At 38.5% G+C, this 144,179-nt stretch overlaps 1 protein-coding gene and 1 long non-coding RNA gene across 17 annotated transcripts; one reads left to right on the top strand and one right to left on the bottom strand.

Annotated features, from left to right (window-relative positions):
• Window positions 1-17,939: 17,939 nt before the first annotated feature.
• LOC121728770 lies at window positions 17,940-24,372 on the top strand. Its single transcript, XR_006035865.1, has 3 exons — window positions 17,940-17,952; window positions 21,597-21,606; window positions 24,084-24,372. It is a non-coding gene; the product is annotated as an uncharacterized LOC121728770 (long non-coding RNA).
• A 2,575-nt stretch (window positions 24,373-26,947) lies between these two features.
• LOC121728767 (probable phospholipid-transporting ATPase IA) lies at window positions 26,948-143,137 on the bottom strand. 16 transcript variants are annotated; one of them, XM_042117019.1, is made up of 26 exons: window positions 143,031-143,137; window positions 131,219-131,323; window positions 71,168-71,294; window positions 53,986-54,169; window positions 52,665-52,825; window positions 51,596-51,793; window positions 50,781-50,905; window positions 48,384-48,536; window positions 47,742-47,851; window positions 47,168-47,341; window positions 46,610-46,790; window positions 46,214-46,387; window positions 45,736-45,908; window positions 45,308-45,439; window positions 42,699-42,857; window positions 41,865-42,062; window positions 41,201-41,359; window positions 40,564-40,700; window positions 38,855-38,975; window positions 38,231-38,422; window positions 37,206-37,324; window positions 36,668-36,802; window positions 35,556-35,651; window positions 32,417-32,482; window positions 28,850-29,140; window positions 27,959-28,114 (listed from the first exon to the last, which is right to left on the bottom strand). In XM_042117019.1, the coding sequence occupies exons 1-26, from the start codon at window positions 143,080-143,082 to the stop codon at window positions 28,018-28,020; spliced, it is 3,819 nt and encodes a 1,272-aa protein (XP_041972953.1). In that variant the 5' UTR covers window positions 143,083-143,137; the 3' UTR covers window positions 27,959-28,017. The 16 variants fall into 16 exon arrangements, with proteins under 16 accessions (XP_041972956.1, XP_041972953.1, XP_041972960.1 ...); XM_042117026.1 differs by having other exon boundaries at window positions 29,100-29,140; XM_042117024.1 differs by having other exon boundaries at window positions 28,850-28,941.
• Window positions 143,138-144,179: the final 1,042 nt, after the last annotated feature.

Raw genomic sequence — 144,179 nt, 5'->3', positions numbered from 1 at the left:
CGAGCGGTGTGCGGCTTGGGCGGCTAGGGCGGCTATGGCGGACGTCGCGTGGCCAGCCGCTATAACGCAACTAAACGGGCCCGTCCTTTCGCGCACCTGGGCGAACACATAACTCATATTCCAATAACCTAATAAACTGTTCCTATGCCATACAAGGTCTAGGCCATTTTTTATGTAAACTGCTTATAAAATATGTTGGTAATATTGTTCCGAAAATGTGTTGGTAATATTGACAAATAAATGAAATGAAAATATTATACTTAACCCTAGAATTAATCTTTCATTTCCATTCCATTGAAATGTAATAAAATATTCTGAGAAATATATTATTATGAACAAAATGACGTTCGCCGAAATTAATATCATGGTTGCGGTGTACTTACTTTGCAACTATACTATTATAGTTACTATAGTCACGTATTTTCGGTTACGGGGGAATGAACTACTCGTCGACTAGTTATAGTGCGTAATGATTAATGAATATGTGACGCATTACGCATGGTAATGATTGTCAAAACTTAAAATATTATGTGCAGTTTCATACTCATCATAGCATGTCGCACTTTGACAATGCAGAAAATATATCCACGGTGCGTATTCATTGTTTGCCATAATTGTTTGTAACACTTTTACTAACGTATCGGACAAGGACAGAACACTGGATAAGTTAAACGTCTATAGACACAGCGTAGATCTTTTATTAGTGAGAAATCTAGATCTACTAGATAGTAGCTTGCCAATTTGCTCAAATTCTACTCAGTCGTTTTTGCTTAAAGAAGTAACAAAATATTTATATAATTATAAGTAAGTAGATACAAATAACTTTTCTTACCTACATAATACAAAATGTTATTTTTCAAAATTACATTACAAATTACAATACAAGTTACTTACAACGATTTAAAAAAAAAAAGAAGTCACTGTTTGGAAGGTCAAAATACTTACGTTGAATTATGATTTGTACTTACAAGAGATTACATTGAGTAAAAGTACTACATATTTAAAGTGACCTTGATTATTACCTAAATTTACCAATCTGTGGCAACAGTTCTTCTTAGATCGCCATGGACATTCATTAATCGTAAGAGACCTTAAGTACACTTTGTTTTGTTATTAGGCATTTAGGTAAATAAAATAAAAAAATAAAAAACTCTTTATTCAAACCATTAATGAAACAATTCAGATACAAAGAGGGGAAAAAAAACAGTTTGAAATGGCGGCCTTACTGCTGGAAGCAGTTTCTTCCCGGCACACACTGTATAAGATAATTATTATAGTTCACAGTACTTTCGAACGGACTTTTCCTCTATTTTGAGTGGATTTTAAGGCGCACTATTGGTCATTTTTTTAACATTTTCAGATCTTTGAAGATCAAGGGAACCCTTTGAAGATCAAGGGAGCAAAATATCATTCCACTTATTACGAGGTGACAGCTGTGGCGTAATTGAGAATATTATAAGTTTTTACTTTTTGTAACTACTAATTAGTACTTAGGTACCTTGTGCTTTAGGTACTTAAGGACTAAGGTACCTATTAGTACCTTGGCCTTGCGGAAATGTCACATAAGGACGTGGGAGAATTCTCACGTGTTTATTGCTTAATAATATTGTTGTTTTCTTTATTGTTGTTGTTTATAACAAAACGTAGTTATTATTATCCTTCTATAGATAAACAAAGTAATAATAATTAGACTAAAAATTTTATTTACAAACACTAAATAGTAATTATACATTAAGTATAATTATTTATATGGATTGTAATTTTTGCTGTCGGTTCTTGGTGGAAATTCATTTTAAACACAAATAAAACACAATATTTCGTGCGCTTTTTCCCAACGTTAGTAACATAGAATATCATTGCTTTTTCCACTTTATTAGTTATTACAATTTCAACTGAAAACATGACCGGTTTCCAAATAATAACATCATAATATATTTTACTATTTAATATTTGTAATTTCATGTATACATGTAAGTATACATAATAGCTTCATGAAGCATACTAATTACATATTGTATACTGTAAATAGGCTCCTAATGTGATTGGTTGGAGCGAATGTCAAGGAAACAGCAATATTATGACTTATGAGTTTATACTGTGTAACTCAGCTGCTGTCGTATACTGGGGGGAAATTTTTAGTATAATGAGTTTTCGAAGGGGTTACCGGTTACCCCTTCAAAATTTCAGGCTGCGACCGCGCCTGCACGAAATAAACCTCAACCTGTAAGTAAATGAGTGTGTGTACGCATAGGCATGCTGTACAGCACCTTCCGTGCAAACACCACCACACCACAATACATTATTGTTTGTATGGTGGTGGAGAAAATTCATGCGAGGCCTCTGACCACCATACAAGTTGAAAACCTCCTCATATCATTGCTGCTACTACAAGTCAGGATTGGCAGAAATGATACTACAGAGAACATAGCAATTAGCAAACGATAGACAATGGACATGCAACAGCCTTAAAAATATAGTCCTAGCTGGAGAAGTAGAAAGTGTCCCGGTTTCAGGATAGAGCGTAGGTAGAGACTATAGAGTCGTTAAATTTGGCATTCTATGGCGTTATGGTGTAGCCTTGAGAATGATTAGTTGACGAAGTTCCGTACACACCCGTGCCAGTCGAGCTGAACAGTGTGACGTTTCTGCGGAAAAATACTTTGGTTTGAGCGGACCAAAATATAATAGGTTGTTACGAGTATAATATCGATATAGTTATTAATTATCGTGCTACTTGGTAGTCCCCTTACTTATACAGTGTGTAACAAAAACAAGTGATAATACTTTAGGGCATGTACGTGTTACTTGTAGAGAGTTCACTGTAAAAGTAGCAGCGCTGAAAGACGAAAAAAATTTTTCACTTTTGTATGGAGAAACTCGTGACGCTCGGGCCCTTGCCCATACAAAAGTGAAAAAATTTTTTCGTCTTTCAGCGCTGCTACTTTAACAGTGAACTCTCTACAAGGAACACGTACACACCCTAAAGTATTATCACTTAATTTTGTTACATCCTGTATAACTCGGTCACATAAAGAATGGATTTAGGATCGAATTTGTTTGAACCGATTATACAGAATGTAACAAAACTAAGTGATATATATTATTTTAAAGGTGTGTAGGTACGTTTTCCTATTAGAGTGTTCACTGAGAAAGTGGCAGCGCTGAAAGATTAAAAAAATCACATTTGTATGGAGAAACTATTGACGCTAGGGCGCTTGCCCATACAAAAGTAAAAAAAAATTGGTCTTTCAGTGCTACTTATTTCACAGTGAAATTTCTACGAGGAACACGTACACGCCTTAGGGTGGGTTGCACCATCTTACTTTAACTATAACTTTAACCATAACAAAATGTCAAATGAATTGTCAAGTCCCTAGTAAAAGTCCATAATGGACGCCATATTTGACGGTAACGGTAACGGTAACGGTAACCTTAACTATAACTACGCCTCTGGTGCAACCCACCCATAAAGTATTATCACTTAGTTTTGTTACACTATGTATATTAGGTTGGGAAAAAGTTTCTTCGCATTTTATATAAAAATTCAAAAGGTTTTTTTAATAGTTAATAGAATCAGGCGTTACTTTTCGGAAATCTATAGCTTATGCGTACTCGTACACTTATGCGTATAGCTTATGCAAAAACCTGCAAACACCACCACCACACAAGCAATAATGTTGGCAAATCCGTGCAAGGCCCCTCACCACCATGCAGGTTGAAAACCTCGACGCGCGTTTCGCCCCAACACCGGAGCATCCTCAGGATGTGGACTCTACGAACAACGGAGGTTGTGATGTACGCATGCCTATGCGTACACTCACTCATTAACTTAAAGGTTGAGGTTTATTTCGCGGAATATTGCTAAAAATAATAACAAACTAAATTTTAAGGTTTTTTTTTAAGTTTATTTACAATTGACTAAAGTATATACTTAGGTGCCATTTTGTTCGATAACTTTTTGCCATCTTGTTGGTAGGGACATGATCCCATTGCTATAAAAATTTTGGGACTTCTGATGAAAAAACTGCGACAAGTGGTTTTGGCAGTCCTCTTGTGATGTCAACCTGACACTGCCTAAGGCATTCTGCAGCCACCGAAACAGGTGGAAATCTGAAGGTGCAAGGTCAGGACTATAAGGCGGATGCATTAACACCTCCCAGCCAAACTCCTGTAATTTTTGCTGAGTGGCTAAAGATGTGTGAGGTCTAGCGTTATCATGGTGAAAAACCACACCCCTTCTGTTGATTAATTCCGGCCGCTTTCTCTAAACTTCTTGCCCCCCAGTTCTTCAGCTACATCGTAACTACAAATATGCTGATTTTGCTCCACTTTTTCAAAAATGGCTTCAGTTTTATCCGTAACAGGGCGACCACTGCAGCGACGTGCATCTTTGATATCAAAATTTCCGGATTGAAAATACTTAAACCAAATTTGCGCTACTCTCACAAATACTGCATTAGGTCCATAAACATCACAAAATTTTTCGCGGCTTGTGTTGCATTTTTACCTTTTTTGTAATAAAATTTTAAAATGTATCGAATTTCTTCATTATATTCACTTACTAGCTGTTGCCCGCGATCGTTCGCGTCAGCAAAATGTGATAACAAAGATATTAAAAAAGATAAAAAAAAAAACCCTTGGTTCATTTATAAAAAAGTGAAATAATCCTCCTCCCTTTCGGAAGTCGGTTAAAAAGTAGCCTAAGTTATTCCTTACTACATCAGCTATGTGCCTAAAAAAGTCCCGTCAAAATCGCTCCAGCCATTTCAGAGATTAGCCGGAACAAACAGCCAGACAGACATACAGACAAAATTTGTAAAAAATGTTGTTTTGGTGTCTGTACCCTATATACATTCATATGCATTTAGTAAAAAACGGTTCTTTCAATATTACAAATAGACACTCCAATTTTATTTATATGTATGTATAGATTTTAACAATAAGGAAAACAAATGAAAATCTCACATTTACCTGATTTGAATTTGGAATTGTCTTCTGTAAAATTAAAACTTTTTAACGAAACCAAAATCAGCCAGATACAATTATTATTGGTATAACGTGGGTATAGCCCAAAAGATTTTATGACAAGTTCATACATACTATCTATAATGCGAAAAGACTTTTATTTTCCTATTAACGTATTTTCAAAAGTATTTTATATGTTAAGAAGAAACGCTAACACTGTTTTTCCATACAAAACCTCTTAAATCTTTTTATTAGAATCCAAATCTATTAAAACTTTCATTCTCCGTCCAAGTATAAGTCATAGTCACCATTAACCGGTAACGTAATATCATAAAATATGGTATTTACTAGCTGTTGCCCGCGACTTCGTCCGCGTGGAATTCAGTTTATAGCGCGCGGTGTCAACAAAATGTGTGTCAAATTTAAAAACTTTTTAAAACCCTGGTAAGTGGTACCCCTCTTAGGGCCGCGCTACACCGGAATGGCAGCGCTGAAAGTGCTCGCCTCGCCGCTGCCATTCCGGTGTAGCGCGGCCCTTAATTAATCAAAATACCCAAAAACAGCTGTGCAGTGTGCACATAACGAACGGACGAAGTCGCGGGCAACAGCTAGTGTTACAATAAAGTAAAAAATAAAACGCCATCTGTTGAATCGTATTAGAACTAAAATGTTCATTGCATCGATATATTTCTGGATTTTTTATAATATTATACATAAAATATGTTTAAGATTTTTGAAATTTTATTTTAATACACATCCAAGACCCAGGAACATTGAAAACTTTTTGTTCCGCCTGCGGGACTCGAACCCAGGACCCCCGGGATGAGCGCTGGCCACGCGCAATGCGAATTCATTTTCATCGATATTTTCATGGAAATAAGATATTTTCCCACATCAAAATGTAGCCTATGTCCTTTCTCAGACTCTAGAATAACTGTATACAAAATTTCATTGCAATCGGTTCAGTAGTTTTGGCGTGAAAGCAAGACAGACAGACAGACAGACAGAGATACTTTCGCATTTATAATATAAGTATGGATTTTATAATATTATACATAAAATATGTTTAAGATTTTTGAAATTTTATTTTAATACACATCCAAGACCCAGGAACATTGAAAACTTTTTGTTCCGCCTGCGGGACTCGAACCCAGGACCCCCGGGATGAGCGCTGGCCACGCGCAATGCGAATTCATTTTCATCGATATTTTCATGGAAATAAGATATTTTCCCACATCAAAATGTAGCCTATGTCCTTTCTCAGACTCTAGAATAACTGTATACAAAATTTCATTGCAATCGGTTCAGTAGTTTTGGCGTGAAAGCAAGACAGACAGACAGACAGACAGACAGAGATACTTTCGCATTTATAATATTAGTATGGATTTATTTATTGATTCACCAACAGAATCACATAGTTTTTTATGGATGGATGGTATAGCGAACATTGATGCTTGAATCGCAGGTAAAGCCCGTAGTCTCCGTGGCCATGGCACGGGGCCATGGGCAGGTGTCGTCAGCATCAGGTGGGCCCCTCGCTAGCGCCGGCACTGACGCGGCCCGCGGCCCTGCCCTACTTCGCAGTGATGTATGCGATCGCGTCAAATCGCGAATATTGTTGTATTTGCCGCGGTTATTTCTGGCTTATTGCGAATCGAATTGTATGTACACTGTACAAGCATGGAATGGAATCTGTAGCAGATTTAACCATACCGTGATGTTTGTAGCAAAATTTCATACAATTTTAACCGACTTCCAAAAAGGAGGAGGTTATTTATGTACGTCTGTATATTTTTAGCATTAATTGATACACGGTGCGGTGTGAGTTTTGACAGGTGTAAATCGGACAGTAAAATCATTGTATGCCCCATATATTTTAAACTAGGTTCTTAGATGACGCCTTCAACTTGTTGCACCAAAATTCGTTTATCATATTCCTATGGAAATATCTACTGACGTAGGGTTGATTTAGAAGCAGCTAGTATACCCATTCAATTTGCAATTTAATAAATGATTTAATTTATTAAATAATACACTCTAGTTTCTAGATAAGTATATCCATAAACTAGACGATGTGGGAGAGCCATGCTTCGGCACGAATGGGCCGGCTCGACCGGAGAAATACCACGGGCTCACAGAAAACCTAAAAAAAAAGAGTGAGTGAGTTTACCGGAGGGCGGAGGCCCAATCCCCTACCCTATTTCCTTCCCTACCCTCCCCTATTCCCTTCCCTTTCCATCCCTACCCTCCCCTTTTACCCTATTCCCTCTTAAAAGGCCGGCAACGCACCTGTACCTCTTCTGATGCTGCGAGTGTCCATGGGCGACAGAAGTTGCTTTCCATCAGGTGACCCGTTTGCTCGTTTGTCCCCTTATTTAATAAAAAAAAAAAATGAAATGCCTATAGGCACTCGCTGTCGAAAAACAAACATTTAATTTCCTAGTGTGCACTGTGCTGTGGCCTGTGCCTCGAGCGTGTACACTGTACAGTTTCATTTCGAGGAAACGCGCAATATAATCGGATTCCAACGAGCATGTGGGTCACCTAATTCCTGTCAGGCTTCCTACCTGGTGAGCCACTACAGAGGCAATAAGTTAATATTGTTTTACTACCTTACTTTAGAACTTTAGTATGATATGTGTGCTTTAATAATAAATAATAAAATTAAAATAAAATGAATATTTAAGGGGGCTCCCATACAAAAAACACAATTTTTGGCCTAGTTTTGGTCTACAACGGAACCCTTCGTTCGCGAGTCCGACTCGCACTTGGCCGATTTTATTTACCATACGGTCTGTGAAAGAAACGACATGAATTTCATGATAAGTTTTCTATTTCAGAAAAAACAAATATCCTTAGGTCGTATCAATGATGTGTGTATTTGAAAATCTACCACTTTTAGATAGGCAACGATTGGAGATATACCTACCTATTATACCACAAATTATACTAGGTAAGACAGTGTAAAGGACAAAGGTATAGAGAATTTTATTAGCTTTTTTAAAGTACTTAATACAGTAAAATTTCGTACGAAGCACCGCTTTCGAAAAATGGGACCTTCTTTTCCCCCCCTCCACTTCGGTTCACCTCGGAGGGGTCAGGACCCCTATCCGCTACTGTACGCACATTCACGCCTATGATCGCCTGAGATTGACTCATTAGGGCCAGTCATTGCTCACTTTACTCTAACAAAATATTTTGAAATTACTGTACTGAAATAAAAAGTTAAAATCTAAAGATTACGATTACTATGCAACTATAAAATTTAACAACATTCCATTAGAGGCGTATTTTTGAGAGTTCAACAAGAAACCCGCGAAACTACGACCTTGAAACGTGTAATGGTTAAACAAAATCGATACGTTTATTGATCAATACCACCGGTATATCTGACTGTTTATCGTGTTCACGTAATGTTGTTTATATAGAAGCCACAGGTGAGGAATCGAGCTTGTGCTAAGATGTTCTTGAAAACAAGCGAGAAGTGTGCTTGCCTCCATGAACCAAAAAAAAATCCATAAAGAATTAATTGTTTTTTTTGGTAAAATGTTCTAAGAATACGTGCTACAGGCTACTACTGTAAACAAAAGTTTCTAATTCATGCATAGAGTTTACTGTGAAAGTAGCAGCGCTGAAAGATGAACTATTTTTAACTTTTGTATCGGGAAACTCATGAGCTAATGAGTGCTATGACGCACGGGCGCTTGCCCATACAAATCACAAAATAATGCTCTTTCAGCACTGCTACTTTCACAATGAACTTAATATTAAGTATAAAGGACACATACAAACCCTAAATTAGTTTTGTAATAATTATGTTACACCCTTTAGGGAAAGTTTTTTATTGGAAATGGAATAAATTCATGACGTTTAAGCATTTTTCATATAAGAAAATAGAATGAGAACTCATGTTTTGGTCCACCCTAGCAGATTATTTTGTGTCACCTGCACCAGCCAAAAATGTTAAGAACCGCTGGTTTGTAGAATACAACAAACGTCGAAGGTTCAATATTAATGAAGAGGGTTCGACGCTCTCTAGTCATACATTATATTTTGCACTCATTTGATAAGATAAGGCTTTTATCACAATAAATACCTATGAACAGGGTCATTTCAGTCAAGTTTCAGTATGTTTCAGAGTTACCTAAGCCCTAAGATTACGTAAACTCGAGTTTTGCAGTAAGCTCTATAATTTCCAACGGCCTTTCCACACGACGTATTTTTTGCGCACTGACGACGCGCGTTTCTGATGCGCTCGTCTTCTGCGCGTTTTCATCACGTTTTGGCAGATATAAAGTTTAAGGGTGAAGCCAAATGAGCGTAATTTGTGAGTTATGAGTCGCAGAATTTCTGCTGCGTAAATATCTTTTCATACAAATCACGACTCACACAAAATTACGCTCGTGTGAATCAAACGGGACTTTTGTATGAAACTGAATGCAGCAGAATTCTGCCGAACCGAAATTCTCGACTCACAACTCACAAATTACGCTCGTTTGGCTTCGCCCTAAAACTTTAGGCTTCCTTGCGTTTGCTGAGCGTTCAACTTGCGTTTGTATGATGTATCGAATATCGATACAAACGAGCGTAAAAAACGTCGTGTGTAAGGGTCCTAAGACTTATAATTTAGGGTGAAGCCAAAGGAGCGTAATTACTAATTTGTGAGTTGTGAGTCGCAGAATTTCGGCTGGCAGACATTCTGCTGCGTTCAGTTTCATACAAAAGTCCTGTTTGATTCACATGAGCGTGATTTTGTGAGCCATGGTTTGCATGAAAAGATATTTACCTACGCAAACGAACTGAATGCGAAAAAAAAATCATCTTCGCTTGATGTGTAGCCTCAGTGACGGATTAACCCTTAATCAAATTAAGCAATTGCCTAGGGCATCACGTCTGAGGGGGTACCAGAGGAAGCACAAAAAAATCCGTCCTTAGGGCAACACTCTCTTAATATGTCACCAAAACCCACGCCAAAAAAGTTTCTAGGAAAAAAAAAGTTTTTAGACAGTAAAGGTATAAAGACCGATTTTAGTTGATATACAGAATATAGGGGGGCCCACAAACATTGATTGCTTAGGCATCAAGTAGTCTTAATCCGTCACTGTGTAGCCTGCAGGGGAGGTACCATAAAAATATTGATATTTTAGTTTATTATGCATTCATAACAACTTTGTAGGTCTTATAGTCGCTGAGCAAAACTGGGGACAGACGGACGAACAGACCGAAACTATAAGGGTTCCTTGTTGACTACGGAACCCTTATGAGTTTGCTGTTCGTCGGGCGTGGAAAAATGTAGTTTCCGCAGTTTGGAAAGCCGTGTGCGACGTGAGTCGTGACCACGGTCAGAGAAGCGGGCGACGGCTCCACAGCCGGTCCGACCAGCATAGAGAAAGCTGTACGTCACAACGAAGACTCACAAATTAATTATTATGTCATTATTTTGGTACACTCGTTAAGATGTCCGAGTAATGGTATAATAGCTGCTGGACAAAGGTTAAAGCTTGATAAATTTAAATTTAGTAATTAGGCACTTCAAGTGGACTGGCAGTTTACTACATTTTAACAATTGAAGTGTTATTAACTGTCATTATAATAGAAGCGATTATAATATTTTAATGTAAAGATTTTTATATAAAAAGTAGGTAGATAAGTATTAGAATTTAGAATAAAACAAAATATGGGAAAAGAAAATATACCTACAAGAAACAATAATATAAAGAGGTTATGAAGCTTGTTCACCTTGGCTTTCTATTTAATACAATCTATTGTACCTATCTCACAATATCCATTTTTAGAAGATGAAACACAAAAGAGTATGTTGATGATCCCGTTTAGAGAACGCGCATATTAGGGCGGGGCGCAGCGAGGCAGGCCGTATATTCTTGCACTTAATTACATACAATTGCTTGTTGTTTTCCTATGCGAAATGCACCGCTGCGTCCGGTCATAACGTGCGCGTACCTATAGGGGTACGGCGGTCACCAGGTCACACCAGTCACCACCAAGGCCGCGCGGCCGACACCGTGCCCCGTATTGGGGTGAATACGCCCCTGAGCCCTGACACACAACACACAGTACACACTCACACACACACATAAACACACACACACACACACACATTCTCGATGTAATTCAATAAAACCGTGCACGCCGGATTTACTACGCAGAGTGCACTTCAGTTTTTGTTTCACGTCAAGCTACACTATTATATTTAGTGCACTCTGCACATTATATTTTCATATTAACCCTTTCTTATATTTTACATTCGTACTTTAATAATTAAAATAAAATACTTAAATAATTAAGGGGGGCTCCCATACAAAAAAAAACATTTTTTTTCTATAACGGTACGGGACCCTTCATGCTCGAGTCCGACTCGCACTTGGCCGATTATTTCGCCTCGTATTTTCCCTGATAACGTTTACGTACACTTCAAATATTATAATATTATTATTCACACAGCACAGCAATAAAGTTTTTCAATATTTTATGTGCTTACTTTAATTTAAAATTCGTGTTCGGCGTCTACTCTTTTTCACAGTAATAATATACACTTTTCATGCACTTTTTCCACTTTTATTAATAACAATTATGTTTTACACGACCGGTTTCGATAAAATCATCATCAGGTGTAGTGCAGGTAATTTTTAAATAATTTTTAAATTAATATTACCTGCACTACACCTGATGATGATTTTATCGAAACCGGTCGTGTAAAACATAATTGTCTATCTACACTACTATTATAAAGAGGAAAGATTTGATTTTTTGTTTGTTTGTTTGTTTGAGTCGAATAGGCTCCGAAACTACTGGACCGATTTGAAAAATTCTTTTACCATTGGAATCCTGCATTATTTCTGCTGAACATAGGCTAATTTTTATTTTGGAAAAATATAAGGTTCCGTAAGATATTTGGGATTTTCGGACGCAAGGTTTAAAAAATCAACCAGAAAAGTTACTTATTTTGCGTACGCTGCCTAAACTATAAAAGATAGAGGCATAAAATGTTCTAAGTAATTATAGATCTTTTAAATATCTACAAAAAAGTCCGCGACACACTATACCTATCTATGTTGAGTGAGGCACAATAACCATTTTTTTATTAAAAAATCTAGAATTTTTTTTGGACTATATTTAAATGCGTTTATTTAAATCATGCTATTGACCCTTATCAAAATAAATTATTTCATCACTAAGTACAGTTAATGTAGATAATATTCGGTCTTTGAATGATTAAAATTGGACGTTTGGTTTTAATGTTATGGCGAAATTAAAATATTACGATTTCTGCTGCACGTTGCGAATTGGGCGTCAAGGCGCGATGCGCGGGTGTGCGTGCGGTAGGGGAGAGATTTAATTATCAGTGCCACAGACTCGCCCGGAGAGTCCACGTAAATATTACCTCGATCGTGGGAATCGCAGACACAATAGATTTTCAATAGTTATGCGACAGCCGGGTGCTGCTTTATTGATTTGATATAGACTATCGTGCTTCATTATTATAATCCTAATTTCAAAAAAGCTTTAAAAGTTATGACTACGAAAGTAATATTTTTAGAACTTTTTAAAATAAGTTTTGAATGACTATTATTTTTGATTGCTATTATAATTAATTAATTTCTTTAACTATAAATCTCCAATAGCGGCAGCCGGCTGCCAGCATAACAATTGAAGATCTATTGTGTCTGCGATACCCACGATGCCGACGCACGATGGAAGTATTAATGCATATTTTTTAATCCACACTATTTCTGCTGAATATAGGCTATATTTAATGGGAGAAAAAAGGGAACCGTATTAAGTGTTAATAATTGTGTGAAAAATCTACCAAAATATTCCTTCTTGCTTATCCATACTAATATAATATAATATTATAAATGCGAAAGTATCTCTGTCTGTCTGTCTGTCTGTTTGTCTGTCTGTCTTGCTTTCACGCCAAAACTACTGAACCGATTGCAATGAAATTTTGTATACAGTTATTCTAGAGTCTGAGAAAGGACATAGGCTACATTTTGATGTGGGAAAATATCTTATTTCCATGAAAATTTCGATGAAAATGAATTCGCATTGCGCGTGGCCAGCGCTCATCCCGGGGGTCCTGGGTTCGAGTCCCGCAGGCGGAACAAAAAGTTTTCAATGTTCCTGGGTCTTGGATGTGTATTAAAATAAAATTTCAAAAATCTTATATCCATACTAATATTATAAATGCGAAAGTATCTCTGTCTGTCTGTCTGTCTGTCTGTCTTGCTTTCACGCCAAAACTACTGAACCGATTGCAATGAAATTTTGTATACAGTTATTCTAGAGTCTGAGAAAGGACATAGGCTACATTTTGATGTGGGAAAATATCTTATTTCCATGAAAATATCGATGAAAATGAATTCGCATTGCGCGTGGCCAGCGCTCATCCCGGGGGTCCTGGGTTCGAGTCCCGCAGGCGGAACAAAAAGTTTTCAATGTTCCTGGGTCTTGGATGTGTATTAAAATAAAATTTCAAAAATCTGGGGTCCTGGGTTCGAGTCCCGCAGGCGGAACAAAAAGTTTTCAATGTTCCTGGGTCTTGGATGTGTATTAAAATAAAATTTCAAAAATCTTATATCCATACTAATATTATAAATGCGAAAGTATCTCTGTCTGTCTGTCTGTCTGTCTGACTTGCTTTCACGCCAAAACTACTGAACCGATTGCAATGAAATTTTGTATACAGTTATTCTAGAGTCTGAGAAAGGACATAGGCTACATTTTGATGTGGGAAAATATCTTATTTCCATGAAAATATCGATGAAAATGAATTCGCATTGCGCGTGGCCAGCGCTCATCCCGGGGGTCCTGGGTTCGAGTCCCGCAGGCGGAACAAAAAGTTTTCAATGTTCCTGGGTCTTGGATGTGTATTAAAATAAAATTTCAAAAATCTTAAACATATTTTATGTATAATACTAGCTGTTGCCCGCGACTTCGTCCGCGTGGACTTTAGTTTATAGCGCGCGGTGTCAACAAAATTTGTGTCAAATTTAAAAACTTTTTAATACCCTGGTAAGTGCTTCCGGTGTAGCGCGGCCCTTAATTAATCAAAATACCCAAAAACAGCTATGCAGTGTGCACATAATCTATACTAATATTATAAATGCGAAAGTATCTCTGTCTGTCTGTCTGTCTGTCAGTCTCGCTTTCACGCCAAACGCCAAAAGTATCTCTGTCTGTCTGTCTGTCTGTCTGTCAGTCTCGCTTTCACGCCAAACGCCAAAACTTCCGAACCGATTGTAATGAAATTTTGTATACAGATAGTCTAAAGCCTGAGAAAGGACATAGGCTACTTTTTTACTGGAAAAAGGGTTGTAAGGGGGTGAAAATGCGTAAATTTGTTCAAATTGAGTTAGTTCCAACAATTCATAATAGATGGCGCCGTGCGTCTTCTACATCGCGCTGACGCTTGCTCAAAAGTCTTTCTATAAGACGTGGTATCATCTTTTTAAGTTTCGATTTTTTTCGATTGTTATATCTATTCTACGGTATTAAATAACTCAGTACTTTATCTGCAGTGACGTAACCTTAAATCTATCAATGATAAATAGTTTATGGGTAAAGTTGTGTAATTGGAGGGCTAAATAAGCTTTAAAATTTGGCATAAAGTATAAAGTTTAATATAAAAAAATGAAATACTTATTGTGTGCACACTGCACAGCTGTATTGATTTAAGGGGTACCAGGGTTTTTTTATAAAAGCTTTTGACACCAATTTTGTTGACATCGCGCGCTATAAACCGAAGTCCACGCGGACGAAGTCGCGGGCAACAGCTAGTTATTAATAAAAGTGGAAAAAGTGCATGAAAAGTGTATATTATTACTGTGAAACATGAATTTCCACCAAGAAGTTACGGTACATTCAATATCATATCTACTCTTTTTGACAAGCTATAGGTACCTTGAAGCTGACCCGATTTTGATGGGTCCCAGGAAAGGACAGACCAATCTAAAATTTCGGATTTTCAGCGCAGCAAAGTTGCAGCCAACATCCAGTTTTGATCTAAATTCTAAATACAAACAAAAATTAAACTCATCTGAATATTCCGTGTGTGTTTAACTCCGATGTATACACGGTAAATGAGTGACAACTGATATTTAAACTGGTAGCATTATAGGCTTAGTCGCTTAGTCTCTACATTTTGATGACCGTATAAAATATAATGGATGTTGTTCGGAATTCGTTCATACTTAATATTATGGTTGTATTACATTCACTATATTATGCGTGATAATCGATAGATGGTGGCTTGAATGTTTGTGGCGAAATGGCGACTGGGAATAAATTAAAAATTATTAGTCTGTTGACAGTTGACCTTTAGCCGAGTTGCAGAACAGGCTGGTCTTAGCAGAGAAGCCAGTAATTCATCATACTTACCAAATAAGACCAAAGACCAAAAAATAAGAGTAAAGCTATATAAATTCCCACTAAGCTGAAAATAGGTAACATATTATTATTTTTACATTTAAGTAAAATTCTCTCTTATTATCTAGCTGCCTGATGCTGATTAAATGATTTAATAATAATAATAATAGCTCCCCACACCGGTTTCGCTGACGGTGGCCGGTTTCATTGAAACCAGGCCAGCTACGCAGGAGTAATTTTATAGTGCCCAAGTGTGTGCGCAGTACACAAGAGCACTCTCTAATCATTTACTCTCATAACCCAGTGGGACGGAATACCGACACGACCGGCGAGAGATCGCGCAGGACCGACTTTTTTTTTACATGCCCATCCGACGCATGGATCATCTTACTTATCAGACAATCACGTGATCAGCCTGCATTGTCCTAACCAAACTTGGAAATAACATGTTTCCAACGCGGGAATCGAACCCACGACCTCCGAGTCAAGAGCCGCGCTCTATAATACCACTAGGCCACGGAGACGTGGTCGACGAAATGATTTAATGACGAGTTTGGGAGATAGTGTATTGGGCTTATGTCAAAAACTTTATTTAATTTAAGTTTTTAATAATTTTATTAATATTCAACTCTGACTGCGGCAGTTAATAATGTAGGTATTGTCCGTGATAGGTATGGCAGGCATTCTGGCTCAGCGTTGACAGCTCTGGATTTGTGTTTAGGCAGTATAGGCCATGGCCTATGGGCAGCAACGTCCTAAGGCGTCCTACGGGCAGCATCCTAGGATGACGGCAGAGTTCGTACATAGGGGCGGCAAAATTAAAGTGGCCCATACTCATGAAAAATATATAGCCTGAGCCGCTCTGGCCCCCTAGACAAGTGGCAAAACGCTAACTCTAACCCTACAAAATGTATGGATTTGACATAAGTATTCGCTAGCGAAGCGATGACTTAAGAGGATACACCAGGGGCGCGAGAAATTGAAAATAGGTATTTGAAAATGTATTGCTGTCTCACCAATCTCAAGTCTCCCACCGCAGAGCGTGATAGAGACAACACGACAAAAGTTCTTATAAAAGAACAGAAAATCTTCGATTCGTTGTCCGCTGATTCCTTCTCCAAAACTTAACCGATTTAAGTACTTTTTTCATTAAGAATTAAAGCAAGGCTTGAGCTGTGTTCCTATGTTTTATTTTTTTTGTATATTTTAGCCAGTTTTGTTTTCTGGGTGTTTGAACACAGAGGAAAATCTGGACATTTTTTTGGGTTTTTGGACGTTCTTATCTTTTTTAATAATAAAATTATGCAAAAAAAGAAAACATAGGGACATCGTAATAGTGGCCATAGATATTCAGGAAAAAAAATCATAACTCTACTTGCATTATCCAGGGAGGAAACAGGGGACAACGTTTGTATGGAAAAACGGCGGTGTGGATTCCTCTTAATATGTCAAATCGCATATATTTTGTAGCGTTAGCGTTAGCGTTTTGCCACTTGTCTAGGGGGCTTGCCAGTTTTTTTTGCCAAAATAAAATAGCGATTTTCTTCGAACGCTCCTATAATAATATTAATAATATACAAATGAATAATACATAATAATAAACTATTAGGTCTATCTTCATTATTTTGAAGTACGATCTGTGCAACGACTGACTATTCAGCAAGATTCAATCGATATTAAATTAATTATAATTTATAATAGACGGAGTATAGCGTACACTATAATAATTTATTATTATTATACAAGGTTTTGGGCCCTTCAAAGTTTTTTTTGTAACCGTTGTTTAATTTCACTACCAAAGTTTTGTGTAACACTAACACCTATGGTAGTATGTTTGAATGCTACTTAAAGTTAAATATATTACACGTTAAAATGCATTGTTAATTAATTTAATTAGTTAGAATTAAATTTAATTACTTATAGACAATAGTCGTTACGTATCTATTGGTTTCAGTTTCATTTAGTGATATTCATTTGAATTATTTTAAATTGAATTACTTAACAATTTACGGTTATCGCCGTTTCTATGCTCATAGAAATAATATTATGAAAATGAAAGCCAAAAATGTCGTGTTGCCCTAATAACTGTGTACATACTGTGCCCATGTCTACTAATATATATTCTGTGCCCTGAAAATATTGAAATGGATGTAGAGATTACGTCATAGTATTAATATCGCAGGCTTATTAGCCTACGATATTAATACGTTTCATTAAACATGCGTACAAAGTTGCAGACTCAGATTGTGCTACAGTCGTCAACCTACAAAATACTAGTTTTCCGCGGGCTGCAGACTCGAGCGACGACGCCTACTTACAAGTCCGTATGACTCGTATCTTGCAGAACTAGCCGGCGAAGAATTTACCTCGCTCTATCAATGAAAAACCGATTCTCCTTATAAGGATTAAAAGGGATTTACTCGGAACATCGAGAAACCAGTTTCCATTAACTTCATAGAGCTTTCGTTGACATCGAGAAGCCAGATTTAAAAGACGTTAAGAAATTGCATTTTAATGAAAATATGCTCTACCGGACTCTTTATTAGAAAAATATAACTCTACCTGGCTCTATAATAGAAAATTAAGTAGAAAGAGGCCCAAGTTTAGATTGAATTATCGATATTTTTTGAGTCTTTGGACTCCAAGTTCCAACACAAGTCTCAAAGAATTGAAAAGTTGTCCAAAAGCAGTACCTATATTACACAGGTGACAGGAACTAAAGGTCTGTTCAACACTTTGGTCACAGAATAGCAAATAATTGTTACTTGCATCATCATCTCTGGAGCCTGGGGATTACACCAAGACCTCTTGGGTCCTGACGCGTTGTAGATAATAATAAACAAATAGTATCTCGACTCTCGAGACAACAATAGAGGCGTATGTTTGTTGTTGTCGTCACGCGTCGTAAACATTAACGCCTCGACTTATTTCAGCGCTGAATTACTGTTTTATAGCTCACGAAGTTTATAAATTTTAACGTTACAGAAACGTGTAACATTTCAATCGTAGGATTTTTTCAGTTTAAATATCTTTAGTGACATTTTTAAATTTTCCGTTACGTTTGAAATATCAATTCCAAAATTCCTCGCAACACCTAGCATTCCTAGCAACAGTTTCATTATTTTATTTAATGTTTTACGAAATAAATATAATTACTTACTTGAATACGACATTGCATTATGCGTATCTGTAATAGGCTAATAGCTATCTTGAGGCCACGTTTTGATTAGTTGTTTGTTTACCTTTTGTGGCGAGTTGCGTCCGGAGGCGGGTGATCTCCCGCGAGCGGCTGCGGCGCGGGGCCGTCCTCCTGGGGGAGCGGGCCATGCTCCTCGCTGACCGCACGAGTCGACTCACGAGTCACGACATTCACATCACATGTCACTGCACTCGCGGGCACTGTCTGCAAGCGAGCAGGTCGGGCGGCGCGCGGCGGCACACTGGCCGGGCGTGCGGCCTCTTGCGTGCGGGCCCGAAGGCCGCACCTCCGTTACCTCACTGATAAGCGATAACGCCGCAGGCTCTACGCGAGCTTCGAACTGAGTGGTTGGGAAAGTGCCGCAAGCAACGATATCAAAAATCAGATGCTGATGTTCCACGAGAATAATTATATGTAAGTATAGAGGCCGCCAGTCAGGATCGTAAAACTGTCAAAAACGAAGCATGCTTGTTCGGTGGCTCCTACTTTACTAGTGTAACTAGTTACGAACTACTAGCCAATAGTCGTAACTAGTAAGTCTAGTAGCTAGCTATAAGCTAGTTAAAACACTAAAAACCTGTATGTAGGCTCATTTATTTGATCGCCGTCTCCAGAGACCTTGACCAGCAGGGCAGCGCGCGATCGTAAAGAAACGCAAGCTCTTGTTTATCGATCAATTAACTTTAACTTTCATATAACATTGGCCACTCAATAGTCACTGATAGTTCCAAATATGGCCAATAACGATAAGTTTTTATTACCCATCACTTCATACATTTAAAGTGACATTTAAGTCAAAAGTACCTGAGTATATTAATTATAATTATAGAGAAAGAAAACCCGAAGAGCATTTGAAATAAGCTCTAAACTAGACCTTACTTAGGCAGCTGCTCAAAATGATTAAGTACCTTGGTAAATAGATGGATCTGGGTAACGCAGAACGCTGCTTTTTATTGACCGACTTCCAAAAAGGAGGAGGTATTTAATACGTTCGGCTGAATGTATCTTTTTTTTTAACTTTTAAGTTTTTGGTAACACAAAGTGCAGCCTACCAAGTACCTACCATCAAGGTTCAAGGCAATTTGCTAGTTGTGATCATCAAGTAAATAAAATGTAACTGGTGATAAAATGAGTGTTACAACAGGAATCAAAATCTACTTACAGTAATTCTCTATTGGCCAAGATATACTTATTGTGATTTGTTAATAACAAAGTCCTTACGGCTTACTTCTAACAAAATTCAAACTAGAACAATCGTCAATCATAAGACTATTTTAAAATGGAAATGGAATCGAGGGGACTCGTGGCAATTTTCGTTCGATAACATAATTTCAACCAAGGCTCTTCCTACGACCTCCAAAGAATCGTTAAACTGTTGCTAAAGTAGAAGACAGCATATTAAGGTTTATTACCCCTCCTTCTCCTCCTCCTCCCGCCCTTAGATTTGGATGAGCTATTTCCGGTTGCTGATTTTATGAGTTTAGTGAAAACTGAAATTATATTACAGCTAAACAACTAGGCTCGACTTTCAAATACATACTCACAATCTTGTATGAGGAAAATCGAGTTTAGGCGTCGCAACTCACACTGGGGCAGAGTCGAAGCGTCGCGTCACGTTTTTTGTCAAAATGTTGTAGTTTTTCTTCTACGAAAATGTCATAAAATGTCGGAGCGCGCGTCGACGCTTCTATATTATTATTATTTTCATCTAGAGATGAATACTTATTAATTATTATAATATATAGAATTTGTTGAAGTTAGGGTCGGTAGAGTTAGGCCGTGTAGATTCAGAAGTTTGACTCTACAATCTACATGAGATCTAGCTGATAATTTGGGCATACGGTACCTATTGTTGTCTTGGCAACATTTTATATGAAATGTTTTTTTGTGGGATATATTATTAAAAGACAAGTTGTTCAATATCGCTGACGTCAGTAAAAGATGTTTCAAGTGCGTTGAAGTGCGGCCGGTCTGGAGGCTGACCTTTGTCGGCGTCTACTGAGTACGAGCGGAAAAACAAGAAGCTATACTTACACGTCGCTACGCTGAGTTTATAATACCTGCATCTTAATAGTGGGTAACCATGGCCGTACCCAGGATTTAGCTAGGGGGCGGGGGGCAGCATACCTATGTCGAGAAGATGGTCGGTCTGGTACACATTAAAAGAAAAAATCATGAAAAGTGACTTTTATTATTCTGACTGAAAAGATATTGTTTCAATACTTACTTCATTTTGCGCAGAGTAGGTAACACGTTTTAATTCCCACTTGACAGGAAAATTTACGTTTATTTTATCTTCTAGGGCCTCCCCCCCTGCCCCTACTTGGGTACGCCCATGTGGGTAACTACTACACAAATTGTAATATAGCATTAAGCAATAAGCATATACTACTAATTATTACCCTACAAGATAAATGCCATTGTCAAAATATGACCCCAAACTTTTTCAGGAACTCCCAGGATTCAGTTGACTACGCTTTTTGCAACGATATATTAAGTATATGTCTTTACGTGTATTTACAAATTTTTTGTAAGAAATAGGAAAGGTTTCACGAAATACGCTCTGAAACGACTAAAGAAAAAAAAATTGCACGATATTTTATTTCAGAAAAGTGTACGGTTTTCGCGGGATACTGTTTTGAGCCGTGCGTTATTATTGTAGAGTGTACACGTCTGTGACAACAATTTTTCAATTAGAAATGGTGTACAGGCAAGGCAAAGGCAATGTATTTACTTCAATGAGTCATCGCAGAAACCTAGACAAGGTATGCCTATTAGTGCTACCTACGTCCTACAGTGGTATCTATCTGGACAGACTGGAGGTTTATAAATAGCATGACGCCAGCGCCCAGTGCCTAATGATCGCTAACTCGTTTGGCGGCGCGCGCGCAGGCTGAGTGCGGCGCTCGACAAGGACGCTGCCGACCTCAGCCATGAATCACAGTGGAAATACTCCTTATTGAGTGTTAGTCAGATCTTAGATATTATGATAATTAGTTTAGGAAACCTACGGTAAAATAAAAACAACTTTGAACCATGTACAGAGCAAGTTGATTGTTAGGAATGCTTACCTACATCCTCGGAATCGATTAGTATCATAGACATAATATATACGACAGTATATATTATGTCTATGATTAGTATAGATTGCTCCTATCAATCTATATCCATACTTTTTTTTTCCTTCAAATTTTTAACGAGGCTTAAAAATGCACTTGGCATCTATGCCAGCCTCATAGTATTATTCAAAATTATTAAAAATTAAACTATGCGACCCTTCATTGACAATAAATAAAATATTATTAAAGTGCGGGCCTCTTGCGAAAGAGGCGACGCCAAAATAATATTAATTTCCCCCCAAACAAACCTCCTGAAAACAACCGGCCCCTGAGACCACGATTCCGTCCACAATCCACCAACAAGTGCATTAAGTCCTCTGCAACCCCACAGTGTATATCCATACTTACTAATATTATAATTGGGAAGAGTTTGTTTGTTTGTTTCAACGTGCTAATCTCAGGAACTACTGGTCTGATTTGAAAAATTCTTTCATTGTTAGATAGCCCATTTATCGACGAAGGCAATAGGCTATATTTTAGCACGCTATTTAAACGGCGCCCTCATGGGCGCCGTTCATATTGCCATGATTTTTTATTTCTTACTGCATAATATTACGACGAGGCGCAACTGGATGGACCGCATTTTCCATACATTTTAATTTTTATCGCGAAATAGGCGCTGCGGCCTGTTTCAATGTGCGCGTATTTAACGGTCAATCGAAAATGGCGCGAAATGATTACGTCCGTGACCTTGATGAGCTTTCGGCAAGTTGTGTCGCTCGATACCTGTGGAACAACATTAACAGGTTTGCGGCAGGAATCTGCAGCCTCTATGATCTTTAAAATTAGACATAATCAGCAGGATAAAGTAATAAGGCATCGATCGATCGAGCTTTAGAGCTAGTATTAATATTTAATACATAAAGGACGCGAGCTTTGGATTTTCAACACGGCATCGCTTCACTTACTTACGCAAAAACAACTTACAATACATGAGTAGCTAGTCTAAACGCATGCGTCTAGTCGCACGTACCTCCACAAACACCGAGCCGAATTACAATGATGTTAGACGAATGTTAGGTGCTTCTCGTTACGGAATTTCTTGATTCGGTCACCGCGCTTAAATCCATCCAAATTGCATAGCGATAAAAGCTATGCAATAGCTTAAAAATTCACGAAAATCACGTTAACCCGGACCCGGGCCCCAGATTAAACACGGGGCCCCGTATAAAATTGATACGGTAGAAACGGCGGTCGGCGCAAGCTACGCCCCTGTTGAAAACGTTTCAAAATAAGCTGTTATAGCTAGGAACTAAATAAGGAAAAGGTGGCTTATAAATAACGAAACAATTAAAGAACAAGAACAAATAATTTATTTTCAGTTACATTCACATTTTCACTTACGCTAAAGAACGCCCGGGACAGTCGACTCACAGTCACACCGGATACAGTGGGGATGATTGTGACGTTTTGAAGGATTTACAAATCGAAATTGTTAGGTAAGATAAAAAACCGTGTTGGATATGTTGGAACTGCATAAAATGGAAAGGGCGTAAGCGACAAAATGGTTTTGTCGCGTAATTTAAAAACCATAAGTTATTTACATTTCGTATAAGCTATGGGCAAATTAAGGTGTATACTTGAACCTATCTATGTTAAATCCGCTTAAATCACTCTCCTCTGTTGACAAAATAGGAATCCCTTTTTTTACAGAGGTCTTTTTGGAGTGTTATAAAAGTTGACCAATCGTGTTATGCTATGGGTAATTCAAAGACAAAGACATCTTTCCCGTATTTTCTTCCTATAATAATAATACCTATGTTTAAACAATAATATATTTTCTTGAATAAACTTATTACAAAGCAGTTTTGTCTTTACTAAAAATATAAACAGTACATAAACTAAATTAAAGTTTTAGAGTTAATCCGATACTAAAGTTAATCGATAGTTGAGTCGTCCCGGGCTTAACAGTAACATACTGTGGAGGTATACGTCTCAGAACTAGCACGTGGTACAAAACCAGTCATTTTGTAAAGATTCTGAAAGAAAAAATCGCCCTGCACCATCTGTAGTAACTAGATAAAACACAGAATAGGTGGCAACTTTCGTAATCTTGTCGATTTCCATGGCTTCGGTAGAATATAGCTGACCGGAAACCTTTTAGAGACCTTAATTAATAATTTATATGTTCTATTTCTATTGTTAGCTAATATAATATTAATATTTTGCAAAAGAATGAGTCTAGCTCCTGTCTTAAGCAGAACCTTCTTATTATTTCCATCGAGAACTCTGCGATATACCTGTGATCTATTGAACAGAATATCGACCGATTTTGCATTAAAATCGGTTTAATTCTCCTGTCATCCCTTAGTAATATTTAAAAAATATATAAAAACACTCAAAATATAAGTGGGTGTTTATTTTTATTCTACCCCATTGGAGGGTGGAGAATTTTAAATTGAAAAATTAATCAGGATTTTTATTTCTTTACGTTTTATCTAGTTGATACAGCGGGCTAGGGTTGACACTAGACATACATAATATATCACAATATGCAGTAATAATAATAATTATATTATATCTCTGTAGTTACACACACGTATATAGACATTAGATGCTCTCACGAGGTTGAACTAAAGGTACCCACGACCTGTCTGTGCACCATCGGCCGATAGCTCACTCTTCTCGGAACACATCAGCACGCGAATCGCGAAGCCAGTCAAGTTCAAGCTCTCAGAACTGTCAGAGCCCGTGCGAACACTATGCTTACAAAGACTCGAAAGTTCATGAAATTACAGCCTCTAAAATGATAGAAGTCCGTGAGCCCATGGTCTCTCAAAAGGGGTCACCGCAGTCGGCCGATAGTACGCTACACTGGGTGTAGATAGTCAATAGTGGTTAGTGAGGTTAGGCGATGAATGAGAGTTGTCTTTACAAGTTAACGAGGAAGAATAAAGAATGTAAACGAATATGGAACGTTACATAGAAAAATGATGAACAGTATCATGGAGAGATTTTAAGATTCTTATGAGGGTTTTCGTAGTTTCATTTGCCGCTAGGGGGCAGAGTGCACACACTACCATAAAGTTAATATACCTAGCGGAATAGAGAACAAAGGCTAGAGCAAGAGAGATGTCACTATCAGTAACACTGCGTGGTAAAAAGAGATGTGTGATACATGACAGCAGCACTCTTTTTTGACGTCCAGTCGGCACGTGCCGCACGTTGACAATTTAATCTCATAGAAATCATGTTCAATCATGCTTGTTAAGTGTATATGTACACATATTTTTACACACAGATGAAACCAATTTCGGTTACGTTTGACAGCTCGAGATTGTTGCTCTATTCCGCTAGGTATTTTAACTTTATAGACACGACTCACACAAAGCGCCACCCGGTGGTGCTCGTGTTGTTAAAAACTTTCTTTAAGAATCTTTCGACACTTTTGTTAGAAGCTTAAAAACCCTAATTGAGAAATGTACCAAAATTTTAAAAAACGTTACTGATTGTAATAAGATTTTGAGGTATATTTTATATAGAATAATTAATATTTCAGCATCATTTGACAGAGTTTTCGTTTACAAAATATGTATTATTCTCTCTCGTGGCTTCTACTTTTAAACTATATGGTTGTTACGACTTACGAGCATTGAGGTACACTAAATACTTGGTCTTATCCTCGATGCTACGAGTGATGGTTCGTTCTTTAGTGCGTGGTAGAACGTATATGTGGGGCACTACACTATATTCACATATAAAATGTATTAAGTACATGATTTGACTAATTTGGTACAAGTTTTGTTTCTTACAATATTCGTATAAACTTTATATGCATCTCTATTTACAGGTAGGGTCTGAGGTGCACTAAGTGGCGGCGATATCGGTACAAACATCTTCATAATAGGGAAAAATTATCCACCGAACAGAACCTTTTCCTTTTTTGACAGTCGGATTAAATTATCGTATTTGACTTGAATCTCGCTGAAAATGATACCAACTCTATATCATAATCCAACCGCGTTTTAACTGTTACTTAATCAGATTTAGATAAACCCTTGTTTAGTTAAATCGCCAGTCAGTGCATCCTTCAGACGTCAGTTAAAGCCCACTGCTGTGCACCGAATAAAATTGTGTCACTAACATCGATTCTAACGTGCAGAACAAATTCGCTAGGAATATTAAAATTGTATAAAACGTGTATAGTCAACAACCATTAATTATCTCTTATAATCATTTGAATATACATTTTGTAACCTTCGATTAGTTTTCACATAATATTATATGTAGTACCTAATTAAAATTTGAATTATGGTACGATTTAAATCTAGATGTAAGATCAATTTATACAGTTTGAAATGGGTAATATTATGTCAGTAGTGTATACTGTATACTTCGTGCAATATACAGGGCCGATTTTCAGTCGTGGGCAGTAATATGGAGCGTTATAATTACACTATGTGTCAATTATACAAGATAGTATAATTATTTAGCCTCCAGAGTGTAGCACTTATTAAAGGTCGTATTTTAAGAGATTTAAAGACAACTTAACTTTAATGAAGAATTTGACATGTACTCCGTACATTTTACATCAAACTCTGCGATTGATTAAAGTTAAGTAATCATTAAATTCCAGCCGTAATAGCTATTAATATGATTTGTTTTTGCCTCGGCAAGTTTTTGATTAAGAAAAATAGCTAATAACATTTTCATTTGCATATATGAGGAGCATATCACACAAATACACAAGCAACATTAAAGCAGAAGCATACATTCGCTACAATGGCCTTTAATGCCTTCGTCGCAACATTGTTAAGCGCATCGCAGACGACAGACTATCCGTGACGCACTTTTTAGTCCGTGCAGTTTTTATATTATGCAGTAACGCACACGTCTGCGCTGCGCGTCGTGTGCGTTACTGCATATAATTGCATACGTTCTATATCCACGGACTAAAAAGTGCGTCACGGATAGTCTGTCGTCTGCGATGCGCCTTATGCTGTCAAGCCCATGAAGACAATCGGTTCCTGCTCGACCAATATCTAAACATTCTTTGTATAAGAAAACCTCAAAATATTGGAGGACAACGACTACAGATGTTGAAACAGTATCGACTAGTTGAAGTCCACATCTACAATGTGTAACAAAAATAAGAGATAATACTTTAGGGTGTGTACGTGTTCGTTGTAGAGAGTTCACTGTGAAAGTAGCAGTTCTGAAAGACGTTTTTTTTACTTTTGTATGGGCAAGCGCCCAAGCGTCACGAGTTTCCCCTGGATACAAAAGTGAAAAAAAATGGTCTTTCAGCGCTGAACATTGAACTCTCTACAAGGAACACGTACACACCCTTAAGAATTATCACTTATTTTTGTTACACCCTGTATAGTTGCACTCGGGAAGAATCTATCGCCGCGCCGCTGCTAAAGTATATTGATCGAGCAGCAACTTTTTTGTACGAGAAAATGGCGACAATTTCGAAGACTTGTTGAACGATAGGCGCCGGTTGCGACATATTATATTACGATATAAATACGAAATAATTTAGTATTATCGATGCAGTGAGTATATAGATCAGTACATTTAATACTTAACTAAATAAACAACAGTAACTCACAAAACAATATAATTAGCAAAATAGTAGTACTTTGATACGATAAATAAGATTTTTACATTGTCACCACTCGATTAAATATACGAGATATATAATTTAATATACATTATTAATAGTTCGATAAGTATTTAGAATGTGGTCGGATGCACCACTATTTATGTGATCACAGTATTTCTCTTAACTTAAAAATTACTTCGTAACAAAATCACGTAACTTAACAATTGTAATTAATAATTGATTAATACATTATGAGTAAGCTGAGATACCAAAAAATAGTTTTTACATAATATTTTAAAAAGTATTATTAATTATGTATTTTACAAAGTAAATTCGTTAATAATATTACCCGGTCTACGTTGTACTATGGTCATTAAAATATTTTACAGAATATGGGGCATATTATTCATAAATGTTATTAATTTATTTGTAATATTTTAATAGAGTCACCATGAATTCCAATGGTCTAGGACATGCGACGAGCAGGTGCAGCAGCATTGCTAAATTATTCAGATTCAAAATATTGTAACATGATTGCACATCTGCGGCGTCGTAATTCCTAGAGCGATGCCCAACAATTACATATTTTTAGCTAAGAAGCGATAATTTATAAAGTGTACCTACAAAAAAGTTACATTTTACATAAGCGAGTAGATCAATATCGTACAGTGGGTCCGGTGGTCGAAGCGTGTGTCGTCCGCGTCCGTTTTGCGTGTGCGTCCCGCGCCCGCTAGGCGTGAGGCAGAGCTGCCAGCGGCGCGGACAGCGACGCGGGCAGCGGGGCGGGCGCGGGCGCGGCGCTATCTCAGGAGGGGCGAGGCTGACTCGTGTCGTACGCGCGGATGACGTCCGCCTGCGATACGCTTGCCCCCTCCTCTTGTGAGAACGCGAACCCATCTGTATATAAACATATCGTCAATACAACTATAGATTAGCCAAAATATAAGATAATAATGTAATAGGATAAGAAATAAGGCTGCGATTAACTATGTCGTGTTGGGGGATTTGTTACGCTAAGTTGATGATGTATTTATTTTCAAGTACATGTTTAATAATCATACCTTTTCGTTTTCGTTACGTATCCAGAACAAAATATGTTTTAGCGATAGGTTGGCACTAAATATTAACAAAATGATCTAATGTTCACTGACACTGTGAGCTCATCATTGATTTGACTTATCATTGAGCAAACTTCGATATTATGTCTAACCGCCGCACTCAGAGATAAGACGAATATTAATTACTTGACTGTAATTTAATTAAGATTTTGACAATAAGCCCCATACATTATCTGTCAAACACTTTCTTTAATTACAGGTAATTGATATTCATCACTGGGTGTGGCAGTAATTTTGAGACTTATTTGTAATTTTACACGAGAGTGTTGATGATAAAATACAAGCTAAAAATTAGTGAGGATAAACTTTGTAACAATACGAACCTTCCCGCCAATCCAATGCGAATGCCATGAGGATCTAAAGATAGCTAGTGCGGTGTGATCTGTACTAAGACTGTGGGTTATCCTAGCCACGGCAATCCGGGGGATCGCTTGCATCGGGTGCCGTGTGTGATGTGGTGGGGTGGAGTGGATCGAAGTGGGCGGGGCGAATTGGGGCGGGGCGGGGTACTCACGTGACAGCTCCAGCTCGGGAGGCGCGCGCGCGTGGGGCCGGCGCCCGAACACGCTGCGCACGTTCTGCAGCAGGCGCGCGGTCTCCGTCAGGCTGCCACAAAGCCGCGACACATAACCCAGGGCCCTCGGGAAATCCATTACGCCGGGCGATAATAGAGTTCCCGCCTAGCTCACACGCGCGATGGTAATGAGACAAGCTAACAAACAAGCGGCAAGCGGGGGTCATGCGGGGCATGCGGGCATACTCACACTGGGCCAGCCGCACGAGCGCGTGGCGCGCGTCCGCCGCGCTACAACAACACACGGTTAGCTGCACCCGGACAGCGCCGCGCAGGACTATGACGTCACAATCCGTGCGTCTCGAACACGGACGTTTCACGCGCACGCTTTGCTGACGTACGTTTATACCTAAGCGGTTAGCGCGTGCCACTTTCTGCACGTCTTTTTGTTTAACAGCACACGTTTTCAAAGCGCGTTTGTGAACCACTGCGTACCGTCAGGGACTTATTTTTGTTAAAATTAATAATTTCAATGAAACATTTTTAAGCCAGCAAAATTGTAAGTCCCGTCGGTTTAAAGTGACGTGATATCCCTGCACGACCGACTCACCACGAACCATAACATACAATAGATAAGTCGAGTCAAATTCAACACTTTATTCAACAAACAATTTACAAACAATGTATACGCTTAGAGTATCCGTTACAAACATTTGTCTCCCGTCTCCCACAAAATAAATAACTCAAAGTTAACCGTAACAGAAATGTAACAAAACTTAAAATAATAAAAAATAAACAAGTAAAAGTAGATTGTGACAAAAATAAAATAAGATGTTTAGGAATGACTAATGAGTGCTTTGCAAAAATTGTGATAGATTCAGAGCCAAACTTAAAAAAAAATGATATTTTTTATCATTACAAAGCCGCTGCCTCGAAATTGACGAGAGCGGCGCCTTGACAGACGTGGCAACAAAATCCTTCCACCACCAAATGATAATAATAATATGACTGAATTTCGAGGAAACGGCTTTGTTGTTGTGGAATTATACAAGTTTTGCAGTAATTTTAAACGTTATGAAAATAATATGTACATATTATTAGCTAGGACTGACAACCTGAAGTGCATGTATTAACATAAATATCGGGGTAAAATTATATTTCATTAATAGAAATGTATAATAATTATAATACTGTACATCAGTAACAGCAGAATTAGGAGCAAATTATAAGTATTATATTTATTTGTAATTTATATTTGTATCTCTACAGCAAAACTGTACCATTAATTGTCTACTTTCAAATATTTTTAATAATACCAATTCATTAAGTTATTTAATTCGATTTGTAAAATGTCTAATTTACATACAAATATTTTACAAAATTCATAGGAAAACATTACGGATTTGATATTTTTATTAAAACAAAACAGACGGGCGCACACAATACATTTTAAAATACGAAGAAAAAAATTGTAAGGTAGGAACTAGGAACCACAATTACACCGGATTAGTCCCAAAAAATAAAAAATAATGTTTGCTCTACATTTATCGTATTATATAATTATAGGTATTTACAAAATGTATTGTAGTAATTTGTACTGATATGACTTTTATTATGATATTTTATTACATTTTTAACCATTAGTACCGATTTATTTTTCTTTCTAATTAATAATTTATTCTGCAAATAAATTTTAAAATTCGTAGCTGTAAATAATTTCTATAACTTTCAATTGAGTACATTATTTATTTGAAAAAAAAAGGAGTGTATAGCTTTTATATATAGCTTTTCGTAAATTAGTTTTACTGTATTGAGTGCGCCCGTTCACAAACCACCTAACTCACTAGCGCAAAGACCATGTACATGAACACTAGTTAAAGCCTTCGAAGACGGATAGAACCTTTAGACACAAATTATATTTATATCAAAAACTTCTATGAATAAGGCTGGCCCCAAATTAGGAATGCGCGTCCCTCGGGCGTATGAGCGGCGCGAGCGCCCCGTGCGTGCCGCGAACGTACTGCTCGAGGAACGCGCACGCCTAATGTGAGGGACGCCTAAGGGTTAACTCAGACTGCATCACGACGCGTAGTTGCATTTCTATAGTATGGATTTGACAGTTTTTTTTAAATGAGATAAGGGTGCAAACGAGCAAACGGGTCACCTGATGGAAAGCAACTTCCGTCGCCCATGGACACTCGCAGCATCAGAAGAGCTGCAGGTGCGTTGCCGGCCTTTTAAGAGGGAATAGGGATGGGTAGGGATGGGAAGGGAAGGGAAGGGAATAGGGGAGGGTAGGGAATAGGGTAGGGGATTGGGCCTCCGGCAAACTCACTCACTCGGCGAAACACAGCACAAACGCTGTTTCGCGCCGGTTTTCTGTGAGAACGTGGTATTTCTCCGGTCGAGCCGGCCCATTCGTGCCGAAGCATGGCTCTGCCACGTATGAGGATGATTTGCGAGACGTCTCACGCTCACGAAATCTGTCAATTCAGTACTAATTTACAAATGCATCTACACGTCCGGTTGCGGTCTGAATTGACCCTGAGGCCTCTGCCTCTATCTAAGCTTAAGCGTTCGTCCAAACTGGATGATAACGCTTTAGCTGCATCCGAATTATCCAACTTAAGTAAGCCAATTTCAAACTTATAACGATTAGTCTATAACGTCATATGGCAGCACTTAAAGTGACTAATAGAAGACTGATAATATCAAACATTTTCTACTTTTTTTTTAAATTATTGACTTAATTTTTTTACTATTTAATTGTTTATAAATAAGTTATAAAAAATATGTGGCACACAACACATGTTTCAAACAACACTGACTACTATGTAAATGCATTTTTGATATCACACATTGGAAAGAACTACGATATAAAAATATTTCAGATCAAATCACTTACTTTACGTCTATAATGATTTATATTAGAAGAAATTCGTGATCGCTTATTAGTTCATATTTTAGGAAAATATGTAAAATAAAACTGGCAATTTCAAAGAAAAACTGACAATTGCAACATGATATTACCAGGAAAATCGATTACCTTAAACATAAAATTCAAATTTTTTCAATTAAAAATAACTTAACCCGCAAGGTTATTTGAAATAAAGGAATGTCAGAGATAACTTTATACACATTTAAAACGTGTGAAAGAATATCATAATTTGTTAGTAATTTTTTTTTTGTAAATATAACAAGTATTCACATTAATATGAAATGAGATAATGCCATACATTATATTATTATAATATCAAAATGATGTACAACTTTACTTTATTTTTGTCTCGCTCGCACTAACATTGGCTCGCTGGTCTGCGAGCGAAGCAGAACGAGCGAGTAAACGATATGGCGCCTACTACCTAGAGTTATATTCTAGCGTCAGTCTAGCGTCACTACGGGCCGGGTGCAAATAATATACACTATTTAACTCGGGCTCTGTTAAAAAGTAGCAACGATTTTTTTTAATTAAATCAAAATAATCTTGTACGAAATTACAATAGTGTATAATGTTTGAACCTCGCTTCGTGTTGCGTGCTGGGGTCTAGCCACACCGGGCATATTCACCGTCGCAGCACCTTCGTCCCCCACAGCGCGCCGCGGCTCACCGCCCGGACGCTATGCCGACCTAAACTACAGGTATAAGTATATCGTATCAAAATATTCGCGTTGCACGCTCTGGAAGTATGTCTAGGCGCCTACTCGCGATCGTCGATCCCACAGAACGTTTTGATAAATTAAAAAAAACACAACTCTCGCATACTTCTGTGGGAGCGAAAATCGGCGGATGGGACCGACCAATCGATACAAAATAGAAACACTATTTACAGTTTGTACAAATCGCTACAGTAAAATGGAGCACTCAGTGGAATGTTTCGTCCCTCGTGACGCCAAAGACGTCCATGTCGATGTCGTCGACGCTAGCGGGACGTCATACGATGTGCGAGACTCGCGCGCGCGGCGGGCGGCGCGGCGAGGATCCGCCATTTTGTAGTCGGCCACCATTTTGGAGCTCCAGGCCGTTCGCGGCGCGGCCGGCGTCGAGCGCGGCCGGACGATCGGCCGGCGCCACGGTGCGGCGGCGCCACGCGCGTCCGCGGACCTCACTGCGTCGCCCACAACCATAACGTCAGACCCTATCCGAGTGCCTAGTGCCGCCCCGCCCGCGCCGACACGACCGCACGGTGCTGCCGTCTATACGCGGACGCGATACGTAGACGTCGATCGAACGTTCACTCACGATATTTCACAACATTGACACAGTTGCGGCGGACGTCGAACAACCTCCATGCTGGTCGTCTCAACACGGGGGGTTGGGTGCGGGGAGGGGGTGCCAAGCAACTCAAATTCGAACAAACCAAAAATGCGGCGTGCACACTACACACTCATACGTGACACTAGAGCTTTAAATAATAAGCAACAGATGACACATTTGCATTGCATGTTATATAATATATCGATTTTACTGTTCACTCCGTACTTAATTCCATTTTGTAATATATACTGACCGTACCTAAAATATCACGGTTTCTTTGCAAATTGTTTTAATATTTAAAGCTCATACATAAATAAATATATGTAATGAATTAATTTTATATATTGCAAATAAAGTTAAAATAATATATATACAAATGATTTTTTAAATATTTATAGTGATGAACTATAAAATATGTAGTTATATGAAGTACTGTGCAACCGAATACAAAAATATATTCATGTCATGATGTTGTAAATTGTAATGACTGATTCCATTATATATGAAATGTATATTTTCATGGACACTAAAATAATATAAAAAAATATAAATACTGTTACTGAAAATAACTGTAGATTTCTTTTCATTTGATCTACTTCCATTATACAATGGACACATTTTCTACTCAAAATAATGTCTATAACTGACTAGGGTAGCAGAACTAATTCTCTAGAAGCGGTTTTGGACGCTACAGAACTTAAACGAAGGAATATTCATTACATTGAAGGCAACATACACACATTTTAAGAAGTATTTTACTCCTTTAGGACATTTTACACAAGTTCCGAGTTTACGGACTATACTAGACTGCGACATATTGACATAATGATACTATTCTAGTGTCATGATGGTAATGAGTATGTACAGTATATACAAAATAATTATAAAATAATAAATACTGAATAAAATAAATTAATTGAATATATTAAACACCCAGACCTATATTGTATTATAATAGAGTAGAATGTTGAAAAAAATTACAGAGCGAGTACTATAGCTTGAGCAATGAGCAGTAAAACAAAATAAGAAATATTATATAAACGTGACACTTTTAGTATTTTTCATGTACCCAAAAACCATATTGTCAAAAAAATAATATTCATTGTTTAATAAAACTGTGTGCTTTTGTTATAAAACCGTTAGGAAACGCTATACTACTCGCTCGCCGATCCGCTCTGAGTAAGCGTTAGCAGCATTTCTTTTGCTGCTAAAGCTTTAGAGTTTAGATTATTTTTTGCGGTATCATGTTTATTCTTCGATTTTTAAGTGAATATTTCTTTTTTTTTATCTTATTTTCATTACTACAAAAGAGTAAAGTTTGATACCACAACAAAATATATAAAGGTATTATGTGTAAGTACACCACAAACACACACTCGATCATAAGTTATATTAGAAATAGAAATCACACCAATATTATAATACTCATTTCATAAAAACTCATTCATATATAAACCTTAGCATACTGTATTCGATAAAATATATCATTTGTGAAAGATGAAAAATATTTTTAGCCTTTAAATATGATAATATTGTGGGTAATTTAAGTAATGTAGTGTTTCAAAATGATATATTTTAATACTACTTATATTAAATTGGGCGTTCTCTGCTTTAAACGACAATGCAATATCATTGTTCCAAAGCCTAATCACCAGACAGAAATAAATTTTATATTTTAAATAATTATGCGGATTGTATCTCTCCCATTTTACGGTATGTTGGTTTTACAAGTCAGTGTAAAGTCTGATACAGAAATTTTCTTTGGACGAGTAAAAGAGACCAGTAGCGTTAGGGCCTGTTCAATATTCCTGCGACAGATTTATTTACAGATTTTTATCTTATATATAAAATTCTCGTGTCACAATGTTCGTTCCCATACTCCTCCGAAACGGCTTGACCGATTCTCATGAAATTTTGTGAGCATATTGAGTAGGCCTGAGAATCGGCCAACATCTATTTTTCATACCCCTAAGCAATAAGGGTTGTTCACCCTTAATAATTTATATGGCAAAACAACGTTTGCCGGGTCAGCTAGTAATAGATAATATTATAGTTATTATGAAAATTAATTATTGTCGATTAAAGCAGATACTTTGCCAGTACAGCCGTCGGTACCGCAGTAGCTACTAATCGTTGTATAATAAGTAAATTGACTCCCACTCAAGACGGCCTGGGTTTAGTTAATCTATTATGCTACCTCTCACGTTACTTTATATATGAAAGAGAAATCATGATATTTGAACACGGGAGAAACAAAAATCTAGATAACGCGGTAAATATTACGATACGAAATATATAGTTAGCTATTGGGTACCTCGTCTTCTTCGTACACATATTTATGTATCTTGTATTGTGTACGCAAACGCAAAGCATGTACGTATACGCATCTTTGCGTATGCGTGTGTAATCTTTGCGTGTGTTATTGTATAAATAATTATAAAAAGTACTCACGAGTGTCGTGGTGCGAGGAGAGCGGCGGGATCACGTTTCTTTATCTCACTCTCGCGCACTGCCTCAGTCATAGTCTTGAATGCGGAGTTGTGAACTCTGCAATGCCCGTTATAAGAAATTAATCTATTGCGTGCCAAAAGATAAGATAGAGAAACATTGAATTTGATTATGGTTTTTTATTCAAAGTCTCGTTATCAAGTTCAGACCATTAATAATAAATTATAAAAACGGCCAATTTTGTTTATAAATACTTAAGTGGAAATTACAAACACATTTACATAAAGTTACAGCTAGAAAGTTCGTTTGAAGTCAGCGTCTATATCGACAGTAACGCAATCGACTTATAGGCGGCATCAGCCACTATAAGTCAATTGACTCGGCGTCACCATTGCCACGAAAATATTTACTTTAAATGTTGCATCAAAACCCCTTATTATCTATACTTAATATTATAATTGGGAAGAGTTTGTTTGTTTGTTTGAACGCGAAAAATTCTTTCAGTGTTAGATAGCCCAATTATCGAGGAAGGCAATCGGTTATATTTTATCACGCTAAGACTAATAGGAGCGAAGAAATAGAGGAAAATATGGAAAAAAACGGGGAAAATTATTTGAAAGGGCTAACTTGAACACGTTAATCTCAGGAACTTCAGGTCCGATTTGAAAAATTCTTTCCGTGTTAGATAGCCCATTTATTGAGGAAGGCTATAGACTATATTTTATCGCGCTAAGACTAATAGGAGAATGTGTAAAAAAGGGGGAAATTATTTGAAAGGGCTTATCTCGCGAACTACTCAAACTCAATTTTTTTTATTCAGAATTTGCAAATCTTCTCTGAAAGTCTACATGATACCTACCACCTACACTGGAGCAATTTTTATGTTATTTGGCACAGATAAGAAGTAGACCACGTGAAGGATAGGCTATCAATTTTAATGATTTTTTCAGTGGCTATATATTTTATACTCGAGCGACGCCGGGCGGGTCGCTAGTTTTTAATAATCCAAAGACAATTAGATCTTGTAAAGTTACTAGTTAATAATAATTGTAAATATGGTTATTAGCAAAGGGGCAATATAGGCAGGTGGAAGTTGCAGTAACGGTGTTACTTACACAGTGATGAGCAGATCGGGCAGCAGCGCGGCGGCCGGGATGAGCAGCAGCGCGAACCAGAACACCAGCGAGCCGAACACCATGCGGTCCATGCCGCGCATCACCGCGCCGATACCCACGGCCGGGTACAGGTTGCTGTTGATAATATAAAGTTAATCAGTGTAAGTTCGGGACGGTTACAGGGTAAGTCCGGATACTTCAACTTATCACTAAATTACTCAGTGTTTTTTATTGCCTGGCGGTAAGGGCTCATACGCCATACTGCACTGCAAACGCAAACTGTAGTACCATATCGTAAATGTTGTTTAATTTAGCGTTAACTTGAATTATCCGGAATTACCCTGTATCCGAACTTACCCTGAGTAACTATACCAGATTAGACAGCTCCGTTGCGCCAAAATTCGTGTATCACGTAGGAACCGTACAAGTTACAACAAGTGAAATCGTTTCAATGTATGAGAGAAAAAAAAAAACATTTTTCCATTAAAGCTATTATGTGCAATATTAAGAGACTTTCGAGAAAGCACCTGTTTCTCACCTGTAAATGAGTATGAAGATGAACCACATGCCGACGGAGCCCCATATGGACATGTGCGTCACCCACGTCCACGAGTGCGTCGCCAGACCCGCCTTCAGGCACACCGTCGCCACCACGTACTGAAACACAAAATTATTACTAACAACCTGGCCGCTTATAAAAATCACTGAGGACCTGTTTCACCACTTTCTGATAAGTGCCGGATAGGCTACCCACAACATATCTGACGGATAGAGTATGGAGTATCTGGCAGATAAGTTGTGGATAACCTATCTTCGTACGTCTTGTAATACTAGCCATGGAAGAGCCTAGTCACCTGATACAGGCGTGAGCTTACTAGGTGTGTTCTACTCAGTTATTGTAATTGTTAAGTTGGAAATAAACACCCGGAACTTATCAGGATGTGGTTAAGCAGCCCCTAAGTTAGCTATATTTACTGCCTGTACCATAAATTAAATCTCTTTTATTATCATTCCATCAATCAACTCTAACTCACGTTCTCTCTTGTATGTACGTATCCGTCGAGAGACCGTTTGATACAAAGCAAAGTAAGGTTTACATGTTTTTCGAAGAACTCTGTGCTGTTTTGAAGTGTGTGTTCAGCGAGAGCCTAACAAAGCTTCTAAACTTGACAGAAAGCGGATTCTACTATATTGTATACCACCTATTGTAAATGAAAGAAGAGCGTAGAATAAATAATGTAGAGTAGACTAAATAATGTATTTGTATTGTAATATTATATCGCCCATCTAATAACGGAATGAAATAATAGTCACTTACCCGCGGGCAAAGCAAAGTATTAGCAGAGTAGACAGAACTTAGGAGTACCTCGACTTCAAACAAACGGTTAACGGGCGAATATACGCGAGTTGGGTGCGACTGCCACTTTCAACATGTTTCACAATGCTGGGTAACGCATTAGAACTGCGCGCGCCGGCCGATATGACATACTACGTCAAACGTATTGAGATCTCTTCTAAGTCGGCCTACTCGTTAGTTCTGTTTACTCTGGTATTAGTTCTCACCGTGTACACAAAGTTGCCGAGCACTAGGTACCCGCCGTCCTTGCCGCTGGGCCACATCACGTGGTGCGCCGCCAGCAGCACCGGCAGCCAGAACAACAGCACCGAGTGCAGCAGCGCGTTCACCGCCCACACCCAGAACACGCGCACGTTGAACAGCAGCCTCTGCTGCGACGGCGCGTATAGTACCGGGTGCTAAGGATAAACACACCAGCAGGTCTAAAGTGGCGACATTGATTGACAACGTTTTATATAAACTGACAAAATTTATGTGGCCGTTTCACGACATCGAAAATGAAACAATATATTATAGAAACACTCAGTCATCAGTGGCTGTTCTAGACCAAATAAACAATTTGTAATTTTCTTTTTACTATAAAATGATTTTTGCACATTGGTGAAGCGGTGCGGCGAATCGCAACATCGTAGTGTCATCCCTTTCAAATCAATCTAAGAAAAAAAGGGATGATACTACGGTCTACGATGTTGCCACTTTTTAATTTCTTCACTTTTTTGACAGACTATATATTAAATTAAATTGAAGGCAAAACAGAGCTCTGGACTCCCTGGGAGGCGGGGACTCCAGAGCGTCATCTCAACAGTTTTCTGTAATGCAGTACAACTCACCCTGAGCATAATTTCGGGCGAGCAGATCTTGTCGAAGAGGCCGATGGCGAAGGGCGGCAGCGCCGTGAATATCACGTTGTAGAACCCGATCGTCCACCGCTCGAACAGAATCTGGCCCGACCTACAGCAACAGATAAAATTAGGTCGAGTGGCGAGTCTTTATGCTAACACTTCGATACTTGGACGGCCAGGGATTGCTAAGCGACAAACAATACGGGTTCCGTAAGGCTCGCTCGGCTGGTGATCTCTTGGCATACCTGACTCATCGTTGGGCTCAGGCAATTGAGTCGAAGGGAGAGGCATTGGCTGTTAGTTTGGACATTGCGAAGGCCTTTGATCGGGTTTGGCATAAAGCGCTGCTATCAAAGCTTCCATCATACGGGCTGCTCGAGAAATTATGTAAGTGGGTCACTAGTTTCTTAGCAGACAGAAGCATAAAGGTCGTAGCTAAAGGCGAATGCTCGGAAACTCAGTCTGTTAATGCTAGTGTCCCTCAGGGCTGTGTGCTATCGCCTACTCTATTCATACTGCATATCAATGACATGTTACAAACCAACGGCATTCATTGCTATGCGAATGATAGTACAGGTGATGCTGTATATACCGGCTCCCCTAATATAAGTCGGCAAAATGTCACTGAGAGTCGAAACGAACTTGTGTCTAAGGTGGAGAATTCATTGGAGAAGGTCTCTGAATGGGGTAGACGTAACTTAGTCCAATTCAACCCCGCCAAGACACAAGTCTGCGCGTTCACCACTAAAAAGTCACCAATGGTCGTTTATCCTCGTTTCGAGGGCACATCTATAACCATCTCCCCTAGCATTGAGATACTTGGCGTCAACATATCGAGCGAAGTCCAGTTCCGATATCATCTTGTGGGTAAGGCCAAATTAGCCTCGAAGAAGCTTGGCGTTCTTAACAGAGCGAGACAGTACTTCAGTCCGGACCAACGCCTACAACTCTACAAGGCGCAGGTTCGGCCTCATATGGAATATTGTTCTCATCTCTGGGCAGGGGCGCAAAAATACCAACTGCTCCCTCTGGATCATATCCAACGAAGGGGTGCTCGAATTGTTGACTGCCATAGTGTTTCAAACGGCTTGGACCCCCTGGAATTACGCCAAGATGTAGCTTCACTCTGCATCCTCTATCGGTTGTATCACGGGGAGTGCTCTGAGGAATTGTTCGGAATCATACCACCTGCAACTATTCGCTATCGTCCCACGCGAAAAACATACCACCCTCATCACCTTGATGAGTGGCAGTCTTCCACAGTGCGTTTTTCGCGTAACTTTCTGCCGCGCACTGTAAAACTCTGGAATGAACTGTCACCAGCAGTATTTCCGGACCGATACGACCTGCAAACCTTCAAGAAAAGAGCGTATTGCCCCTTAAAAGGCCGGCAACGCACCTGCAGCTCTTCTGATGTTGCAGCCGTCGAAACTTATCGATTGCCGTCGATAAGTGTCGAAGCCTAAAGATAAAGCCACACATTGAGAGTTCGCCGGCAGGCCGTCGCCTGGCAGTTAATCGGAAAAGACCACAGACTCACAGTTCCCCTGACGATTTTATAGATTTTGAATAGACGGTCAATAACTGTCAGGCAGCCTGACGACCATAGCCTGCAGGTGGACTGTTAACGTGTGGGACCTTTAAGTTCCTAACTATAACATAGTATTTTCCGTAGAAGCTTCAATATCGGGACTCACCAGGCGGAGTATATGGCGAACCAGAGCTCGATGACGTAGAGGCAGATGTTCTTGTAGAAGGAGTAGAGGATGAGCTTGGAGATGCGCGAGTAGTTCCACGCGCCGTGCACCAGCAGCAGCCGCAGCAGGAACCGGAACTGCGGATAGTCGCGGTCAGTTTACGTGTGTGCGTGCGTATGCATACATATGTGTGGGTAAATATTCTCATCCACGCAGATTTGAGTTAGAAATTTCTCATTCAGAAAAGAAATATTAATGCAATAATTGATGACGCTCAGGACATGTTCGTTTAGACTTTAGATTATACACAGAAAAACAAAATGGCATGACGCGAAAGACTGGACAAGCAATGTACTCTCTCTTAAAAGGCCGGCAACACGCCTGTAGTTCTTATATTGTTGCGAGTGTCCATAGGTGATGGTAGTTGCTTTCCATCAGGTGACCCGTTTGCTCGTTTGCCCTCTTATTTTATAAAAAAAATTGATAAGAAACCTTAAGGACATATAAAGACGTATGTAGACGTTGTACGGCTCAGTGTGATTTGTTCTTGCTTGAAAAGTTACAAAGACACATAATAAGGGACTAAATACTTAATATAATTTTATAGGGGCTTTATAATCAGCATGAATTTACTAACCTGAGCTATACTATAGTCGGAGGCGCAGACAGCTTGCAGGCCCTCAACGCCGGATATGCCGACGCCGACGGAGGCGCGCTGCAGCATCGCCACGTCGTTGGCGCCGTCGCCGATCGCCAGCGTCACCGCACCCGTCGCGCTAGATACCATCTCGACCACCTGCAAAACGATTACGTATAGAGAATCACGACGTGAACGGCTATTGGGAATTCTTTCCTTCTAAAATGTTTTTAAGCTATATTATTCTTGAATATTAAGAAGAGAAGAATTTACACAACTTTAAGGGTGAATCCAAACGAGCGTAATTCTGTGAGTCGTGAGTCGCACAATTTCGGTCGCGTAAATATTTTCTCATAATGATTATGACTCAGAAAATTACGCTCGTATGAATGAAGTAGGAATTTTCTATGAAACTGAATGCAGCAAAATTTTTTTCAGCCGAAATTTTGCGACTCACAAGTCACAACTCACAAATTACGCTCGTTTGGCTTCACCCTATGCTATGGATTTATTTGTCTGAACTTCACTGACACTCGCGAAATACGTGTGCGTTATTTCACGCTGGCTTTTAAGATATCGTATTTACCATTATTCCCATAGTACAGCTTTTTTACTTTTTATATTATAGTTCAATACTTTAACATTTAAAAATAGAATTACTAACCTCAGCTTTCTGCAGCGGCGAGACGCGGCAGCACACGACGACCTTGCAGGACAGGCAGAGGTCGATGAAGTCCTTCTTGAGGTCGCAGCCGGTGGCGTACTTGAGCGTCTTGCCGTCGATGATGAGCGCAACGTCGTTCTCCTTGCGCAGGTTCTCGCCGAACTCCGCCGTGTGGCGCGACAGGCTCTCGCGCGTCGCCTGAAACGGTACCCAAATTAGTCTCGCTACACGTTAGGGTCATTTCAGGCCGCAACCCGACGCGTAGGATCATTTCTAAATTTGTATGGATCTGACAGACTTCAATTGCGTGAGACGTCGTGCAAATCTGTCAATTCAATACTTGTTAATATTTTTTTGAACGTCTACGCGTCGCGTTACGATCTGATTGACCCTAACACACAAGCTCGTATGAACGTGCACCAATTCGAGTGGCTCAGAATATAGAATAAGTATCATTTATATTTTTATACAGTGAAACCGAAATGTGCTGTTTTATCGTCGCTGTCGTAGACAGTAGTAAAACTTGTATATTATTGGATAATTCTTCACACGCAAAATAGGTATATAAGATAATATGAAGCAGCACCTAATCTGTATGTAAGTGTTGTATTCTCGCGAGTAGTACACTCGGCGCGCACGTAAACATTGCGTGCGTGTACGCAAACTCGTAAAGGTCAATGCAGACCGCATCGCGACGCGTAGGTGCATTTCTAAAGTATGGGTTCGACAGATTTGCAAGACGTCTCGTGCTCACGACATCTGTCAATTCATTACAAATGCATATCTACGCATCCCATTGCGGTCTGAATTGACCCTTGGTCGTATGTAACATACATCTAAGCTGTCCTCGTTGAGCAGCAGCAGCGGCGTGTGCGCGGCGAGCAGGCGCGCGGCGTGCGCGATGTTGATGGCCGTCTCCTGCTTGTCCCCCGTCAGCACCCACACGTGGATGTTCGCGCTCAGCAGCGCCGCTATCGTTTCGGGCACGCCGTCCTGGAAACAACACCATACTTATAACTCCCAATTTTAATAACATTTAAAATATACAGCGTGCTGTATACAAGTTTTACGTAATGTAAAAAACCTACTAGGACGCTCGAGTAACTACACGAATAGCACTCTTGACTCCCTTACTAATATAAACAGACTCATTAAATTAAATCATTTAGGTTTTGAGACGTTTAGGAGCATCTGCAGGTGTAGATTAAAGTTATTTCGCAATAAATAATATTATGATGTTATCAATTCTTAAACGCGAAGAACGAAAGAGATAACACGATAAGGGTCATTTGCGTCAATCCAAGTTAGAATAAATCGTGAATTTCAAGCATTTTCTTTCATAAAATATGAGAACCCCAGGTTTACCTTTAACCTAGGCTGGTGCAAGTTGACCTTATTAATCGAGCGCGTATCTTAAAGTCAAATCTTGTTCATGTAGGTCTTAGATAAATAGTCAAGTTAGGGTCTTGATTTAAGTAGTATCATAAAGAAAAGCAAGGAATCATCATAAGCTATGACATTTAATAGTGTTGTAATAAGTTGATTTGATTCATAGGCAGATGGCGGACCTGCGTGATTTGGTCGCGATACGTCAAACCCAGCCGACAAATTACGAATTATAGTTTGTGCGTTTTAGGATGATAATATGGGTGACAGACTGACAGTTCTCATATTCCTTGCTACGGATTTTTTTACAAGAAAACAAAAAAAAAATCAAAATGTAATAAATTATATTCCATCTACAAAAACAAATCATCATCATCATCATCATATCAGCCTATAGTCGTCCACTGCTGGACATAGGCCTCTCTCAATGAACGCCAAGATGACCGATCTCCTGCTACTCGCATCCAACATGGGCCTGCAACTAAGCGGAGATCGTCGTCCCACCTAGTTGGAGGTCGACCTACACCCCGATTTCCCAGCCTTGGTCTCCATTCCAGAGTAAGTTTACTCCAGCGATCGTCTGTTCTTCGAGCTACGTGACCAGCCCAGTTCCACTTCAGCGTACTGATTCTCTGCACTATGTCGGTGACTTTAGTTCTTTGACGAATTGTTTCATTTCGAAGCTTATCCGCCAAAGAAACTCCGAGCATAGCGCGTTCCATAGCACGCTGAGCGACGGAAAACTTACGAGCTAGCCCTGCTGTAAAAGGCCAGGTTTCCGCCCCGTAGGTCATAACGGGAAGCACGCATTGATCGAAGACTTTCGTCTTCTAGCTCTGCGGAATATGCGACGTGAGAATGTGGCTTAGCTTCCTGAATGCTGCCCAACCCAACTGTATACTCCTATCGGTTTCTCTCGAAGTTATGTCTACCTACCTGCAGTATGTGCCCCAAATAGACATATTCCGTTACGACTTCGAGAAAGACACCGTTAACTGCAACCGGTCTCGGAAGAACATGTTCGTTGAACATGACTTTCGTCTTGTCTAAGTTCATCCCGAGACCGATCCGCCGGGAAGATTCATTTAGGTCGTTCAACATTTCCTGCAAGTCCTCCAACGATTCTGCCAATATGACGATATCGTCAGCGAAACGAAGGTGTGAGAGGTACTTGCCATTAACGTTTATGCCACGTCCTTTCCAGTTTAGGGTCTTGAAGGCGTCCTCTAACGCATTTGTGAACAGTTTCGGGGAAATGATATCCCCCTGTCTCACTCCTCGATGCAAATAGATTGGCCTTGTTGTGGCCCCCTGTACTCGGACGGATATAGACGCGGCATTATATAGATCTATCAAAACTTCGACGTAACGCCAATCGACTTGACATCGTTGCAGGGCTTCCAGAACAGCCCAGGTCTCAACAGAGTCAAAAGCCTTCTCATAGTCCTCAAAGGCAAATCACAATGGCTGCCTGTACTCATGTGACTTTTGTACAACTTGCCTTAAGGTGTGAATATGGTCTATGGTGCTAAAGCCTCTGCGAAACCCAGCCTGCTCCGGTGGCTGGCATTCGTCATGTTTATTGGATAGGCGATTCGTAATGATCCTAGAAAACAACTTATATATGTGACTCAAAAGCGAGATGGGTCTATAATTTTTAAGAAGGGTACAAAAACAAATGTTTCCTATAATTGTAAATGAATAAAAATTAAAAGTTGCTAAATGCTAACTTATTAATATAAAATTATATTGTTAACTGTGAAATAGGAGTATAAAATTATCGAAATCAAATTGATAAAAAAGGGCGGCCATCTTGAATCGCCGGCACCACTGAAATCTCAGTACGAAATCGATAATTTCGATTGCAATTCCTTTACGAAGTGATTCGATATTTTTAAATTATCGATTAATTTTTGTTAGGTAACTTCCCTACTATTGTCATTATAATGTGTCACGCATATCATCTTAAAACGCACAAACTATACATTAAATTGACATAATCCGACCAAATGACGTAGGGCCGTCAACTGCCTAGAAATCAATTTCTTCGATGTTACCTGCAGCTTGTCCTCGATGGCGGTGGCGCCGAGCAGCCGCAGGTTGGTCTCGATGAGCACGGCCGCCTCCTCCAGCTTTTGTTCGCGGTCCGCGATCGCGATGCTCGCCTTGTGGTACGTGTTCGCCCATTCCTGTACACGTGAGCGCAATATTAATCAATTTTAATTCTACCCGCGTCTTCGAACGCGAAAAGAATATCCTACAGATACCGCACATTTTCCCGTGATAAAGTGAAGCGTTTGTTCTTTCTCGTGGCATATTATATATACTCTAAGATGCATGCATGCATACTTGCATTCAGAAAGTAGGAAATAGCTTAAATAAGAATGCCGGAGTAAACATATACATGTCCGAATCTCAATCAAAAATCAACAATACCTTCCATAAAATAGCTTATTGGGTTTCAATAAAGAAAACGATAGTTTACCTGATAGACGGGGAGGGGTATATCGGCGACAGCGAACACGAGCGTGCGTAACCCCTCCGTGGCGAACCGCTGTAGGTGCGCGAGCGTGCCCGCCGCGTACTGCGCGCCCGCGCCGCCCGCCAGCCGCGGGTATAGCGCCGAGTCAGCTCCCTTGCAGTACAACTTTATGTTGCCTGCGATACAAATATTAATACTATTAGAATGGGTGTGCCACTTTAATTCAATATCATATTTTTCTTCTCGTTTTATGAAATAGGTTTATGTTTTTAATTTATGTAGCACTTAGTTTTTTAAGACCATACAGTAGTAACAATATTTGTTCCAAAATAATAAAATTATAAATGATACTATCAAAAATAAATGATAATATTATGAAACCTATGATATTAACATTTCATGAGTATACAATTTTAATTGTAAACGGACTGGATTGATTTGTTTGTTTCGTGGAACATTATTATATAAATTATATGTATACCTTTCTCGTCTTGCACGATAACGGACATTCGCTTGCGGGCGGATGTGAAGGCGATGACGTGCAACACGGTGTACGTTCGGGGCTCGCCGCGCGCGCGCACTGTCACCGTGCTCGGCGTGCGCGCCTCGAACACGTACCCGAACGACGCCGCGCCCAACACGAGCGCGCGCTCGTCTGGGGACACAATTAAAGGTTTTAACATATTCGTACATTCGGCAAGACAAAGGCATAAGTGCTAAACACAATGCTTGCTAAATGCAATGATCCGTGGGTTAGACGTTCAGTTTCGCGTCAATCTTTACCAGATTGATGGACTGAACTGATAAGGAACGAACCTAGCGTGTAACCTACGTCTACGACAGAAATAATATTTCTAGGAGAGAAAGTTATATGTACCGGGTGAAGCGGCATGGTAGTCGAGCTCGGTGGCGCGGGGCTCGGGTATGACTGTGTGGCAGACGGCGAGCATGGTGAGGAACTCGTCGATGTCCCCCGCCACCTGCCCCCCCTCCCGCAGCCGCTGCGCCAGCAGCGTGTCCTCCGCCCGCTCGCCCGCCGCCGGCCGCGAGTACATCGTCTGCGGGCGTAACATACGATGTTGTAGTTGGATTTAGTTAGTTGAGCATGGTTGTAGTCACTGCCGGCAATGGAGCGAGATCTAGAAATATTCTTGAGCACTGACACTGAGGCACCTCTGGGAGGTGGGAGTCGACATTTAAAAAGTTCAAACATCAAAATGAGGTGGCTTGGCGGTTTCAACAGAGTAAACAGAACTAACGAGTAGGCCAACCGACGTATGTCATATCGGCCGGCGCGCGCTGTACTAATGCGTTACTCAGCATTGTGAAACATGTTGAAAGTGACAGTCGCGCCCAACTCGCGTGGATACGCCATCGATGGTCGAGGTATTCCTTAGTTCTGTCTACTCTCATTTCAATATGAAGTGTCTCTCACCTCGGCGATGGAGCACTTGTGGAACTCCATGACGTTGCAGGTGAGGGTGCCGGTCTTGTCGCTGAACACGTACTTGACCATGCCCAGCTCCTCGTTGAGGTTGGAGGTGCGCGCCTGCGCAGGCGTGTCCGACTCCGCGTGGTACATCTCGCTATCCATCGCTATGAATTTCGCCTGATAATGTTTAAATATACATTACTTTTGAACCAACTTACTATAAGACGGAATACTGATGATTATAAAAAGTACGTATATTAAAAAATGATCAGTCCATCAATCCGTGGGTTAGACGATCAGTTTTCTGTCAATATTGACCAGATTGATGGATCAGATTTATGAAAAACTGATCGCGTAACCTACGTCTAACGATAACAAAACTCCAACCCATGATCAAATTTCTGGTTCAGTATCTAATTAAAAAACTATATCTGGATTGCATGTTTAACCCATCAATCCCCAAGCGGAACCCGGCTGTCGCATAACAATTGAAAATCTATTGTGTCTGCGATTCTCACAATCGAGGTATTAAAATAAAGCTGATGTTATGTCAGTTATAACGAAAATTGATACTCACTTGAAAAAATCGCACGATTTCGGCAGTAACTTGTAGAGAAATAGGTATAAGATTATTGTATAATATTAAAAAGGTTAAAAAGTTGAATCCGAAATTTGCGTTCTGTGCCTCTGTAACAAATAAAAAAAATATATAATTTTTGACTTATATTTTTACAAAAATGTAGTACTTACTGTAACAACAACAAACAACAACGCTTAACCGATTTTTGAAATTCGGTATGGAAATACTTTAAGTCCCGGGAATGGACATGGGATACTTTTCATCCTTGTAAAATGTACATTGTACGGTTCTGATGAACGAATTTTGGCGCAACTCAGTTGCGGGGGTCATCTAGCATATGTGTGGCGGTACCCACAATTAGCGCCACATTCCTGCATCGCGCTATCGAAGTTTACTGAGTGCGTCGGTATATATTATACGACAGCTGAAATTTATCACGTGGGCTCCGGCCTGACCGGGCATACCACCTCGCTCGGTCGGAAGATCTACCTCGTGGTCATCTCTCATATACCCACATATTATGTTCCCCGCGTTCCATTTGATGTTAAAAACGTCCAAAACGCTCAACATAGGAGGCATTTTGAGCGTTTTTATCGTTTTTAACATCAAATGGAACGTGGGGGTTGTGTATCGACGAACCATCGAGGCCGAGGTACCAGTCGGCGGGCCCGCGGCGGCGCAGCCACAGCTCTGAGCACGCGGCGCTCAGCAGCGACAGCGCCAGCAGGATACCGAACAGCAGCAGGATGTGCGTGTTCGTCTCCTTGTCTATGGACGACCGCTTCAGTGGCGCTGGAACAATCACGGAATTTTGGAACGAAGTTCCTTACCACGCGTTGCGAAAGAGGGCTAGGTGGAAAAACTTGTAACGACATGACACAAAACGAAGCCGTGCGGTAGCGCGTGTTTATCTTTTTGTCTCTTTCTCTCTCTCTCACTCTCGTGTATACAGGTTTTTCGTACATAAGAAATAACTTCGTCCCATCCGGGTATCCCTTGACACCTCTCAAGTTTTTTTTGTTTTTTTTTTATAATTTCGTTCCATCCAGGTGTCCCTTGACACCTCTCAAGTTTTTTTTAATTATAAAATATGTAACATAACACAACATGTACGAAGAAATTGATTCCTAGGCCGTTGACAGACCAACGTCATTTGGTCGAATCATGTAAATTCAATGTTAATTGTGATCTGTCGGCTGGGTTTGACGTAACGCGACCAAACTACAAAGGTCTCCCATCTGCCTAGGAATCAACTTCTTTGATAGAACAAAGTATGTACAAGAATAATAAATAGTGTAGCCCAAAGCACTGTACTCAGATAACTAATATAAAATAATATGAATGTAAAGATGAATATATGTGTGTTTGTCTCCCAGTCTATAGCATACATTTAAAATAATAATAAAGATTTGTTTAATTATCTAAATTCTAAGACATATTTTAATGCAACGTGACACGTCCTGTAAAACGTCATTTTTTTCAAACGGCGGGAATTGAACTCGCGAACCCCTGGATCGTATAGCCACATATTTACTTATGTATAAAAACTCACATGAGATTACCATCATAAGTATTGTATAAGTTGTGTTTGGCTTTTGTTACTGGAAAAAAGCAGATTTTTTATTATTGTGACGGTACCCACAATTCGCCTAACATTTCTGCATCGCGCTATCGAAGTTTTCTGAGCGCGTCAGTATATATACGACAGCTGAGATGTATCACGCGGGCTTCGGCCTGACCGAGCATAACACCTCGCTCGGTCGGAAGATCTTCCTTTGTGGTGGCCACGCATATTCCCACATTATTTATTATAGGTACTTAGTCATATTTTTTTTTAGATTACGTAGTATTATGTAAGCTTTTAATATTATTTGCCTCTGTCCACAGAGTAAATTAATTGCGAAGACTGGTAACTGGCTCTAATTTGTAACTCCAATTAACTGTTATTCTAACTTGAGTGTACAATATTTTTTTATTCGGACTTGTTTCCTCAAGTTGTAGGTTTTCCCTCCAATTAAAAAATAAATCAATATTCTGATTATAATGACGCAAACGCGAGTTAAAAAAGCCCTTGTCACTCCTACTCCTCCTACATTTCTTCTGATTAATTTCGTTGCGGGTCCCAAGACAGATTTAGCTTGTCCCTCGGGCATCCCTGAGATCATATCAAAGGGTTTTCGTGGTTGGTTACCACTGTTGATCCTGGCGACACAGGAGTTGCAGTGGTGGGAATGTGTGGTGGGCCTTTTGCCCGTTTAAAAAAAAAAAAAGCCCTTGTCACTTGTCATATCGTCGAGCAAGTTCTATCAAAGAAGTTCCGTGGTCTAGTGGTACAGAGCGCGGCTCTTGACTCGGAGGTCGTGGGATTCCGATTCCCGATTCCCGCGTTGGAAACATGTTATTTCCAAGTTTGGTTAGGACAATGCAGGCTGATCACCTGATTGTCTGACAAGTAAGATGATCCATGCGTCGGATGGGTCCTGCGCCTGATCTCTCGCCGGTCGTGTCGGTATTCCGTCCCACTGGGTTATGAGAGTATAGGAATAGAGAGTGCTCTTGTGTTCAGCGCACACACTTGGGCACTATAAAATTACTCCTGCGTAGCTGGCCTGGTTTCAATGAATCCGGCCACCGTCACCGAAACCGGTGTGGGAGCTATTATTATTTATTAATATCAAAGAAGTTGATTCATTGGCAGATGGCGGACCTACGTAATTACTACACTTTTTATGAATTTACCTTTTTATGAACGTGAGCGGGGGCACTGCACGTAAAGGAGAACTGTCAAAAACGACGTTTTTGTATGATGGCAGCGTTAGTTCCTTTTTTCGCCACGTTCATTTAAAGCCTTGTCGATCTGTAATTTGGTTGTGTTATGTCAAATCCAGCCAAAAGATCACGGCAAATATTGAATTGACATAACCCGACCAAACGGCGTAGATCCGCCATCTGCCTATGAATAAATTTCCTCGATGGTACAAAGTACTATTCTGATACAAAGTAAACGAGACTGCGTAGAGGTCACCGCTACAGTACCTTTTGTGGAGTTCTTCATGAGCTTGGTCTCGTGTCCGGTGTAGACGACGGCGCCGAACACCCAGCCCGTGTTGCGCAGCATCGCGCCGCGCGGCAGCAGCTGCTCGAGGCTCAGCGGCATCGTGCTGCAAACATAAAAACTTAATGAGAATTTGATAGAATATTTTTTTTATCAGGCTTTGACCCATCACACATTCCCACCGCTGTGTCTCCTGTGTCGCCAGGATCGACAGCGATATCCAACCACGAAAGATTTGCACGAACCATTGATAGAATATGTCACTGATAGCTGAAATGCAGTCACTGTCGCTGCTTAGCAGAAAGACAAGGACAGCATATTAATATTATATGTAACACGTTAGTGGGCCTCTAGAGTCTAGAATTTAACGATCAATTTTATTGTGCAATATCATTGAACAATATTATTGAACAATGTATTTGACAATAAGATTGGTAGCCGGGCGCGTTCAATATCAACCCTAAACGGTCAATTATATTGCACAATACGTGATATTACGGAATAAAATTAATCGTCTAGGGGCCCCCGCTTAGTGCTTACATAATTTAAAAATTATTCTAACATTCGGCTGCAACTGAGTTGTATTTCAGTAATATTTGACAGAAATACTCATAATTCATACAGAAAATAAACACGAATACGTTAAGAAATGTAGCTAATGAAGGCGGTGAAAATATTATGATACTCAAATATATAAAAATAAATACTCAGATGGCACCGGTTAAAAGCATACGTTAATGAAAAAAGAGCACCACCTAAGGTATTTTTGGGAGTTTCTCCACGACTCTATCCTCACCTGGCGTTGGTCTCTTTCAGCATGCCGTTGAACTCGTACAGGTGTCTGTTGGGCGGCTCGCAGGTGAGGGTGGCGGCGAGCTGGGCGAGCTGCGGCGGCGTGCGCAGCTGCGCGGTGTGCGCGTGCGCCTGCCGGATCTTCAGGTTCGTCTCGCCGTCCAGGTTCGACGTCTCGATGAACGAGATCCCTTGCGGCTCACTGGAAAAGAGTGGGGGTCATGTTTCGGTGTGGAGGGATGAGATGAGGCGTAACTTGGCAATGCAGAAATGAAATCAAGCAAAATCACGTGATTTCAATTTATGGAGTTGCTTGCGGGGTAAAGCCCATATAAGTAAATAATAATCAAAGTTACATTTCAAATACTTAACTAAAAGTTACAAGTACGACACTCTCGTCAAGTCGTCTTCGTCGTCGACGGGTCCTAAGTCCTACAGTAAGCAGTGGCCAGTGCCAACTGCCATAAGACTTAGCCAATTAAATCACGTCAAATCTCGCCAGGTGGTGCCCTGGCGAGATTTGACGTGATTTAATGGGCTAAAGAACATGCACCTAAAACCTCATCTCACACTGGCAGAGTCGAAGTTGAATGATTATAAAACAAATTTCTGATGAGTGAATATGGAATAGCAAGTGAACGTCTAAGTGCGAACTTCCATATGCACACAGCAGTTTGTTACTTAAATAAGAAAACAATAGAGATGAAAATGCTGTAGGTGAAAAAATATGACGGGACGCGTTGTTTCGACTCTGGGGCCGTACCACGAAACAGTTTTGAGACTCAAACAATCGAACGAAAATGCCGCATCCTACTCTAACAAACGTGAAATGACGTTGTTAGAGCATGACGCGGCATTCTCGTTCAATTGTTTGTACGGTTTCGTAGTAGGCGCCAGTGTGAATTGAGACTAAGACGTAGGTTACACGGTCAGTCTGGCATCAGTTCAGTCCATCAGTCTGATCCAGACTGACGGGATAATGGCGAATCGTTCTGGCGTGAGGCGTCAGTCTGGAACTGACGGACTGAACTGATACAAGACTGACAGTGTCACCCTAGTCTAACAACACCCACCTGGAGGCGAGCAGCACGAGGTCAGCGGGGAAGAACTGGTTGTTGAGGACGCGGCAGATGTCGCCGACCTGCAGGCGCTCCCAGCGGACCGCCTTCCACACCTCCCCGCACAGCACCTCCACGCGCCGCCGGTTCGTCTCGTCATCCGCGCGGTGACGCTTCTGAAACGTTACACAACTGTTGTGTATGTGACGAAACATTGGGTAAGGAAGGATACCTTGGTGGTTCCTTACGTAACCTGTACCCTTTGGGTACGGAACCCTAAAAATGGCAACTGACCTTGAGTAGTTACAAACTCTGTATAAAGATATTTACAATTTAATAAGCATTATATTGCAAATGATCTGCATAGTCCTTTTCCATGAATTCGCATTTATTTCCATGATGTTCTACACTAATTGTTGCCATGTTGTCTTCAACCAAAAAAAACAAACTAATACAAAACATGTTTATTGCGTGGTGAAATATAGATTCTCGTCAAAATTGTAAGGGGAAAGCGCAGTATTCCATCGAATTTGGATCAAACAAATTAAAAAGGAGGATGCATCGAGTATACCTAAAGTTTTTTAATTGGTGATAACCCTCGAACTGAGCTTAGTTCGAGGATTATCACCAGTTAAAAACGGTTACGAATTTTTACGAAAACATTGGTTACGAATGAGCAAACAGCTGGTTGCTAAGGAAGGTCGCAAAAACAAATAACTGCCGAGGTTATAAACTATAGGTCATTAGTTAAATTAGTTCTAGTTAAATAGTTGTAAATTGTTCGAATCGATCGACACTACATCGTCTACATCTGCTATAGCCTATACTCTATAGTCTATAGTACGTCGGAAACCATAATTTCAAACATACGCGGCGGCTACTGATTGAAAACTGTGCTTATTAACAAGGTTCGGAATGTGGTGGGTACAACCATATTATATTGACATTACGAAATTTGTACCTACGAAAAAATGCCAAATAGTAGATATTGTGCAATCTGCTGTCAAAAGCCAGCTGTTGCATTGCTGTCGCAAGATATACAGCCAGAGCCCGGAATGACTCATCGCGAATTTTTTTTAAACGCCTGTTGCATGACTGTCGCAACGGAGGCCCTAGACAAAGTATCTTTCGTTAAAAACGATGACCAAACTCGTTATCAAAATGTATGCGGTTTCAGGTTTGACATAACTCATCGCTAAATGACATTTCGCTTGCGAAGACATCTCTTACATATTACAGAAGAAATCTCATACATATTGATTAGGAATTTCGTCATCGTTTTTAACGAAAGGGGGACTTTGGCTACGGCCTCAGGTCACAGGTGGTAAGTACTCACAAAATCCTCGACGATCTCCTTGAGCGCGCTGACACTTAGGATGAGGACGAGCGGCGTGAGCGTCGTCCAGCGGCCAGTGGGCGACACGTCGGGGATCTGCTGCAGCAGCGCAATCAGCAGGAAGAAGCAGTTCGAGTACCGCCGGAACTGCTCGAACAGGAACAGTGGCACGAACGACGGCAGGCTGCGGGGAAATTGTAAATAAATAAATAAGGAACTTCGTTCAAATAAAATCATCTTTAAAACACATACAAGGGACATAACACAGCAAGAGTTTATAAGGGCAAGCCACTCATTCATCGACCGCGGCAAGCCGTGGCGCCTGATCTTCCGTGGCCCCCTGTCAGTCTGTGATCCCACAAACGGCACTCTTATAAAATTGCTGCTAGTATTTCCGACGCTGGCAAATTACTGTCGAATAAACATACGCAACGGTAAACGCACGGTACAACGCTCTCTGTGCTACACAATACACGGGGTACGCTTTGACAGTATTCGGTGGTGCAACCCAATTATACCGAACGTAGAGACATACCTACTGGTTCCCGGTAATTTCAGAGTACCGAGCTCCGAATTCAATTATACACGGTTCATGGCATCCGATATCATGTCCTATTTCATTTATTGAATTGTAGCTGTAAATCACATTTCGGATGATTACACCACATTCTATCAAAACTAATTTGTTTAGCGACAAATGATAATACTTTAGGCAGGACGTCAATATGTTCCTTTTATAGAGTTCACTGTGAATAAGCGGCCCTGTAAGAGTTACTTTTGACTTCTAAGTTTGTTTATAGAAATGCCCCAATTAAGAGGCGTCCACACCGCCGTTTTTCCATACAAACACTGTCCCCTGTTTCCTCCCTGGATATTGCCGGTAGAGTTATGATTTTTTTCCTGAATATCTATGGCCACTATTAGCATGTCCCTATGTTTTCTTTTTTTTTCATAATTTAATTATTAGAAAAGATAAGAACGTCCAAAAACCCAGAAAAACCCCTGTGTTCAAACACCCAGAAAACAAAACTGGCTAGAATATACAAAAAAAAATAAAACATAGGAACACAGCTCAAGCCTTGCTTTAATTCTTAATGAAAAGATTACTTAAATCGGTTAAGTTTTGGAGAAGGAATCAGCGGACAACGAATCGAAGATTTTCTGTTCTTTTATTAGAACTTTTGTCGTGTTGTCTCTATCGCGCTCTGCGGTGGGAGACTTGAGATTGATGAGACAGCAATACATTTTCAAATACCTATTTTCAATTTCTCTCGCCCCTGGTGTATCCTCTTAAGAATTTGGTCATATAAAAATTAAAAAAAAATCTTTCGGCACTGCCACATTCACGGTGACCTCTATACAAGACATACACTAATGACTAAACCCTAAAGCACACCTAAGTATTATCAGTTTGGTTTGTTACACCCTGTAGGTACTTAACCTTCGCCGCACTCGTCTAAATATATTTTGTGTGTAAAAAACGGCGGGTAAAATGGACGACAATGACATTAATAATTCTTGTCAACTCTCATATTCCTTTTCTCTTTCATAAAAGCGAGAAAATATTGTAATCATATAATAGACCTGGATCCCAGAAGGATATCAGACATAACTTACTCTCTGATGGATGAAACCATAGGTTATTAGTAGTGCCTCGTGTACTGAGAATACCTGCGATTTGTGTAGCTCTAAGTGTGACACCTGGTCAGGTACCAGGAACCAAAGTCGACTAAAAATGAGTCTTACTTTACTTATTTTCAAATGGCTAATATTTATATTTAATTTGTAGATTATTGTTCTGAACTAGTATCATGTAGTGTAAGACACTTTTCAATGACCAAAACTATTGTCAGACGTTTTAAAAGTAACTTTGTTGCAATTTTTTTTTTCAAAGGCATTATTTTTATTTTGTAAATTAATATAACACCTTAGAAAACAATACGATATTGCAAGAATTTATTTTCTACTAGTTGTTGCCCGCGACTTTGTCCGTGTCAGCATACTGCATAGTATAATAACAAAGATGGACAATTTTCCCCCGTTTCCTTACCCAAAGGGTAAAAACGGGACCCGATAACAAAGATATTTCAGCCTGTCCGTCTGTCTGTCCATATCCAGACTGTACCTGTACCTTAATGACGAAAATTATAATGATTTTAATGATGATTACGATGGTTAAAAAATAAACAAATACATGCTGTTAATTAATTATCCACACTTCCATAGTAATATTATAAATGCGAAAGTGTGTTTGTCTGTCTATCTGTCTGTCTGTCTGCCTGTTACCTCTTCACGTCCCAACCACTGGACCGATTTTGCTGAAATTTTGTATGGAGATACTTTGAGTCCCGGGAAAGGATCCCTTTCATCCCGGAAAAATGTACACTTCCCGCGCGATAAACAAATTTTGGCCCAACCGAGTTGCGGGCGTCATCTAGTAGTATATATTATTCTGCTAACTGATATGTTATATAATAATAAGTAAGAAAACAGAGGGGGTTGTATGGTAGGTCGCAAAAATACAGTTTTTTATATCATAACTATAAAAAACTGTATTTTTATAATACTAAGGTAGGAGCTTCTAAAAAAATTAAAATCACCTAAAACTAGGTACCAGTAACACCGACTTTTCTCAAAATACCGGACATTGTTCTGTCCGGTATGACCGTTAATTTTTTATATCCGTTAATTGGACATCTGGCAACCCTATTCACAATACTAGCGGCCGCACTCAGTGGTATTGAAATATGATAACCTAACTTTAATTGAACGAAGAGAAAATAAAATATTTGTCAATAAAAAAATAAAATATCTTCATTAGACATTCAATCTTTCGTCGTCTCCGAGTGCAGTCGTGAGAAAAATTACGATATAAATGGGAAAATTAAAATTGCAGATGCAGAATTCTTCTATAGCGCATAGCTCGATATTACAAAAAGGTTTTAAATGAGGTCAGACGTCGGTGGCTTTCTCGGTGACGTTTCCAAGCCATCGATGACCCGTCACGAACTCGCACTCCTTAACAACTAGAACGATTGCCAACCTTCGTTCATATTATATTGACTACTACTACGTAGTGTATATTGTATAGTCTGTAGTATAGACTCAATACTACAGTAACAAATACAAAAAAGTTCTGTCTGTTATCTCCGCTCAACTATATAACATAACACTCCGGACAAACCTTATGTAAATCTTGTATGGAAACACACTGAATCCCGGTAAAGGACGTAGGACACTGGACAATTATTGTTTTAGGGAACTAATTTTTTGAGCAGTTATTTAAATATTTGAGATGTTATTATGATCAGTTGAAAAAATATTGAGCAGTTATTTAATTTTATGGCGGTTGATGAATTATTGCGACTGTAAAACATGGACAGTAATAAAAAAATAATTGAGCAGTCCAATAACTGAATGAGCGGTAAAAATGATGGAATGAGCGGTTCGATAACTACTTAACCACGGATACCGAAGCGGGGGGAGCTAAGGGGGGCGCAGCCCCCCGCCAAAACTAAAACAAACACAATCCAGAAAGTCCAAAAGTAGGTTAGGTTAGAACTTAGACCACAACACAGAGGGAGCCGAGCGAGCGCAGCGAGCGTGCTGCGGCAGCAGCCGGCGACCGTCTTACTTTCGCTTTATAACGGTACGGAACCCTCCATGGGCGAGTTCGACTCGCACTTGGCCGATTTTATAACTGCTTAGAATGAGATTTCTTACTGACAAATTCCAATTTGTTGCTGCCCACACGTAACCGCTCATTCATTAATTTTTACCGCTCATTTAATTATTTTACTGTTCAATAAATATGTTTTCAATTATCCATTTCATTATTTTTTACTACTCATTTTTGTTTACTTTACTGCTTAGTTTTAACTGCTAAACTGGTTATTAAACGTGCCATTTATAATTTTTAACTTACCAAAACTGCTATTTACAACTGCCCCTTTAAATCAGTGACATTATTTTCTAACATGTTATACAGTTACCGCGTAAACGAATTCTCTCGTAGCAGAGTTGCCGAGCAACCTCTAGTAATATAATACTGCGCTATCGAAAATTTATAAAATATTAAGTGGATTATTTTTAAAAATTAAGTACACAATAAAAGACGTTAGTGGAAGAAGCAGGTAAGAAGCAGTTAAAAATTTTCGTTTCTTGCATAAATGGAGGCTTATGGGCCGCCGTATTAAATTGATATGAAATCCTACTACGAGTAGTCCTACTTCCTACTAATATTATAAAGGCGAAAGTTTGTTTGGATGTATGGATGTATGGATGTGTGTTACTCTTTCACGCAAAAACTACTGAACGGATTTTAATGAAACTTTACAATAACATAGCTTATACATCAGAATAACACATAGGCTACAATTTTAACCAACTTTCAAAATGGGGGAGGTGTTATGTTCGTTTTCTTATGTTCAACGATTACTCCGCCGTTTGTTAACCGATTTTCAAACATTTTCTTTTGGTATATAGGGTATCATCCCAATTTGGTATTATATTCACAAAAGATCTGATGAAGGATCCGTGAGTAATCGAGGGAACTCCTCAAAACTTATAGGGAAACATGTGGTGACTTCGGTTTCGTGAGAAGTATTCTAAGCATATGCTACCAACAAGTAAGATTTTGCACCGAGGTGGTATGCCATGGTATACCATGGTTCGGAAGGTGCTGAGAGAACTTCGGATTCTTTATAGATACAAGTTTGGGAGTTTCAGCGTTGTTTTAAGAACGGAAAGCATATGCTACTATGAAAATTACATTTATCATCATCATCATCATTACCATATTATACCATGCATCATCCCATGATTATGAGCCTATTAATTATGACCCTGTTTTTGGTACTTTTCATAGTCTTTTAGATCGAGACTCGAGTTTGTCAAGCGATACTTTAAAAAAATCTATATTTAATATCATAAACCTGAAGAGTATGTTTGCTTGAACGCGCTAATCTCAGGAACTACAGAATTATTTCAGTGTTAGATAGCTCATTTATCGAGTAAGGGTATAGGCCATAGATTATGACGCTAAGACTAATACGACCGAAGAAACTCAGGAAAATGTGGGAAAAACGGGAGCAATATTGGGAAGGGTTTATCTCACGAACTACTGGAGCAATTTTTATGGCAATATTTGGCACAGATATAGAGTAGACCACGTGAAGGAAGTAGGGACATAAGTTTTTTTTTTATGGGAAAATGTACGGTTTCCGTAAAATACCTAATTTACGCGGGCGAAGCCGCGCGGGACATCTAGTAATAAATAAAAAAAACTGTGGATTTTATGTGTAGCCTTCATTTTATGTGTATTTTATAAACTTATCTTCTTCATTATTAGCTAGATGATGAAGAAGATAAGTTTGTTCAAATTATAAGGGAAAAAATTAGTGGGTTTTTTGATTTCTTTGATGCTCTTATGTTAGTTACGTGGTTCTTTTAATTTAGACAGTCTTCAATTTAGACAGTAAGAGGTAGGTAGGAGGTCTTTTACAAAGCTGTCTCGTTATTTTGCTTTTGTCACACACTACAAGGGTGTACACTTACGCGACTAACAAGCACTGGGAGTTATGCGAGCTTTATATCATGTGTCATATTAAGTAATATAATATACTAGACTAGCGACCCGCCCCGGCTTCGCACGGGTATAAAATATGTAGTCACCTATGTCACTCACTAAAAAATATTAAAATCGATTCAGTAGTTTTGATTTATATTCATTAGGTAAGTACTAACTACTACTTTTCATTGTGTACACTTAGTTTAGTACATTATTCAGATAAATCTCGTAGGGTTCAGCCTGCGTCTGCAACGTAAGCGGTAAGCGAAAAAAAAAATGTTATTATTTACGACATCACATTAGAAACCTCAAAATAACAGTATTTCTTCACTATTTAATGAATGTTATTATACTTATGAACCTTTCTCTTTAATCGCTCTTTCTATTAAAGAAAACCGCATCAAAATCCGTTGTAAAGTTTTAAAGACTAAAGACTCTTATTCTTATTTAAAGGGAACAAAGGGACATAGGGACAGAAAAAGGGACTTGTTTTATACAATGTGGTGATAACGACCGCAACTCCGTTGCGGCAATCATTTATCAGTTATCACGCAGGAACCGTACATTTTTCCGAGATAAAAAGTATACTATGTCCTTTCCCGGGACTCCAAGTGTCTCCATCTTCCATCCGTCCGGCGTCCATCATATCTGGGCGTGAAGAGGTAAGGTCAGTAAACAGACAGACGCGCTGGGCGCTTTCGCATTTATGTATAATATTATGTAACTACTTATTATTAAGATTATAAATGCGAAAAGTAGTGGTAAAGTATGGATTGTCACTCCAAAATTATTATATTGGTCTTGCCGGTAAATCCTAAGGTAACTTTCGTAAAATATGGGTAAAAGTAAAGAATCTTTCACGGCTTTCATTTCTAAACCCCGCCCCGTTTCGAGACTTCAACCTGAGATGAGCGTCGTAGCGTTCGAGAAACGTTTAATGTCAACTGTCAAGTGATCTCTCAAGTCACATACATTTTCCTCCAAGTTCAACTTCGTCATCAAAACTGGCGAATTCAAGGGGCAGGGATTAATTAGATATTATATAACAACTGCACGTAACCGCACACGTCACTGCATTATATGGGATAATATGCACCCTCGACCTTGCTAGTCACGCCCGTCACTGGTTCATCCAATTACCGCCACGTCCTCGCGCTGGCCGTGGGCTCGCCGGCTCTATAAACCGATCAGTCTCACCCTGATATAACCTTTATGACGACCGCCTAAGGTAGGTAGTTCAAGTATTTCGACGTAAAATAACTGTAAACCTTGCCTGCCCTTAACCTTCAAGTGTACAAGGTGATGTTTGTTATGGAGATTAAGTCCCGGGAAATGACGTAGGATACTTTTATCCCGGAAAAACGGTCCCCGCGCGATAAACGAATTCTGGCGCAGTGGAGTTGCGGGCGTCATCTAATAATACTTAAATAATGCATAATGTCCAGACCGTATATTATATTGTATACGGTTGTCGGGACTCGGGAGCATCTTTATTGATGATAATCTCCATGGCAACCTACCGCCAAAATAGAGTAATCCGACCGATCGAGTTGTAATTTCAGACATCGCCCGCCTCCACCCCGAACCTGCACCCTCTCGAGGGCGAACCAAAGGTCTACCTACTAGGATAATATACAGTGTGTTAGTGTAAACACCGTTATCCTTGGAACCATTAAATGAGCCCGTCAAAATGAACAACTTTTTCTACTCTCTAACTCAAAAAAAATGCCGTCTTCATACGCATACGGATGCCCGGATCGCAATTTGTATGGGCATGAAGACGGATTTTTTTAGTTCACAGCATTGTTCTCAATTCTCATAGAAAAAGTTGTTCATTTTGAGGGCCCATTTGATGGTTTCAAGGATAACGGTGTTTACACTAACATCTTGTATATTTTTTTTAATTAGCCTATGCTGTCCCACTGCTGGGCAAAGGCCTCCCCCAGGGTCTTCCATTTTTCTCGCTCTTGCGCCACCGTTGGCCAGCCGGGCTGGTATGCCTCCAGCTCATCGCGCCACCCCTTTCTTGGCCGGCCACGGTTGCGTCGTCCGTCTTCGGGTACCCATTCAGTTGTTAACTTTGGTTAATATTAGTATGGATTAAATATTAGAAATAATTTTGGATCGGCGGCCTTCGTTTAAAACTAATTCCACAACGTTGACATCATCGAAAGCGACCAGACGTATCGCAAACAAGTTGGTGTACCTTTTGTCAACCTTACTACTGTAGGAACACGGTTCACCGGCTTGCCAGCGATCGTACACCGGAGGACACCGGACCAGACACCTTCAGCATGGCGCCGCGCCAAAAGCTCAGATCATCACAATACATAAAACTTTATTCAACGCGACCCTCTCGAAATAGACGCGAACACTGTTGACATTAGCTTCGATAAACCGTGTACTTACGTATTATTTTAAGAGGATACACCAGGGGCTAGAGAAATGAAAAAAAAGCACGTGTAATATCTATAGCTGTCTCCCTTACCTCAAGCCTATACCGCAGAACGCGATAGAGACAACTGCAGAAAATCCAAAAAATCAACGATTCGTTGTCCCCTGATTCCTTCTCCAAAACTTAACCGATTTAAGTACTTTTTTCATTAAGGATTAAAAAAAGGCTTGAGCTGTGTTCCTATGTTTTGCTTTTTTTGTATAATCTAGCCAAATCTGTTTTCTGGACGTTTGAACACAGCGGAAAATCTGGCAATTTTTTTGGGTTTTAGAACGTTCATATCTTATTTAATAATTAAATTATGAAAAAAAAGAAAACATAGGGACATCGTATTAGTGGCCGTAGATATTCAGGAAAAAAATTATAACTCTACTAGCATTATCCAGGGAGGAAACAGGGGACAACGTTTGTATGGAAAAAAGGGCGGTGTGGACTCCTCTTAACGAGTAATAAATGTATGCAATCAGAAGAACTAAAGTAATTTTTAGAAAGGTAGAAGGAAATTATTATTATTCAAATTCCAATTGAGCCTCTAGCCACGTGAAGTAGAATTCTAACACATAATAACGTTTCTTCCAAAGTACTAAGTATAGCTTGGTTGAGGAAAACCTTAGAGCAAATAATTTCGAACAATGAAATTGCTGTTAGTTTAGCTATACTTGTAGAGGAAAGGCGCACAAATTATGTCGATGGAATGAAGGAAATTGGCGCATTTGTTACAACTCATGATTTGTGCTTTTTAAGTGCATAATATTTGTAAACATATTATAATCAAAATGGCGTATTAGATACCCAGCTATGGTTTTCATGTGATTGATGAGATTGATAGAGATTATTATAAATGATGCTTTACAAATTACATAAAAATCGGAGTCTATGTAACACACCACGATCAATTTATCCTTAACTCCTATAACGAGTCCTATTTTATCGCCAACAAACTGAAATGCAGTTTGGCGGTTTATAGGATAAGGACATAATGTTGTAAATTAATGGAATAAATACTTAAAAAAAAAAAAAAAAATTAAGAACTCATTATAGGTGCCAGCAACTAGAAGTTGTTAAATATTATAGACTCAAACGATAGGTTTTACATTTCCCCTATGAATTATGAAATAACTTCTAGTAAATTTAAACTGAGAGGAAATTAGTCCCTGCAGCGGAGCGCGGCGTACGGTGAATTAAGGGAGTTGATAGATATGCCGGTTGCTTTACAAATGACAAGTAATACCTACTTGCAGGCGACAGAAACACAGACATATTTTACAGAGTTACTTTATCAAATCTGTCATTTTGTCTTCCGTAGAATCCTTTTAGTGGTAAGTGTGCTCGCATAAAATTAGTGTCGTGATGAAAACTCTACATTTTTTTCTATAACAAGTGGTTGTCTATTGTTTGTGTTAGCTCTATCAAGATCAGCGCTTCCTAACCTTTTCACTCCTGTGATGTGACTTTTGAGGAAAACTAAACATATTTACTTCACGCTGACATATTTTAATAATATGAAGTTTCGGATTTGTCTCGTAATTTATGGCCAAAATGATATTAACTATAAAAGATAATCATAAAGTTGTCACGAATGAGATGCTATGCTATGGCTCCTACTTAAGGTCCATCGATAACCCCACTGATAAGTTAGAATAGACAGGTAATAAAGCTATCATTTTCTAGTCTATGGGCGGAACCTGGCCGAACTGAGGAGCGACAGGGATTTTAGTTTGTACTAAATTTGAATTGTATGCTAATGAACACAGTGAATATAGACATCGGGTTGCATTTGCAAATTGTATGCAAATGCATATTGTTTTAATAATATTTTGATGGCGTTATTGCATTATTTTAGTAGTCGTTAAGTCCGACGTAAAGAATGCTTAAACTTTATAGATATGACGGGCGACAGTCGCGTCGGTTCGTCAATTTTTAAAAAAAATCAAAGTGGTCCGTGTTAGCAAAAAAAATATATAAAAGTGGTCCCCGACCAAAAAAAAAGTTGAGAAGCCCTGGTTTAGACGATCATCTCTATTCTCTTGTGTACATTGCAAAGATCTTCAGGAGGTGACAGATGATGTAATAATTATATTGGCAGCATGTCTCGTTACTTGCGATTGAAATGTACCTACTCTACAACTTTACATTACAATAATTATTATTTACGAACTGTGCATTTTTTAAGAGCCTACTCTATATTGAATCTATTCTCTATACATTGCAATTAATGTACCTATCTTTATCCACGCTAGTCTGTAATTGTAAAAGAGTTGTAAACGCCTTGATTAACCTCAGTCAATCACGGCTCCGGTGCGTTTACAGCAACTGCGTCAACACTCAACACGACTGTTTATAGTTCATAGCGGCCTTCTCGATTTTCGCTGGCTAGTACGGTGTACCTAACTACCAAGCGTTCATTACAAAGTTACGAGAGCTGATATGGACTGAAATATTTTATCAAAACTATTATTGTATTACAAAGATTTTGCAAGCATCTCGTGGCATTGTTATGATACGGTTAGGCGACGTGAATTTGAATCAGTTGTTGCTCAAAATTGAACAAGCGTGAGCGGTTTTGCAATACGTCCGATCCGAAACCGATCCGAACCCGAGATTCCCTGATGACGGAAAGGTGAGTTATACTTTTTAGTGCGCAATCAATAGAACTTTTTCGTTCGGATCGGATTCAGATCGGTGTAGTGCAGACAAACTACACCGATCTGAATCCGATTTGCACTGGGCCGAAATTAAAACAGTGCTAGACAGCACTGTTTTAATTTCGGCCCAGTGCAAATGTTAGTTTGACCATTTTGCTCTTTCTCAACTGACATCTTATAACTTATTATAAGTTACTAGCTATTTGACCGAGCTTTGCTCGGTATTCGATAAAACACGAATAAAATGACATTTTCTAAAAATGATTCCTAGCTAGATCGATTTATCGCACCTGAAACCCCCTATATACTAAATTTCATGAAACTCGTTGGAGCCGATTTCGAGATTCCAATTACATATATATTTATAAATAAGAATTGCTCGTTTAAAGATATAAGATAAGATAATATGGCGGCAGCGCCATAATAGCGCCTTGTAGAGCCGCAAGTTTCTATTTTGACAGAATGTCATACAATTTTCACTTGATGTTCAATTGGAATAATTAATTAATTAATTATTATTAATTAGTCAATGGCTATATCATTTTCACACGATTGAACCTTTGGCGCGGCAAAATTTTGAAATAATATTATAACAATTAATATTATACCACTTCAATGGCGGTGTGGTCATATTTCAACAATTTTCATATTCGACTAGGCTCTGCTCTGGTAAAATAGTTGTAGCGAGGCCCGGAGGTTCCGACTTTCGATGGCGAATTTTAGCGATATTTATCTAGCAAATTCATACAAACTAGTTTTTATACGTCCATTGACCATTGTCAATACAAATCGCGTTGGAAAATTGGACCGTACATCCTACACTGTTATTTTATGTTTATTTTAGTATCGACAATATCACACATAATTATAAATATAGTAGCGCCATCTGTCATAAAGTAATAAGTATGTAAATTGTAATACTATCTGTGCCATACTTGACAGTTGTCATAACTTTTAAAAAATAAAGTTCAGTTCGTGTCTGTGACTCAAGCGTTTTATTTAACAAGATACACACTAGGTTTTTAACTATTCATACGTTATTAACTCATCTATAAGAAGTTTGTATTAGTAAGGTCCTGTATAAAATATGTGGTACTGGATCGCGATCCATGTACCCAGCATCTAGAATTCACCTACAACTTAAGAGCCTGCTGTCAAAAATATCAAAGCACGCTAGCCCCGCCTACACACCCCGCTATCCTCCAATCGTGATAATCTAATGATTCCATGAATCGTGCCTCCGAGCATTGTGCTTTGCACTGCAGCTAATAGTGAACAATATCGCGTAACAAAGGTTCCCGCATTATAGCACGAAAGTAAAGGTCGTAAGTCCCAAAACTGTTTTTGATGATTACTTTAAAATTAAAAATAATATTTCCTTTAGCCATTATTTTATAAAGTGTGTGATTGTAGTAGTGCAAGTTATTTGATGATAGTAACTCAATAAGCGTAACAGAGGCCCTAGCCAAATTTACTTCGCCTTATTACGAAGAGACTAGTAGATTCTTTAACGCCAATGCAATACAGAACATTTTGCCCTAGCCAACAACCGGCGAACTTACGTTTCGGTGATTCCATAACGATTTTCTCTTTACCTTCGTTTGCCCCAAAATTGTCTTTGGTTTTGTTGTCCTGTCAAATGTCAACTGTTAAATTTCAACTGTCAAATGTCAACTGTCAGTATGAGTCGTGTTCGTTTCGTTTTCTAAATGTCAATGTCAGTGTCATGTTCTAAAATCTGACAGAAATTGAATGGTAGGTATTTTAAAACATGACACACTGACACTTATTTTTAACTTTGCGCATGCGCAATGTGCATTGAAAAACGAAACGAACACGACTATGGTCTCGGCTATAGACTTTATGACAAGGGTTTTAGGATCACTTTCGCCATAACTCAGAGGTAAAATAACTTTGAAATGAGTTTGTTATGCCGCCAACTCAGACCGCGAATTTATTCCAATGTGAACGAGAAGTTTTTCGTGTTTTTTCTTCTTGTTAATTTATTTTCGATAGAAATTAAAATGAACGTGCAAAACAAGTAACGAACAGTATATATATTTAACAGAATACATGGAGACGTAAGTAAATTTCACAGTTGTAGTTACTACATTGATGCCTACGATGATGTTGAAAACTTATATTTTCTTAAATATTTTGCTTAAATGGTTTAGTGGTAGTGATAAAACTTACTATGTATCAATATTCAATTGTACACTTACGAAAGGATCAAGCTAATGGTATGAGGTATTAAGAGATAATAAAAGGTTTGTGATTTCAGTCTAGTTCCTTCAGACTAACCCTGAGGCATGATCCCTGTGCAATGGGCAAACCATGAACTTAATATTATTATCATGTGTAGGAATGTGATGCATATTAGATGATACTAGTTAGTAGTTCATAATATTTTTTGCTTAAATACTGAAAACCTTTATTCTATTAAATGTATTGCAGTAATGGAGATTTATCCAGGCCCGTTGGTGGTGCCCAAGGGCGCCTTCGATCTGAAAGGCTATGGGACACCCTGACCCATAGCCTTAATGCCATAGGCAATGGCTCAACAAAAACAACCAAAAAGTGGAAAAAAGTAAGTTTTAAATATAGGTTTTTAAAATGTTATAAGTAGATTTTAAGCAAGATTAAGTAAGTATTTTATTTCAATGAGAAGGTATGTAAGTAAGTATTCATTTGGTAAAATATATTTTATACATTTGATCATTTGTAAGTAGGTAAATGTTTGATAATATGAGCCAATAATAATTTGTATAAATTCCTTCATAATACTAGAATCCTTAGTATTTTTTACATTGCAAATAAATCAGTTACAAAGCAGTATACATGCTGCTTTTTTTCACTACAGTGAAAGTAATTCAATTGTTAATTTGCAAGGTTTTATTTCAAAGTAGGTATTTTAAAACAAATTTAGAAACAAAGTACTTAATTTGAAATCTTGATTAAAGCTTTGTACCTTAAATGTAGCTGGGGGCTAGGTATTACAAAGCTTTTTAAAAAAACAAACTCAATTCCATGTACTTATTAATTGTAATTTTTATTTCATCACAGACTTTCATGATAATTTTTTTTCATCAGAATACATTATTTACTTAATAATATTATAATATATTTAGTCATAATATTAATCTTTAATCTTTTATTAAAGAAGAATTGTTTCTTAAGTTTTAGATTGGTTTTAAGTTAATACAAATAAAGAATTTCTTACTCTATACTACTTCTTGATAAGAGAGAAATAAATGTTTTTCAAAGTTATAATTTAAAAAAAACATGTATTTCATTTTTCATAGGTTTGGGCGGATCTAAAGTCAAAAACTAAGAAGAAGGGGCTTAGAATCCGCCTAGCTGCCAATGGCACAGGCGGTGGGCCACATGATGGTCAGTCGCTGTCGGCACTTGATCTCAGAGTGCTGGCTATCATGGGCCTACTGGGTGTCCAAGGCCAAGAGGCTGTCCAAGAGCTGGGTTTTACCGTAAGTGATTAAAATATTAATTTGTTTCTATAATAAATTACTTTAAATGGATAATATTGTATTATGTATGGTCAATGTATGAAAATATTTTCATTGATAAAACTTTTTCATGTATTTTTTTCCAGAACATTAATCTCATTGAAAGACCTGTAGACGTCCAGGCAGAGCCAGCCAACATAGAGCAAATTTTTGTAAATGGTATGTGTTTTTGACTAATTTTATCAATACAATTAAACCCAATGAAACTATTTATCTTTTATAATACTTTCATACACTGTTTATTTTTTTGCAGAATACTCCCACCACCATCACCACAATCACCACAGATGGTGTCGACGGAAGACATACAATATAATATAATAGAGCCTACTAATCCAGGACCATCTACATCCACGGGGAGGCCCGCCGATGTAGGCGGTCCTAGATTAGTACCATCAGCACCTGCGGAAATAACATATACTTCCCGTCATTTGTCTTTGTAAAAAGCAGAATATAAACCTAGTTTTGTATCAGACTTTATATTTAGATTTCTATGTGTTATTGGAAAAGGTAAATAATCAAATAAAACAACATATTTTTAATAAATATTTTATTACTCTGTTTCATAAGTAAGTAATACTTGATCAAGAAACTGGGCAGGGGGATCAATATGATCTTGATGCCTTGCCCAGCCTAAAGACCATAAAATAGTCATAATATGAGCGCAGCGAAGTCCTGAATGTGTTCTGCATTAAAACTATGAATCGGTTGCTGGATATTACTAAGTACCTCCCAATTATCATTATATAAATGGAAGGAACAAATCCTACAGTTTTGTGGTACATAAAAATAATCAGTGAATAATTTTATTCTCAGCCACTTAGGAGCAGCCAGTCTTTGGGTTGAATGACAATCAGGATAAAAACAAAACTGTTGAGAACCTGAAGCTCTAGTGTACATTGGCAAGATTATACTGGGTTGGTTATTGTTGGGATGTCTTACTTCAGTGGAACAAGTAGCAGCTCGGTCAATTTTTTGCCAGCATGGATGACAGATTTTATCAGATCCATGTAACTGTAAAGAAAAATCAATATCAAAAGTCTTGAAAAGCTAGTTTGTTTGTATTTCACTATTATAATTCACAATACTGCACATTTAGTTAGCCTCAGATTTAAAAGTTGTGGGACAAATCATAAAATAAATGGAGTCCGACCATACACAAAACTGACCACTAGACCGATTTTGATAAAATCTGAAACTGTTTTAGAGCTGTTTAAATGGATTTTGACACTTGGGAACTTGCATAAAACTGAAACTCCGAACTTGAATAAAGAACTCAAGACCAACATTTGAATTACAATACCTATAGTAAAATTACTTAAGTACATTTTCTTTTTCTTACCTTAATTTGGAGAGGTATTTCGTTGGTTCCCTTTAAAATATTTGCCCTGCGCAAATCCATACACAAACTTGTGTAGGAGGCTTTGTCAAGACGGAAATTTTGTGTGAATAGAAGTTCCGGCTTGTCTTCTATTCTCTCTAATTGCCGTCTTAGCAAAAGCCTCCTCCTGCGCCTGTCCGATATGGTGTGGTGGTGCGCGGTCCACCACAGCAAGCGTAATGCATGCATATTAATTAGTACTTGAGTATGTTTTTAACAAGAAGTAAGAACCATTGATCGGCAGCCACACACAATTTACAGCTGTCGAATGCACGCCATTTTGTTCTTCAACGCGATAACACCGCCTTTTTAACAATCGTTTGTGACGAAAAAGAAAAGATACGAAAACGCTAGCGATTAGTGGCATTTGTGTGTGTTGTCTAGGACTTTCTATACAAAAAGCTAAGGGGCACTTCTTTATCGCAATAAAGAAGATGAACAGTGATATCGCTTTCGTCCAACTTGTAATTTGGCTACCAATGGTGTACACGATTACGACAAGAGACTCATGATAACGAACGCTTATGTCATTTCCATACATTTTTGGTTGACGATTCTATAACGAAGCGATCAAGAATTCATCTTGGCTAAGGCCTCAGATATTTGTTGAAAAGCCCAGAAAGATTCATAATTTCGAAAAATATAACTGTCGAGTCAAAATAAGTGAATCGTGTTTTCCGTTAGGCAAATATGAGATAAATATACAATGATTAAATAAATCTCATATCACTAAACACCTATGAAAAATGAATTATTTATTGTTTATTTAATTTTATTTCATGTTTCATCCCGTTTAAAAATAAAGCAAGACATATAGCTTGTATTAGCATATTTTCCAAAACATAATTTGTCTCGATTATAAAAAGTGCATTTTTCGGTTTGGCTAAGCTTGAAAGAAACTTTTCCGCGGCTCAGTTCGACGTCAAGTGGGTCGAGACTCGAGAGTTTCGCTCAGGCCGCTCAGGTTCTCTCCAACCGCTATGTTCTAGAATTCTAGATTCTAAAACATTTCCACTGAGTATCAAGATCGCTACCGCACACTGAGTACCTCGATTTGTAATGTATTATGTAACAAAATATGCTTTGAATAAATTAAAAAACCAGCCAAGTGCGAGTTGGACTCGCGCACGAAGGGTTCCGTATACCGTTATAGAACATAGAGCAAAAATTGGCGAAAATTGTGTAGCATAAAAATCACGTTTGTTGTACAGTATGGGGAATGGGGATTGGTTGGATTGGTAGGTACTGACCGTACTGTACACGTAAGTGTACCTTCAATAAAAGCATAACAATCACGTCTTAAATATTTGATTTATTTTGTTTTTGAAGCCAAACGAGCGTAATTTTGTGAGCCGTGAGTCGCAGAATTTCGCCTGGCAGAAATTCTGCTGCATTCAGTTTTATACAAAAGTCCTGTGAGTCGCAGAATTTCGGTCGCATAAATAACTTTTTAAAATCATGACTCACAAAATTACGCTCGTGTGAATCAAACAGGATTTTTGTATGAAACTGAATGCAGCAGAATTTCTGCCAGGCGAAATTCTGCGACTCACGGCTCACAAAATTACGCTCGTTTGGCTTCACCCTTAGCGCTTTATTCCCGCTCACCTGTACTTGGCGGTGGAGATGCGGTTGCTGACGAACTTCTGCGGCTGCGGGCGGTTGACGAAGATGACGCGGTTGGCCTCGTCCGCCGCGCCGTCCGTCACGCCCGACGTCGTCGCCTCATCCTCGTCTGAAAACACACCATAGCTCAAACGTCGTGCAATCGGGTGGTATTAAACCTCACTACGTATCACTAAGACGGGGGGGTTTATAAATGCTAAAAAATATCACGGGAATAATGGACGGCCCTTTAGCTGTTACGCCACAGAATATATATTAGTAGTACTATATTTATTCCTCTATGGTAGTACCAACAGAATTCCCACTGGGGAAACCCGTTTAAAGAAATAACGACTCATGCTACGATACTATAAAGTTCAAATTCCGACCGCGCAGTGTTAAGTGCCTACAATTATATTCACCTACATGTCCGCTCTCTGTCTATCGCATAACTCGTACCTTTTCTGACGACATCAAGGTTTTCGCCTTTTAGAAAACAAAATAATCTTTTTTAATTACTATTGATACGAATAACAAACCTTTTTATAGTACTTAATATAAAATTTTAGGAATCCAATAATCTATATTTTATAGTAGTTTTATATATATTCGATTATAGTGCAGGAAACTTTTACAATTTAAACATAGTAACTTGTGTTTATTTCTGTGTAGTTTGTCTTTGTATGAAATTGATTTATTTGCTATGTTTGTATAGTTTTTGTCTACTTATTCAAATACATATTTCATAGGCCTTTTTTAATTGTTCATTTTTATAAGATTTATAACGATTTTGTCACAGCGGTTAAATCAGTATCATGAATAAAATTCCTCTATGATCACTGATCAGTAAACAGTAGATACGCGACGAAAAATCTTGCGCGTGCGTCACCGCTCGCTTGTGAGTCCCTACTGATTGGCCACCTGCGGGTGGTACTTACAGTTCGATGTCTATTCTTGCGAGTGGGACAGGCCGGGTTACGCTAAAGTCTGAGGTTGAGCACATTCTGGTAAAGGTGGTAAGGGCCGCGCTACACCGGAATGGCAGCGGCGAGGCGAGCACTTTCAGCGTCATATGATTTTAAACTTCATCTTCATTATTGTAATGCATAGTATCGCTTGAGAAGTCTACGGCCACCCGTGGCCGCGATTTCTCAAGCGATACTATGTATTATAATAATGAAGATAAAGTTTAAAATCATATTATGACACTGAAAGTGCTCGGTTCGCCGCTGCCATTCTTTTTGGTTTTTTGGTTTGGTTTTTTCTACGCCATTTTTTTTTTGGTTCAATAACATTGCTATTTGATTACCTTATTACTAGAATTATAATATACAACACCTTAGATGATAAATTATCGTCCCCCACTCACCACGGCCTTGCGATGCCTTGAAAAATGTTAGTAAGCAGCGCATTGAGGCATTTTTCTTAGAAAACATAAGTTAAAGTCAGACACACTCGCATATAATATTAGTATGGAATATGGATACGTACACGACGCGACGTAGGGAATTGCTTGCTTTTCATCATCTAAATCGGTAAGCAACATCAAAAGACATAATTAAGATTTATCAAAAAGCAAAATTTATATCCTACACGCGCCAGGCAGTTACTTCTGAGGATTTAAATTCATTCGAGCTTTTCATAGCTTCAGCCTTCATACAAATTTTGTAAACAGATGCTTTGAGTGCAAGTAAAGAACATTGGATAATTTTAAAACCGGGAAATCTACGGTTAAATAATTAATTAACTTTCATGATTTGTGATAAGCAGCTGAACTAATTTTGATGAAAAACGTATGGTACGGTTTCCTCTTGATAAACCTCTGACTTATACGTGGTCTACTGTTTTTTTAATAACATATAATACCAGCTCCAGGAAACGAAAAAGTTTTGTCCCAAAAAAACGATCATGCGACGCCGGACGTCTGAGGTATGTATATGTAATTATTGGCTCATTGTTTGTCTACTCATAATAAATATAATGTGGCCGCATACGTGATACAACTATCAACATTTACAGTCAAAGACTTGACGAATTGACTTTTAGTCATTCAATTAAACGGTTTCATTCATGGGCGTATATAAAAAGGGTGTCCTGGGGGTCCGGACCCCCCATTACTATCCATCTTACTTGTCCAATTTCGACAATAATATATTTATGTACCTCGCAGATTAAAATCGGTGCGGTACATTTGATTTCCAAAACACGTTGCCTATTTGCTGCTGCGGAACCCTTCATGGGCAATTCCAACTCGCACTTGGCCGCTTTTTTACGTCAGGGACCCTCCCCCTTATCAAAGTTATATATACGCCCGTGGTTTTATTCAATGAATTCGCTAGTCATTCAATGGATATGACTGCGACATACACATGCTCGTATTGCTGTTTATATAGGGTGCAACAAAACTGATAAAATTTTAGGGGGTGGTTTCTTATATTAGAGTTCGCTGTGAAAGTAGCAGCACATAATAATAATAATAATAATAACTTTTATTTCGGATCACAACAAAAATCCATAGTGTTAGTAAATAATATAATTGAGACTTAAACTATGTTAGTACATCACATTATCAAATAACAATAGCAGCAATTTGTGTATTAGGAATGGTGAGGCGTTGGAACTTTTAATGAGCCTATTCCTATTTAACGTGAAGCTCTATCCAATGCCTTACCAAACCATCAAGATTATCAGTCAATACCCTTAGAATGCTGTTATTACTACTTCTGACACGCTGCATCAATGACGCCACTCTTTTTCTTATTATGGCGTTAAAGCCATCGGTGCGCATTTCTGCAAACATGCCTGAGGCACTACAGTACCTTGGTAGTCCTAACAGCATTCTAAAGATATTATTGTATTGAACACGAAGAGCATTTATCGCGCGCTGGGTGTAGCTCGCCCATAGATTGCATGTGTAAAAGGACTGGCAGTAAGCTTTAAATAAAGTCACTTTTACCTCATCAGAGCATCTTGCAAATCTACGAGCTAACATGTTCCCACGCACGGCCAACGCTCTTCGTTCCCTCTCAATGTCTACATCGTCAACAAGCGTATCAGTTACCCAATGACCCAGGTATTTAAATTTATGGACTCTAGCAAGTGGAACTTCATTAAGAAACACGGGTGGTATTGTGCTAACTTTATGTTCACGGGGTTGGAAAACAAGTAGTTCACTTTTCTTAGAGTTATACCTGAGTCCTTGGGCCTCGGCATACGCTTGACACTTGCCTAGCAGTTTTCTGAGGCCACTGACCGAGGGACTGAGCAGCACCATGTCATCAGCATAACTAATGTTGTTTAGCATCACTCCGCCCATGGAACAACCGACATTAGTGTTGCTCAGCTCCTCGATCAGCTTATTTATGTAAAGGTTGAAGAGACGAGGAGAAGTTAATCCACCCTGTCTAACTCCACACCTTAATTTGTACAGGTTAGAGAGAGCCCCAGACCACTTTACAGCATTTTCCTGGTTCTTGTACCAATAATCAAAAATATTAATAACCTCAATTGGAAGATCCGTCTCATCCAGCAACTTGTTGCGTAGTATCTCATAGGACACCATATCGAAAGCCTTTGACATAGTAGCTTCCTGTCCTTTAATGTTTTATGTACCATACCTATTTATTTAGAATTTAGATCTCTGGTTGGGCCCTTCCAGCTTCCTAGCCCCTTGACGCGTATTGGCGGGGGTGCTGCCGTGCCCCTAAATATTTGTTGTTATTTTAACATTTCAAAGGTTCTAAAACAAATTATTATTATTATTATCATAAAGAAATCGACATAATATGCATTTTAAAACAATGGTTTGATGTAGGAAATCCGAAATCCTCATTAAATATAGCTTGATGATATCATTAAAACAGTGGAGGTCAAGGTGAGAGTAAAATTTACTTGCAGCTATAAATTTGGCAATATAAATCTTATTTACGTTGAAAATGTTGGAATTTCATCTACCATTTCATACAACGGGCGGTCTATTACCAAAATCATTGAAACTTATTGTTTTATCAAGATATTGAGGCTTGTTGATGTTTTTCATCATAAGGTGTAAATTGCTATTAAACCACAGTTCCATGTTCTAAAACAATATTTGACTCATGTTGACTGTCCTTGATCACCTTATAAAATAACAGTGATGTCAGCCAACACCTTAATTATTATTTACCTGCACACTTATAACATTATATATTTTAATGAAATATGAATTTAAATCATAAAGTTAATATACCTAGCCACAATAGACATAACTACCAGTAGTTCGACTGCAAAGAAACGGACAGGTTTCAATATCTCTCAAATTTGTAGGGTTTCACTAGGATTATGAACGTAATGTGCCTCGCGCTGGCTGATATCATTTATTTTTAAATATTTAAAATAAATATTTCAAAATTGGATTCTGACAATTTTAATTGCATGTGCCAAAACACAAACAACAATACAACCAAAGAGGAACACGTCCAGCAAATATGTCATAGTTTTAAATTCGTAGGTAACAAGTTAACAACCCTAGTGACGATTTTCGTCATAATACGTCAAATTTAAAAATTTCAACATCAGTTCTAAGTCAGCATACTCTATAATTCTGTCTACTCTGACCTAGCGGAATAGAGAAACAAAGGCCTGAACAAGAGAGATGTCACTATCAGTAACACTGCGTGGTAAAAGGAGATGTGTGATACATGACAGCAGCACTCTTTTTTTGATGTCCAGTCGGCATGTGCCACACATTGACAATTTAATCTCATAGAATTCATGTTCAACTAGCTGTTGCCCGTGACTTCGTCCGCATGGACTTCAGTTTATAGCGCGGTGTCAACAAAATTGGTGTCAAAAGCTCTCTCTTCTTCTCTTCTATCTAGGGGACTCTTGGCGCCATCTGAGGGGTTAGTACGAGTTTTATTCGATCATACGCATCGAGCACGTAAACGCGAATTTATATGGAATCAAAGCAGCGCCATCTACTGGCTAACGTGGATACCGCTTTGATCCCATATAAATTCGCGTTTACGCGCTCGATGCGTATGATCGAATAAAACTCACACTAACCTAACCCCTCAGTTTTGAATTTTTGGAACTAACTTAATTTGAACAAATTTACGCCTCCCTTACAACCCTTTTTTCCAGTTAAAAAGTAGCCTATGTCCTTTCTAAGGCTTTAGACTATCTGTGTATAAAATTTCATTACAATCGGTTCAGTAGTTTTGGCGTGAAAGCGAGACAGACAGACAAGCAGACAGACACAATATTGTAAAAATATTAGTAAAAATATGGAAGAATGGATTTTACAAGACTTCCAGAGCAAATTTAAGATAAAAAAATTGCCTGTACACAGTGATGTAAAAGAAATAATTCTTTAAATATTCTTTTTGTATGTTGATTACAAAACTATGAAATGACTGCGCCAAGCAAATCTCGTTTTTTGCTAATGAGAGCTAGACCATGACTAATTAAACGCCTTGAATTCGAGTTTTTGAGTACAATAGACAATTTTAGTTTTGCATCGAGTTTGCATCCTAGTTTAACCAAAGAGTTTGTGTAGAAGTATTTTTCTGTCCCCGCCTGAAATAGGTGTTGATGTGGACTTACGTTGGTTCATCTTGAGCACCATGGCTCGGTAGAAACGCGAGAAGGGCGCCATCACGTTGCGATTCCCCAGGAAACCCGACACGTACTCCCGAAAAGCCATCCCAAGGAACCGCACACGATTCGGATTATAGATACCGACCGACTTCTGTTTTAAACACTAATAAAACTCTAAATTTGACACACATGATCACCGTAAAATATTCCGACGGCACTTGAACGTCGAGAGGATCGACATTTTCTTGTCTTGTACTAGTATATCGTAATCCAGGTTAATACTTAACGCATATTAATTACAATTCCGAGGTTTTTAGCAGATTTTGAATAGTTGGTTCATCAATAAACAACGCTACGCGTAATATCGATCTTTTCGCCGCCCACAACATTACTGAAGTGACAAACTTGAGACTTGACAACCGAATGACAGCCAGGCCAGCTGACAGGTAGAGCCTGTCACCTTTGACATGTGACGGCTTACAGAAGTAGGTACCTACCGTACCTCATAAACTTATAATGCATAGACCAACAAAGAGTGCGAGAGAGAAGAAAATCCTTTATGGAATTATAACAAGATAAGAAAAGAGAGAGGCAGTCTAATGAAAATTGTAACAACTTTTATTTGACAGGTCATCAAAAGTCGTCAATCGTTTTTATGCCCTTTCGGTATTTGCAATTTATTATTTAAATCGTATGTTATTTTCAACAAATACTATTATATATATAACAATAATAACTTGTGCTAAGAGTGATTGCAGTGTAAATCATAGGAATAATCCTGAAAAATATACATTTCACACGTAATTAATCTTCATGTCCTAATTGCTACGATGTGTTTATTTTTGCTCTATTCTGTCTTTAGCTCTCTATTTCAAATAAAATATTGTGAATCCTCCCTTTTACTTTCATATTTTGCGTAACTAAAGTTACTATTGTTCTTATATTACACAAATTTTGAAGAAAAATTTTTCATTAAATTTTTTTACATATACGCTAGTGCTTGAATCAAATTTATCGATAAGCTTATCGATATTTTACAATAACATAAAACTAAAATAAAAATCATTTACCTTTTTTATCACCTTAAAAAGGACATATTATCTTATTTTAACGTTTATTTTTAAGTAATAATTATCTTTTGACATACCTAGTATAAAATCAAGGTTTCACAGATCAGTCACTTGAATCTAATACTCATTGAATGCAGCTTTCAATAATATAATAGACAGTTCTCTGATAGAATAGGTATAACTGCAACTTATATTATACTTAATAGGACTGGTACCGACTTCAAAATTATGAAGATTGAGAACAGAAATCAGAACAGCCGGCGCCGGCAGCGGAGGCACTCCCAAAAGACGTATTATGATATTTTATGATATGTATTTAATTTAAGAATAAAATATAATATACTATATGTGTTGTTTACTTTCAACGTTTACTTTCAATGCAGCAATGTAAGGGCTGATTTACCAGATAGATTTTACCTGAGTAATAAATAAGTAACTTTATAATGTGTTATGTGTATATTATTTACCCCTATAAGAACCTCATGTCATAAGTCATAACATATCCGACGAATGACGATTGAAAAATCATTCCAAACGAAAATGTGTATCTACTTTTCAATCGTCACCTTTTTTGCCAATTAAAATTTATGATACTTAATTTGAAATACAAAATCTGGCAAAGTTGCATATTATTTATTTCTTATAGAAACTCAGGTTAAATAACTCGAACGGACTAAACTATCGATAGTAAAATATACATCACTAGCACACGCACACATTGACAGATCAAAAATGGTCACGCATTTTCGGGTTGTCAGGTGGTCTATACGATAGTATATTATAAGTTTATGCCGTACCTAGATACCACAGTTTTTTTATACAATATGTTATAGAGCGTGTCACATGTCGCCAATTCCTGCTCATATGAGCACAAATTGTCAGTCGTATATCAATCACTCCACGGCTTACACGTTTTCACTACGCCGTAAATTGTGAACAAAATGCTGACTTGTGCTATAATTGCCGTGAAATTCAAAAATAGCGGGATCACCTATCACAGCCAACTGTAATTTATACGACTTTTTAATTTAAAAATCAATTATTCTTTACGAAAAATATTCTTCACGAAAAATGTTCCGTGAACTATCAAACTAAGACACTAGTGATGTGGTGTGATGCAGATTTTGATATTTTTATCGACATTTTTTATGCGGTTGCGATATTATCTACACTAATATTATAAAGCTGAAGAGTTTGTTTGTTTGAACGCGCTAATCTCAGGAACTACTAGTCCGATTTGAAATTTTGAAGTATTCTTTCAGAGTTAGATAGCTCATAGCCAAGAAACAGAGGAAAATGTGGAAAAAACGGGGAAATTATTTGAAAGGGCTGATCTCACGCACCATCCAGCAATTTTTATGTTGTTTGGGATAAATAAAAAGTAGACCACATGAAGGATCAAAGGCTATTTTTGTGGGCTAATTTGTCTTTGAAATTCCTAATTTACGGGGGTGAAGCCGCGCGGAAGCTCTAAATTTATTATAAACTAGCTGTTGCCCGCGACTTCGTCCGCGTGGACTTCAGTTTATAGCGCGTGATGTCAACAAAATTGGTGTCAAAAGCTTTTATAAAAAAAACCCTGGTCAATCATTAAATAATTAAATCAATACAGCTGTGCAGTGTGCACACAATACGTATTTCATTTTTTTATATTAAACTTTATATTTTATGCCAAATTTTAACGCTTATTTAGCCCTCCAATTACACAACTTTACCCATAAACCTTAAACCTATCAATGATATATTTAACCTACCAATGATAAATATATCATTGATAGGTTTAAGGTTACGTCACTGCACAGACAAAGTACTGAGTTATTTAATACCGTAGAATAGATATAACAATCGGAAAAATCTAAACTTAAATTAATGTAAGATGATACCACCTCTTATAGAAAGACTTTTAAGCAAGCGTCAGCGCGATGTAGAAGACGCACGGTGCCATCTATTATGAATTTTTGGAACTAACTTAATTTGAACAAATTTACGCATTTTCACCCCCTTACAACCCTTTTTTCCAGTAAAAAAGTAGCCTATGTCCTTTCTCAGGTTTTAGATTATCTGTATACAAAATTTCATTACAATCCGTTCAGTAGTTTTGGCGTGAAAGCGAGACAGACAGACAGACAGACAGAGATACTTTCGCATTTATAATATTAGTATGGATATGCGGAAGTTTTATTTTCTATTCGGAAGAAGTGGTGCTTAATATTTACTCATATAATAACTTACAATAATTAGTGCATCTTTGAAGAATGATTTGTATTACCTTCATCGCTTTTAGTCCTATTTCAGTTTCCCCAAAGACGCAAAATTCAAAGAGAAATGTATGAAAAAAATCGACCAAGTGCGAGTTGGTCTCGCGCACGAAAGGTTTCTTATCATAATAGAGCAAAATTAGGCAAATAATGTGTTTTTGTACGAATCCTTATTTATTTAGTTTATTTTAATTTTATTACTAATTGTTAAAGTATAAATACAATGGAGTATTTTATACTTTTCAAGTGCCTACCTAGTACCTGTTGTCATTATTGATATCGAGCAAAAAATAGCAAAAAATCACGTTTGTGATCACGTGGAACAAATTAAACTAAATATTTAAGGGGGGCTCCCTTAAATATTTAGTTTAATTTGTTTTAGTATCTGTTATTATAGCGGTAACAGACATACACAATCTGTGAAAATTTCAGAAGTGTAGCGGTTATTGAGATATACAGCCGAGACAGACAATAAGACATCGAAGTCTTAAGAATAGGGTCCCTTTTTTTCCTTCTTAAAGATATTCAAAAAATAATAAGCGGGAGATGTTACTACATCGCTATAAAAGCCAAAACTGTGGCTAGTTTTTTGTCTGTCTGTCTGTATGTCTGTATGTTTGTTCCAGCATCACACGAAAACTACTGATCCGTTTTGAATGCGGTTTTCGCAGATATATTTGTCTTTTTCCAACTTAACATCTGGTTACATAATATTATGAATGTTTGTTTATCTTATCTATTGCCTAGTTACGATTTTACCAAACAGCTGATTATTTTGCCGAATTGAGTTGGTCCCATAGTAAAAGTTTTTCGTAATCATGGATGATATCAACCCCTTTCGGCCTTTAAGTTGTTTTTGTTAGACTAAAATTAATTATTTATCACTTTCATTCTTTTAATAGTATTTAAATACCTACCAAAATACATCTTTATCGTCGTAATAATAATTTATCGACACCGTAGATAGACCGGACATCACTAGACCGTGTACCGTTGACATAATAAAAGGTGGGGAAGTAAGTTATCTTCATACAAAGGCACTGCGCGCGGCTTGTATGTGTGCGCCAAAGTATCAATGCGTCGCCACACGGCACACAACAAAATCTCGGACAATATTTCGGCATAACCAGTCGGGGCTAACACTTTACGCTGCACGCTCGCGCCGCGCCGCGCCACGGCTAAACGAATCAAAAATGTCCGATCATAATCGCAGGAGTAATAGATATTGCTGTGTGTTTAGGTGTTTTTATAGTAATGCAACAATTCCAGAATTGTCTTTGTTTAAATTACCTGTTGAACAGGAAAGGTCAGTACTACTCACTTATTCTAGCATAATATAATATTTTTTACTTGATGATCAGATACCTACCTACTTACTTCTTTTTTATTGTAAGTACACAAAGGAAGTAGGTATAAGGTAGGTGGGTAGATCTACTTTCCCACTAGAACATAGTATAAATAAGATAATGTTTTATGTACTTTTGATCCGTCAACTAATTTGCTGCTATTGCTCTGTTTACGTAATAGTAATTTGCCGATTTCTATGTGTTGTAGACAATATATTAACTAACTACTTACAGTGAATTACTTATTTTAAAAAGTAATTCGACTAATTAGTACGATCAAATTAATAAAATCAGCGGAAATATTTCGTGTAGTTTTGAAAATCGCTACAGTTATTCCTTGTGATATCCAGATGAACATGTCAGAAGTCCTCAAGGGTGGGGGGTGAGCTAAGAGTGTAGGGGGGGGTCAAAGGACCCTTTTTTTAGGTTTTTGCTCATAAGTAAAAAACCTGCACAAATAGCATTACGGTTACTTCTAGGAAAATTTTCTACATAAAATTTCCTCTAAATTATGTCCTATAATTTTTTTTGTACGGTCGATACTTTAGGAACTACAGGGGGGGTCAAATTCCTCAAAAGTGCGAATCTCGAAAATAACACGCATCGAACGTCCGAGACTAAGAAAACAACTTATTCTGATTCAAATACCTGCTATTCACAGATAATTATTATTTGTCCTAGCTGCTATTATTACAAAACGTTAGACTAGTCACCATGGAATTAGGAAGTACTATACAGCTGGAAGGCTTACTTCATCATTTTGAAATATTAAAATGAACCTTACTTCCATGTGCTAAAGTATTATTTTTATTAACTAATATCTCCTTATAGTAGCGAGCACGAGCGAGAAATCGATTTTCTTGGTTTGTCCCTTTCGCACAATTGCCATGTAAAATATACGATAATACATTGGTAGTAAATTGAAAAAAGCATTTTTCGTAGAAAACGATAAAATAAGGCATAAATATTATATAAACGACATGTTTTAATACTGCGCTTTCCTGCTTCAGTTTAATATTATTTAATTTCAATAATTGTTATTAAACTGAGCTTCTCAGTTGTGCGATTTTCTTTTAAAATGTCTTAAGATTTACACATAGGCAAGAAGCATGGTTACACTAGTTTGAAAGGGACAGACCAAGATTAATGACCTCTCGCTCGTCGCATGCTTAATGCACAGTAAGCTTTCCAGCTGTACGAAGTTCTTACTAATTCCATGCTAGTCACTCTTTCCACACGTTTTGTATGTGTGCCTAATATCGAAGAGCTACGAGCGATAGGGACGACGCTATACGTAAGCAGTGCAAATGCTTCTCTTTCCTTTCTTACCTGGCGCGACACAACTTCAGCTATTTACAGGAAAGGCAAAGTGTCAGTTGTTAAGCTATTTGATCAAAAACCAAAAATCAAGGATATTGCCGCCATCTTCTACAATCCAACATCAACATCTGAAGAAATAGCAGAGTCAGGAGAAAGGATGTTTTTGACGATGTATCGTGCAGCCACTGATCAGCTTGATCTTAACAGACATCGATACTCAGTTTTTGTCAAATCCAGCACCAAATCCAAACCAGATCTTTCCTCTCTCCCACCTACAAAAGGATCAGCAAAATTTCACTCATTCCGAGTGTTCCACCAAGTACAAGAGTGGTTAGGTAACGCACTGCCTCCTGAAATGTGGGGATGGAAGCGAGGAGCTGATGGAAACCTCGAGCCTGTTACCACTCATGATCCTCCAGCTCCTGACACCGTGCTGAAGTCAATATTTTGTCGCTGCAAAAGTGATTGCACTGGTAATTGTGGATGCCGAAAAGCTGGTATCACGTGCAGTCTAGTATGCAACGGCTGCTTGGGTTCGTGTACAAATGGCGTACCTGTAGATTTGGTAGATATAGAAGGTGAAGATAATGATGATGTAGTAGAAGAAAATTATTGATTTAATTAAGACTGTCTAATTATTATTTTCTAGTTTTGAATACATTTTGAAAACATACCAATTTTATTTTATTTATAAAACCGTCTCATTTTTTATACCTATATAAAGTTGAACACTCTGTAACTTCTAAAGTATCGACCATACAAAAAAATTATAGGATCAAATTTAAAGGAAATTTTATGTAGAATGTTTTCCTAGAAGTAACCGTTACGCTATTTGTGCAGGTTTTAGACTTATGAGCTAAAATCTAAAAAAAGGGTCCTTTGAACCCCCCCTACACCTTTAGCTCACCCCCCACCCTTGGGGATTTTCGATATGTTTATCTGGATATCTCAAGGAATAACTGTAGCGATTTTCAAAACTACACGAATTATTTCCGCTGATCGTCCATTTTCGGCTTAATTTTCTTAGGCTAAATTGTAAATCAGATAAACACATTTAAAAGCAAAGTTCGAATCATAACAACAGATTTGATTATTATAGTACATATTTTAAGAGACAGGTGTTAGTTTTTAGGGTTACTCACTCAAAGGGTAAAAACGGGACTCTATTACTGAGATTTCGATGTCTGTCCGTTGGTCTCCAGGCTGTAACTCAAGAACCGCTATAGCTAGAATTCTGAAATTTTCACAGATTGTGTCAGTATATTTGTTGCCGCTATAACAACAAATACTAAGAACAAAATAAAATTAATATTTAAGGGGGGCTCTCATACAATAAACGTGATTTTTTTTACCTTTTTTGCTCTATATCAATAATGACAGTAGGTAGGTACTTGATTTTCAAATTCCTTAATTATATGTGTAATTTAATATGCAATAAGTAATAATATTAAAATAAAATAAAAAAAAAACACAATTTTTGGCCTAATTTTGCTCTTTAATGGTACGGAACCCTACGTGCGCGAGTCCGACTCGCACTTGGCCAACTATTTATTAATGTTGTTTTACAGGATATTTTATAATTATTTTATTTAGACATCGGATTATACATATTATGCACGATCAAAGTGCCGAAATATGCATGCAAATGTGCACGAAAATGGCCGAAATATGCACAATCAAGAGTCACGTCTTATTATTAAAAGTCGGGAGACCGCGACGTTGCCGCTGTTCATGCGGTTGCGAACGAAGCGCGGACAGCCGCTCCCACACCACCCCGCCGCGCGCCGCCGCGCCGCCGCCAGTTGACAACCCTAAGACAGTAGGTAATTATATTGCGGATTGGGCCGGAGTTATCCTACTTCCCCTCCTTTTACTATGCCTCCGCGCTGCCTAAAATTGACAACCCTAATAGGAATAGCTCACATTAGACATTAGAGTCATATATTTTATGTCCATTGTGAGCTATTCCTATCTGTAGTAGGGCAAAACCAGAGATAGATCAAATATTGGGAACGGCCGTAAGACAGTAGGTAATTATATCGCGGATTGGGCAGGAGTTATCCTACTTCTCCTCCTTTTACTATGCCGTTGACACTATGCTGACAAAATAGTGTCATTGAAGTCGGCGACATAGGTTTCCATATAAACGGCACTACATATTATATCCTAAGATCCGACCGTAAAATTTTTTTCGATCAAATATATTTTAAAATAATCTTTAGAACGTATAGAATGGATTAATGTTGGGTTGCCTTGTTAAAAGTAGCCGCAAGTATCTCTAATTGAGCAAAATGAATGCCCGTAATACAAACTTGCGTGTATTCAATAGAAAAGTAAGATAATTAAGAAGGAATGACATTGAGGAATGACAGGACAATACACAAAAATAAAAACGCCTGTTAAATAAAAATAGCAATCTTGCGAGTTCTCGACGTCCTCAAATAATGTCAGGCATAATAATTGTAGGCCTGAACATTTGTCATATACAAAAGTGATGGCAACCCCAGTTTGCCGCTATCGTGCAACTGGCAACCATGGATATTCTTGTACAAAATGTATAAAACTTTAATTTGGTATAAAAATTATTAAAAAAAATCGATGCTTCAATTTTGATGAAGAACTATGTCTGTTTACGGGCCGGCAACCCTAGGTTGCGGCCGACTTATGGCCGTTCCCAATATTTGATCTATCTCTGGTTTTGCCCTACTAGAGATAGGAATAGCTCACATTAGACATTAGAGATATATATTTTATGTCAATTGTGAGCTATTCCTATCTCTAGTAGGGCAAAACCAGAGATAGATCAAATATTGGGAATGGCCGTTAGAGCTGGCAACCATTTATACCTTATTTTCTCTCGTCATTTTCTTTCAAATGATGTAAAATTTACTGAAAAAAAATACATGCAAATTATGCATTTATATCATGAACATTCAACATAATTAGAGGTACTCCGTACTTGCGGCTACTTTTGACAAGGCAACCCAAAATTAATCCATTCTATACGTTCTAAAGATTATTTTAAAATATATTTGATCGAAAAATACGATTCCAGCAGGATTTTACGGTCGGATCCAATACTAATAACACTTCTCCTTATTTTCCTGTTCTGAGCTAGATACCCACCACCAAGCCCCGCGTTCCATTAGACGTTTTGTAGTCTGACCGATAAGTTGAGTTGAGAATGGCGAAATAATAATATAGAGATATTAATAATTATATTAATAAAGCCTCATTTATTCCTTAACAATTTACAATATTAAAATTTACACTTTTAAGTTTTAACATTTTCACCTTAGATAAATGATTGGTAGTAGCGCGTAGCGCGAGCGCGAGACCAATCATTCATCTAATATTTTCACATACCTAATATTTTAATATTAATTTTTATTACCTACGTATATTCGATATTATAGAGATAAGGGTCTTAAAAATACGTGCGTTAGCTCATTATATTCGGGAAGACGTCTAGAAAAATGTATCGGAAGCGTGTATTAGCACACAAAAAATTGCAAAAGTTGTACTTAAGCAAATTTTAAAAAAAGATTCTTAAAGAGAAGCAAATTTCCATAAAAGATCTCCCGACTTACCGGAACTCTATCTATATTATTTACTTATAATTTTAATTTAACGTTGAAAGTAAGTACCTAAATAACCTAAGCCTCCGCGCGCCATTTTTAGGTACCGCGCGCGGCTTCAAAACCGAGCACGTCAGACATGATCTCAACCATAGTGATAAGTTTATGATCTCAACCATAGTGATATTTATGCAAGAATTCGAGACAGAGCAGCTGTAGTTGATTGATTTTTGTAGTTGCATAGAGGCAAATTAAGGTTTTTGCTGATTAAGATTAATTATCATAAAGCATTCTAACAGTTCGTAGGTACTTATAGTTAATACTTCGTTTTATTCATTTCTTCAACTTCATTTTCATTTTTTTTTTTGGGGTCAGTGGAGACCCCATGCGACTGTCTTGTGTGACTTTTTTGATGCGCCTAATTAAGAGGAGTCCACACCGCCCTTTTTTCCATACAAACGTTGTCCCCTGTTTCCTCCCTGGATAATGCTAGTAGAGTTATAATTTTTTTCCTGAATATTTACGGCCACTAATACAATGTCCCTATGTTTTCTTTTTTTTCATAAATTAATTATTATATAAGATATGAACGTTCAAAAACCCAAAAAATGGCCAGATTTTCCGCTGTGTTCAAACGTCCAGAAAACAGATTTGGCTAGATTATACAAAAAAAAGCAAAACATAGGAACACAGCTCAAGCCTTTTTTTAATCTTTAATGAAAAAGGTACTTAAATCGGTTAAGTTTTGGAGAAGGAATCAGGGGAAAACGAATCGTTGATTTTCTGGATTTTCTGCAGTTGTCTCTATCGCGTTCTGCGGTATAGGCTTGAGGTAAGGGAGACAGCTATAGATATTACACGTACTTTTTTTTCATTTCTCTAGCCCCTGGTGTATCCTCTTAAGAATTAAATCGTATGCTGTATAGGGCCATATAGATCTACATTAAACCAATAATTTATTTACTTAAGTTATTTAATTGGATAAGGATTAATGCTGTATTTACTTATTGAAATTGCTTCGAAAATTAGCCTGACTGTGTCCGGCGTTATTCGGAAATCGGACACCTAGGGCAACCGACCCTACCAGGCACCAGCAATTGTTTTGCAAACCCAATGATGAAAAACTAAAAGCAGATATGTTACTACCGCGCGCGTTGTGAAGATTCAAATACGGCCCAATTGGGCCGTCTGTTGTTTAGTCTGCATCGAGCGCAGTTACGAACGTGCTTCGTCTTGTCTTACCTAAATAAATTGAAAATGACGTCGTGCGTGTTTCGAAAATGTACCAATTATGACTCGAAAGTAAACAAAACACATGGAATCTCTTACCACATGTCTTGATTGCAATAAATACCTCGATTATTTACATTTTCAATTATTTTTTCGAAGAATCTGGAAAAAATCTAATTTTCGTCATAGCTCAAGCGAAGAAAGAGACAGCGATACGATTGGACGTTTAAAAATAGAACTGTCTCTTTTATGTAAATGGTTTTTCGTATCTTTTGTTTCACTTATCTGTCAAATTTGTCAATAAAAAAAAATAAAAAAAAAAAATTATCAGACAAAAAAGTCCATATTAAGGAATGTTTTGTTACAATCTAATTATAATAACAATTATAATGCAGCTCATCTTGATACCCTGACATGTAGCTTAGTGAGTCTGCGAAGGAGTGCAGAGTTAATTCTCTCCGCTATCCAAGGGCGTCGCCAGCCGATGGCGCAGGGGGGGGGGCAAGTTGACTTTAAACCTACTACAATTCATACTTTTCTCATTCTCTACGAATGAGAAAAGTAGGTATGAATTGTAGGTAAAGTCGACAGCACATGAAGGTTTTCACTTGTACTCCGAGCCTTACATCTACAGCGATTGTAAAAACAGTATCTTAGTACTATATAAATATATATTCTGTGACAGTACAGAGTCCAATGTGTAAAGCTACGAGCACGAGCTCTTGACTATGCAATAAAAAACTTGTAAATAAGTTATAATAACATTGTATTTTTTTTTAATTATCAGATTTTAATTTATAGTGGTCGTTGTTTGCATTATATTTGGCAACTTTTTTAGAATCTCTAGGGGGGGGGGGGGGGGCAGCTGCCCCTCTTTGCCCCCCCTTGGCGACGCCCTTGCCGCTATCATCTTCAAGACACTCGAACTCTATGCACCACTGACGCTACTTTTTTGCGCATAATTGCATAGAAGCGTCGACTCCTGCATCGGCAAACATCCCGGATGCACTGCAGTAACGAGGGAGCCGCAAAAGAGACCTGAATATGTTATTGTAAAGGACCCATAGGTCCGTTGAGTAAAGCTGGCCCACAGACCATAGGTGTATAACGTCTGACAAAATTCTTTAAAAAGCGTTATCTTGACAGGCGCTGTACACCTGGAAAACCTGTGTGCCAGTATATTACCGCGGATCGATAGCGCCCTGCGCTCCTTTCAATATCCTCCTCATCACTGAGAGTATCTGTTACCACGTGACCGAGGTATTTAAATTTTGAAACACGACTCAGAGGTACTCCGTTAAGTAAAGGTGGTGGACTTTCTTGATAATTGAAAATCTGACTAATGCATTTAAATATCATGTACTCACACTTACTAACATTGTACTCTAAGCCGTGTTCAATAGCGTACCTCTCACAAATTTTTAACAGCCTGTTAAGACCACTGATTGAGGGGCTCAGCAGTACCATATCATCAGCATAACTTAAGTTATTTAAACATACACCATCAATATGACAACCAGTATGAGTACTGCAGAGCTCCTCAATCAACTGGTTTACATAAATATTGAATAAACGGGGCGAGGTTTTTCCACCTTGTCTCACCCCACACTCTAAGGAGTAATCCTCAGAGAGTGCATTACCCCACCTAACACAGTTCTGTTGATTACTATACCAATACGTCAATAGCTCAATTATATCATTTGATACGCCAAGTTTTCTTAACTTTGCCCAAAGCTTCTCATACGATACTCTATCAAATGCCTTGGACAAATCCAAGAAACATGCAAAGATATCGGCGTTTTGCGTCTGTTTCAAACATAGTATGGCACTTTCAGTAGACACTCCCTCTCTAAAGCCAAATTGTGTGTCCTCAATCGAATCGTACTTCTTCAGAAACGTATCCAGCAGCGCATCTAGAACTTTTGCTAGTATTGTAGCAAGGGAAATGCTATCCGCATCCAAACACACGCTTACCTTTATATCGGTTTTTTGTGAGTTTGTGACTGGATATGGATGCTTTACATAGAGTGCTAACTATTCTATTATATAATTCATCTATAATGACTCTATGTTGGATATTATTACACATAGAATCAGCACATCTCTGAAACTGTTCCGGAAAATGAATGTTTTTCAGCTCGTCATTACATATTTTTTTATATTTACTTATCTCATCAGCCCACCTAATTTTATTACTGAAAGTGTTAGGTACTAATGTTAATTTTTTGTTTAATCAGTCTTAAATTACAAACAATTTCTATCGACAGGTGGTCAGACCAGAATGTATCCTGTAACACTCTAAAGCTACTGACTGTTAGCCATGCTGACTTGGACACTACGCAATGATCTAACCACCTTGTACAGCCATGAGCCTCACTTAGGAAAGTGTGTGTGTCAGAAGACTTACTGGCTAGTTCCAAGTCAGCACAGATCCAGTCGTTTTCATCACAGAACTTTATCAACTCTATACCAAAAGGAGCATTAGGGTGCGCGTTATAGTCTCCTAACATATACACTACTTCTATATTGTTGTCCTGTATTATCGCATTCATTTCTCCTAAACACTGACAGAACAACGGCAAATTGTCCACATGGTCCGTAGGCATATATACACTCATAACTATCATTGCACGTCCGTCCTCATCCTCCATTTTTATAGCTATAATACGTTCACTGTTACACTTCACCACTGATACTCTGAGAAATACGCCTTTTCGCCACAATAATGCCACCCCTCCGTGTGGCCTACCACGTAGAACTCCTGAAGTAAGGTCTACTGCGGTCTTGGCTGTGTATTCAAAGTTGTCATCCACATCCCCCAAAAGCTGTAAATCATGTTGAAGTAACCATGTTTCCTGTAAAGCCACGATATCCACATTCATACACAAGCTTTTAACATTTTCCATGCTCCTTTTAATATTTTTACAGTTAAAGCTTACAAATTTACTCAACTGGTATTGGTTTTTATTAGGTATAGCCATAACTGTGAATGTTTGCAATTTTAAATTGGAAAATTGTTCGGAAGAGATTTAAGCCGGAAAATAGTATGGACGTAACATATCGTCGAAAAGGACGTCCATTGACTTGACGTAACCCGATCAAAATATAACGTAGTTACTTAAATCGCGGCATTTGACGGTACAAATTAATATTATTACAATTATACCAACTGTTGTCAATGATATCAGAGATATTATCTGAGAACTAAAAGGCACAATCAGACATGATAGCTTCCAATTATTACTTTGTTTAGTTTTAATGATGATTGACAGGGTAAACTGTTACTTAACTTTCCCTTTTGATTAATTAAAGAAAGCTTAAGCTATCGTATCGTAAAGAAAATTAATGAGAGCGCTTTTTCACTTCGTTTGATCCGAATCCGAGATTTGCGGATGGCGGATAGGAGTAAGGTGAGACGGCCGGTCGGAGACGGCTTGAGTGCGTAAAATTTTATAGTAATGAACATGGGCGTACCCAGGTTCTGGGCCAGGGGGGGGGCAAATCAGATTTTTATAAGCTAGGTGCTTATAAAGAATAAAAATTAATAAAAAATTAATAATTTTAGTTGTAAATATATTGTATTGAAAACAAATGGCAAAAATTCGTTTTCTTAATTTTTAATTTTTATAGATACAAGTACTAAATAAATACTTAGTAGGGACGACAGCATGATCCAGCTACCCCCCCTGCCCCCCCCCCCCCTCGGTACGTCCATGGTATTAAAGTTTCTTCTATTAAACTCATTAACAAAAAACACGTGTGACACTCGGCGACTGCCGCGGTAAAGCTATTGCATAGCATTTTTTATTAAATTATGCAATTATAATCAGCATACGATCATCCCACCCAAACAAACACAGTGCCGAATTCTGGCAATGCCGCAGCCCGCACCCCGAGCCAAACCGAGGCAAAGTCTGCCGAACTGAAACGACGTTAGACGGAATTTCTTGATACGGTCGCCGCGCTCAAAGCCTGCGGTAACCGGTACCTAATAATCGGTACCTAATATTATGTTCTAGGTACCGATTACCAATTACCATAGCACTCCACTATACTCACCGAGCGGTATGAACGTCAGTCGCGCGCAATGCATGGCGCGGCGCACATAGTGGCTCCTGCACCTGGTATTTTATATGGCGGTGAAGTAGTAGTCGATGACGTGCACCACGTAGAACAGCAGGCAGGTGCCGATATACATCATGATCAGGATTTGGACCAGCATGGTCTCTTCGCGGCTCGGAACTGACTGAGGGAAGCCGTACGTTCGGCGCGGAACGCAAGCAAAACGTCCCTTACGCAATAGTTAATTGAGTAAAGGACACTTCTATGGACTCTTGGTATCGAAATCTAAGACTTATGCCTTATGTCGATGCGTCGCTACGAATTTGTAATAATTAGATTAGTTGCAATCCCAAATTTCGAACTAGCGAAGCCAATCTAAATATCTATACTATATATAATATTATAATTCTGCAGAGTTTGTTAGTTAGTTTGTTTGTTTGTTTGAACGCGCTAATCTCAGGAACTACTGGTCCGATTTGCAAAATTCTTTCAGTGTTAGATAGCCCATTTATCGAGAAAGGCTATAGGCTATATTTTATCACGCTAAGACTAATAGAAACGAAGAAATAGTGGAAAATGTGGAAAAAACGGGGGAAATTATATGGAAGGGCTTATTTGAACGCCTAATCTCAGGAACTACTGGTCCGATTTAAAAAAATCTTTCATTGTTAGATAGCCCATTTGTTAAGAAAGGTTATAGATTATATTTTATCACGCTAAGACTAATAACAGCGAAGAAATAGAACAAGGTGTGGAAAAAACGGGGGGAAATTATTTGAAAGGGCTTATTTGAACGCGCTAATCTCAGGAACTACTGGTCCGATTTGAAAAATTCTTTCAGTGTTAGATAGCCTATTTATTGAGGAAGGCCATAGGTTATATTTTATTATTCTACAGCTAATAGGAGGGAAGAAATAGAGGAAAATGTGGAAAAAACGGGGGAAATTATATGAAATCTTAAGATTGTTAAGAACTACTGGAGCAATTTTATAGAAGCCAAGCATTTTTTTTATATTTTAAGAATAGACCACGGTAAGGGACATAGGCTATTTTTTGCGGAAAAATGTACGGTCGCGTGAAATTTCTAAATTACGCAAGCGAAGCCGCGCGGAACATCTATATATAATAAAATCGTAGGAAAGTCAATGCTGTACATTGAATATTTTTGTACAATAAATAATACTTGGGACGTGATCTACTATACTAACGCGGACGAAGTCGCGGGCAACAGCTAGTTATAATATAATGCATCATGTTACTATAGGTCTACCAGAATCTAATGGCAAATTTTGACGGCAGATTTTCAAAAAATATCCTTGATCATTGGATAATTTTTTATATATTTGCATGTTTCACACACAAAATCAACAGCTATGAGGAAAAAAAAGCATCAAAATGTTTTATTCCAATTACCCCGGTATTGCTAGATTTTTATTTTCTCACTTTTTGCCATCAGATTCTGGTAGACCTATAATTTCACCGTTTACGATATAACGAAAACTTAAAATAATGATAAGTAGTTAGATAAAATAATGCAGGTTATGCAGGAATGTTAGGCGAATTAGAAATATTGAGGTCAAAACTGCCGTGGTATAACAAAAATGCCGTTAAGTGACATTTGGTCGATTTCAGGTTTTGACTGTACAATATGAATAAGAAAAAAATTCTCTATCGACCTATATAAACGGTTTTTTGATAAGTTGAATAGAATGTGACTAACGAGTCTTAACGGCATTATAGCTTAGCATTTAGTACATTTATATTTTTACTCAAAGAAAGCTACGAGCCAGTAACGGCATTTATAAAGAAAAATAAAACATATTTTAAATTAAATATTAGATTTAAGTGTCGCTATCTCACAATAATACGCTATAATGCCGTTAAATAATCTCGCCCGGTGAGATCCTAGTTCCGCGGTCAGGGGTCAGGGGTGAAATCAGTGCGTCGCAGGCGCTTACCGAATGCGCTTACGTAATTAAGAATTAAAATTCACTATTTAAAAAAACAACTTGCAATACACAAAAAAAACTCCTAATAATAATAATAAACTAAGTTGAACAATACCTACTACAATAAAAAAAGAATCACTAAAATCGGACTATTGTGGTTCCGGAGATATGCGTGCACAAACATAAAAACATAAATACATACATACATACATACGTACAAGGGTACATACATACATACACTTGAAATTTGGCACATTTGTTCAGAAGCTGTCATAGATTGATATAATATTATACAAAAACTGGGCAGTTCTGGAAATATTACATACATGTACGCGTCGAATTGATAACCTTCTTTTTTTGAAGTCGGTTAAAAATATAATTTTATGTTAAAAATAACATTTGACTCGATTTTGTAGTTTCATTAAGTTTTATTTTATTTAGTTGTGCTGTTTTTATTTGAGACACAAAGACTTAAAAAAGGCCGTCTTAAGAGCATGCAATAATTATAATATTATTATGTAGAAATGTTATCGTGCCTCTTACCCACCTAATTAATGTGATATTTGTATTAAGTAAAGAGCTAAACGTCCATACAAATTAGTTGTAAGTATAATCCCACCAAAACATTAAATGTAAAAAGGAGCCAAGCAAAATATTGCATCGTAAAAAGTTTTCAGATCACATTCAAGCCAAGCCTTCAATTTATTTTGTAATTTAAATCAACATTAAGTGAATTTATCAATAGTTTTCTTTATTTTATAATTATTATAGTGGCTCGGCAATGAGCACAAGATAGATTTGGGGTAGTTCATACTTACACAAACGACAAGCGTAAAGTGTTTTTTAGTATGTAATGACGCATGTGGACGATGGTACCCAATAAATCCAATCAGTCGCTGATTATTTCTCTAGTAACACGGCAGAAAAGTAACTCTTTCAGCTCTGCTAGGTTTATAGTCTATGAAATGGACACACACCCTTAAGTATTAGATTGTCTTTGTTTTGTTACACCCTTTACATAAAATATTTAGTACTTACCTAATGCTTTCAAAATTTTGAATGTAAAGTACTGTTCATATTATACTTACCTATACAGAATGTATCAAAACTAAGTGATAATTACTTTAGGTTGTGTATAAGAGCAACTTTTTTTTAAACTTTTATATGGGCAAATTCATGACGCTAGGGCGATTGCCCGCTGCTATAATTGCGTTCACAGTGAACTCTATAAAACAACCAGACATATTATACACACCCTAAAGTGTTATCATGTCTTAGTTTTGTTACACCCTGTATACATCTATAATAATCTATATATCAACCTGTAGATAATATTGATTAAAGCTATAAATATCAGTAACAAAATCTATTGTAAAGAAAGTCTATGTTTACGAACCTCACACTTGTCAGTTGTCACTCACACCGAGCCATACCCGCTTTTTCCTAAAATATACAGGCGTACAAAATGACAACTCCTAACATAACATTACTAATCGCTTTGTTGGACTTTCGTAAAATTGAACAAAAACAATGTTTATGTTATTCATATTTACTCTCTGTGTTAACGCTGCTCGTCGGTATGGCAACGTAACTTTAAACAAGGGTTTCAAACCTCGAGACGCCTCGTGTTTCGAATCCCGGAGTTCCTTCTCCTCCGGACTTTCGTAAAATTGAACAAAAACAATGTTAATGTTATTCATATTTACTCTCTGTGTTAACGCTGCTCGTCGGTATGGCAACGTAACTTTAAACAAGGGTTTCAAACACAGTATAGCAATATTACATATAGGGACTAATATTGCTATACTGTGGTTTCAAACCTCGGGACGCCTCGTGTTTCGAATCCCGGAGTTCCTACACAACACACGAGATTGTTTGGCATAATATTTTGCTTTGATTATTTTTACTACAAATTAAAGTTTAAGGTCTCGAAGTAAACATTTTGCGCGACTCTATTAGCTCTCCTGGAACTTAGCAATTGTCGGGAATTTCCAAACCCTATTCCTAACAGTTGTTTACGTGGTAGCTATGCTTCGGCACGAATGGGTCGGCTCGACCGGAGAAATACCACGTTCACAGAAAACCGGCGTGAAACAGCGCTTGCGCTGCGTTTCGCGGAGTGAGTGAGTTTACCGAAGGCCCAATCCCCTTCCCTATTCCCTTCCCCACCCTTCCCTATTCCCTTCCTTACCCTCCCCTATTCCCTTTTAAAAGGCCGGCAACGTACCTGCAGCTCTTCTGATGTTGCGAGTGTCCATGGGCGATGGAAGTTGCTTTCCATCAGGTGACCCGTTTGCTCGTTTGCCCCCTTATTTCATTAAAAAAATTGTAGCGCCTAGCGGAGAATGCGGATCCCTAATATTATGAGAGAACAAAGCTCAAAGCTTTGTTCTCTCCATATTCTTATGATTTATGTTTATTGTATTTCCATTTCTCCCGTTTGTTTCTACTCGAATCACGCATAATATATTTTATTATTGAATTTAATTTGGTATCTCCTGCTTTTTAGGTCGAGAACTATTAAGTAGTAATTTAAATTATTAACCTCACAGGTCGTGGGTTCGATTCTATACATAGATTCGGAAAGATCCTTTTTCCAAGTTTGGCTAGGACAAGGCTGACTGATGGTCACATGACATATTATAATGGGCTAACAAAAAAAAAAGATCAATGCACCGAAACGTTTAAAAATCAGTTCTGATTTTTCGCCAGTCGTGCCGGTCATATCCGTCTCACTGTTATGACATTAAATGAAGAAGGAGCTATCTCTCGTGCACTGCACACATACTTAGGAAAAACAAATCACCATTGCTGAAACCGGTGTGGGATGCATTTATTTTATATAGGCGTCGATCGTCGTGTCAAGGGCGGATCCAGATTTTTCCGCGTAGGGCACACGGGGAGGGAGGGATCGATCAACAGAAAACACTTACTGGTTATCACTTCGAGGTTGGTAGTGGGCGTGAGGTCGAGGGTGTTGGCGCTGGTGGCGGCGGAGAACCGGTGCAACGGCAGCTCCACGGAGTCCGGGGACCCCCCCGGCCACGCCATCACCTCACTTTGTCACCAGACTCTCGTCACTTGCCATCACTTTTGTACACGACACCATTTACACTTTATTTTGTAGCTTCTTTACGTTTAAAAATGCTTATAAAATGTGTGTTAAGGTTTTTGCACCTACATATTATTAAGAGCTCACCTGACTCTAAAAATCAAACATCGTCCTTCTCTCTTCACACTCACGCCCGTATTTCATATGCCAGGTGAAAAAGGACGGCGCGGAATCATCGCCGAGTTAGTTTTACTTGAATAAAAGACGAATTAAAATGATTATGAAAAAAGTGTTTTGAGCAAATTTAGGTTTTATCAATACCTTTTTAGATATTAAAAATATTAAAGAAAAGACAGCAAACTTCGAAGATCCAAGCAAAAATGTGTCTAAAACAAGGTTTTTTTTAAAAAAAGAAACTATCGAGCATTTTTTGAGTAATCGTGTTTTCGTCTTGAGCAAGTTACTTGTGTCAAAAAATCAGTTTTCTAGACCTTACAGATTTTGAGATCTAGGTTAAAGTATGTAGTCAAGTTAGGGTCATATGGGCTCTTAAGACTGCAGACAATATACAGTAATTAAATATTATGTACCAGTAGTTACAATTATACTATATCCCGATTCCCGACTATTACCTGTTTACTTGATTGAAATGTGCTAGCAAAGCTCTTTCACTTATTACCCCACACGAATTACGATAGATTTATTTTACCTCTTTACTTTAGGTCGTCATGTGGCCTATAACCAGCGAAGGGATTTGAGATGGTTCCAATGACAACTCATTTGTCTAGTGACAACTACATAGTTTGGACGTTATGAGGGAACCATCCTTAAGATCTACATACCTACTACATACAACATAATATTATAATATTATACAGGTCAAAATCATTACCCTCTTTTTGACTTCACCGTAGTAAATACGAAAAATCTTTTGATGTAAGTAAGTAGCATATTTTGTAATTTGTTTCCGATAAAATTAGCGTTCTTTAGAAAGGTAGTTATTAGGATATTATTATTATTATTTATTTACCAAAACTGAAACATTATTGTAACTTGAAACAAAACTGAACTGAACAAGTAAAAAAAATATGTTATATTGAATACAACCATGTTTCTAAGAATATTGTAAGTCTTTAGTCTTATAAAAAGCTTTTATATTCGGTTTCGATTAAATAAATTACTCAGAAATGGAGAAGAGACTAGCGGCACGCCCCGGCTTTGCACATATTAGGTGCTTATTGTGACATGACGATAATGGTTGGACATATAACATATTGTGATTTTTTGTAGATATTGATAATTATATGTTTTTAATATTGTAGATACGTCTTTTGTTCTATCATCAATAGTTTCCGCAGGGCATGCGGCGACAGACGTGGGATTTTTTACACCTTGTGTTAAGTAGGTTAGTTGTATTTTAGTAAGGACCCCCAATATTTTCTAGCAATAAATATAGCCTACGTTACTCAATGTAATGATGTTGAATGTAGCTTTCCAATGGTGAAATAAATTTTGAAATCGGCACAGTAGTTTTTGAATTTATTCTTTCATAATAGTAATAATAATAATAATAATGCATAATTCATAATAGTAGTGCATAGATGAAAACCTTGCAGTTCAAAAATACGTTTTTTTAAATTATAATAAGCGTACAGAGACTATATGGCATCCTCGGAAAAACCATCTCCTATATAGAAAATGAAACTGACGGCCGAGATTAGTTTTTATAATTATGTCTCGGCTTAATTAGATACTAACCGTCAGTGGCTTAATCAAATCGCTTTAGTAAATAACTTTTAAAAGGTAATTTTACATTTTTAACTACTTAATATAACTATTTGAACTGTGTGTGAAGCTTGCTAAAATTGAATGTGGGCACGACTTTCATGCAATCTATTTTTAAATGCTAGAATTTAATTGTTTTTTTATGAAATAAGGGAACAAACGAGCTAACGGGTCACGATGGAAAGCAACTTCCGTCGCCCATGGACACACGCAACATCAGAAGAGCTGCAGGTGCGTTGCCGGCCTTTTAAGAGAGAATAGGATTACAGGGTGGGGGGGGGGGAAGGGAATAGGGAAGGGAAGAGAGGGAATTGGGCCTCCGGTAACCTCATTCACTGTTTTCTGTGAGCCCGTGGTATTTCTCCGGTCGAGCCGGCCCATTCGTGCCGAAGCATGGCTCTACCACGTAAAATATTGTGCAAGGCAATAATCTAGCCCTCTATATTAGTGGTAATTTGAAAGTGTTTCCTCATAGAAACAGGAGGCACAACGCACAACGCACAACGCACATCGTCTTCGTTGACAACTCAACCCATTTCCCTGGTTGCCATTGCCCTTCATAGTTCATACTTATCGCGGCCACTTCACGGATTTTACTAAATTATTAGTATACTCTATGGTCACAGCACATAATATCCACTAGAAAAGAGATCGCACCGCCAAGCACCAAGCATATTAAAAAACAAGCTAACAAAATTGGTGAATTATTGTGATAGAGAGTTTTACGGTCGTTCCCAATATTTGATCTATCTCTGGTTTTGCCCTACTAGAGATAGGAATAGCTCAGATTAGACATAAAATTATGTCAATTGTGAGCTATTCCTATTTCTAGTAGGGCAAAATCAGAGATAAATCAAATATTGGGAACGGCCGTTAGCCGACTTCCGAAAAGGGGATATACTATTCGAGGTTTTTTCGTTTGTTTCACAATTACTGTGTAAGTTGATTTTTAAAATTATTTTTTTGTAAACACAGGCTTCTATGAGGTAGGCGACAAACTTATACCGACTTTAAATTCTCCCAATCCATTATTCTAGTGATTAGTGATCATCATCATCTTATCAGCCTATAGTCGTCCACTGCTGGACATAGGCCTCTCTCAATGAACGCCAAGATGACCGATCTCCTGCTACTCGCATCCAACATGGGCCTGCAACTAAGCGGAGATCGTCGTCCGTTGTACGTCGCCAGGTCCAGTTGGTGGTAGCGAATCATATTTATAATCTAGTGACCAGTGATCACTAGATTATAAATATGTAAACCGGTCATTAACAATTACTAACACTTTGATTATTTTCAAGCCGTTGGTTATCACTTTACAATTCACACACACCACAGACCACAACTAACTTTAACATAGACTGACACGTGGGCCACACCGAATTATTTTAACGAAATTTGAAAAATATATTTTTGTAAGTTACTCGGGCTAGACCCTATAGGCCCTGGACTATACGGCCTAGCGCAGATACAGCAGCCGGTTCCGGCGCCCGCGCACTATCTGTGAAGTTGTTATTCGATATCCGTGAGAGTTGTTACTGATAAGGAATTCCTTAACCGAGCTGATAGGCGTACCTATTTGTTAGATAAACAGATAGCTGAGTTAATAAAGTTTTATAGAGCATTTACACTACACGTCAGTACGTTGCGGTATTTCCTTTGACCCGATTTGCTGTACTAAAAGTTTATTGTAGTGTTAAAATGAGCACCTCCGTGTCCTAAGCCCTAAGGGTTAAACGAGGCAGTGACTATAAATATGGACCGTCCAAGCTTTGATCTGATTTGATTAAAAATTTTAAGTCAATAGTTTGCCTATTCAAATTAACTTTACCTATTATAATTATTTTCCTAATGAAACTTTCGGTTGGTAAAAATGCCACGATGTCGTTTCGCTCGTGTTCGCTAAGCCTGCGGGGCTAAAATGAATTGTCAAAACTGTCAAACTGACAAATGTCAAATCAGTACAACAATACAGAAACGAATTGCAAGCAGAGTAGCATTTTGCGATTTTAGAAAAATGAATCATATAATGATGATTGATTCTGATTCTTCAAAGCGACCATTTTAGCCCTGCCGCGCTGGTGTAATTATCTTTATTTACCCCATTTTTAAAGCAAAGGCTGGTAGCCGAGTGAAATCAGGGAGCGGGCGCGGCCAGGGAGTGCCTGACAGAGGTGACATCATACGAGCTAGTGGCGACCACACGACTGGGACATGACGGATAGTCTCGGACATAACAACGTTAATTACAAAATGAATACGTGAGTGTCACGTTTTTCATAGTATGTTTATGATTATGCGAAATAGCAACAGTAATTACATTACCGGTGGTAGGCATCATGTAGGACTTTCTGAAAACATTTATTTTAAATTTATTCAGAAATAAAACAATTTTGATTTTGATTTTGATTTTGATTACTATTGTAAAAGAATAAACTAAAGCAATAGCAACACGCAGACATTTAATATATTTTAATTATGAGTTCCGAATAATTATGTGTGTAGCTAACCGCGAACTCTTGTGTTGTAGGGGTTTTGTTTTGTTCTACTGTTTGTAAGTTACAAAGGAACATAGGTCAGAGAACAGAGATAATAATTAGTTTCCATATGTACGAGGTATATTGAGGCAAACAGTGTCTACCCTCAAACTATCGGGATGTTTGGTGGGAATAATAGAAAATATAAGAAGCTGTAGGTGGTGACAGTTTGCAAATATTACAAAAATAAAATAAACAAAAAACAGCTATCTTATCGCAGGTAAGTATCAAAAGTCACAGTAATGTAAATCACGTAGAACTACATCATATTATTATTAGTTTTCAGCCGTGAGAGACGTGGGACGTCAACATCTGTATGATATCGTAACTCTTAATCATAATAATAATAATACTCCCCACACCGGTTTCGGTGACGGTGGTCAGTTTCATTGAAACCAGGTCAGGTACGCAGGAGTAATTTTATAGTGCCCAAGCGTGTGCGCAGTACACAAGAGCACTATCTATTCCTTCACTCTCATAACCCAGTGAGACGGAAGACCGACACGACTGACAAGAGTTTAGGCGCAGGACCGACTTTTTACATATTATGCCCATCCGACGCATGGATCATCTTATTTGTCAGATAATCAGGTGATCACCCTCCTAACCAAACTTGGAAATAACAAGTTTCCAACGCGGGAATCGAACCTACGACCTCCGAGTCGAGAGCCACGCTCTCAACCACTAGACCACGCTTTGACTTTATCATAATAAATAAGTAAGGTGTGAGCAATCATATTACCATATATTACGAATATTGGGCCATACTAAGGCTTTTTATAATGTTGTGAATTGTGATACATTTGTAGAAGTTAGAACAGTAGATAGTATATTATGAACTTACGCTTAAAAAATAATATACAGTATATTCATCAAAATAAAATATTAATAATAAAATGAATTGGGCGTAGATTTTATCGTGTGAATTGGATGGACGTTAAATAAAGTAGAAAGCCTTTAATCAGACATAATAACAAAGTAGTAAGTACTCCATTCTAATATTAATAACTATGGAACCTTAAAAATGCGAAAGTAATGACTCCGGTCTGTCCAATACCACCTGCTTAGATAAACCATCAAAACGATTTTTTGAAAAGATTTGAAATATTCGTGGAAGTCCAGGCCATTTAGCCGAAACTTTTTCGTTTTCACTTCGATATAGAATCGCCGATCAAAATGTATGGAATTGACATAAGACGAGTAGAACGTCAACGTCATATTAACGAACGCTTATGTCAATTCCATACATTTTCATCGGCGATTCTATAACGAAGCGAAAACGAAAAGATTTTGACTCCTGGGAAGATTTACTACAGGAGGTAAGTTGAATATGAAGTTGACGGAGTCATCATATTTTTTATATTATTATAATTATCATTTTAACGGGTCATTCTAATCCTTGATTACAGGTCACTTCTATACTTATACATCCGGTCAAGGCTGTCTATTAGTACAAAGGCATATCCCACGAGTCACAAAAAAACGTGGTAACCCTACAGTGATGGATTTAAAAATGCCTGCCGGACATCGCAGCCGGTGGCCGGATTTGGCGGAGGGTATCCGGCACGAAGGTCGGATCATTCGTCACCACACAATGGCGCATCGCACGCACTCTTTGTGGATTCTTGATTAAATTGCTTTATGGATTGTGTATATTGAATAAAAGTATTTTTAGCAGTTTTCCGGGGGAATTACTCTGCATGAAGTCCGAACTATTAGCAAATTGGTTTTATCAAGGCAATTCATTAAAGTATCCGAACTTAATACGACCTTCGCCTAGCTTATAATAGAATAAGACATCGGGGTGGTTTTCTCTTTTTAGGGTACCCAAAGGGTGAAAGCGGGACCCTATTAATAAGACTTCGTTATCTATCCGTCTGTATGTCTGTCTGTGTGTCGCCAGACTGTATATCATAAACGGCTATAGCTAGACTTCTGAAAATTTCACAGATTGTGTGTTTTTGGTGCCGCTATAACAACAAATACTAAAAACAAAATAATTTTAGTATTCAAGGGGAGCCCTCTTAAATATTAATATTATTTTGATTTTTAATAATTAATAATAATATTTAAATAAAATAAAAAATTAAGAGGGGCTCTCATACAAAAAACACAATTTCTGACCTATTTTTGCTCTGTAACGGTACGGAACCCTTTGTGCGCGAGTCTAACTCGCACTTGACCGATTTTTTTCTTCTCTAATAGTTCTTAACATTAAAATATTTTCTAAAATTCTAATTTCTACGATTGACATAAAATATGATTTATTCTTTAATATCATCAGTTCGGTGAAGGTCTCTCTCGATTTTTAAAATATGTTTTAAATAATTAGAAAATTATTAGTTTGTCCTGGATCTTTTAGCAAGCCCGTTTACAATATCCTTAATTTAAAATAATATAATTTTGTTTCATTCCATTATCAGCGCGGCCAAGGGCTACTTAAGTTCAAATCTCAGACCATTATTATAGTACTAGCTGTTGCCCGCAACTTCGTCCGCGTGGACTTCAGTTTATAGCGCGCGATGTCAACAAACTTGGTTTTATGCCAAATTTGAAAGCTTATTTAGCCCTCCAATTACACAACTTTACCCATAAACTATAATCATCATTGATAGGTTTAAGCTTACGTGACGGAATATAAAGTACTGAGTTATTTAATAACGTCGAATTAAAATAACAATCGAAAAAAATCGCAACTTGTAAGTAAGTTGATACCACGTCTTATAGAAAGATTATTGAGCAAGCGTCAGCGCGATGTAAGAGACGCACGGCGCCATCTATTATTAACTTTTGGAACTAACTTAATTTGAACAAATTTAAGCATTTTCACCCCCTAATACCCTTTTTTCCAGTAAAAAAGTAGCCTATTTACCTATTTACTTTCGCATTTATAATATTATATAGTATAGATTTTATTAATTTTCGTTTGTAATTCATAATTTATACAGACATTGAATTTCTAACGAATAAATATTCATAGAAGTTTACGGTTAATAATGGAAGACAATTATTATTTGACGGACTAATTATTTTGTATGACGGACAGATACTTCTAGCTGTGTCCCGCGGTTTTTAAGTGAAATCATGAAAAGTACCAATAAGAGAATACTGAAATGATGTATGGTGAAATGTTCGTGATGATGATTGTGATCATCACAAACATTGTGAATTTATTCTTGCTTGCACATTAATACTTTCCAATTTTAAAACAACGCTTAAACCTCCAATCTTGTATATCTATGAGTCAGGACGTGGTCAGATGTATCTCAGCATTTTTGAGACCATGATGTATCTTATGTATAGTCTGTCAAAAAGTGAAGAAATTAAAATCCTGAGTGAATTACGCGGCTAGGCAAGAAGGCATACTATGCGACCGGCGCGGCGGCGCGCCGCGTTCGCCATCAAAGAAACACCGCGTGGGTACCACATCCAAGCGTAGGGTAAATAATTATTTAACTTTAAGCTACATTTATATATAAAACTCAAAGGTGACTGACTGACTGATTGACATAGTGATCTATCAACGCACAGCCCAAACCACTAGACGGATCGGGCTGAAATTTGGCATGCAGGTAGATGTTATGACGTAGGCATCCGCTAAGAAAGGATTTTGATAAATTCCAACCCCAAGGGATTCAAATAGGGTATATAATAATACTTCTTAACGCGAGCGAAGCCGCGGGCAAAAGCTCGTAACCTATATACATCAAAAGTAAAATTTTAAAAATTCTTTCACAATCACCTCCTTCCTTTCTGGAAATCGGTTAAACTTGTAGCATATATTGTGTTAGTCCAGAATGGCAGCTAATTCTCCTTGTTTTTTCGAATCTGTCCAAATCGCTCCAGCCGTTTGACGATTGACGCGGACGTTATCGCTGAACTTTCACTGAATAACTTTTTATGTGATCATTGAATATTTGAGTGCGGCCCCAAGATAAAAACGACAATTTGGGGTTCTGATTAAGTCAAATCTGAACGCGAGAAAATTATTATCTGCGATTTATCACGAAGGAAATATAATGTAGACAGGGTTTAAAGATTGTTTATTAAGTATCCAAGTATATTTGTAAATTTAAACAATGTGTATTAAATAATATGAAACTGCCATTAAAACACAGTGGCCACTTTAAATTAAAATTGAATAATGATAATAATTGAAAACTATTTCACATTCAATTATTTTAAGACTAAACATAAAGATGAATGATGAGAAAATCAGAGTAATTGGGGTTATCGAGTGTTGATTTGCCACTAGAGGTGCTAGTGTAGCTCCAGATCCACAATTTTTTTTTATGAAATAAGGGGGCAAACGAGCAAACGGGTCACCTGAATGAAAGCAACTTCCGTCGCCCATGGACACTCGCAGCATCAGAAGAGCTGCAGGTGCGTTGCCGGCCTTTTAAGAGGCAATAGGGTAATAGGGGAGGGTAGGGATGGGAAGGGAATTGGGGAGGGTAGGGAAGGGAATAGGGTAGGGGATTGGGCCTCCGGTAAACTCACTCTCTCGGCGAAACACAGCGCTAGCGCTGTTTCACGCCGGTTTTCTTGCATGGCTCTCCCACGTCTCCCACAATTTCCACTGGTTTTAGATCTCTTCACAAACTTATATAAACCCTCTTTTTTAGGTTAAAAATAAACTCGAAAAGTGGGTGCCTCGTGATTTGACGGATATGTAGAGCAGCACGTTTTTAAGCCTGCCTAGCATTATAATGGCCCAAGCTCAGGGCTGCCAGACTAATAATTTGTCATTTAATAAAAGCGGATAGTTTTTCTGTATAGAGGTAAGAACGACCAGTGATTCTGGAGGTTGGGTTTTGGTTTCTATAGGAGGTATTTATGTTTAATTCTTAATTTCTTATACTTTGAGGGTATCTAGCAAGGTAAAGCAATTGTCATGGTGTCAGCTTGTGGAAGACGAGATTCCTAAAAATAACTATTACGAAGAAAAAAGAATGAAACTTTAACGAAAATAAGTTATATATTTACCACTTGATACCTTCTAAAGTTCTCGCGACAAAAATTACATGGTTGCTGATCGTTTTAAGCTAGGGCTTATAAGTATAATAATTTTCTGTACGTGTCCGCTGTAGGCAGCGGACACGTACAGAAAATTATTATACTACTTTATAATGGCGAAGGTTCTTCAGCCCTAGGCTCTTGCTCTATTAAGTGGGTACAGAAATAAAGACATTTCTGAGAGAATTGCGACGTATGACGGAAAACGGGCCCTATTGATAATAGCTAACGAACAACGCAACTAAATGGCCGATTCATGTTAATTAGTGTACCTACATGTGATTAATGTTATTAAAAAAATACGTGTGGCATTCGGGGACCGCCGCGGTAAAGCTATTACATAGCAATAGCTAGTCTATACGCATACGTCTAGTCGCACGCACACAAATACCGTGCCGAAGTCTGCCGAACTGAAACGACGTTAGGCGATGCGTAAGGTTGATTGTCGTTACGGAATTTTTGATTTGGTTGCCGGCCGCCGCGCTTTATACTTGCGATAAAAGCTATGCAACATATCTATATATATAAAACTCAAAGGTGACTGACTGATTGACATAGTGATCTATCAACGCACAGCCCAAACCACTGGACGGATCGGGCGGCAATTCTACCCCCAAAAGCTCGTATATAATAATACTTCTTAACGCGAGCGAAGCCGCGGGTAAAAACTCTTTAAAAATATAAGTCGACTTCTAAAGCGAACATCGAAATAAATAAAATTGTATTGTATTACAAATATAAAATTGTATGAGCCAAAGCACTATCGAGTATGGACACAGAGCTCCCGGTTGCCTGGTAGCGCCGTCAACAGGAAGCGGTGAAATGGCCCTAAAAGAAACAAAATGCTGTTCAAATTAAATATAATTGGGGTTTATTTAATCTACGACTTAGCCCGGGCGTGCACTAGCGACCAGGCCGCGGCGGCCATCAAAAGTATGGTGTGGCCGCTGATCGCGTTGCGGCCAGGTGCACGTCGTCTATGGCGGTTTCATACTAAGGTATCTATCTCGATGGCCGCCGCGCCTGGCCGCCGCGGCTTGGCCGCTAGTGCGCGCCCGGCTTTAAAAGTTGCTCAAAAAAGCTTAAATTAGAAAGCTTCGTTAGTTTCGTAGGCCCGTCTACGTCGGGTGTAGCACTCCGTAGCTGCGCGTAGCCGCGCTACGGAGTTTGCCCTGCGGCTGACTGACGCTTTATTTTGTCTGTTTGCCTTTGTCTTGTGTCAGTGAATAATAGATGCTTAAGTGAAAATAGGGCTATTTGTATTTCTTTTTAGTATTCGCTGCAAACTGTACCCTATTTTTATTGAAAAACTATTAACTAAATCCCGTCGAAACTAATTTTCGTTGGTAGTTTTTATGCATTATATTATATTGTTTAACCATTCCTAAATGTATAATATTATATCTATCTACACTAATATAATAAAGAGGTAAAGTTTATTTTTTTGTTTGTAGGAGGTAATCTCAGAAACTACTGGTCCAATTGCAAAAACTTAAACACTCATAGAAAGCTGGTGTGTTCCTGAGTGATTCTATATTTTATGTGCCTACTCGTATAAAAAGTTATGTTTTTTTCCCTGAAATTATGTCGTTCTTAGAATTCCACGCGGGTGAAGCCGCGGGCAACAGCTTAGTATATAATGAAATTATTGTTGGATGGTACTTTTATCGAGGAAGGTTTTAGGGCTATGTAACAAAACGCTGCGACCAATAGAAGCGAAGAAAGAGGAAAATGTGAAAAAGAACAGATTGGTGTATAGGCTACTTATTTGCGGGAAAACGTACGGTTCCCGCTAAGTTCATTATTTACGCCGAGGAACGTCTCGTTTTCAATTTTAAGTCCTGAGAGTAGTTTTGCAATACGAGTATAAATGTATTTTTGTATAAAACATAATTATATTTTTTATCCATTTTGTAATCTTCTTATCGTCGAACTTCAGGCAGTGACCCGGGAGACGTTGGGGCCTAACAACTGTGATATCGTAAGTACACTACACATAAAAGGTTTCACCGCCTTCGGAAAAGACACGTGATTTCATGAAGATAACATCGTTTGGAGGACATTGAATATACGCAAATAAAGGTAGAGTTTTCAGCTTATGTCCTTCGTCTCGAGATTGTTGCAAACTTCATAGAATATAGATATTTATTTCCGCCGGCCTACTTTGTGATAATTATGTTTTCAGTTTCTTTAATAACAAGTTCTTGTATATAGCTGAGTAGCTAAGAAAAATCGGCCGAGTAAGAGTCGGACTGGAGCACGAAGGGTTTCGTACCTTTTTAAAGCACAGAAAGTAAAAACTTGTTTTTTTTTAACCCCCGACAAAAAAAGGGGTTGGCAAACATGAAGAATTGATCACGTTAAGGGACATAGGCTATTTTTTTGCGGAAAAATGTACGGTCGCGTGAAATTCCTAAATTACGCAAGCGAAGCCGCGCGGAACATCTATATATAATAAAATCGTAGGAAAGTCAATGCTGTACATTGAATATTTTTGTACAATAAATAATACTTGGGACGTGATCTACTATACTAACGCGGACGAAGTCGCGGGCAACAGCTAGTATACAATATAGGTATACACATAATAATGGAAAGTTGACCTGGTGCTGCAGCATCACCTGGTAATCAATAGGATATACAACTCCTCGCCAACTTAGAGCAGAGGTTTCGTGTTTGGGCTCATTTTAATTGCGACAACCAGTAAGAAGTCATCATCATCTTGGCGTTCATTGAGAGAGGCCTATGTCCAGCAGTGGACGACTATAGGCTGATATGATGATGATGAACCAGTAAGAAGTAGATATACAGTAAATATTTATATGCTGCTGCTGCAGCATCACCTGGATTCTATAGGAACCGAGCTTCGTATGAACCCAAAGTGGAGGTTTCATGTTTGGGCTCATATTATTAACGGCCTCATCGAAAAGGACATTGATAGATGGTAACCATGAGAATATGATTCTGTTGATAGGAATTATTCTGCACTATAATCAACACAAGTTTAAAAAGTATGAAATAAAATTAAATTAAGAAATTAAAAAAAAACCCACCAAACAACTTTAAAATTAAGTAATGAAATAATATTTACTGCCTTTAAGTTCAAATAATTCCTAACTTGTGTAAAGTAATATTTTAGTCCATAATTGTTGTCAAGGTGTGTCGGGGGACCGCTAGTATAGATGTTTGATTTCACAATATAACAATTAACAAGTTTAAGGATCAATTCACAGCGAACTGAATCGAGATAATCAGCGACTTGGCGGTTGTAGGTTGTAGTTTACTTGGCGGTCCCCCGACACACCGTGACAACATTTATGGGCTAAAATGTTACTTTACACAAGTTAGGAATTATTTGAAATATTATTTCATTACTTTCTAAAGTTCTTTGGCGGGGTTTTTTTAAATTTCTTAATTTAATTTTTTGTATGGTAATGGGAGCAGCCTTATATTATATTTATTCATATTATTTTATTCATATTAAAGTACAAATACAACCATGTATTAGGTGAATATTTCGAATGCCTACGTGTAGACTGTAGCCTTAACTGATATAGGGCAACAAGGCCAAATACGATTGTTGTATAGTAGACCTATTAAATATTCAGACTGTTTTGTTTTTTGTATTTGTTGTTGCATAGCGATAACAGAAAGTAGAAACATGTACCACACCGGTAAATTATGCAGGTACTTGGTGTACCTGCATAATTTACCGGTGTAGACGTGGGAGAGCCATGCTTCGGCACGAATGGGCCGGCTCGACCGGAAAAATACCACGGGCTCGCAGAAAACCGGCGTGATACAGCGCTTGAGCTGTGTTTCGCCGAGTGAGTGAGTTTACCGTAGGCCCAATCCCCAACCCTTTTCCCTTCCCTACCCTCCAATATTTCCTTCCCTACCCTCCCCTATTCCCTTCCCTACCCTCCCCTATTACCCTATTCACTCTTAAAAGGCCAGCAAAGCACCTGCAGCTCTTCTAATGCTGCGAGTGTCCATGGGCGACGGAGGTTGTTTTCCATGGTGATCCGTTTGCTCGTTTGCGTCGTTCTCTGTCCGTTTGTCTGTCTGTCTCCAGGCTGTCTATCTTTCAAGAACCGATATAGGTAGCTAGAAATCTGAAATTTTTACAGATTATGTATTTCTTTTGCCGCTATAACAACAAATACTAAAATTTCATAAAAAAATAATTGGAGAGACAGACGAACAGGCAGACAGACGGACTCTATTAATCGGTTGTATTTATACTTTAGTAATTATTGTTGAAATCGTTTTACTTTAGCACGTGTAAAATATAGAAGTAGCTGACAGTACGCGCAGAGTAGACAGAATGATAGAGTATGCCGGCTTAGAACTGATGTTGAAATTTTTAAATTTGACGTATTATGACGAAAATCGTCGCTAGGGTTGTTAACTGGTTATCTACGAATTAAAAAATATGACATATTGTGTTTTGGCACATGCGATTAAAATTGTCAGAATCCAATTTTGAAATCTTTATTTTAAATATTTAAAAATAAATTATATCAGCCTCCTAGTGAAACCCGACGAATTTGGCAGATATTAAAACCTGTCCGTTTCTTTGCAGTCGAACTACTGGTCGTTATGTCTCGTATTGTGGTACGCGTGACGTCGGAGTTGCTTCATTATAAATTCTATTTTAGTTTTAACTCTATAGATTTTTAGGGTTCCGTACCCAAAGGGTAAAAACGGGACCCTATTACTAAGAGTTCGTTCTCTGTCTGTTTGTCTGTCTGTCTGGCTGTATTTCAAGAACCGATATAGGTAGCTAGAATTCTGAATTTTTTACAGATTATGTATTTCTTTTGCCGCTATAACAACAAATACTAAAAATAAAATAAAATAAATGTTTAAGGGATATACAAAAGACGTGATTTTTTTGGCCCGTAATCAATCAAAACATAATCTTTTATTATGTGCGTTCTTTAAATTATTATAATAAATAATAAAATTAAAATAAAATCTATATTTAATTTCCCATACAAACTCATTTCTCCTATTTTTGCTCTATAACGGTACGGAAATCTTTTGTGCGTGAGTCTGACTCGCACTCGCCGATTTGTTGTTCGATACATATCGAACTGCCCTCGCCTCGACCCCGTAGCCTTACCGGTTGCCTACTTGAACTTTGTTGTTGAACTTACTATCCCTCGGCCCCCTACGATGAAGACAAATACAGGGTGTCAAATCTAGCAATTACTATAATAATAATATCTATCGACGCTTCACACCACGTCGATCTGGCCCCGTGGTAAGTACCCGAAGGACTTGTGTTACGGGTACCAGACAACGGAAATATATTGAATACTTTTATAGGTACTTATATCGACGACCTCTATGGCTCAGTGGAGCGAGTTGATAGCTCAAGCCGGTCGCGGTTGCAGGTCGCGGGTTGGAATCCCACCGACGGAACAAAAAGTTTTTAAAGTTCCTGGGTCATGGATGTGTATTAAATATGTGTATCATATAATAAGAATATTAGATATATGTATAGAATAAAAGTATTAAATATATTTCCGTTGTCTGGTACCCGTAACACAAGTCCTTCAGGTACTTAGCACGGGGCCAGACTGACGTGGTGTATTCACACCTATGGACGCTTCCGTCCATAGATATATTATATATTTAAGGTTTTTTATTATAATATCATACATAATATATTTTTTAAAACACGTCCACGACCCAGAAGGCAGGAACATTTAAAAACTTTTTGTTCCGTCTGCCGGATTCGAACCCGCGACCGCGCTCAGCCACTGAGTCACAGAGGTCCTCTTTAAACGTTAATTCCATTATTTTACCAATACATATTATGTTAGAATTATTAAATAATGACATCGTGTTCGATTTATATAGCGATAAAAGTTATACGTATAGTATAGACTAGCTGAGCCGGCAAACGTTGTTTTGCCATAAAATATTTTTCCCTGTTTACCTGCTTTAACTTGAAATTTTTTCTGAATTTTCTTTTCTATAGACCTCACGGAGCCCGAGACCTTTCCATCGAATGCAAAACCGTGGAAATCGGTTCGTGCGTTCTGGAGTTATAGCGTCAGGAAGGAAAACCTGACTTATTTTTATATATTTAGTATGGAATATAATAGTTTTTAACACTTAACGTTTTATTATAAACCTTAATAGTTCAAGTTGTCGTTACGCTGTAACTTGCAAGCGAGAATGTCAGGTCACAAATCAGATAGTGTGTTCTATCTGATTTGTGACCCGACATTCTCGCACCTAATAACCACGACAGTCGCAAATAATTTTCACGGAACCAGATTTACTGAATGTGAAAGCCCACATTTTTCAGCCGGCTAAAAGACTCCGAGTTTCCGACCCACGTTCCGTCGTTTTAATTGCTCCCTAGTTTATAAAATTAATTGGTTTTTAAATTAAGGCTAAATTACGTTTTAATAAATATAAATAAAAGTCTGACGGTTTGACACCTTTCCGACAGTCGCAATTAATTTTATGTAAAGCTCGCGTTGAAATTATATAAAAATGTTTTAAACAATCAAATATCTATTTTGATATTTACGTGTTTTTTTATGTATCCTAATATTTATGGTAATTATTTTTTTGTTTGTTTACATTACTATTGAGAAACTATTATTTTTTTCACTTAGCAATTATTTTTGCTAAGTGAAGTATTTGAACATATTGCAGATTTTATTAGAAATATCTTGAGTGTAGTGTAAGTTCATTAAAGATGGAATAGTTTTTAGTATTCAGTATGATAATAATAAATAGATCATATTATAATCTTTCTTTGCATGTAAAGAAAACAATTACTGTTCATAACAAATAATTATGTTTTTATCTCATGAAAAATACTGACTTTTCGGTTTTAATTTTTAACACTTTCATACCACATACCGGTCATAGAACACAATTTTGTAAATAAATTCGATTGGTAAGTTCGTATCGGAAGTTGCGAAGCTCGGGGCGTGAGCTTCGGCCGCGGCGCGAGCTTCGACTGGGCGGGAAAGCTTCACGAGCTCGCACCTGGCTGCAGGGCTGTCGCTTACAAGAAAATCTCGCAGGTGAGAATTGATCTCACGGCTGAATATTTTTGTATGCAATCGTAATGTGATTAGTCTATCACTGCGACGCCTGTGTCGCAACTCGCAAAGATCAACAGTCAACACTCAAGTCTTAACAGTACTTACTAACCGACCATGACTTTGATTCGATCTCAGAAGTACCCGAGGAATGAGCAAAATCTTTTTAGGACCCGTAAAGAAATTCATCGGAGGAGAAATAAAAAAAAACGAGACATTTCAATTTCCTTCCCAAGGCATAATTTTCGTTAACATTGTAGCGTCAGTCTTTCTTGCTAAACAACTGTTGTTCTTTCAACCAAGTGTAAGCTAAAATGAAAAGTGTTTTTTTTCAAGTATTATTTAAATACATTACCTACTGTTTGCACGTTGCTTGGGTTGCGAATTGCGATCCTTTATATGACATAAATGTATTTGCGCTCCTTTACTACAAAGTCTCAACAAAATCCGATAACTATTTATTGTGGAAGTGTTGTTAGTTGTAACTCACAAGTTATATTGCAATTTGTGACCGGCACGTTACATTATAAAATTAAAGCCTAAAGCAGAGTAGACAGAATGATAGAGTATGCCGACTTAGAACTGATGATGAAATTTTTAAATTTGACGTAATATGACGAAAATCGTCGCTAGGGTTGTTAACTGTTACCTACGAATTTAAAAATATGACATATTCGCTGGACGTGTTCCTCTTTGGTCGTATTGTTGTTTGTGTTTTGGCACATGCTATTAAAATTGTCAGAATCCAATTTTGAAATTTTTATTTTAAATATTTAAAAATAAATTATATCAGCCAGCGCGAGGCACATTCCGTTCATAATCCTAGTGAAACCCGACGAATTTGACAGATATTGAAACCTGTCCGTTTCTTTGCAGTCGAAGTACTGGTAGTTATGTCTATTGTGCCTAAAGGCTGAAGCATGTTAGACTGAATTTGTCAAAGCCGAGGCAAGTCTTCGGTCGCCTCGGACACTACAAAAACAATTATTACACTAGAAAAACATATTCAAAATGGCAAAATATTCGATCTTTTTATACGTTAAGATGAAATGGATTTACGTAGTTGAGTGGTCGCTATGATCGAAATTCGAAGAAAATCCAGGTCCATTAAGAATTAAGTGCTCGGGCGCGTTTGAGCCTTGTTCTATTTATGAACATAAAACAAGTGCACTTTAAAGTGTAGTAGTACTCCTAAAAATCTACTCCATTAGATAAAACAATCCTATTTACACTTTTTCTTGGATGGATTTTAGTTCGTTCGAAGACAAAGCATTCCAAATTGGACTTTATTCACAATACAACAAGACATGCGATGCCAGCAGAGCCTGGAATTTCACGTGAAATTTGGGCATCCTATTGTGTAGGGGATAGAGTTCAATTTTGTCCTGATCGTAAAAGCTATGGACAAGTTATTTTCGGGCTGTGTCCTTCATATTGTTTAGTGGTTTAGTTCATTACTTATGTATTGTGTGTAAACACAGGTCACCCACAGTAAACATAACAATCCTACACGGCCGCAAAGAATATTATAATTTATCACGTCTAGAATGAAGTATAATTATTTTCGTCACGCACCGATCTGAGATCTAAATGTAACAAAACTAAGTAATAATACTTTAGGTTGTGTATGTGTTCCTTATATGTAAAGAGTACACTGTGAAAGTAGCAGCGTCGAAAGAGTAACGTTTTTTACTTTTGTATGGGAAAATTCATGACGCTGAGTCGCTTGCCCATACAAATAACAAAAAAATTGCTTTGTCAGCGCTGCTACTTCCACAGTGAACTAAATGAGGTACACAATACATCTAACATACACACCCTAGAGCAGGGGTCAAATGGCAGACCGCGATCCGCACCGCCGACCATTTAGGTCTCGACTTACTGATGAACATCTCTAGGATTGAATATCAATAGCTTTTTCCAATTTCATTCCAAACATTAGAGAGAATATAATTAGCTACAAAAATTGATACTTTTTTATTGATATAATAATAAATGTAACAGTAAATAAATACCTTTGTAAATTCCGTAATTACGGATGTTTAATTTAATTTTTCATATGTGGACCGCGAAGGTCATTTCATTTCTTAACCTATCAAGCCCCATAAGCCACCGGTGAGCGAGACACAATAGAATAACAATAGATTTCCAAGAATCCACGATCGAAGGATTAATGTGGACCCCGAGCGAAACTAATTGGTGACCTCTGCCCTAAAGTTATTATCACTCTGTTTTGTTAGGGTTCCGTACCCAAAGGGTAAAAGCCCCCCAATTACTGAGACTTCGTGTATGTCCGTCTGTCTGTATGTCTTCAGGCTGTATCTCAGTAACCGCTATAGCTAGACTTCTGAAATTTTCAAAGATTGTGTATTTCAGTTGCCGCTATAACAAAAAATACTAATAATCGGCCAAGTGCGAGTCGGACTCGCGCACGAAGGTTTCCGTACCGATAAAGAGCAAAAATAGGCAAAAAATTGTTTAGCTCTTCTTAGTCTAGCTATTAATTTAGCTCCTTGTTTGTCTTTCTCTCACAATTACCTACTCATTATTTGGCAACACGTTTTCGCTAATAAGTCAACGAAAGAGAGCGAGTTCAGAATAATTTGTATGAATAAATTGTAAAATATGTACGTAGCGTAATTGCCTCGGCACGGAAAGCACGGAAGGCTCGAATGGCGCTTACGGCTCGCCGTTCAACTTGTCCCTGTGCCGGTCACGATAAGGGCTGCTACATATTACTGCGAATTCGCATCGCATCGCAAATATCTGCGACAAAACTCATACTAAAAATCGGCCAAGTGCGAGTTGCACTCGCGCACGAAGCGTTCCATACCATTATCGAGCAAATATGGCCAAAAATTCTGAAGACAGATAGACAGACGGACGGACAGACAGATGGACAGACAGACGGACAGACATCAAAGTCTAATAGGGTTCCGTTTTGACCCTTTGCGATGAGCATTCGCAGTTTTATGTGGGAGCAAAAATGATTGGATTCAAATTTCAGCCAGCGGTCAGCGAGCCGTAAAGGCCTGTTCACACTTACCGAGTAGAGTGGCGAGACAGTAAAACGTAATTAGGTCGAGCCAACGGAAAGCAAAAAAGAATGGACGTGCAATTTTTTGGCTCAAATTTAATTTGTGTGTTATTATATACCGTTGACATAATTAGGCTGTCAGATAGTCGGTAGTTTAATGCAAATATGGCACCGAGACAAACCCTTGTCGGGTTTAATGGTGCTGCCATTCGGTTTAAATATAATGTTAGTGTATCTTATGCTTAATAAATAAAATAAAATAAAAAATAATAAAGTTCATTGTGCTTTGCATTGTACAGTTCCTTTCCAAAAAGTCGCTTCCAATCCGCGTAAATTGAACCTAAGTCAACCGAGTCAGCGTGTTTGTTTCCTATACGCCTGTGTTCGAGAAGTCATTTGTAGAGAGTGCCGCCTGCGTAGGTCGCTTCGTATTGAAATCATTCATTTTCCGCGGACGATAACCTATTGAATTGTATCGACGCGTGACGCTTTTCTTTTATTCGATATAGTCAATTGATAGTCGTTATATAATCAATATAAAATTCTCGTGTCATAGTGTTTGCGTGCGAACTTCTCCAAAACGGCTTAACCGATTTAAATGAAAGGGGTATGAAGATGTTTGTAGAGCCTGGCCGACCTACTGTCCGCTAAATGTGTTTTTTCGCGTTCACGAATATTGTTTTCAAAAATGGATAGCTAACATCAATAAAAACAAAAAATAATCTTGGACAAAACCGCGTAAGGTGTCACAAGATTTGAGCTGCCAAAGTTGCAAAATCTTAAATTGGTAAAACTTAATCTTCGAAATGTGACTCTTTCTTTGTCAAAAAAGTTGTGATTAATAGCCTATTCGGCACTTTATCTGAAAGTGGTGACACAGGCCCTTATTCTTAAGGTAAAAGTTATCTGACGATTGAAAAATCGGCCCTAACATATTATTAGATTACAGCTGTTACACCTCGTGAATCGTGACAGTCGTAGCACGTCTACGCGCGCCGTAGACCCGACACGTGACCGTCCAAGACTGCCTTACAAGCACACCATATCATATTATCTTTACTCTCAAACACACCCGTGAATGTTTGTCAGGATAGATGAATGGATGTTTTTTATTGTCACGCGAAAATTACTGGAAAATCTGTTACAGTCATAAAAGTCATATACCGTATCGGAAATTCATAAACAACATTACTTTATTAGAACACCGAAAAACACTGAAGTGTAAACAAACAGTAAACTGACTCGGTAGTTACCTAAATACATTTTAAATTGAAAATAGAATTTTACGAGCACCAAGCCGCGTCACCGACGGCGCAGGTGGCCTTTGTTGTTATAACTACTCGAGTCTATCGTGTATTGACTATTGACCGTTCATTCGTAATTTACGTTGTAGTAATAATAATCTTAGGCCGAATTTATATGCGGCGGCGCGGCGGTTTGGCCGCTACAACGCGAGATCACAAGCAAATGTATGCAACGATTTATTTAAATAACGGCGCGGTCGCAGTGTCATTTACATACTTTTGCTTGTAACATCGCGGTGTGGCCGCCAATCCGCGCATTCGGGCGGGCGCATCCAGCAGTAGTATGCTCGGTCAGGCCGAAGCCGACTTTTGTCATATCCAATGTTTCAAAGTCTCGACGATCTTAAGCTCTGGTTTCCTCCAGCGGTGCCGTCGTGTTGTGGCCGTGATGCAGCGGTGAATGACGTCATTAGAACGTTGTCTATGTAGGCAGTATGGCGCGATTTCTAGAAAACGGTGTCAATTAATTACCGTTCTCTAGGAATCCTCGCCATATTGCTTAATAATATGAACAAATTCTAGTGCTGTCATTCACCGCTGTATTGCGGCCGTTGTATGACAGCGCCGCTTTTGGAGGAAACCAGAGCTTTAGGGCTCCATTCCACCGCGGCGCACGGAGAGGCTACGCACGTGCGTCAAGCTTCGCTTTGTAAGAAAATATATGTGACTGTGTCCACTGCAACCCACGGACACTCTACGCACGAATTGCCTCACGTAGCTTGCTCGAATTTGGTGCACACGTAGCTCAGCGCTGGCCACGTTACGCATGTTATAGATCAGTTAACTAAAGCTGCAACACTTATGCAATTTCACTACACAGTATGTTTAAAAATATAATATGTTTGCATCATGATAAAAATTATCGCATAATCTGCGTACGATAATAACATGATATCGTACATCGTACGTACGCACAAAATTATCGTATGTGTACGATAACTATCGTAAGATACCGAACCCTGGCCGCGTGCCGATCACGCTGTATTTATAAACAGTAGTACTATAAGAAAAACAATAACAGCTTCTTCACGCTCATAAGATAGACCGCGCGCGAGAGAGACGGACATACTTTTTATGATGCGTATGTAGTACTACGACGTCACGCCACGCGCTTATTCACAGACACTACACAAGCGCAATGTTTAAATGTGTTGATCGTGCCAGCTCTTGTTAACTGACCTGTATGCACAGGATACACGGAAGCGTGTACATAGGCAGTGGAAACGTTGACCCACGTAGTCAAAGAAATAAATCCGTGCACGTCCACGCATGCGCGAGGCCGTGCACAGCGTGCGCCGCGGTGGAATGGAGCCTTTAGACACTTCGATAGCGCGATTCAAAATGCGTTGTTTATCTTATACGACGTCAATTTTGGTATATTATAAGCAATTGTTAGACCTAACAGAAAAGCACATATAATGTGGAGAAGTATAATTATGTCGAACAACACCGGGTCACGAGGATTTTATATGCAGGCCGTAGGTCTCACGCTTTCGACGATATTCACATAAAAAATATATACTTACCATAGTAAAAGAAGGGGAAGTAAGTTATCTTCATACAAAGGCACCGCGCGCGGCTTGTATGTGTGCGCCATAGTATCAATGCGTCGCCACGTACGGCATACAACAAAATCTCGGCCAGTTTTACTAGGCTGGTACCGCCGAGATTTTGTTGTGTGCCGTACGGTCCGTTCCGTTTTAGGGTTCTGTAATCAACAAAACTTGGTTGACTATTGTACCCTAAAACGGAACCCTAACCAGCTGATTTTTTGTATATTGGTAGGTTAATAGTTATATAATTTAAGAGTAAACTTGTCCTACAAATAAAACAATACATATTTTAGGACCACCAAAGTATGAAATCCTTTCTATCTCTGTTAGCTACCACTTCCGAGATTTTTCGAAAATAAAAATATTGTTCGTCTTATCAAAATGTAGCTACTCACAAAAAATTTGCTTGTTAGTAATCACAAAAAATGTTGTTCTAGGGCTTCCTCACTATAGGTAACAGTGTTTTTCAACCTTTCTTGTGATGACAAACAAACTGTGGAGATGTGGTGGAGATAAACTTAAGGTGTCGTTCCAAACTTTATTCGTTCCGAAAAATTCAATTAAAATACCATTTTATACAGACTATAGTCACAAACTGTGGAGATAAACTTGAGGCGCCGCGCCGTTCCGATCTTTTTTCGTTCCGAAAAATTCAATTCAAATGCCACTTTAGGACAGAATAGTCCTAAAAATTTAAATAACATCTTACTTTATGACATATACTATAGTCTGTCATAGAGTGGCATTTTAATTGAATTTTCGTCGGTCGCGATTAGCCGCGGTAAAGATCGGAACGGCACCTTAAGTTTATGTCCACAGTTTGTCTATACTTTCGCATTTCTACTTTTCGCCGTGCTAGCACTACAGGGTTTGAAAAAATATTTCGCGACGCCCCACCCTTTTTTATCATGTTATTACGTTTCTAAATATATCCTTTTGTTAAAAATCTTCCACTTTATATTGGTATCAATATTTTTAATCTTTATTAATTTTTCACTGAATAACTTCTCTCGTTATCTGGCGAACAGAAGGCGAACCCGCCTACAGAAGCTCCGCGATCCCCCAGGGGTAGCGACCCACAGGTTGAACGACGAGTCCCCCGAGGTTCACAGATTGAAGTGATTGTACGCAAGCACTGCCGGGTTAATAGATTTTAATGGAAAATCCCGCGTAGATTGAAACACCAGCTGTTCCCTAGGGGCGTTTGTTTATTTTATATCACCAACTAATAAACTCCAGAAAAGTACAAGTGCGCGTTATTTTACCCTGAGTGAGTGAACGACTACACTATGCAGTTAAAGATGTTAGTGGAAGAAGCAGATAAGTAACTGCAAAATCAAAATATTTTTTATTCAGAGTATTTTTTTTACAAAAATATTTCTGAACGTTGATACTAAGGTGCCTACCACCGGTTCGGGAACTAACCCGGCGAGAAGAACCCGCGTAAGAAACTCGCACGGAGCCATCTTTTACTAAAAGGATGGAAAATTAAAATTTGAACATATATAGTGCACCAAGGCTTTAAATGGATATGTCAATGGGCGCTGCTGGTAAAGACGAACTGGCAGTTAAAAAGTTGCCGATTTTTTACTTGGAGGCTTTAGACCCAATTTCACCAACCTCTGTTTGTTAAATCCTAACAAGGCATTACTTAACGGACCTTGGCAAATTAAACAGACTGTTAAAATACTTATGTCCCACAGTAAAAATTTAACAGCGGATTAGTAAATGCAATGATAAGTGAACAACGAGTGAACAACTATCAATTCATTCATTCTTGTTATAAGGCGACGAAATTGCAATGTCCAAGATTAATACGACATGTTTGCTGCAATGTGTCACTTTCTTCCATAGTAGTATAATAGTAGATAATGCGACCAAATTAAAATATCACTGATCGCTTTCATTTGTTACGCTATAATAGTTCTTCTTAATTTACCAGGTTAATAATTATTATCTGTCAAAGCTGAAAACATGAATCATAATACAAACTTACCTATATATACTAACTTATAATATATATTTGCAATGTCAAGGAAAATCCGAAGGCTGAATTTTTGGCAAAGTGAAAATAAATAATTATTCATAACTATGAAAATAATTAACAATAAGGACGTAGCGGAAACATGGCGGAAATACTCAAAAGTCAAAACAGATTATTTTATTGATTGCATTGCATTGCATATTATTGTCTTTGAAAGTTGTTATTTTGACTCATATAACAGCCTGTTAAATATTTAACGGACCTAGATTTAACACCGTGTTAGGTGATTTAACATGACATTTAACACCGTGTTAGGTGATTTAACATGACATTAGGGCATGGTGGAATGCTCGATAGCTCTAACAGACCATTAACTGATTTAACAAGCCATTATTTACTTATTTAACATTGCTTGATGAAACTGGGTCTTAGGGTCGGAGAGTGATTTGAAATTTTAAAATTTTAGTTCTTATGTGTAGCCTGCGGGGCTAAAATGGTCACATTTAGCAATTCCTCTCAAACAATTCAGCAAATGAATTGTCAAAACTGTCAAACTGACAAATGTCAAATTAGTACTTGCAAATTACTAGACATGAATTGCAAGCAGACTTGTTAAGAATTTAAATTCCCTTTCTCAAAAACTACTGAACCGATTTTTATCAAACTTGCAGTATTCCCTAAGTTGAACAATACCTAGTACAACAAGAAAAGAATCACTTAAATCTAACTTGTATTTCCGGAGATATGCGTGCACAAACATAAAAACATACATACATAGGTACATACTCTTTTGAAAGGCACATTTACTAAGACACTGATATAAGCTAACTTATACGAAAATTGTGCAGTTCTGGAAATATTACATATCCAGTCTTCAGGGGGGGAGTGATGTGGCGGTACCCACAATTCGCCTAACATTCCTGTATCGCGTTATCGAAGTTTTCTGAGCGCGTCGGTATGTATACGACAGCTGACATGTATCAAGTGGGCTTCGGCCTGACCGGGCATAACACCTCGCTCGGTCGGAAGATCTTCCTTTGGCCGCCACGCACATATTCCACATTGGTGACCCTCGACAGAACACGCCTCCTTCATCATCATCACTCCCCGCCCTTCCGCACCGCGCCAGCCAGCATCGCCTCATCGGGTACATCGTCCACTAGCCGCAATGTACCGCGGCCTGGGCGACTCCGCATCGGCATCATCGGGCTTTCTCACTACACCGACCGATCAGCAAGCAGAGCACATCTCTCCTGGTCAGCACGTAGCATCGGCCCCGCACGGCAGCTATCCGACTCACTGGATCCCGTGCAGCAGCTTACGGTTCCGACTCACTGGGAGTCACTGCAACAGTTCCGACTCTCTGGAACTCACTGGCACTGAACTTCGGGGGGGAGTGATGTGGCGGTACCCACAATTCGCCTAACATTCCTGCATCGCGCTATCGAAGTTTTCTGAGCGCGTCGGTATATATACGACAGCTGAGATGTATCACGTGGGCTCCGGCCTGACCGAGCATAACACCTCGCTCGGTCGGAAGATCTTCCTTTAGCGTCGCCACGCTTATTCCCACACATACTTACATATGGGTCGAATTGATAACCTTCTCTTTTGAAGTTGATTAAAGTGAGTAATTGTACTTATGTTATAAAATATTACTTAACTGGTTCTTCCACTCACGTCCTTAATTAATAATTATGTATAATTTAGTATGCGTAATGCGAATTTACTAAGTATGTAATTCGCGAGCTCCTAGGAAACCCGCAAATTAGTTTGTGCTAAAATTCAATCGTAAAGCCTACGAACCCTCCCGAATCTCAAAGTAAGATGTTATAATTTTTTGCATTAACTATGTGAAACGGTAACAGAAATACAGACATAGTCACACTTGCTATTAAATATAAATTGTAGCATTTAGTTGGGGCGGATCGTGATTCGCGAGTCGTGCAGACATTAAAGCCTGAGGGTCGTGCGTCTGCAGTCTCCCCACAAGGTCAAATTCAGTCCCCATGTGGTGAGAGTACCGACGCATCTTCTCTTGACCTTTGAAGCGGAGGAATTCTGCCCGACTGATGTGGTCTACCGAAGGTTCCGGCGGAGACTCCGGGATGAAGCGCGCGTCACGTCGCCTTAATTGTGATAAAGTTTAGTTATTAAGTAGGTATTTAGAATTTATATTTATATTATGTATGTTAATTGTTAGTTATTAATTTTGATATATTGATACCCCCGCGCGCGCCTCCCCCCGCGTCACCCCCGCTCATACCCACCGTTGCGAAGTGACCTTTCTGCAACGATTTTAAATATATAACACCCAAATTTGTTTTGGTTAAATGGACTCTCCTATTGATACCTAAGCCCTGGAAAAAATTTGGCCGGTAGGTTTAATTGCACCCTGTATTGTATGGGCCTACGTAGCCTGATTAAAATAAAAAAAGTTCTGCAGTTAGTACAGGATTTAGATTGTCTTCAGATTGACCGTCTCCGAAGTCCAAATACGGATTGACGAGCAGGTGTGAACGTTGCAACTTGCAGCTGATTGACGCCACCGCGGCTGTGGTGGTGGACGGTGGACGGTGGACGGTGGTACCACCGCTACCACCCACAATCGATACCGAGTCACGCTCGCCGTAATGAACGTTAGCTGTCATCTACAACAAGGATTTTCAATTCTACTCGTTTTGTCGTATCAGGCCAAGTGCGACGCGGAAAAGCCGCTAAAACAATGTTTTTAGCTTGTAAATTGTAATGTTTTAGTCGTTTGTACTATCAGAGAAGTTGATTCATAGACAGATGGCGGACCTACTTATTTTGCTCGCGATTTGTCAAACCCAGTCGACAGATGATGTCTTTCGGTAAGTTGACATAATCCGACCAAATGACGTAGGTCCGTCAACTGCCTATGAATCAATTTTTTCGACGGCACATGTTTCTGAAATACGATGAACATTAATTAAAAACGAAATAAAATAAACCTTCGACTCCGGATAAGTACATCCGAAATCACAGGTTTATTTTTCTTTTCATCGGCTTGTAATAATATTATACTTTGATCACTTCGGTAATCGGTATAAAGGTAATAAATACATCAAACATCTCGGAAATAGGTCATATAAGTACGGTACTTAATGTTTTCACATTTTGGATGAATGTGAAACATAATGTTTCCTTTTAGCGGTTATTATTTGCACCAGGCAAAAAACGGCTCCCACTTTTTCATTTCTACTACTATAAAAATGAACAGGCAAGTATTATAAGAAACTAGCTGTCCCGGCAAATGTTGTTTTGCCATAAAATGATTTTCCCTGCCCTCCTGCTTTTCTCTGGAAGTTTTTTCTGATTTTTTTTTCTATAGACCTCACGGAGCCCGAGACCTTTCCAACGAATGCAAAACCGTGGAAATCGTTTCGTGCGTTCTAGAGTTTTAGCGTCAGGAAGGAAAACCCGTTTTTTTATATATATTAGATATTGAGTATTTAACACTCACTTATAGAGCCTTAGATACATCACCTAGAATCTAGATTCTAAACATTTACCTCGTGTAACGTTCTAATTGTTAGTTTTTAAAAATAAAATAATTTCCTTTATTTTCAATAATCCTTCGATCGTGGATTCTTGGAAATCTATTGTTATTCTATTGTGTCTCGCTTACCGGTGAGCATTATATGGGGTTTAATGGGTTAAATTATTCATTGTCATACATATTTATACATTTCATAAATTCATCAAAGTCGAAATTATGTTAGTACTTACTTAATGAATAATTATACTAAATTGCCCGGTTTCTTAACCACAAATGCAGAATAGATTCCCTACGAGCTATTTTTGAATCTCATATCATAATGGCTTAATGTAGAATAATATGACAGGTGGGTAGGGTTAACCGGAAGTGGGCAGGGCCGCCGGTAGCCGGCTATCTCCGGCTCGGCCGCGATCCATCAGCGACCGACAACTGATATACTCGTATTGACTTGTGAATATAATAAGTAGCTACTGGAACTGTATTAGAGTAGCTATGACGACTGATTTCATAAAGAGTAGTTCACAGGACGGGACGTAAGTGTTATGCTAAGTACTCACATACGGTTTTGCTCGATAGTTTTACTTCAAATCGAGCAATAACCACCGTGTGGACCGCAAAACTGAGAGCTCGAAGGCTCGCTTCGAGACGGCTCGATGGAATTAAATATGTCACATATGTCATTTCCTTCGATTCGGAGTAAAACTATCGAGCAAAACCGTATGTGAGTACTTAGCATAATATGGTCTTTTCGTTTATTTTCCGGTATTCCTTTGCAGAAGTTACTAGCGTTCGAGCCATAGTGGCAATCGTTCTGTGACTAATACAAGTAGTTGGGCTTCAAAAAGTCACCGAAAAGCAATCTAAGTAGTTCATCGCAAATGAATTTGATATTTATAGGTACCGCAGGCGGAAATGTAGTATCAAGAGTTGAGCATCAAATGTCAGCGCACATCGAGGTCTGCGCCGGGGTTTGGCATTTACACTAAATGCCGACTCTTTTACTGAAAGAAGCTCTTTGTATTTATGAGGGTTTTTCGCATTTGACAGACAAGATAGCAGGAACCGATTCAGTCGACAAAAAACAATGATATCTTTGCGCAAATATTGGACTTGATATACGATTAACTAACTAAGGTGTACTCGGGGAATCGAGACAGTGGCGGTCATTGACTCCCTGTCAAAAAACTTGTCATTTTCTATATAAACTGCGATTGACAATGAAAATATGTCAGACGTTCCTAGTCTAAGGGCGATATCGTATTTACTATTTTGCATACTCGATGTGAACTAAATATGAACCATATCACTTCTAACTCATAAAAAGTTGGAGATTATCATTCTAAGAGTTACCATGAGGTTTTCCGATGAATCTGTAATAGGGAGATCGCAGACGGCACACGCCGCAGACTCGATCTCACAAAAAGTGTGCCGTCTGCGATCTCCCATAATCTATCTTTCATTTAGCGCCTAGACTAAAAAGGTTAATGATCGCTACCGCCTAGTTTCGGCGAGTACAGTATAATCAATTGAAAATTGCAGTCTATTTATTAACAAATTCCTGGTCGACCAGTTCCAAAACTTTGCCTCTACACTAGGTCGCCTCTAATTAATTAAATATCAAGACAAGTACCGCAACTTTGCCGAAGTACTTAACGGGGTACCACGGAGAAATTAATTCATAAGCTATGTCCAAACTATGCGCTATCGTCTTCAATTTTCGTCATCTTCTTTCATTCAACTTGAATGCGTCAACGAACGCAACGCCAACATTGTCATTTTTGAAGTTTTGGATACGGTCAGAGGGCAAGCGTCGCGGGCATGCCTCACGTTCGCTGTTGACTGCGCTATAATGCATGCCCTTGACGAACAGAAAAACCTACCTAAGGCCTCTTTCAGACGTGCGTGTGTTCTACAATAGCGTATGGGAAAACGCGCGCGGCACGCGCTGAACCCGCGCAGAACCTGCGCGCAGGCCGCGCGCGTGTTTTCCCATACGCTATAGTAGAACACGCGCACGTCTGCACGCGCCCTAATCAGTCGGCTGGGTTTCACATGAGTGTCAGCTCAGACCGCAACGTGACCTGCATTTCCGTATCGAATGCGTGAGACGTCATGTAAGTTACATTGAAATCTGTCGATTTAGAAATGCCAATTGGATCTCACTGCATCTACGCCTAACGTTGTCTGAGCTGACCCTAAGGGCCAACCCATACGTACCACAACCACGCCACGTGGTCGGGCGTATATTTCGTATTGTAAATGAACTGGACTATTCACACGTACCACAAAAAGCTGCAGCGACATTCACACGTAACCACTGCTTGACGGCATTTTGTCTACGTGGTGTGGTTGTGGTACGTGTGAGTTGGCCCTAATACGACTGTTACGTAGGCCTTTCATCTGCCTATAAATCAATTTCTTTGATCTTAGATGAATATTATGTAGACGTACATATTACTCTTGGATTTGTATGTGCGCCGCGACCGTTCCGCCGAAAACCACCAAAGTCTTACTTTTATGCATTTAACTCCAATTCAACGACGCTCTTGAAAACGTTTCTCATCGAGCGGTAACATGGTCGATGAGACCATTAGTCATCAGTGAAAGTGATTCACGGACATTTGGTGGCCCAAGTAATTTGGACTTGTTATGTTATGTCAAGTCAATGTTTCTCAGTTTCTCACGATTAGTATCGGTTAGACTTCACATAACTCGACCAAATAACATATTTAGGTCCGCCATCACTCATCAGCCTACGAAAGAATTTCTCTGATAGAACATGACTTAATAATATGCATAGTGACTAGTGAGTTATGATTAATGAACCTGTGACAGAAATCACGGTAATTAACTACCTAATTACACAGTCGGTGTGCCACACGTTCCCATATACTCCAGAGTATATGATAATAAGCCTTATGTCGATGACCAAAAGGTCTGTAATTTAGATGATCCGCAAAGACCGCAAAGTTTGAGGTGCGGGCCGCGGCGGTTGTCAGTTGTCACGAACTTATAAAAATACACAAATTGTTTCTACAGGAGGGGCTGCCGTAGTGGGCTTGGTCTCTTGACATAAGAGTGCGAAAAATCCTAATAATGTTTTTCAGTCAAAATGATTGAACGCATTTTTGTGACCTTTTATTTTATTTGTGACCTTATCAACCTTCAAATGAAATTGTTTGCACCCGGGATCATTGGGGATTTGATACTCAACAGGATTTTAGGGCAGTACGTGCCTGATTAGTGTTTTGCGAGTGTATTGTTTTAGAATTAGTTATTAATACCTATTTTTTGCTAACTTGAACGAGCTAATAGTTATGCAAGTAACTAATTATTTTTTGGTGGCGATACCGGTCCGTCCACGTCGTGTCCCTGGGCACCTCCCCCGTGCCATTGTGAGCTTTTTCACGGTGACACGGGAGGGGTGGCTGAACGCCGGTATGGCGTGTGTTTGTGTGCGTGCTTGTCGTGTGTGTTTGGCTGCGCCCGCAGTGTGAAGAACGGGCCCGCGACCCGGGGTGTCGGAGAGATTAAGATGGCTGAGCGCAACTTGAAAAATACTCCCCGGGCGGGTTCCGGTCCCTCAGGGTCCGGGGAATCCCGCACATCCCCGAAAGGGGATGTCTGCCGCGCGTATACGGGGGCGGCACAAATTGCGTTGAGTGAATCGGAGACCGCAAAAGCGGCGAGGCAGAGGGCTATTTTGGCGGCCCTAGGAGGCGATGACGGCGCGAAAAAGCGCGACAGCCCGAAGCCGGCGCCCATTACCGTGCCGGCGGCGGAACCACAGACTGAGAAGAAGTTGAGGGGCGACAAAGATCTTCCGCGTGTCCTGCTGACACGCGATGCGATCATGCCGCCCCCATCTCGAATCCCCGGAAGAAACACTCCTGGCCTAGACAGCGAGGACTGGCTCTCGGACTCCAGCGAAATGTCTGGCATGTCGCTGGACTCCGGGGGCCTGCCCGCATTCCTGGACAGGACACGCCGAAAGATGCGAGCAGATGATGACATGGCACCGCCCCTCAGCAAAGGAGTGGCGCCCAAACCAAAGAGAGGTCGTGGCCGCCCGCCGACAACCGGCCAACATGCTAGTCTGGCGAAGGTACATGCCGACTTTAATCGGGAGAAGGAAGAGGCCTTTCGTTTACAGTCTGAGGAAGAGGTCGCTGACGCAGCGCGGGAGGCGAGGAAAACGCGAGCGACTATCAGCTCCGCCCGCTCCCAATCCGGACTCCCCGTTTCTTCTCCTTCGCGAGAAGAGGCTATGGAGCGGACAGGCGTTGATCTCATGAGGACGGTGGAGATTTCGCTGAAGACCATTGAAATGGTCGCCACGAAGTCCTCCAATCTTAAGGGTACCTACGTAAGGTACCTTAAAGAATCGGTGGCGATCATTAAAATGGTCTTCGAAGAACTGAAAGATCGTTCCTCATCGGAGGAGATCAAGAGGCTGGAAGCTCAGAATGCGCGGCTCGAAGAGCAAGTGGCGAAGTTACGCCAGGAGCTCGACGAGTTGCGCAGACAGACCTCCCAGCCAACTGGTGGTGACGTGCGTGAGCTATTGACTGAAGACTCCCGTGCAAACGTGGAGACCTTTGGCAATATGCTCAACGCCAGGCTTGCTGGGTTGGAGGACCGTCTTCTGTCCGAGCCGAGACGGAGACCCTCGCTGGCGTCGGACAAAAGGCCGCCGATCGAGGAAGAAATGCCGGGACCCCCTCTGCACAAGGCGAAAGGGAAACCGGCTAAGAAGAAGAAGTCGCAACCGTCAGTTGCTGCATCGGCCCCTCTAGAGGGGCTGCACACACGGCGCCTAGGCCTAAAGAGGCCAGGAAAAAGAAGAAGCGGCCCACAATGGCCGCTCAGGAGGCGACGCAAGGGGGAGCGAACACCAGCTCCACCCGTACAGAGACCCCTTGGACCACGGTGGGTCTGAAGGGTAAGAAGAAGAAGGGGGCGGCTACACCATCTACAGCCGCGCCGAAGAAGAAGAAAAAGAAGAAAGGGCTGCGTCCGTTCAAGTCCGCCGCCATAACTCTCACGCTGGAGAAGGAGGTGGACAAGAGCGTGACGTATGCCTCCATATTGAAGGAGGCGACGAGTCGTATCGACCTGGAGGAAGTGGGTATAAACCACAAAAACAGGGTCCGATTCCGACTGGCGAGGACGGGTGCCCGGATACTGGAGGTAACCGGAGAAGACGCCCAGCAGAAGGCGGACGCCCTCGCGAACAAAATGAGGGAGGTCCTCGATAGGGACGCAGTGAAAATCGCTCGCCCTGTCCAAAGAGTAGATTTGCTCGTCTCGGGCATGGACGACGCAGCGACCGCCGCCGATGTTACCAAGGCGGCGGCAAAAGAAGGCGGCTGCCCGACCACCGACATCCGGTCGGCTATTTTACAGCAGCCAGCAAGCCTCCCAGCACGAGGAGGAAGCGCAAGGCTCCCTCCAAGGCTCGGCTGCGTAAGCGGCCTGGAGCCAATAAGGCTGGGGCGAGTGAAATCGCCCCCGCCATGGAGGTTGAAGCCTAGGCCTGTGGGTGGCTGATCGGGGGATCACCGCCCGCAACATAGGCCCCGAGGAGAAAGGCTCCCCCGATGCCCGGGGAGCCTCTCGGTGCAGACAGGCGGCGGCAAAGGCTGCTGCAGTCGAAGAGGTGCCGGAAGCGGCAAGCGCTGTGGAGGACGCGGTGAATGCACTGCGATCCCGCTTCTTCACGTGTAGCGCTGACGAGGGCATGGGGGGGTTTTAGTCGGTAAACCTCTGCTGAGGGAGTCCGACATACCCCTGCTCGTTCCCCCGAGGGGGCGGGGGATGCGTAATGCATTTCCCCTCCTCAAAAAAAAAGTAACTAATTATTTTAAGTAACCGAGTTAAAAGACTATACAAGTAGAAATGGGTCAAAATTTCAGAATCGCGTCCGTACTTTAATAATTAAAATATGTAGGTAAGTAAGTATAATTTATTGTAGGAGTCATCTGGTGAATCTGCTAAACTGTATAATTACTGTTTAGCAGATACACCAGATGAATGTGACAGAAATCACGTTAAAATTAAAATTACTAAAGGCCAACCCTTTAAGTCTTTAATAAGACTTAAAGGGTTGGCCTTTAGTAATTAAATTAAAATATTATTATGGTTTTAATCATTGAATTCGCGAGTCATTAAGTCAAATAGGCAATAGCAGATTCAACCAGACAATCTGGTGTAACAAAACTGTGATAATATAATGCTTTAGGGTGTGTATGTGTACTCTATTAAGGACCCTGGACCATGTAAGGCCACTCTTACAGGAAAATACTTTTTATTTGTTAACTAACTAAATAAATGAAGGAAACACAATATTATCAAGTATCTAATGCTCTGTTTTATCAGGTAACATATTATTATAAATCACTTTTTATCCTAGCTTGAATAGTTATTTCATAAAATTAAGTTTTGTTAAGCTTTTCCAAATGGCCTTGCAAGGAACACAGCTCCAAACAAAACCAATATTATACCTACATCAGTCGTTTAACTTGAAAATAGAGTTCCAAGTATTTATTTATCTGCTTTTACTACAACGATATTATAATCTCTTTTAATTAAGCAACACGTGAAATGCTCAATATATTTTAAATATCATCTAAGTAAAAAAAAATATTAACGACCATAATTGCTTGATCGATCGATCATTTAGTTTTGTTACACCTATTAGCTGTTGAGGATTGTTCATTGTTGGTACACAGTTACATGCTAATTGTTAATGTAACAAAACAGATATATATTTAGTAGTCTCTGGTAGTACTTACATTGTGGCCGGGCGCCTATCTGGTATACCAGCCAGCGGCGTGCGCGCGACACCGCCCGCGACAGTCGCCGCGACCACCGATGCAACGAGGCCTCGCCATCTTGTTCTGTCAAAACATTTAATGCTGTAATTTATACAACATTGTGCCACTTCACAAGGGACCATACTGGCCCACTACAGACCATCACCATTGTGTAGACGGGGTAATGGTGTATGATGGTGGACGATTTCCAGGCCAGTAGGCCATCGTAGGCCATTGTGTACTAGCTACTTAAAAGGCATAAATTGTCTACCAAAAAAGTAAAACTGCTGCCAATCGCGATCTTCCGTCAGTTTAAGCAATATTCAAACTTCGAAGGGCAAACGCCATCTAGTATCAGAATGAGTATATTTTTAAAATCTATACTAATATTATAAATGCGAAAGTATCTCTGTCTGTCTGTCTGTCTGTCTGTCTGTCTGTCTGTCTGTCTCGCTTTCACGCCAAAACTACTGAACCGATTGCAATGAAATTTTGTACACAGTTATTCTAGAGTCTGAGAAAGGACATAGGCTACATTTTGATGTGGGAAAATATCTTATTTCCATGAAAATATCGATGAAAATTACTTCGCATTGCGCGTGGCCAGCGCTCATCCCGGGGGTCCTGGGTTCGAGTCCCGCAGGCGGAACAAAAAGTTTTCAATGTTCCTGGGTCTTGGATGTGTATTAAAATAATATTTCAAAAATCTTAAATATATTTTATGTATAATATTATAAAAAATCCAGAAATATATCGACGCGATGCAATGAACATTTTAGTTCTAATACGATTCAACAGATGGCGCTTTTTTTTTACTTCGTTGTAACATAGAACTAATCATACTTATTAGTTATTATGTTTTTGTTTATAGTTTTTAAGGCGCAGACAGCTGCCAATTTGACATCTTTGTGCAGTTTTCTAGACGTATGTATTTCATTGATTGGCACAAAAAAAATATATGTGATTTTTGATTATATTTGGAAAAGCTTGTCCGATTTAAATAATAAAATAATGTACTCCTACTGGATGAAAAAAAATACCAAAGTCACATCTTTCGGGAACTTTAAACAGTTCTAACTAAAGTAATAATACAATCTATGCTTTAAAAATTTGTTTATTTGATACCTTTTACAAAAATCCAAAGATTGCCCGATTTAATTTTCGGCTCTGACATCTAGATTTCCCACAATATTTATTTTTCCTCTAACAAACGAAAAATATATCCACGCTTCTGAGTGAACATTTCACATCTCTCTCTCTCGCATGAAAACCGACAGTGTTCGCTGAGGCGCGGTGCTATGTGGACGTGTGACGGATTTCGCTCTGCCGATATTGTGATTTTAGTGTAATTGAAGCGTTTAGTTCTTAAAATTTGTATATAGGTATTTCTCATTGTTTTATAGTATATTAAGTTTATTCTGTAAATATTTTCCTGTAAATATTTGAAATTATATTGCGCGTCTGTAAAAATGGGTGACTAGAAAAAGAAAAGACGTCCAGCAAAAAAGCGACAGCTTCGTGAAAGCCACAAATACATGATGGAAGTAAAAGTAAGTTCAATTTTATCTACTTTCTAGTTGCGTACGTCTTTATTAAAAAAAAAAAACGAACAATTACGACCCCGAATCAAAATATTTCGTCACTCTCAATGTGTTTTAGGATAGCCAGGATCGTTGTGTCAAATAAAACATAAAAAAACTGTACTACGATTGATTACGATTTACGAAAATCCTCTAAGATTCGAACCATAGACCTTGGAAATTGACATAATAATGTTATCACAATCGTTGTGATAACATTATATCAATTTCCAATCGGCCTATGGTTCGAATCTTAGAGGATTTTCGTAAATCGTAATACAGTTTTTTATGTTTTATTTTATTACTGATAATAATTTTGCTTTGTATCTGAACATTTATGTTGGAGTTTTGCACTCCAAAATAAATGTTCAAAAAGTTAAAAAATCACCACTCATAAAGTTGATTATTTCGTTCGCCTAAATAAGTTTTAGCGTCGCGCGTCGGGGATCGTTCTGATAAATCAATATTCAATCGGTCTATGGATCGAGTTTCAGAGAATTTTCGTAATACTTTTTATGGTTTTTTTTTATCACTATTAGCACAGAATAAATAATAGTACAAGTACTATAATTAGGTACTATAAGTTCATTTTGCTTTGAATCTGAAGTTTTATTTAGGCCTTTATTATTTAAATTTTTATTTCAGGCGGCGGAAAACCATGGATAGTGCAATTTTATTGATAACCCAAACGAATCACCAAATGCCAATTCAGATCCAGCGGCAGGTAGTATGTTGGAAAGGTAATATAAGTTTATTTACCTACTTATTATAAGTTGTAACCAAACGTCCTTCACGACTACGAAACACAGCGCAAGGGCTGTTTCACGCCGGTTTTCCTGTGAGTCCGTGGTATTTCTCTGGTCGAGTCGGCCCATTCGTGCCAAAGCATGGCTCATTCATTGTATTTTTTATGATCCAGTTTATCTATTACAAGCTATTTTAGCCTTTTTATGATATTATTATGATTTAATTTTTTTCCAGTCGACCGAAAACGATGGAATTAGATAATAACACAGTGGAAAATGTAGCGACGGGTAGTATTTTAAAAAGGCAAGTATATTTTTACAATTACGATAGGCTAGGTAAATATAGATATAATAAGTTTATTACTATTTGAGCGCGATGCGATTGCGCGATTCTTTCAGCTCTATTCAAGGACATGCTCCGTAAGGGCCGGGACACAAAATCACGGCACGACGACGCGACGTCGTACGCGCCGGAAGGTGTTTTTGTGTCCCGGCCCTAATAGGGTGCGGCTTCACTGCGGAGTAGGGGTGAGCGTTATTTCACGTCACTATAGTTACAATAACTAGCTACATACAGTAACCGAATACCTAGTCTCGAGTCGTATTTATATAGTAGAGTAGTGATTTTTGTAACGTTTTTATTGCATTGGGTGGTATGAAGTACCGTCGAGCGATCGTCGCGTTGTTTCGTTTGGAGTCGCAGCTAGCGCCCGCCGCTCACTGCACCGGTCGACCTAGCGAGCGACAGCGAGTTTGCTATAGTCCGCGCGGAACTAGTTGGCCGCGCCGCCAGTATGTGAGCATACCGGCGGCGCGGCCAACTAGTTCCGCGCAGATTACCTAGCAAAAATATTAATTAGTTTATATCAATACTAATATTATAATTGGGAAGAGTTTGTTTGTTTGTTTGAACGCGCTAATCTCAGGAACTACTGGTCCGATTTGAAAAAAGGCTATAGGCTATAGGCCCGCGCGCGCGCCTCATCCCGGCGTCACCCCCTTTCATTCCCCCGCGCCGCGAGTGACCTTTCTGCAACGATTTTAAATGGGATAAAATATTGTCATTTAAAAAAAAAATAACACCCATTTTTTTGGTTAAATGGGCTCTCCTAATGATACCTAAGCCCTGCGGGGCTAAAATGGTAATATTTAGTAATTCCTCTCAATCAATTCAGCAAATGAATTGTCAAAACTGACAAATGTCAAATCAGTGCAAAAGAGTTGCATTTTGCGATATTAGAGAAATGAATCATATTATGATTCGTCTCATGATTCAACAAAGCGACCATTTTAGCCCCGCTGGAATAATTGGGCAGGAAGGTTTAATTGAGAATGTTACTAGGTATGCCAAATTGCTTGAAATTTTGTCACAGTAAAGCCTGTATGTATACAAATACACTAGTTTTTGTTGCAGTCAAAAATACCTTGTAGTTTTGATTTTATAGGCATTCAAAGTTTCGAAAAATATCGATTCCCGCTAACAGTCCCGCGACCGCTTGTGACGTCATATCACAATTTTTCCGCCCGGGTCCTATACAATAAACGTAATTTTTTGCTCTATCTCAATAACGGCAACAGGTAGGCACTTGAAATTTTCACCGAGGCCTTAATTATATGTGTACTTTAATAATTAATAATAATATTATATTATGTTACTAATCGGACTCCCTTATGAATACACATACCGTTATAGTGCAAAATAGGCCAAAATTTGTGATTTTTGTATAGGAGCCCCCCTTAATTTTTTATTTTATTATAATATTATTATTGATTATTAAAGTACATATATAATTAAGGCTTTGATGAAAATTTCAAGTGCCTACCTGTTGCAGTTATTGAGATAGAGAAAAAAATCACGTTTATTGTATGGGGCCCGCGCGGCGAAATTGTGATATGACGTCACACCGTTACCGGGCGCCCGCGTCGTACAGTTACAACTTGTTTCGTCGGTTAAAAATCACATAACGACCCACCCCTACTGCGGAGTGCAGCGTATTAGCCTAATAAAATTTTTAGTATACCTTTTTAATGAAATTAGAAGGCAAACGAGCAAAAGGCTTTTTTAATTATTGAGTTCTGTATAAATTTATCCTAATTCCTATTTCCCAATAATCGAAAAGTTAATCATTTTAATTTATGAAATTTTGTGGTGATCCAGTTTTTAAACTGTTGTTAAATGTCGATGTCTCAAAGTATAAACTTACTTACAGGCTGGAAGAAAAAAGTACCCATGACACTGGACTATGTAGTTTAGAGGCTGAATGTGATGCTGAAAAGCTTATTGTTGAAACTGCACTTCCTCAGAAGAAACCTGATGTCGGAAGAAGAATTATAAGTGTTTCATATTTTTATAAGAGGTTGCAAGAAATTTCTCATCATGGTCCTTTTGGATGTGCTTTAACTGACATAGAACTAGTAGGTGAAAAGCAAGATGGCCTCAATTCAAAATTCACATTTCTATGCATACTTTGCAATCTAATATTGATAATTGATAGTGACTCAAATGAAGACCATTACATGCCTATCAATAATAATAAGGCAATATTCGTAACCTGAAATATGGAGCTGCCCTTGCACCTTATAAAACCAGGAGTGATTTTTGTCTATATTTAATTTGCCCTGTTTATCTATTTTCCAAAATGTAACTTTTTGTTGTGTTATAGCAGCGTCTACTCCAATGTTATATGCTGTGATAGGACATTTAATTTCTAAAATAGTTTTTTCATCGCAAATTCCATCGGGCGTTGCTCCTAAAAATGGCAAGTCTGTATCTATTAATTCCGCAAGGCTTTACTTTAATTCCTTCTTGTAATTCTAAATCTCTTATTGCTTGTTTTTAATTTTCTTGGCCATGTTTGATAGAAGAAACGAAGCTTATTTTTTTTTATATAAAATGTCTTTTACTAGGTTAGCACTTGCAGTGTTGGGTCTTCTTTTTATCACCCGGCCAAAGTTTTCTAATAATTTTCTAATAACTTCATCATGATCACGCTTTGGGTCAAATTTGTGTCTTTGATGGGTTATTTCGTATCAGTTTGTAAATTTTTAGCCTATTACAGAAGTTCCGAAGTAGGTGATTTCGGCATTCAATTTTCTCGACACAGGGTTTGTACGTGTTCCTTGTTGAGAGTTCACTGTAAAAGTAGCAGCGCTGAAAGACCTAATTTTTTTTTCTTTTGTATGGGGAAACTCGTGACACTTGCCCTTGCTCATACAAAAGAAAAAAAATCGTCTTTCAGAGCTGCTACTTTCACAGTGAACTCTCTACAAGGAACACGTACACACCCTAAAGTAATACATAGCTGGGCATTAACTCGTTAATCCGTTAATCGTTAATTAACGAAGTTAACATTTTGATTAACGGATTAACTTTTAAAAATATTAACGGACTGGTTAACTTCCGTTAATATGCAGAAGTCCGTTAATCGTTAATCCAATGCCTACTATTTACCGCACGGCACCGCGGCGCCGCGCGAAAACAGGTTCAGACGAAACAAAAATAATACTAGATATACATTTTCAGGCGCATGCGAGTGAGAAGATATTTGTTTCGTTTTATCATTTCATTATGTTGATAAAGAAGAGTGCAGTATAATTTAGTTACCTAACTAAATTATACTGCACTCTTCTTTATCAACATGCAAATGATTTATAATAACAATAAACTATATCTATAATAATTACTAGCTGTTGCCCGCGACTTCGTCCGCGTGGACTTCAGTTTATAGCGCGCGATGTCAACAAAATTGGTGTCAAAAGCTTTTATAAAAAAACCCTGGTACCCCTTAAATCAATACAGCTGTGCAGTGTGCAAACAATAAGTACTTCATTTTTGTATGTTAAACTTTATATATTATGCCAAATTTTAAAGCTTATTCAGCCCCCCAATTACACAACTTTACCCATAAACTATTTATCATTGATAGGTTTAGCCCCAATTTCACCAACGTCTGTTAGTGTTAACAGCTTGTTAAAATATCCTGTCTTCTCTTTCATTCATATGAAAAACAAAACAGCTAACGTGATACTAATTCAAGCATTAACTTTAACAGTCGTTGGTGAAATTTGGTCTTAAGGTTACGTCACTGCCTGCACAGATAAAGTACTGAGTTATTTAATACCGTAGAATAGATATAACAATCGAAAAAAATCGAGACTTAAATGTAGGATGATACCACCTCTTATAGAAAGACTTTTGAGCAAGCGTCAGCGCGATGTAGAAGACGCACGGCGCCATCTATTATGAATTTTTTGAACAAATTTACGACCCTTACAACCCTTTTTTCCAGTAAAAAAGTAGCCTATGTCCTTTCTCAGGCTTTAGACTATCAGTATACAAAATTTCATTACAATCGGTTCGGTAGTTTTGGCGTTTGGCGTGAAAGCGAGACTGACAGACAGACAGACAGACAGAGATACTTTCGCATTCATAATATTAGTACAGATTATGTGCACACTGCACAGCTGTTTTTGGGTATTTTGATTAATTAAGGGCCGCGCTACACCGGAATGGCAGCGGCGAGGCGAGCACTTTCAGCGCTGCCATTCCGGTGTAGCGCGGCCCTAAGAGGGGTACCACTTACCAGGGTTTTAAAAAGTTTTTAAATTTGACACAAATTTTGTTGACACCGCGCGCTATAAACTAAAGTCCACGCGGACGAAGTCGCGGGCAACAGCTAGTTATGAATAAAAACAATAATATATAATAAAGTAGGTACCGTATGATTAGTTCTGTTATAATAATGAAGTAAAAAATAAAGCGCCATCTGTTTTCATATATTAGAATTAAAATGTTGATTGCATTGATATATTTTCTGGATGGAATATAGGCTAACACATCACACTCGAACTCCTTAGAAATGCAGTAGGAGTTCTATAAGATAAGATAGATTGATTATTATTATAGCAAGTGATAATATTATTAAACATAATATTCTAACGTATTAAAAACTATAAACAAAAACATAATAACTAATAAGTATGATTAGTTTTATGTTCCAACGAAGTTAAAAAAAAGCGCCATCTGTTTAATCGTATTAGAACTAAAATGTTCATTGCATCGCGTCGATATATTTCTGGATTTTTTATAATATAATACATAAAATATATTTAAGATTTTTGAAATATAATTTTAATACACATCCAAGACCCAGGAACATTGAAAACTTTTTGTTCCGCCTGCGGGACTCGAACCCAGGACCCCCGGGATGAGCGCTGGCCACGCGCAATGCGAATTCATTTTCATCGATATTTTCATGGAAATAAGATATTTTCCCACATCAAAATGTAGCCTATGTCCTTTCTCAGACTCTAGAATAACTGTGTACAAAATTTCATTGCAATCGGTTCAGTAGTTTTGGCGTGAAAGCGAGACAGACAGACAGACAGACAGAGATACTTTCGCATTTGTAATATTAGTTTTTGGCGTGAAAGTGAGACAGACAGACAGACAGACAGACAGACAGACAGAGATACTTTCGCATTTATAATATTAGTATGGATTAGTATAGAAGTATAGATACATAAAATATATTTAAGTAAAAAATATAACGCCATCTGTTGAATCGTATTAGAACTAAAATAAAATAAAACGCCATCTGTTGAATCGTATTAGAACTAAATTGCATCGATATATTTCTGGATTTTTTATAATATTATATACATAAAATATATTTAAGATTTTTGAAATATTATTTTAATACACATCCAAGACCCAGGAACATTGAAAACTTGTTCCGCCTGCGGGACTCGAACCCAGGACCCCCGGGATGAGCGCTGGCCTGCGCAATGCGAATAAATTTTCATCGATATTTTCATGGAAATAAGATATTTTCCCACATCAAAATGTAGCCTATGTCCTTTCTCAGACTCTAGAATAACTGTGTACAAAATTTCATTGCAATCGGTTCAGTAGTTTTGGCGTGAAAGCGAGACAGACAGACAGACAGACAGACAGACAGACAGACAGACAGACAGACAGAGATACTTTCGCATTTATAATATTAGTATAGATTGTATTGTAATTTCTACCTAGAATACAATAATTATAGAAGTATTTTGTTTTGTCCCTAACCTGTTAACTTCCACAACCTTAAACCAACAGGTTTTGTATGTACACTAACGCAATGATATAAGTTACAACAAGGCCATATTACACATATTAACGGATTAACGATTAACGTTAACTTGCGCTAATTCGTCAGCTAACATTTTTTTTAACGGATTAACCATTTATTCAACAAATGCACTTTATATATATATATATATATGTATATATATATATATATGTATGTATATATATATATATATATATATATATATATATATATATATATATATATATATATATATATATATATATATATATATATATATATATAACGATTCCTGAATTTTGTTTTATTTCTTGCTGTACTTATGTAATTGTAATTTTAATGTAAATTGTAATGTAACAGAAAAAATGTTTATGAAAAAAATTGAATGTTTTTACGCAGTTGGGTTTTGTCATTATTTTATAATATAATAGGTATATTATAAAAGAATAAAAGAAAGAATAACTGTGTTTTATTTACCATAAGTAAGCCTTACACGCTACGGTCTACCGGGGAGAGATCCACCTGTACAGCACGCAGGTATTCCTGCACAGGTATACCGGTATGTGTGTGGGACCTGGTCGCCTGCGCAGGTCCAAAAAACTGCACAGGCGACCAGGTTCCCACACACATTCCGGTCTACCTGCGTAACGTGTATGGCTTACATTACTACCACAATAGACATAACGAATCAGTATAATATCGACTTCAAACTTTTAAAGATTCCCGCGTAACCTCGAGGACAAACGTGCATTTTTTGTAAGGTTCAAGCATTTATGCACTTTAGTTTAATGATTATAAAGTTTATTTTCAAGTGCGTTAATATTACCTCTCCGCTGTGCTCCGTTCTATCTGCATTCTGCACTAATCTTCCGCACTCTTATAGTTCGCTCACGGAAGTATAGTACATAGTATTTATTTATTACGCGCCATCTATTGAAATCTCTATGCGACAGCTCAATATTAATCAAACCTATCTTTTAGAAGTTCCCGGTTTAGCCGCTAGCAAAGCTGGCGCTGTCTTATCGGACAATTAGGGGGCGTGGCTTAGAAATGCGAATCCTCAAGGTCATTGGCAGTTGTCAGCGTCTTAATACGTTAGAATATTATGTTTAATAATATTATCACTTGCTATAATAATAATCAATCTATCTTATCTTATAGAACTCCTACTGCATTTCTAAGGAGTTCGAGTGTGTTGTGTTGGCCTATATTCCATCCAGAAAATATTTTTACATTTTAATTCTAATATATGAAAACAGATGGCGCTTTATTTTTTACTTCATTATTATAACAGAACTAATCATACCTACTTTATTATATATTATTGTTTTTATTCATAACTAGCTGTTGCCCGCGACTTCGTCCGCGTGGACTTTAGTTTATAGCGCGCGGTGTCAACAAAATTTGTGTCAAATTTAAAAACTTTTTAAAACCCTGGTAAGTGGTACCCCTCTTAGGGCCGCGCAGCGCGCTACACCGGAATGGCAGCGCTGAAAGTGCTCGCCTCGCCGCTGCCATTCCGGTGTAGCGCGGCCCTTAATTAATCAAAATACCAAAAACAGCTGTGCAGTGTGCACATAATCTGTACTAATATTATGAATGCGAAAGTATCTCTGTCTGTCTGTCTGTCTGTCAGTCTCTCTTTCACGCCAAACGCCAAAACTACCGAACCGATTGTAATGAAATTTTGTATACTGATAGTCTAAAGCCTGAGAAAGGACATAGGCTACTTTTTTACTGGAAAAAAGGGTTGTAAGGGTCGTAAATTTGTTCAAAAAATTCATGGCGCCGTGCGTCTTCTACATCGCGCTGACGCTTGCTCAAAAGTCTTTCTATAAGAGGTGGTATCATTTTACATTTAAGTCTCGATTTTTTTCGATTGTTATATCTATTCTACGGTATTAAATAACTCAGTACTTTATCTGTGCAGGCAGTGACGTAACCTTAAGACCAAATTTCACCAACGACTGTTAAATTTAATGCTCGAATTAGTATCACGTTAGCTGTTTCGTTTTTCATATGAATAAAAGAGAAGACAGGATATTTTAACAAGCTGTTAACACTAACAGACGTTGGTGAAATTGGGGCTAAACCTATCAATGATAAATAGTTTATGGGTAAAGTTGTGTAATTGGGGGGCTAAATAAGCTTTAAAATTTGGCATAATATATAAAGTTTAACATACAAAAATGAAGTACTTATTGTTTGCACACTGCACAGCTGTATTGATTTAAGGGGTACCAGGGTTTTTTTATAAAAGCTTTTGACACCAATTTTGTTGACATCGCGCGCTATAAACTGAAGTCCACGCGGACGAAGTCGCGGGCAACAGCTAGTAAATAAATATATTTTTATTACCTTCTAAGTTCTAGTTATAGGTAAGTACGGAAGTACCTACTTACTTTTTTGGTATTAGTATTTAAATATATAGTAGCTAAGCTTAATTCCCTGATGCGCTAGTTAAACTTAATATATTGAACTACATATATTATTTATATTCTTATATATAAATATGGATTTCCAAATGTGTTAGTCGCGCTAAAACTCGAAAACGGCTGAACGGATTGGATTAAAATATTCGTAGAAGTCCAGGGAAGGTTTTAAAGTGACACGAAGTTCACCGGGACAGCTAGTCTATAATATAAAAATGAGTCGCTGGATGTGTTGCTAAGCGCAAAACTCGAGAACGGTTGGACCGATTTCGCTAATTCTTTTTTTAAATATTCCTTGAAGTACGAGGATGGTTCTTACGGAGAGAAAAATTCAAAAAAAAAACTTAATTTTTTTTTTAAAGAATCGAGCTAGTATCATATATAGTATCATATCATAATATTGTAAATAAATCGCACCTAGCGCCGCAGCGGTGCGCGCTGAACTACTTCAATTAGACGGCGGCTTTTGAATCAGCTGTAGTGTTGAACGTTTTGAGCGACTATAATATTCAATAAAAAAGCTAGACGTGTGATTGAATGGCGTTGTTCAGTCAAAGGGCTATTTAAACCAGTCGGCTGCGACATATATAAAAATGGATTTTCAATTATGTTAGTAACGCTAAAACTCGAAAACGACTGAACGGATTGGGCTAATTTTAGTCCTAAAATATTCGTAGAAGTCCAGGGAAGGTTTTAAAGTGACACGAAGTTCACCGGGACAGCTAGTTTAATCATAAAACAGAATAAAATACTTTTCAAAATCATATATTCTGTATCGAATCCGTTCAAAATCAGAGAAAGCATAATACTACTATTAAATACATACCTACTTGGTAGAGTGTAAAACTACGCAATCCATATTTGCACTGCACACCCTTATTTGCTAATTGCTATTGTTTGCCCTGCGTAATAGCTGATAACGATATGATTCCACTTACCAGCGTCTCCGAGGTCCTCGTACTGTGCCCTCACAAGCCTCATGGGAATCATAACAACAAACAATCACGGCCACAACACATTGCGACGAGCGAGCGTCCCTGCTGTCAGCTTATCACTGCCGCCTCGTCTTATCAGTATCTGTCCATACACATTATACACTCGTTAGTCGTTACTCGACATAATCGTCGTGTAAACTATAATCATCATTATTTTACTTTAGTGTAATTTTGTAAGTAAAATTTTTAATAAATGTTGCCCAAAATTTTATTGCGTAGCTACGCGTAGCGATTGTCCACCGCGTAGACCAGATTTATTTTTTAATGAAATAAGGGGCAAACGAGCAAACGGGTCACCTGATGGAAAGCAACTACCGTCGCCCATGGACACTCGCAACATCAGAAGAGCTGCAGGTGCGTTGCCGGCCTTTTAAGAGGGAATAGGTGTAAGGTGAGGGTAAGTAAGGGAATAGGATAGGGTAGGGAAGGGAATAGGGTAAGGGATTAGGCCTCCGGTAAACTCACTCACTCGGCGAAACACAGCGCAAGCGCTGTTTCACGCCGGTTTTTTTGTGAGCCCGTGGTATTTCTCCGGTCGAGCCGGCCCATTCGTTCCAAAGCATGACTCTACCACGTTTTTTAGATATAAGCAATTCCTGTAACCTCCATCTAGATTATTTCAGCAGTTTAACTGAGAAACAGACTAGTCTTTGCATAGTGTATCTACTTGGTACTTAATAGTATGGGTAAACAAAAAAATACAACAAAATATAATATCTAATTATAATACTTTATTTATTAATCACAATTTTAAGCCAACCGTGTGTAAGTAACATCCCCAACCTAGTTCCTAACTCCCATTGGTATAATCGTACAAACTTTAACGTTCCATCAAAATCGGAGTGACAGTTTCACAATTTACATTTTACACTGACAAAGACCTTACAACACTTGTACGGTGTACCCAAAACTTAGTTTACCAAAGAAAAAAAACGAGCAATGGGATAACTCGAAGGCTATTGATTGCCCCCCATTTACCATTGTGACACCACAGAAGATCCACTTTATCTTTAAACGATGAAATAGAAATTGTAATATGTAATAACTAATAATAATTATCACAATATTATCATCATCCTATCCCGTCCATTG

This window comes from Aricia agestis, chromosome 7 (genome assembly GCF_905147365.1).
Source record: "Aricia agestis chromosome 7, ilAriAges1.1, whole genome shotgun sequence".
Lineage (NCBI taxonomy): Eukaryota > Metazoa > Arthropoda > Insecta > Lepidoptera > Lycaenidae > Aricia > Aricia agestis.
The sequence above is the reverse complement of the archived record's forward strand: the minus strand, read 5'-3'. Positions and strand labels throughout refer to the sequence as shown.

Excerpts from the sequence above, each read along its gene's own strand:
- LOC121728767 (XM_042117019.1), bottom strand. The coding sequence starts at position 143,082 with ATGATTCCCATGAGGCTTGTGAGGGCACAGTACGAGGACCTCGGAGAC. Across the intron at positions 131,324-143,030 it reads CGAGGACCTCGGAGACGCTG|AACAAGATGGCGAGGCCTCG; the intron begins GTAAGTGGAATC and ends ATGTTTTGACAG. Across the intron at positions 71,295-131,218 it reads GATAGGCGCCCGGCCACAAT|ACGAGGATGAGGCGACGACG; the intron begins GTAAGTACTACC and ends GTGTGTTTTCAG.